Source organism: Dicentrarchus labrax, unplaced genomic scaffold, assembly GCF_905237075.1.
Source record: "Dicentrarchus labrax unplaced genomic scaffold, dlabrax2021, whole genome shotgun sequence".
Lineage (NCBI taxonomy): Eukaryota > Metazoa > Chordata > Actinopteri > Moronidae > Dicentrarchus > Dicentrarchus labrax.
The window spans coordinates 12,443,914-12,565,809 of NW_026136713.1; the positions used below are offsets into that span (position 1 = coordinate 12,443,914).

A 121,896-nucleotide genomic window follows, 5' to 3' on the forward strand; every position below is an offset into this window, starting at 1 on the left:
ATATTACATAACATCATCCATATATGGTGTGGGAGAGACTACACGACCAGGCAGCAGGAGCCCACACATCCAGGTGGGCCGCTATAGATTAGGTCTGTGTGTGGGCTTCACTGCCAGCTGGCATGTATCTACCTATTGATGGGATAAAAACATCAAAACAACTATAAAAGGAGTTTTGCCCTAAAATGAGAAACTTTGTGTTATATAAATGCTGATGATGAACCACTTCTAGACTTATTTGCCTCCCAGATGTCAGGTTTATTGTCAGAATGACTTCAGCTCAGTCAGAGGTGTGGACCGGCCATCGGGAAATTCTGGAATTTTCTATTTTCCCAACCCTGGCATTAGGCCATGTATTCTATAAGCATCATCTTAGCTGCAGCGACACAGCTGGCACAGGTAGCAGCTGAAACTGAAAGTATTATTTTTATTATATTTTTATTTTATTACACATTTTTATGAATGTTGCTTTGTTATTATGCTTCATGTTTAGTTACTTGACTTGTTAAATGTCCAGTATGTAAGATTTAGGAGGCTCTATAGGCAGAAATGCAATTTAATATTCATAATTATGCTTTCATTAGTGTATAAACACCTGAATATATCGTTTTGTTATCTTAGAACAAGCTATTTTTATCTCCAGACACTGTAGGTCGACTTCCCAACACTGGTTCTAGGTAGGGTCATTCACATTGTCACACATTTTACATCCACCATAGTTTCTCCTTCATGCTTGGGGAGGGGACAACAATATGAATCGAAATCATTAAAATAATGATGATTTTGATTAGTTCAAAGTTGTTCCTTGAAGAACCTTTTTGAACTGAAAAGGTTCCTCCACAGTGGTGATAGTGAATGAATGAACCCCAGAAGGTTCCTCCACAGTGGTGATAGTGAATGAATGAACCCCAGAAGGTTCCTCCACAGTGGCGATAGTGAATGAATGAACCCCAGAAGGTTCCTCCACAGTGGCGATAGTGAATGAATGAACCCCAGAAGGTTCCTCCACAGTGGCGATAGTGAATGAATGAACCCCAGAAGGTTCCTCCACAGTGGTGATAGTGAATGAATGAACCCCAGAAGGTTCCTCCACAGTGGCTATAGTGAATGAATGAACCCCAGAAGGTTCCTCCACAGTGGCGATATTGAATGAATGAACCGCAGAAGGTTCCTCCACAGTGGCGATAGTGAATGAATGAACCCCAGAAGGTTCCTCCACAGTGGCGATAGTGAATGAATGAACCCCAGAAGGTTCCTCCACAGTGGCGATAGTGAATGAATCAACCCCAGAAGGTTCCTCCACAGTGGTGATAGTGAATGAATGATCCCCAGAAGGTATCTCCACAGTAGCGATAGTGAATGAATGAACCCCAGAAGGTTCCTCCACAGTGGCTATAGTGAATGAATGAACCCCAGAAGGTTCCTCCACAGTGGCGATATTGAATGAATGAACCGCAGAAGGTTCCTCCACAGTGGCGATAGTGAATGAATGAACCCCAGAAGGTTCCTCCACAGTGGTGATAGTGAATGAATGAACCCCAGAAGGTTCCTCCACAGTAGTGATAATGAATGAATGAACCCTAAAAGGTTCCTCCACAGTGGCGATAGTGAATGAATGAACCCGAGAAGGTTCCTCCACAGTGTTAATAGTGAATGAATAAACCCCAGAAGGTTCCTCCACAGTGGCGATAGTGAATGAATGAACCCCAGAAGGTTCCTCCACAGTAGTGATAATGAATGAATGAACCCCAGAAGGTTCCTCCACAGTGGCGATAGTGAATGAATGAACCCCAGAAGGTTCCTCCACAGTGGCGATAGTGAATGAATGAACCCCAGAAGGTTCCTCCACAGAGGCGATAGTGAATGAATGAACCCCAGAAGGTTCCTCCACAGAGGTGATAGTGAATGAATGAACCCCAGAAGGTTCCTCCACAGAGGTGATAGTGAATGAATGAACCCCAGAAGGTTCCTCCACAGTGGCGATAGTGAATGAATGAACCCCAGAAGGTTCCTCCACAGTGGCGATAGTGAATGAATGAACCCCAGAAGGTTCCTCCACAGTGGCGATAGTGAATGAATGATCCCCAGAAGGTATCTCCACAGTAGCGATAGTGAAGGAATGAACCCCAGAAGGTTCCTCCACAGTGGCTATAGTGAATGAATGAACCCCAGAAGGTTCCTCCACAGTGGCGATATTGAATGAATGAACCGCAGAAGGTTCCTCCACAGTGGCGATAGTGAATGAATGAACCCCAGAAGGTTCCTCCACAGAGGTGATAGTGAATGAATGAACCCCAGAAGGTTCCTCCACTGTGGCGATAGTGAATGAATGAACCCCAGAAGGTTCCTTCACAGTAGTGATAGTGAATGAATGAACCCCAGGAGGTTCCTCCACAGAGGTGATAGTGAATGAATGAACCCCAGAAGGTTCCTCCACAGTAGTGATAATGAATGAATGAATGAACCCCAGAAGGTTCCTCCACAGTGGCGATAGTGAATGAATGAACCCCAGAAGGTTCCTCCACAGTGGCGATAGTGAATGAATGAACCCCAGAAGGTTCCTCCACAGAGGTGATAGTGAATGAATGAACCCCAGAAGGTTCCTCCACAGAGGTGATAGTGAATGAATGAACCTCAGAAGGTTCCTTGAGGATCTTCTTCTTCTAATCCTAAAAGTGTCTGTGCTGCCTTTTGCTGCCAGTCTGCTTCTGCCCAGTCGGATCAAAATCTAATGGAAAGTGATTATATGTTTAGGCTATATGAGTTACATCAACTTCGAACTAAGTTTCTTTGAGTTAATTGTCACAGTGCTGGAAAGTAACCAAGTAGGCCATTTACTCAAGTATTATTTATGCACAGTGTTCAAAGTACTTTACTTCCATTTTAGTATTTCCATTTTATGCTATTTTTCTCTCACTTCACTACATTTCAGAGGGAGATATTGTACTACAAGTTACTATGTAGTAACTGTAAGCTTTCCATTTAACATTAAAATATATGATAAGCTCACAGAATACAATAAATTGTTTCCTTTACATAACAGCAGTTTTCAGCAGTTCTATCTAACGAGATAAAATGATCCAATATTTCACATCAAAGATCTGAGAGAAGTCTAAATCATGAAAACAAATTTGTGTAGCAGAACTTAGTTATTTCATCTTTCCTACTACATTAATTCATTCATTCATGACCCGCCAAATGTAACAGTAAAGTTCTGCTTATATATTTATTAATATTAACAATATAATCAAATCATACATGATAATAATCAGTCACGGGGGCCAGAGTATTTTTACTTTTAAATACATTTAGCTGATAATAATGTACATTTAATAATACAGGACTTTTACTCATTATGTTTTATTTTTAAAATAATGTATTGTTACTTAACTTAAGACCTGAATGCAAAACTGGTTTGTCATTATCTGCTTCACGTCCAATAAGCAGAAAATCTGTCATACTGTCAAGCCACTCCACGCTGCTCCTAAATCAGCCCTGTGTTTTCAGTTTGATGATAAAAGGATCTGTGTCTCTTGTGGAACTGGATAATACTGAACATATGGTGTCAGTGAGCACAGCATTGCCGTGACCAGACTGTTTGGAGGTCAGGCCTTGAACAGAAACACAAGGTCAAAGAAAAGACTCTCACCTTTCACCTCCTAACTCTTCGCAGCAGGAAAAAACATCCAGCCAAGATCACTAAACCCAAACAATTTTAATTCAAAAGATCTGGAAGTTTCCCAGAAATGAATTGCAGTCTTGTTTTTAGCATTATGAGCCACGTCTAACTGGAAATTTCCTCCAGTTGCTTGAGTTTGACAGACAAAGTACAGAGAAATAAATCTCTACATAACAAAACAAACTATTCTAAATGTGGAAATGTCTTTATCTGCAATCTAGAAAAAACATCTTTCATAATCTCATTTGACTAATGATTGAAATAACAACAAATTGCTGCACAAAACTAGGTGCTATGTCTTTAAAAAGAAATCAAATTGCTCCCTGTCTTATGTAATTCGAGATTTATATCGCTTGTCCTGCCAAGAAGAAAAGTTGATCCTCTTAAACTTGAGGCAAATCCTCACCACTGAAGCACACAGAAAGACGGAGGGCGCTCCTGTTGAAGATGAAACTTCTCTCTAACCCAGAGCCCTTGGCAGCATGCTAAGCAACAGAAGCTTTTTATGTTATTCGAGAGCACAGTGTATTCAATCAAGTGTAATGGGCACTTCATCCCAGCACTAAAATCCGGTCTTAGATATGAAATGATATAATTCCAGGTGATTCATCTTTTAGGAAAGATGTTCATAATAACCGAGTGCTGGTGGTGTCTGTTGAAGGATTGAAAGACTGCGTGGGCGTCTAATGTCTAATCCTCTCTGAAGGAATGCTACCACACACTGTAAAGAAAAGAAAATTAGGGATCTCTTTGTCTGCAGCTGGAGGTCTTGTTGAGCTCTAAAGGTGCCTGTATGAATCTTATTTTTGTTGTTATTTCATGTTAGATGTTTTAAATTGACCTTTAAAGATCTTTTGGTGACCAAACAGGTTCCTAAAAGTCATAAAATATTCACACTGAAAGGATCGGACTGCACACAGGCTTTGTTATGTGTGTTATTCTGTTGGGTCTTGCCTGTTATACTGCAGTTACATTATGAGCTGTACATTTGACCTGAACCAAGAAGAACTTCTGGAAGTTAACTCTGAATAATCCTGCTTCATGTGATCAAAATCCAAGCATCTTTTGTCGCCTACATGAACCCAAAGATAAAAAGACATAAAACAAATAGAGACTGACTAACATGAAGAAACTTAAAGCTGCTGTGGGGCAGATTAACTTTATTCCCTTCACAGGATTAGATCAAAACCTGCCATCAGACTGACCAATCAGATGGAAAAACAGTCATCATTCCTACAGGATCCTGACTGGTAATACTAATAAAGAGCAATATTAAAAGATCAGTCGCATCACTTTACTGCTTCAGGCTTAAAACAAAAGGAAGGAATAGTTCATGACACTAAAAGTTTATAGCTGCATTTTAATCGCATTCCTGACAGTGATGATTGCTTTTACACTCTTATTGTATCACTGTAGCTCAGAATAACAAATCCACTTAGTGATGATAATTGGAAATAAAAACTAAGAAAAAAAAATCCACACACTGTTAATTGGCTCCAACATTATGGTCAAATAGACCTTATCAGGCATTAAGAAGAGAACGTTTTTTTCCTCTCTCCTCTCCTCTTTGGCAGCTGAAATAGTCTTACATTACTTTACTATTTATGTGCATCACATAAAAGAAATGGTCACTCTTAACTAAAGACATATATAATCATTCCTGCACTTAAACTGATAACCTTACTTTTAATATTTGTTTGTATAGCTTCTCATTATAATCTATACATTTCACCTAGTTGAATATCACTTTTTGCTGTCGCTTAAACCAAATCTCCCCGTGGGTAAATTTAATTTCTCCTCACATTAAGTATTTAATTTGTTGTTCTGATGACAACTTTTCCATGAACACACTCAAAACTGAATTGGAGAATGCACAGTTAACATATAGGCGGCTTCTGTAGAGTTTTCTTATAAACCAACAAAAGTTATGTTTACATTCAGTGTCACTCAGAAAATCGCATATCTTCTTTTATGCCTATTTTAGCATATCTTGGCCTCTCGCCGTCACCTGTAGTGTGAAACCATGTGCATGCAAGCACATCCAAACAAACAGGGACCCACCCAGAAGAACAGCTCCAGGTGCTACTAGGGGTCAAAAACTCCCCAGTGAACCTTTAAGGGAGGGACATAATTGAGAGGAAGGTGGAGGTGAACACCAAAGAGACATTCATTAATTTATTTTCTTTTTAATTCCATCCCTGTGTTTTATTTATTTATTTTTGAATATAATTTGAGAATAAACCTTTTGAAATGAGCCTAGGAAAATAAATAAATGCTTTTACTTTCTCCTTCACTCTTGGTTTGTGTTTCCTTTGTGTGTCTGTGGAGACGGATGCTGTCCAGTCTTCTGAATGTGCAAAATTACAGTTCAGCTGTTAAAAGTAAAATTTTATGATAATGCAACTTTTATTAGGTACATCAATCATCAGGAACAAGTACATCTCAGAGAACGGCACATTTAGTTTTTACATAATTTTAACAATGTGTTTCTCCAGTTCTTCACACCATCATTTACACATACTGTTATGGAAGCATTAAAAACTTGATGAGCGCAGCAGTGAAGTAAGGAGGTAAATGCTGGAAGTGAATGAAAAAGTAAAGCTAGTTAAGAAACAGAGTAGAGGCCAAGGTTTTGGTTGGATTAAAAACAACACCTTTCACGCTATAAGTGTACCTTTCTAGAGAAGCTTCATATTATTACAGAATGGAGAATGAATATTGAGAATAAACTCACTTAATATGCTGGTTTTAATTAAATCTATTCAAATTCTAATGACATCCCAGACCGTTGAGATAACCTGGTTCAAAAGATAACCTAAACATTTCTAGTAAAAAAGACAATGAAGTCATTGAACCATAAGAATATAAAGACTGTTTTATGTTTCTAATAAATATTAACGAGGAAGAATAAAAAAACATGACACTGAGTGATCGTAAATCTTAAAGTTCCTCCTGGTGGATGAATAAAGAACAGCTTAACAGAGCTTAAAAGATTCTGTATGAGAGGGAACTTGTGTTTTTTTTACATTGAATCATTTTATTTATATTTATTTATATTACAGTTCTTCCACGGGTTATCATAAGAAACATTTGCTGGTATTTTGTCCTCCACCAGTGTTCACGATCATCAGTAGTCAAAAAGCTCTTAACCAGGAGAAACCTCAGTTTTAGGAATGTGCATGTTTCTGAACTCAGTCCATTAAGTCACTCCTCACTAACTGAGCTCATATCCAAAATGAGGTTACTTTGAGGAACTCCTGCATTTGACCAAAATAGGAGATAAACACCTGCTATAGCAGAGGGGATTGTATGTGATTTTGTTATCTACTTTTGAACTTAGTTAATTTGACCTTTAAGGCTTAACCTTTTAAGTGGCGTGCCTGAACATCCTAAATACTTCTGAGGACCACACATAGATGGAGTAGATCTTATTTCATACAGTGGTATATGCTCAAGAATACCTTGAGTTTGAGTTTTCTGTATTATAACTGCTCTTATTTTCTGCTGCCATTAAAGCATGGTGCCATTTTTTATGGGACTCCAAACTACAAGCCGACAAAAAAGTTCAGAAGTCTTTCACTTGTAATTGTCCAGTTAAGCGCCCTCCCACAGTGAGGAAAAACAAATACAAGACACCGAAGAGGCGCTTCTCACAAAACGCACAAATCTCTACTCAATCCCGCATGTTTGGGTAAAATGATGCAAATATATGTGTTGCGCTTTCTGTGGAGTCACGGCTCTTCATGTAACGATGCGTCATGCGCGCTTCATAGGCTCGAGTTTAGGTATGTCTGGTCAGTACATGGCAGAGCTGTGTGTGGTGCAGAGGAGGCAGGAGATGACTGCTGCCCCCCTCACTTCTTCACTGAGCCTCAGGAGAGTGGAGGGAGAAGGACTGTATGGGGACTGTACTGCTGCACAGTGAGCGTTTGTTCTCAGCGCTGATTTGGAAATGAAATTGCAACCACGCAGTTAAACCATGCAGACTTTGGCTATTTAGACGGTTTATTTATGTTTGGTAAAGCTCTTTCGTGAGTTGCAGTTACAAGTGATCTGAAACCTGCTATGGAGGACTTCTTGAGTCAAAATGAGTCTGAGCACTGACAATGTCACAAACTTGTGGAAAAATGGTTCCGCGGAACTCGACGGGACTCCGGGTGCGTCCTCCCCGGTCAACTTTACCAACAGCTCCGGGGGAAACCACACGGAACCCAGCGAGGTGGACCTCACCCGAGCCATCCCGCTCGGTTTGGTGCTTGGGGCTTTTATCGTGTTCGCCATCGCGGGTAACATCCTCGTCATCCTCTCGGTGGTGTGCAACAGGCACCTGCGCACCCCGACAAACTACTTCATCATCAACCTGGCCATCGCCGACCTGCTGCTGAGCACCACGGTGCTGCCGGTGTCCGCCACGCTGGAGATCCTAGACTACTGGGTGTTCGGCAGGATCTTCTGTGACATTTGGGCAGCGGTGGATGTGCTGTGCTGCACCGCGTCCATCATGAGCCTGTGCGTAATATCCATCGACCGCTACATCGGAGTGAGCTACCCGCTGCAGTACCCGGGCATCGTGACGGAGAAGCGGGCTCTGCTGGCCATGCTCGGGGTCTGGGCGCTGTCGGTGGTCATCTCCATTGGACCTCTGTTTGGGTGGAAGCAGCCACCGTCGCCGGACGACACGGTGTGCCCCATCACCGAGGAACCGTTTTACGCGCTCTTCTCCTCCCTCGGCTCCTTCTACATCCCTCTCGTCGTTATTCTGGCCATGTACTGCCGGGTGTACATAGTCGCCAAACGGACCACTAAGAACCTGGAAGCCGGTGTGATGCGTGAGAGGATGAACTCCAGCGAGCTGACCCTCAGGATCCACAAGGGCTCGCAGGTGCAGGAGGACCCCGGCAGCTCAGGCACCGGCAAGGGCCGCGCGCACCAAGCCAGAAGCTCCCTCACGGTGAAACTTCTGAAATTCTCCCGGGAGAAGAAAGCGGCAAAAACTTTGGGAGTTGTGGTCGGCATGTTTACGCTCTGTTGGCTGCCCTTCTTTCTCGCCTTACCCATAGGTAGGTTCAGTGAGTCGTTTATACTGTGGTCTGTCGCACTGCCATCAATGAAACTTATGTTCGGCCATTTACAAAAATACAACCCTCATTCATTTTCCTCAAAGCCCCCCTTCCAATTTAAAAACTTCATTTAGTTAATGAGCTTGCAGAGAAGATATTACAGTCATTTAAATGTCTGTATGAAGTTAGAAAAATAGGCAGTTAAAGGCTGCTGCAGGCCTTGTAAATCATATCAATAGCTGGCACTGGGAAAGCCTCCTGGGTACCATTCACTGCTCTGCACTGTCACCAACACTAGAAGTGGGCTTTGATATGCTGTAGTGGACTTTCTGTACTGCAGGAATAAGAAATAACATCACCCAATTATTAATGCAGCATTCAATTTATGGTACAGTGGGAGTTGATCTATGTTATTTCTCTAACCTCACAGCTTCTGTTTATGCAATCAAGTTAGTTTGCTTCGTATTTTATGATGATACGATTGATGATGATGAAGATGATGATATGATTTTATGACTTTAAATTTGAGCCAACTGTAAAATGTTCCAACTCTGCACCATTCACGCCACAACGCTAAAGCAATATGACATTACAGTCTCTAAATTCAGGGCCCATAGTAAGGGATGAAACATGCTTTTAAGAAGCTTAGAAGGAATTCTTCTGAAGCTTATCCAAACATTATTAGTGTTGTCTTTGCATTATCCCCTGAGTCTCAGTTCATCTCTTGGTGCAACAAATACACTCCTTAAGCGTGCCAAGTGAAGACTAGATGGCTTCCCTCTGCTCTGGTCGGTTGATTCAGAGGCCTGTGGGGCCCGCTGGAGCTCCCTGATGCCACTGAGACTGGCACACATTCAACACCCCACTGTCATGGTTGTTTTGAAAACTGCAGAGGAAATTAAACAATATATTCTGTGGTGAAGTGCTCAGGCCGCTGGCTGTGTTGTGGCAAGGAGGTTAAGAGAACATTAAGTGATGGAGTCTGACCTACAAGCATGGCTGCTGTTCTTTAGATGATAGTTTCCCTGATTCCCTGGCTGCCATTGATCCCTCGTGGTACTGTGAGTTATGTTTGTGCACATATGTGAGTGTGTGTTTGTCTGTCGACATGCATACATGTGGTCATATGGGAATGTGTTTATCCCCCTGGCTTCAAGCAGCAGCTCATCACATCCTCACATGGACACACACATTAGTACCTGGGGCAAGATCACTATGCAGGGTCACATAGTGGGGATTATTTTGCCTCAAAGCATTCTTAGATACCATAAGCCCATACCAAATGTAATTTTCCAAAGTTCTGGTTTTCAGATCTGAGAGGTTTCTGAGAGCAGATACGAGGCGGATTTGAGGTTCAGGAGGGGCCTGTTTATGTAACACTAATCAACAAACTGCCAAGAAACCCCGGAGGGTACGTTTCTCTGTACAGTGTCTGGTGTAGCATACTGATACACTTTGACAAAGCACCATAAAACCTTATTTCATGCTAATTTGTAACTGCCCTCACTGAATGAAAAAGCAGTCTTCTGGTGGGGAATTCTGCATCTAAACAGTATTTCCACTTTGTCAAAGTATACACTTGAAACTGCTTTCTTCCCAACATTAGAGCTTCGTTTGTTTCCAAAAGGAGTTTTATTTAAGTTTGTGCCTTTGCTCTCTCTTGTGTAACTTCCGTCTGAACTTAACTACTAAAAGTCTGACAGGGTAGCGGTGTTCTCCTGGTGTTGCACCCTGAGTATTCATTAGCCTCCACCCACAGAGTGGGATTTCCTGTCTCACACTTGTTATTACCCTGCTCCTTCCTCTGCACACTGTCACTGATATGTAACGTATGTGGGGGTTTCTGGTTGGCGATGTGTGCGCTGGTGGCAGTAGATGGCAAAAGTTTAATTTGTGTCAAAGGATGCTCAAAATATATGTGTGCATGTATGAAATATATATGTTCATGTGTGCTTTGAGTGATTGTGTCAGTATGGCTGCAGCTTCTTTGCTAGATTTAAATGCATGTTGAAACCGAGGCTGGAATTTGCCAGAAAGAGCCGTTGCGACCTCTGACCCTAACCCCCCATGATTCAACCATATGCGGCTTAAAGACATATGTGAACTCTCTCCTTTATAAATGGCTAACTTGACAGATTCAAATTCTGTAAATACCTTGTTTTTGTTTTTGTACATAAATGGCAAACATGCAGCTAGCGGTCCAGTTCGAGTCATTCCTCTTCAGTGTCTCCTTTTACGCATTTAACTGGGAGCAAAGTAAGGTATACAGACTTCAAGATTATAAACATTACATCAAAGTTTTTAAGTTAGTGTTACTCCAGGCAAGTGTCCTTGGACAAAAAGCAGCCCAAAATTTTATACACGCTCTCTGAGTGGTGTCCAACTTAGCTTGTTTGTCAGTAAGGGTGACATATCTAAATTTAAAGTTATTTCATAACACACATTCTTTTATCACATTTTGAAAAAAAATGACACCATAACAGCTTAATTACACTGTAATAATCAGACTAGTGCAGAAAGTGACCAAAAAAGGCTTTTTCAGGGGCCAGGCGGGATTAAAGCAGCCAAAGTTTCACAATATTTATAGATCTTATATTTGATCGGTTTTATCTTTGACAATAATGTAATTTTATTGACACTGTCCCACCAGCAGGTCTTTATTACAACAGTATGTTGAGCAGTTAAACATTGTTCAGGTTTCCAAGCATGAAATGTACTTCATGCTGACTGAGAAGGAAATTATGCACAACACATTTAAATATTTCAATTTGATGTTATAGAGCAGTCATAAAAAACTTAGGTCAGAATACTTTTTAAGACAACATTTTATTGATTTTGACTTTTATAAGGGACAAAAAAACAGAATAAATTGAGTGATAAAAAAAACATAAAGATGTTTATAATACTAACTATTAGCACAATATTGCTTTAAAACATGCCAGAAAAAGGACACAAGCTGTCAGCAACTACACCTTCTCACAAACATGCAGCCGTAGCTGCACCTAACTAATTTTCATTACCGAATTATTCTGCCAGTTGTTTTCTGGATTAATTGATTCATTGTTCAGTGTATAAAAAGTGAGGACATAATGAAAAATGTCCAATGTGCTGCCTTCATACTCGAAAGCTCTATGACGTAAGACAAGGAAAAGCAACAAATCCTCACATTTTAGAAGCAGCTTGATTAATTGAAAGTTCATTGTTAATCAAAATTACTGCCAATTAATTTCCTGTTCATCAACTAATCGATTAATTGCGTAATGAGCAACAAAGCCAAGATAAGGAAACATACAAAGAACTATTACAAGCAATAAAGCATTGTCATAAAGTGTAAAAAGTGTTTTCTATACTTTTAAAACGTGTAAAACATTAAAGATTCAGAGGAGCGACTCGTCTACATTTCAGTATTTCAATGAGCTGTTCTCTCATGTTCTCTGCTCGACACTCAGCTGAAGAGAAATCGTCAGTCCCCAGGGGATACTCATGTTGTTTCATTGCACACATTGTCCTGCGGCTCTTTAACACCCAGCGCAGGCACCAATGTCCTGTGAAGGCCTCACAAATAGCAACTGGTGCGAGCCCATACGTGAGAGGAACCAACACTTTGGGGTGTTAACCAATTGTTACTGTGTTTATGTGTTTTTGGAAGAGATCCTGTGTCTGCGTGCAAATGTGCATCTCACACGTGTGTGCATGTTTTTTTGTTACATGAGCTGGCCGGCCCCCACACTTAGCAGGGGGGTTGGAGGGGGGGAGTGGTTTAATGAAATGGTTTTTGAAGGGGAGAAATAATGAGAGTGCTAAGTGTCAAAGCGATGAAGATGAAAGGAGATGGCAGAGCTGAGCTGGAGGGACCACAGGGCAGTGGGGGTGAAAGTGAGGGTCCCTGGGATGTCAACCCAATTTTCCAGAAATAGCTTCATGATACGATTTCATTGAAAGAAATCTGCGCGGGCAATAACACTTCTGTCCTTTTAGATAAAGACATATTAATCATATTTAAGGGTGTGTATGAAACAGGACGTGTGAGTTTTCGGAGAGCAGATTGTGTGTGTGTGTGTGTGTGTGTGTGTGTGTGTGTGTGTGTGTGTGTGCAGTCTACATGGCACGGAATAGGCATTGCTTCTTGCAATTAGCAAGAATAACAGGATGCCTTGTTTTGTTAAGATGTTCCTGTGTTTCATAGTGAGATGTGTGTACGTGTGCCTGTCCTGAGGAAGGAGGTGCAAACATTTCTCTTAACAGAAGGGGGGAGACCACCAACAACAACCCCTCCCACAGTTATCATATACCATTGTCTTTCAGCCAAGGCCTTGTATCGTCTGCTGTTTATTCTATAGCCTTTCAACATAAACACTCTTCAAGGGACAAAAATGGACCATGTTCACACAGAACTTAAACACACAAACAGGTACCATATCTGGCCACAGGAAGGTCTTTTGTCAACCAGACTTTTTTCTAGTTCCTACACACACCATGCAGGCAGTGACCCACCTTTTGGTCTCTGCTAGGGCCTCTTAGATGTACAGTGGGCCCTTCCTGGCAGCCAGGTGGAGCCACACAGCTGTGTTTGTCCTGGTATGATGCATTGTCATATCCCATCTGTAGGGTTTATAAATGACTCACAGTACATATAGAAAGACTTGGAAAGACAAGAAAGAAGCAATGTATACGTTTGGGCATCGAATAAGATTATATTAAATTAATCTATAAGTAAATTCAGTCTTCAAGTAAAGCCAAAACATTCTTTGGTATCGGCTTCATTAATGTGAGGATTTGCTGCTTTCTTTTGTTTAGATAATTGTAAATTGAATGTATTTTATAGACCTATAAGTAAGAATATATCATTGTCTCTTTGGGGTAAAACTAATTTTTATGGACATTTTTCAAATTTTCTTGCACATTAATTGAAAAAAATAATTGTTAGATAAATGGATAATGGAAAAAAATGCCGGTATCACTCCTAGTACAGAGCATATAAATATTTACTGATGATTTAACTTTTCTGGGACATTTTGAAGCAGCACATAGCCTTCTTTTCAGGATTTCTACAATTTACTAACAGTAATACAGTTATCTGTTTAAAAAAATGTTGATTTATGGTCAGTCAGTTAAAAACAGTAACAGTAAAAATCACAATTTTGCTCAATAAAGTATATAGTATATATAGTAGTATATATAAATGCTTGTTTCTATCTTTCATTGGGTATTCATTATTTGTGTTTTCTTTATTTAAGACAGACAATGGGAGAAGGAAAGAGAGAGACAGGGTGAGAAATGAGAGAATGACCAAGTTATAATTCCACTCCATCGTACTTTGTATCCTAATAACAGACATAACTCACACGGTTATGTAATCACGTTTAAGTGGCTGTCCAGAAGCGAAAATAGCATGTGAAAATACCAGGCACTAAGAAGAGACCCATTCATCTACAGTTTTCATCTCACACACACACACACACACACACACACACACACACACACACACACACACACACACACACACACACACACACACACACACACACACACACACACACACACACACACACACACACAGTTTGTAGTGCTTTCAGGAGTTATATGAAGCTGGAAGTAACATTACCATATATTGTCACATCACTTTCTTATCACTTTCCTCTAGGTTAACAAATTTGGGCATTGTTTGTGTGTGCGCGTTTGTGTTGTCAAATTGTCAAGTTTGCATGGTTGCACATATGCGCAGGTTTTTATGGTATCAAACCAAAACAATTGTTTTCAACTCATTAACTGGACACAACTCCCTTCAGGCTGTTATCATTATTTGCAGCCAATAATACATTTAATCCCTTGGCTATGTACTAAATAATAGACCTTGTATCGCTTGAAATAGTTGGTAATGCTGTTGATCTGATATTCATGAAGAACCACACTAAGGTGTCTTATCTGTCTGCCTGTAATATTTTACCAGAGGTAATTTCACACTTGAAAGCCTGAGATTATAGTGCATCATCAGCCTCTTCAGGACTGAGATATTAATTTTAAAATGTGGGTTGGTGTAGAGAAACACAGTTTTACTCACATCTGCCCACACAAACACACACCAATACACAACTTTCACACCAATTTCACACTTGCTTATAAATTCCCTGTTTTTATCTCCAGGCTTCCCCTCTAACCTCATTAGCTTGTAAGATATTCTTCCTCTATTTAAGCCTGGCCACGGGAGGAGGGAAAGCACCAGAAGGGCAGATTACTGCAGTTTAACACAAGCTGAACTCACTCACTAGCATACACAGAAAACTTGCTTTAGAATCCTTTGTAATCATTAGGATGGGGGGGAGGTCCTTGTTAAATCTACCTTACATCCTATCTTCCCAAAGGCAACGCTCCTTGAAAACATCTGCAGGTGCAAGCAAGGGAAGGTTTGTTGTGGCAGTGTAACCTCTTACACAAAAGGTGCTATTTAACTTCAACTTAAAAAGCTACCCTTTGCTCGAAGCGAAGCATCTCTCCCCTAGTGTGTTTATCTGAAAGGGAATTCAGGATCATCCCACCCTCATCTCTATTCCTCCTAAGTCCTCCAGAGGAACTGTGACAGAGCGGCTGCATCGTGTTTAGAGAAAAGGAAGCACAAAGTCTTTACTTAATGATAAATAGCTCGTGCCCTCTCTGGTCTTTCGCTGTTGGGCTTCACATCCTGTCTGCCCACAGTCTCGCTGTGAAGTCCTGTGTTATTCTTAATGAATGCTGCCACCTGCTGGGTAAAATATAACCTACAGTCAAAGAGAGGATCAACAGAGCTAAAGGAAAAACTAATAACCGTCAAGCTGCACGGATCCAATACTGCGCACATTAAACAGATCAAATATCAGAAATTATGTGAACATCCACAATCCTTGCATTTTCTGCGGCCACTGTAGTTTCTCCTATACACTTGGAAGACAAGTTTAGCTGGTTAACTTCATGACTAAATAAGTAACCATCAAAAGTTGAAGTTAGAAAAAACATCTTTAAGTATTATTTGAGTTTAACACTCAAATACTCAACATGCATCTGCGCTATGTCTGTGTGGTTTGATCAGACTTGTTTGATAGTACCACCAATATAAGCAACAACCCCACAACTGTCATCCCATTTTGATTTAAATGTTGCTTATTTCTGATTGGTGAGCAGAAGTGGGTGAAAATCCTCCTTTTTCAAAACTAGTTTTCACTCAAACTAGTGAAAAGAGAGACAGAGAAAACAGTCGAGACAGAAATATTGAACGTGAAATAACCCTAATTGTATATTATAACTTTATATATTATATATATACTGTATATGTATCATATTAAGTAAACGTTTGAGAAAAAAGGGTTTCAGACCCTTTAAGGTCTTAATTTGAGGCTTCTGTACAAAGCCACTGCCCACTAATGATTGAATTAAATATCTCCTTTTCTCTCTCTCTATTCTATGTTTCCAGGGTCTTTTAATGTGAACTTGCGCCCACCTGATGTCCTCTTCAAAGTGATCTTCTGGCTGGGTTATTTCAACAGCTGCCTGAACCCCATCATCTACCCCTGCTACAACCGCGAGTTCAAGCTGGCCTTCATTCGTATCCTGAGATGCCAGTGTCATCAGCGTAAACGTCCTGGCTGGAGGGCATACAATTACCGTTCCTCCAACTTCAGCTCGTCCGGACACTCACGCAAAGGCTCAGCGGATCACAACTCCAGCTGCTTAAACGGGAGCCAGCGTACCCTGCCCTCTTCAGCCAGTCCAAGCCCTAGCTACCTGAGCAAGGGTCTCCAACCTTGCCCTGAAGGGGAAACATTATACATCTGGAGGGCCACTACCCCGACTCCCTCCACACCCAACCTGCTGCCTGGCAGCCCCGCAGACTGCCAGCAGGGAACTCTGAGAGGGCAGGTAAGAGGAGGGAAACAAGCTGAGGAGACGTCTGGTGGTGTCTTCTCTTTCTCCTTTGGGAAGAATCGAGATAAGGGCAACAAAGACAACATGATGCCTGATGACAAGGTGTGACTGCTGAGTCTTACTGAGACATGACTTGTTAGTTCCTTACAGGGATTAAAGTCACAAACAGAGCGTGGATGTAGGGTTACACAGATTTACTGCAGTCACTGTACATGGTCCCTTGATCATTCGTCAGTCAGTGGATTTTCAATGTCATTAGTGGTCAATGTGAGGTGAAGAGTACTGACTATGCTGCTGTATCAGAAGTATTTTGTCTATGTTACTGTATCTGTGGTTGACATAGACAGGAAGGTTCAAGAGTTCAAGACAAAATAACTATTCGCCGCCCTCTTTGGGACTGGAAGACCAGTGCATGCTTTTTGATTAAACTAAAAATTAATTTAAAAAGGAAAAAGGACACATTTTCACAGCCTTCCCTTCACCCCCTTCAGATCAAAAAAAGACTGAACATGACCAAGAGCCTGACTCGTGTAAAATGTGTGATAAGACAAATGATCACCTTTCTGTTGCAGTCACTTGATATCTTCATGGTATGTTGTGGTAATAAAATATAACCTGGTTTATCTGCTGTGCGCACAATCATCAGATATGATCTTGTTTGTATGTTTGATGTTCAAAAAGTTATGAATATCAATATTAGAAATGTGATCGAAACACAAATAAACTTAGAACGTTGTTCAAATGGTACTTTTGGCAAAACTCTCTCTGTAACTCTACTTACTGGATGTGAAAAGAAATGACCATTATATATTATCTTAGATGTCAGTCTGATGATCAATGGATGTTATATGTTTTAAGTTGGGCTGTGTCCTGAGTGAAGAGAGGGGCTCAGTATTGAGTGTCTGAGGCGAAGAGCAAACACTAGGCTGTTATTTAGAAGAACATTTCCAGTGACAAGAGATCAGTCTGAGGGTTTATTGTTTATGTAGACAGGTAGATAGGGATCTTCAATCCCAGGTCAGCCATGAGACATCTAACTGTATCTGTTCACTTACCTCATGGTCCACTGACTTCTGGTACATCCCAGGGAATTATTTACTCCTGATGGGCTTTGTTTTGTCAGTGGATCAATACTAGACATAGACAGAGTCTGCATGCAGCTCCATATGGTGAAGGAACAGAGGGAGTTTTAGATTAACCAGTGAGACATGATCGGCACTGGAGGGAAAGGGAAGGCATCCACTTGAAGACCTAAATGGATTTATATTGAGTGGCTGATGGTGATTTCGATGCCAGACACCTCAGATAACCACAGCCTGATTAATGACAGCAGCAATTTTGCTTTACTTCAGAGCACCATTGTTAAAGTCTGTGTGCTGTGCCTTCTACACATCCCCAACTTTGCCATGAAAGGAAATCTTTTCATCTCTGTTACAGTGGCACATTTCCAAAGCTTTTGGACATCCACCAATGCTTTAGTGGTTTTCCTGGTAGTGGCGAACTTCCTGTTTACCGTGCTGGTGATGCCTTTCAGTTTGGTACGTTGCATCGGCAGCTGGCTGCTTCTGCCCGAGCACACTTCTTGCTGGACATCACCCTCTGTATGTCCTCCATGTTTAATCTCAGCTGCCTGACACCAATACATTGCAGTGTGTGATCCACTGAGCTACCCTGTTCGAATGTTTTCTAGGCTTGTGGCTCTGCTGGATTCTGCCTTTGGTCATCTCCTCCGTTTGCATCTCCCTCTGCATGTACACTCAGTTGCCTCTTGACGTGGCAAGCAGCAACACTCAGCAGGATACTCAAAACCTGTCTGGCCACGTTTCATCTGGCCTTTGCAACCTCTATCTCCTTCTTCATTCCCATGGGTTTCATGCTGTTTGACTATGGGAAAATCTTAAAGGCAGCCCAGGGACAAGCAAGGTGGATCCATGCAATTGATCACCATAGTGGGCAGCTTCAGATGAACCAGAGCCCCTGAGGACTGACTCCACCAGACGAGTCCAGGCTCATGTGGAAAAACATTCTCTGAAGAAGGAACATAGGGCTGTTAAGACACTGGGTCGGATTATGGGGGTCTTCCTGTTCTGTTTTTTTATGTGTTAATACAGCCCATCCTCTGAAGTCCTACAGTATCAGCCTCCTGGTTCTGGAGTCCTCCATGTGGCTTGGATATGCTAACTCTTCTTTGAACCCTTTCCTCTATGCTTTATTCAACAAGAACTACTGTCATGTATTTGCAGCCATGTTAGACTGTGGGCTTTTGGGAAGGCAGTTAAGAGCAGGATTCCTTACTTTGTGGTAGACAAGCACAAACAGTTGTTATCATCCATTTCACAGTGAGATTAGTCTGAGTTAGTGTGTGTTTCCATCCAAATGTATTGCAAAGTTGAACTGAGTTTTAAGTAAATCAGCAAAAGAAAATGCGAATGAATGCTTGTTTCTACTTCCACCACTGCTGGTATGCAATTATTTGGAGCTGGTTCATCAAAATAAGCAGTAGCAGACAAATCTCCAGGCAGAAAACTAGAAGATAAGTAATTAAAAGACCACAAGTCAAACCTCAAACAGTAAAACCAATGCAGAAAACACAATGGAAAGATGATATTTACTTAGTTTCATGTAGGAATGTGAGAAAGGTTACATCAGATCTTTGTGGAGTGAGTTAAAGGTTGGGTAACAATTAAAGAGAAATCCAAAACCATGAGACCAAGACTGTGATATAGTACAAAGAATGACATGGCAAGTAATGTAACTAACATTAGCTGGGTTGTAGTTTTGTAAACTGTCTCTAAAGTTGCTGCTTTGAAACTAACATGCAGAGAGGATGAGATGAGTTTCCCTTTGCCAGCACACCAGCTCCAGATAGCGATAATTCACAGCTTTCCTGTTACTACGGCTAACTTCACAATAACAGCGTATCTTGGCAAACTACAAAGTAAGCTCAGTGTCCATGGGCAAGTAATTTAATGTTACCTGACACACAAATCCTGGCTAGAATAACAAGTTAGTGTTGTGTGGCTCAGTCCAAGCCATTTGCTTTGGCTTGCTCTTTAAGCACTGCTTCCAACCACTTAGTTTTGCTTGAAGGCAAGGTTCAAACTATATTACCATACATTAAGGATCATCAGCGACAGAGGTTTCCCCAGGCCTGGTACAGATAAAACCTCCTGCCCACATATGGCCAGTTTCTATCTATTTTAAAATCTCTACGGAGTTTCAGGAACTTTCATTTTTTTTAAATTTCAGCAAGTCAACTGAGTTGAGGAGGAACTCCCAATTTTACCCTACTTTCTTTCATTCTTTCTTTGTTTTTATAAATATAAACCACTGATATATGTTGTGTGTCGTAAGAATACGGTAACATACAATTTAAATGTCATGAATATCATAGTGATACCAGAAGAGAAAAAATACCATCAGCCACAACATTTTATAAGAAATATTTTATTAAAATCAAATTACAAAATCAACAAACTGTAATTAGACTTTAAAGGTGGGGTGAGTGATTCTAGGTAATGCAATTTTAATTAAAAATGCTCTCTGGTTCTGTACATGAAAAACATTGGATCGAGCCACACAACAGTAAAAGTTAAATTTCTTGCCCGTACACATTAATCTTACTTTCTAGGTTTCCAAGATATGTTGTTATTGTGATGTTTGCTGTAGTAGCGAGTTGTGAGAGTTGTGAGTGTATCGCTGTCTGGTGCTGGTGTGCTGGCTCTAGGAAACCGCCTCATCCTCTCTGCATGTTAGCAAACCCACATCAGAATTAACATCAGTTACATTACTTGCTGTGCTCTTGTTATTATGGTATCTGTTAGGGTCTGTTAGCTTACCCCACCTTTAAGTCACTGCACTTTATATCCAACAACAAAAACAAATCAGTACATAACTTTCATAAAACTGAACTAATATTTGTAAAAGAATCTTACATTCATCAGATTAATTTTGCAATTTATATAATGTATTTAGTCAACAAGATACAGTTAAAAATATAAAATTGTTTTACAAACATGTTAGAAAACAGTTGCTTATAGACATCCAGCAGATAAGAAGCAGCAATATGATTAATTTGGTCACTACATATTCATTATAAAAACGTGACTCATGTCAGTCACCTGATATGGCTTTCATTGCATAATGATTTAGGAGTGTCTTCATTTTTTCTGTTCCCAATGCAGGATGAGTGTAGACTGCAGGAACACAAAAATACAGAATCACTGTAAAGTTAAATTATACTTCTCTGTGCACTACACTTTGAACCTCTCATGTCAGAAAGCAGAAAGATATGCACAAGCTCAGGACCTTTGCAGGGACTAAAATCATTGTTGATATTATAGAATAATACTACTTTGTCAAACCACTCAAATAAAAAATAAGATAAAGGCCTCCCAAGCTCATCAATGTTGACCAGTTCTGCTGAAACCTTACCTGGCTAAACAGGTAGACCATAGGGCAGCCCCAGCTCAGCGCACAGTGTAGGGTCTCTGCTTTGAAGGTGAGTAAACATCTTCCTGCTGGCTGTGTATCCTTTCATCTTCACCTTGTCAATGAGGCAGCGTGCCCTGTCTGCCCTGTTGTTGTGAAGTATTGAGTCTTTCTCCTCGTCATTTAAGACACCATCTTCTAAAAGGTCATCCAGCAGCTGATTAATAACTTCTCTGGACATTTTAACCACAAGTTTAGACCTCACGCTGGCAAGTTCCTTATCTAAAACAATAAAAGTGAAAAGAGAAAAAAAAGACTCAAATTGTGACCCTTCTAAGGTGGTTTCATGGTGCACGGCCATTAAAATACATTTCCTAACATAGTAATATTAATATGGGTCAAGTAACCAGGAAATGCATTTATTTTTTTATCAATGGGTATTGATTTTTTTCCGTCAGATAAAAGAAATCAATAACATTGGGTTTAAAAACGATCCATTCAAATGTAAATAAACAAATACATTTTGACATTTTCAGTGATTACTGCAGCTTTAAGGTCTTAAATTCATTATCTGGAGCAGATTTGAATGATTAATATTACCGTTTAATAAACAATTTCAGTTCTTCTGTGAAGAATACCATATATGCTATCACGATGTATTAATGTTTGTGGTGTTAAATTTTAATTTATAACAAACCTGTCACACCATACCAAGATTGTGTTTGTCAGCTTTATGTGAAATATCTACAGCAGATCTTATGACACTTAAACTACTGTAGTTCTTCAAAACACTCATCATATACAGCGTCTTACCGTACACCACCTGAATATCACCGTAGTCATCTGAAACAAAATGCAAAAAAATTAATAGGTGTTTATTTATAAGGCATTTGAGATAAATACGGCCAATATATAGGTAGAGTAAATACAGTAGCATAATAATTATTTATAACCACTGACCTTTTCGAATTGCACTGGTCCACACTGGTCCAGATCCATGTCTGAGTGTGAGCTGGAAGTTACTGTCTGGATTTTCAATGAACACTTCAAAGAAGTTTGGGTCACTGCTTTCATATGCAAGCTTTAATTTCTGCATATAATAGGAAAAAAGGAACAGAATTAGACTTTGTGCCAATTTTTAAGGTGTTATTATTTTTAGAAGATTGATACCACACTCAACTCATGAGCTGTATTTAGCTTAGCATAAATACTGGAAGGAGGGGGGAAACAGCTAGCCTGGCTCTGTCCAAGCATTAATCCTTATGTTTAATCCTAACAATAACAGTACTGTAAAAACAGGATGTTGTGATTGAGAAGCGCAGTGATCAAGGTACAACATGTTAATATGCCAGCTTTATGGCCAAGCCACACCACCTGGTGAGCAGCTTTTCATTTGGCGCCCACATTAAGAGGTTGGAGCAGCCACACAGCCCACTTGAGCAGCGTGGTGCAAGCACAGCTGCAGCAGCGTGTCATCTAGAGATTCAACAAGATGCACTGCAACAGCAGTTCAGCAAGGCAGGTAGAAGTAGGCGGTGTGGCCAGATACTTTTGAACAGAGCCAGTGTAGCTAGTTCCCCATTTCTAGTCTTTTCTAGTGTGCTGACATCTAACTTTAAGTAAGACAGTATGTTAACAAATGTCAAACTATTGCTGTTTGTCAAATGAAGGTCCTCATTATTTCAAGATAACAAATGGTATTGATGTCTAATCTTTTATCACAAAGATACCAATTTAGTGTGATAACAAGATAAGACTTTATTTTTAAGTTTGTTTCAATGATGATAAAAATACAGACTATCAATAATCAGCACAAACAACCTCTCTTAGCAACATCATCTCAGTTATATTAGATATTACGTTTCTTTTTCCATTGAACAACATGTTCCTGTGTTCTCATCCTACAGTATTATATATATTTCTATAATTCACTTAGATTTAATAGCTAAGAGACAGTTCAAACCATACTTCAGGGTAAATTTCTGCACTCTCCGTATCAGCTGTGAGAATGAAACGGTCACGCATTTTCAGGGCCTTCACTGGGTATGGCTTTGGGATCATTTTGTGTCCACTGGATAATTCCTTGTTTTTTATCATCTGTGGTGGGGAAAAAAAACACAAAAAGCTTCGTTCCAGCTTAGGTTCCAGTAGCCAACATTGGTGTCTGTGTTTTGAAGTATGAATCAATATGGTGACAGTAGGATATCCAATAACCTGTTGTATAGCAGGATCACAAGGGATCAGATAAACATGTAGTGTGAGGAAGGCTTTGTTGGTCTTGTATATTAACACTTTACAGTTAATTTTCACTGGAAAGCCCGCTTTCATCAGGACTCCTCTTGGAGAGAAAACTGGTTGGTATAACTTAACATGGGATGGTGTGACCTCAGACACTTGTTCCACAACATCTCCATAGGCATCTATGTGCAGAACCGCAAACTTGTCCAATATTGAAGGGATGTCATCTGCATAGAAGAGCATTAAGGTTTTTACAAACATGCAGTTAAACATCATTAAAGTTGTTCTTTTTGTATTATTATATTTTGCTGCTTACCTGTGCAGATCCAGTGCGGCAGATATACTTCATCTAATTTTCCAGCAGTGACTGTGATGTCCAGTAGGGGACCTCCAGCAATGTATTGCATGGTTTCCAGTCTCTCCTTGTGTTCCTCCCAAAAGCCAAACTGGTATTTTAGGCTGATCTTTTCGTTACAAACCCAGCGCAAGCCAGAGACACTGCATTCAAATTTACCTGCTTCAGACTGATGGCTAATTTATGAAAGGGAAAACTTTGGTTCCCTTTGCACTGAAAGACCAACTAATATTGTTCATGTAAAGAGACAACAAAATATGCCTTGTTTTTATTTGTTTTTAGAAAACGTTTTTTACCTGTAAATTGAAGCATCCACATAGTTCACTTCAGGCTCAAGTTTAATCCAGTCATCCTTAGGGGACGTCCGTGTTACTTTTACGATCTTTGTTGAGGTCCAAGATATGAAAGGCTTCTGAAAACAGATAAAGTCTAATTTCACTGTATATCTTTAACTGTGATAGTATGTAGTTTGTAGAGTCTTTAAGGATTTCATTATATCTACAAATTACCTGCTGGGGTATTAAAGCCTAATTTTAAAACTTTAAATTATATTCACTTACATATTGACTCTTGAATGTAATCATCCATCCATAGATATCAAAATTAAAACAGAAAGAGATGAGAGGCATGAACTACTAATTATTGATAAAGTCAAAAAGGATGCTTTAGATAGCTATGGATCTACTCACTGAACCTCTCTTGCTGCTTTCTGGCAGACTCTTTGCAGATTGAAAAACAATTCTGAAATGGTAAAGAACAACTGATTACTTATGGTGCTTGTAGTCAGTTTCTCCAATTTGTTTAGGAAACATTCATTATACTAATTTATTTACTATTTTTTTGTATATGAATTAGCCTCACCGCGAGGGACTGAAGATTTCCTCAATAACATGTGGCTGCAGTTTCTTAATGATGTTGTAGAAGATGTCTTTGCCTCCAACTCCAACAGCTTCCAGAGCTTCAAAGAGATCCCTCATCTTCTCCACCGAAGTCGAGAGAGCCCTGATTTTGTCATAACTTTCATGTTGAATAACCCCCTTTGTAAGGAGCTCATCCAAAATTGGATCAACGCTTTGCACAGTCAAGATCAACTCAACCTTATGTTTATCCACGAAGTGCTCCTCTGAGGGAAGGCAGGGAAAAAATAACATTGATATGTCTCATGTAACAGGTAAATGCATTGTATGTGATTCATTGGATTTGAGGCTTCATTTAATAAATACACCAATCAGTCATAACATTATGACCCCTGACAGGTGAAGTGAATAAAACTGATTATCTCGTTATGATGGCACCTTTCAGTGGGTGGGATATATTAGGCAGCAAGTTAACTGCAGTTAAGTTAACTATTTATTTCTATATTTATAATGCAGCTGATGAGCATTCATCTCATATTACATTAAGATTGTCATATTAGTTGTTAAATCACATGTAAGCACTTTACAATGCATGTGGACCCCAAGAAGACAGGAAGCAGTAGCTGCAGTAGCTAATAAAGATAAAATAAATAACATAAACATAAAGAATTGATTGTGAATTATAAGGGACTAGACGTATAAAGTGTTCATTTTGGATTTATAATTTTAGAACAAAGAAACAGAGCAAATGCTGAACCCTGCATACTGCGCTGCTCAAAACGAAAAATACTGTATAAGCACCACTATAAATAAAAAACAACAGAATTGACCAGAAAGAATAGTTTGATAATCCTATGGTAAAATCCTGAACTATTAGGTCCATGAAAGTTATACATTTAACACATTTCTACATCAAAGACATACGTTTAATGTTAAGTAATTTTCTTCTTCCTAGTTCTTACAGTGTTTCAGACAACAAAATAATTACTCACTGTCACTATCTGACATCAAGGACTGTCCACCTGCCTCCATGACTGCCAAAATAAAAAGACACAGTGTTACACTACAGTTTAAAAATATCTGAGTTAGTACTGATTGACACATTAACTCTCATTCAGAGGATAGTCGAGAGTTTGTTTGGCCATTTTTTTATTTTTTATTTTTTATCTCCGCGCTCCTACCCAAACATTTTTTGAGACATGATACATATTCAGAACGTTAAAGAAGTGAAGACAACAGAGGGTCCAGAGCAAAAAAAACCCAACAAAATCAATAAATAAAAAATAAATACTACATATAAATTTAAAATAGATAAATGAATGAATTCAAAATATATAATTATATTATATATAACTTTAATTAATTGTGAGTGGAACTGAAAACCATGCAATGTTGAGGGTACAACATACATGTGTAAGTTTAACTAAAAAGTTGTTTGCACATATATATTGGGTTTGCTATTATGAATATGAATTTATGGAAAACACAAACAAATTCAGCATATGATCACAATAAAAGCACTATTATCACACCAAACACATGACAATTAATTTTATTTTCCTCCAGTCCAGGTCTGGATAGAGGTTATTCCAGTAGGAAACGACATTTGGAACAGAGACAACTTCTTTTTTAAATGAGGCATGTATATCAGCATTACGACACCAGAAGGAAGCAAAAACTAAAGCGTATTCTTTTGGTGGTATAGGAATGCTCAGAGTATGACAATAACGAGGGTAAATGACCAAACCAGTTTTCCAAGAACAATGATTTGTGTTATATTTGGAATATGTCCCTGTTGTTCCAGATGCCATATCTGTGAGGAGAAACTAACCAAGAAAGGAGCATTTGTTCGTGAAAGTTTGACAAAGAGGAGTTTTTTCCAACATTGTAGCAGCAAAGTAAAAAAAAACGTTTTTTTTTTTTTTTGGCTGGTGACGCCAAGAATGTATAACAAACCAAATTTCATGAAAATCGGTTCAGAAATGAGCGAGTTACTGTCGCATTTAGGATGAAGTCTGCGCCTCTGCGCACTGCTGACCAGCGGATTTTGACCTCTCCGAGCTCAAACGTCAAAACCCACCACAGCAACGGTCATTGTTCGGGTTGCTAAGCATTAAAACCTTTCAGTTTATTAGCTGAATGTCCCTGATACAATATTGTTATTAATCTGCATCAAATGGTGTGAAAACGTTACCGCAGTGTGTCCGTCTGCGTTGTGGCAGCCAACCAGTGTCTCCACAGCCACCGACAGAGCGTCAACCTCGGTGTGGAGTGAAACCAAAAAACATTTAGTGTGTGTGTGTGTGTGTGTGTGTGTGTGTGTGTGTGTGTGTGTGTGTGTGTGTGTGTATCGGACATTGCTTCCGGGTCTGAAAAGTGAAAAGCCAACGCGGAAGTATCTTAAAAACCTAATTCAATGTAAAGGCAATGTAATCTACTTAGAGTCATTTATTTGTGCACATTTTTCCAAAGAATACATTTCAAATTCACCCTGACATGATTGACAGGTACTGTAAGTGTGAAGCTACAACCAACAGCTTAATAAAACACTGGAAATAGAGAGGAACAGTTGGCTCTGTGTCCTTATAAAAACTACAACTTAATGCTTAATTCCTGCTATTCTTTTTATTTAGAGCTGTCTCTGTGTCCAGTTCTCTCCAGAAATGTAACCTGAGCTCCATACTGTATAGAAACACTGCCATCTCTCATGACTGCCACTGATCAAGGGGCTGTTTCCATATATGGAGCTTTATACTGTTAATAATGTGACTGATTTAAATGTTGTAAATAAATATAATCCATCAGGTTAAAGTTTGTTTGTTTTTGTTTGTTTTATGGATCATGACAGAATGCATGTTTTATTTCATTATGTTAATTGTTATACCAGATATAATAATAATAATAATAATAATAATAATAATAGTCTTTATCTTTTCATCTTAGAGCAACGTTCAGTCACACACAGTAGTCTGTAAATCAACAGAACAATGTAACCTGAGAAAACAAAATGGAAACACATGTTTTTAGCATAGAAATGTCTTCAGATCAAAGAAAAACTGATGTAATAAAACTGTAATCCTGCTAATAATCCACATTTTACTAAATATAACTGTAATCCGATTACATATTTTTTCTGTAACTGTAATGGATTGCAATTTTTTTGTATCCTGATTACGTAACTCATCTTTTACTCCCCAAGCCTGGATTTAGTATGAGGAAGTCTTGAACCGTTTTATTAACATCTCCTTACCTATCAATATTTCAAATCATTTATTGTCTTTTTGGAGATGTGGAAAGAGTAATTAGTCAATTAATCAATTAACATAAAAGTAATATGGTTTTGCAGGACAGAGACAAATTACTCAAATGCTAATTGCTCAACCACATTACATAGCCACATAATTGTAACTCGCGGTTATGTGCATTGTATGCAGGGTTATGCTGGAGGAGTGTTATTATTTTTGAGGCAGTTCTTGACAAGAAACATTTAATGTCTTAACTTCAAGAAGGTTATTTTCACATTTACAGTTCATAATCAATGCTGCAGCAAAGAAGGAAACAGATTACATAAAGCTGAAACTACCTCTGTGATCTCTATTTAAAGGATGTTAGTAACATGTACACAGTTATTCTATATTTTATGTTCTTTTTTACGACACCATACATGCTCAGACTTGCAAAGTGCAGGAATAACTTGACTCTGACAGACTGAGGAGCAGAGAAATACCAAGGATTTTTCCCAAGTTACGACACTGTAGCATAAAACAATGCAACAAATTGTCTTGGAAAAATACCGGCTGACATTTTTCACACATGTGCGACTGACACATGGTGAGTTTTATGTGAGAGAAAAGGAAGAGGTGGGTATGATTCAGAAGGAACAGAGAGAGTATCTGCAGCAGGCCACTCCTCCTCCTCCACTTTTTTTATTCCTCTTTTCAACTCCTTCCTCACTTCGTCTCTTTCTTCCACCATCATGGCTTTCACTGGGAAATATGAGCTGGAGACTCAAGACAAGTATGAGGAGTTTCTGGAAGCGATTGGTATACGGATTTTCTTACTGATTACTTAACCAATAAATGGATAAATGTGAGTCGTCATTTAAACTTTGTGTTGAATTTCTGTCACAGGCCTTCTTAATGCCAAGACAGACCACAAAGTGGTAACAGAGGTGGTCCAGGATGGGAACAACTTCACCTGGACGCAAACCATTCCCGGCTGGACCTGGTCCAATCAGTTCAGCGTGGGCCAGGAGTGTGAGCTGAAGACAATGACAGGCTCCAATTTCAAGGTGAGTTATTAACAGACCCCTGAAGAAAATCGTCATTTAACAGCAAATCTGACACGCATTCGTCAACTTGTCATAAAGTTTTCATGCAGTTAAGCTCATTGGACATTTCCCTCTGTGACCTTTTCATCCCTGTGACCTGCAGGCTCCTGTCACTTTTGAAGGCGGCAAGATTTCAGTAGAGTTTCCTCAGTACCACTTCACAGCAGAGATCGTCGAGGATAAGCTTGTGATGGTAAGAGAAGCAACCACTTCACATGTGCTAAAGCGATGAAGCTTACTGAGACAAATTCTCTGAAAAAAAGTTGCTGGTTTTTTTGTATTTTCATTCCAAGTCATCTTAATCTTTTCCATACCATGTCCTCTAGTACTGCATAACTCCAGGAGAGAAGGGCGTGACTTTCAAAAGAATTAGCAAGAGGATCTAACGCTGCGAGACTCAACATGCTTCAAATTAGAAAAACTGCTGTGGGAGGTAAAAACACATCATGACAATGTTTGCTCCAACTACTGAAGCAAGAGGAATAGCGAGGAGCAAGTGGAACATCTCTCGGCTTCACAGGGCTGCATTTTGTTTTACTTTTCAGATCTGAATTGACAGAAGTGGTGAAACTATGTACTGTATTTCTACAAGAATGAAACAATATGTTTGTGCTAGTGTCCATGTTTAACCCAATAAAAATCACCTAAATATAGCCAACGATAATGCGATTCACTTGTTTTACACCACTGATGCTGTGTTAATTGTCTCTGACATTCAAGGTCTAAATATTAAAGTGGGAAAAAATATTTTCTGTGTAATTTGTGCACGTATTCACTGCAAAGACGAGCTACAATTTAACAAGAGGATACAACAGATATATATGTTTGAGGATAGATTTATTATCCTTAGTATTAGGGATATTTAAAGGTCCAGTGTGTAACATTTAGGAGGATCTATTGGCAGAAATTGAATATTACATTCATAGGTCTGTTAAAATCACCTGAAAGTAAGAATCGTTGTTCTGTTAGTCACCTTCCATGGAGTCCATCATGTTGAACTGGCATGTTTCTACAGTATTGTTTCTTTCTTGGGGTGGGAAGGTGAAACGAGTGAGTTGCAATCTACAACTACACCACTAGATGCCACTAAATCCCACACACTGGTCCTTTAAGGCTTATTGTTTGAATCTATGTGTCGGAAACAAACATGACACAAATACACTAATGAATTAATGAGAGGGTCCTGGTGTTATATGTTTCCTCCTCCAGTAATTTTTATCTAATGGTTTCTGGTATTTTAGTAGTTCTTATCACGGTGATGTATGTTCAAGTGCTCATTTTTCTGATAAGTTTGGTTTAAATTAGTTATTCGAAGCTATAAAAATTGGGTTTTCACATTATAATTGGCTCCGAATGGCAAAAGATCGCAGCGGCTGTATCCGGGATAATATGGCTTTATTTTTGTACAGTGGGAGGAAGTGAAGATGCGACATTCATCTTTTCTTTGTTGATGATTCAGGCTTGCTAGTCTGAATAAACAAGGCAATTACATCTGGTCAGTAGGCGATGTAAATGGTGTTCAGTTAGTTATTACTCTTTGTATGTGGGAAGTTATTTGTATGCAGTCAGAAAAGACTTCTATGCCTTTCATGGTTTGTGGCTTATGGTTATAAGTTGTCTGTGGCAACAAGAGCTGTTGTTTCCCCAACAACTGACAGAGTAATTCAACATGCTACATTAAAAACAAGCTGAACTCACAGTGACATTAAAAAGAAAAAAAACAAAAAACAACTTGCTGACTTTCCATGCTATAACTGGAACCTTTTAATTACAATATGTGAGCAAAACTTTAGTTTACTCGCTGTAATCATTTGCAACTGGGCTTAAGGGGAAGTTTGAAGTGAAGTGAAGACATCTTTCAGTATTTATGACACTACCGTTGAAAGAACAAAGATACAAATGTTGAATGCTTGAAATACAATGATTTATTGTTAGATCTTTAATGCAGCCTTTTCGGGTCTCGTTTTGTCTTCTTACTAATCATCACCGATGGTGTTGATCTAAAAAAAAAGTGATCAAGAAAAAAGGTCATTCAAACATCTGCTTTCTCTGTCACACACACATGTTCATTCGTCACAGTCATGTTCACCTCAAACCACCCTCGCAGTGAAAAGGTATTTGAGGAACTTAATCATGAGTTTACCCTCTTTCAAAGTGACAGTGGTCTAAAAAGAAAAAGAAAACAAGTATGATCAACAAAGACAGTCAGTGTTTAAACATCTAAAATAGGAAACATTTTATGAGAAACATATGAACTAACGAATGTCTCACCATCCAAAGTTTCCAGTTTGCTCTCCTTCCCTGTGAGGAACGTGTTGTTCTGTGTCTTCAGTCAACCTGAAGTTGTCTTTCTGATAGATGTCTCTTATAATTTCATCATTGTTGTTCTCTTTGTCGCTTTAAATGCCTACAGAGAAGATGATAAACAGTTAGAATTCACATTTTATCCAATACATAGGTCTCTTAAACAAGAGCCTTCAAGAAATCCTTGTAGTTCTTCCCAACTGTCCAGCACATATTTCCCTGTAAAAGCCACGATGAAGCTCACACTCTGCCGCCTGCTGCTGACAGTTGAACACTTTATATCCTGATGTTTCTGTTCTCTTCCCTTCATGCAACATTTTCATCTGTTTTTCACCGGTTTAACCAAATGAACTGAAATCTTCAAAGAAATGTGTCTCTAATTTTTGGTCACATGCAATAAGGAAATTATTAGCAGGGTGTTTTTCAGAATTGTTTACCCCTTACTAAACCTGAGCACATACATTATTGAACTTGTTCCTATTAAGAGAGTTTCTGTCCCATTATCATTATCATTAATGGTTTCTCTATCGGGTTAAAGGAGCCATTTGGTTCTTAAACCTTGTATGAAGGTTGGAAGCAAATGAAAGAAGTAACTGAGCCATGGCCGTGAAATAATCCAGCTCATAACCCCTGTAAAACCTCAGTTTGCAAACAAGAAAGAACATGTTAATGAGTGAGTTTTAAAGGTGTGATTGTCACGTCTGGACAGAGCCAAGCTCAGATAACTGGCAGTAGGACAAACATGAGGGTGGTATCAATCTTCTCATCTAAAATCTCACTTGCAAGAATACAATTAAAAGTATTTCCAAAAATGTTATGCAACTTTTTTAGCCATCTTTCTAACATCACTGTTTGTGTATATGCAAAATAATGTATATTACACAATTACACAAAGGAGACATTCATTCAATAAGAGATCACCATGATGAGGATCTGCATGCACACTGTGTTTGTAGTATATTTTGTGTACATGATGATCCCTATTTGCAAAGATAGACCAGCTGCAGCCTACAGTGACTCCAGATTATAAACAGGTTTTAGGTTTAAAGTTCAGAGAAACAGAATTATGTTGTTTGATGTGTGTACACGTTTCCTCTCTCTTTTTTCTTTCACCATTAGATCAGCCTTTTTTTATACGGAATAAAAATGCAGTCTTTTGCATGTAACTCTGCAGTGACATAGGTATGTGTGCGCTTGTCGCTTCTATCGAGCTATCCTTCAGATTTTTAATTTAAGGCACTTTTGTTTTGGTGTTTGGTCAGTACAAATGAGTCTACAAGCAAGTGTAATTACATCAGTCTGCCTGTAACTGCATAAGAAGGGCTGTGCCATCTGTGGTGTTTATGTATAAAGTTGAATTTGCTCTTCTATAAAAGCCTGGACACCAGCTGTCGTGACACCAACATTCCTGCATGTGTTCAAGTTATTACTGGAGCCACTCAAACACCAAATGCTGCAGTGTAGAATGGGAAAGCAGAATCTTACAGCTCTGCAATAAACACGACCGACTATCATAGAGACCCCCAGATGATCAGCACCTGCCTCTTCGCTTCCACTGACAAGCAAAGAAGTGTTTGTGGACACGTGTATAGACACAGGGTTTTCTGAGCCTCTCTTCATTACATCTCCTCCTCCTACGGCACTGACCAAATGAGCAGACTTCATGATCCTGATTACACATTGCAGTTCCAAAGCATGCAGCGGACATCCTTTCCCCCACGTACAAGAAATCTATGTCTCATCCCACGATGATCGGAAGGAACACAGATTAAAGTCTGGAATATTTAGTTAACTCCATTATTTCTAACAGTTATGTTTTTCTTGTGTAACACAAATGAGGCCCCTCTTTTAATCTGTTTGGTATCTGGTCTCATCATACTTTTTTTTAATCTTGTTCTGTTCTCTTATTATTATTGCTTATTTGTCCTGCTCCTTAAAATGCAAATAATCTAAATTAAACCAAATATTTGCTGGGTATGTCGGGGTCCTTTGTCAGCATTACTAAGCAAAAAATGAACCGCCGCAGGCACAGCAGCTGAGCAGATCCGGGCCTCGGCTCGGCCCAGGTGGTAGAATATATTTTAATAGATATTTGATTAATGTGAACTGTGCCTTAGGAGGTTCTGGTGTCATTAACACAATATCGTGAACACCTGTTCAAACTAATACAATGCAATAGCTCAAGATGCAACAAAAACTGTTGTTTATTGAGAATGTGTCACATACAGTAGGTGTTCACTCAACTTTAATGAGTATTTATTGAGGTTCTTAGTGTGGTTGCACTGAATTACAAACAATGCAGTGTGTTGTAAGGTGTATTTGAGAGCTATTCATTCCAAGTGTAACATGTACACAGCCTCATTCTAGACCTCTGAACCACCACATCTCCATTTTCTTTAAAACAGTAATGAAGAAATTAAATAATAAGCAAATTGCAAATTTAAATGAACTTCAGTCTTATCAATCGATGTAAATGTGACCTGTGTACAAAGAGGACACTTTTTATTTTATTTTTTAATGATTTGAAATTGGAGATGTTAAATAATATAATTAAGAATTTCATTTACTGCTCCTCTTTCTTTTACAACTGATATTTTAGTTCAGATATTACATACTGTATGTTTAAGTCACCAAAATGCAGAGGTCACTATGGTTTCACTGACATAAACCAAGTCCAGACACACAATTTAAAATCTATAATAAAGGTTTTTGCATCCTCATCTTGGTGTGAGCTATAGAGTTGCCTAAAACTAGATTATTTTATAAGCATGGAAGATTCCAAAAACAGAATTAAGGACTATTTGACCCCTGAATGCACCTGTTACTGAATACTGCTAACTTGATGTAGTTTACTGTTTGTTGTCAGCCTGTTACTTTTTTTATTTATGAGACATTTTTATGCTGTTTTGTTTTAAGTCTTTTTTTTTTATGTCCTTTTATCTGAAAATTATGCTGCTCTCTTGATCAGGACAGCCTTATTGAAGAGATGTTGAATCTCAATGGGAATATTCCTGGTAAAATAAAAGTCATATAAATAAAAAATAAATAAAACATAAATCAATAAAACAGCACTGGTTTCAAATTGTGGACACTTCAGTTTGGTAATAAGAAACAAACTAGTATCAGAAATCACTCTTGTCCTCTGACCTGCTTTAGGGCAGGGACCAACAAGTTTAACCTCCACAAAGAAACCCTCTGATGCCATGAATGAGTAGCTGCGGATATTGAAGACAAGTGTCCCAAACAGCTACATTCACAGATGTTACGAGTCCTCTCTGTTCCTCTACTGAAGAGCTACATGAAACAAGTGCACTTCTCTATTGTCACCACTGAGAGGCGCCCTTATACCTCAATAAAACAACAGAGGGACTTTGCCTGTCAAAGTAACCTTTGATTTATTTCAGTGCATTAAATGAATTGTTTGTTTTGTTAATAATAATCACTTCCTTCCTCTGTCTACCTAAAGTTTGGGATACTAATCCTCATAGTGTTTAACAAACAATTACAATAAAGCATCTATCTGTCTGGAACTTATACTTGTTTAGCAATGTGCTCTTTTAATGAAGGAATGCTGCTACATAGTGGCGAAATAAATTCTCCTTTTATTCATCTGTGTTGTGGTGAAAACAGCAACCCATTGCTCCCTCTGTAACAGTCCTGTTGACATTCAGCCACTCGTCCTGGACCTTTATCATGCTGCATTTCACCATGAAAAAAGAGAAAATTAGAAATTCTTCATCAAAGACGCAGCTGTTGTACTGCAAAAATCCTACTTATGGTATCATATCACAAGATTTCTGTCATGGAGTTGCTTTTTAATGAGTGTGACATACATCACAAGGAATGATGGCAGCTTTTTGGTCATGTGTTCCTTTGAGGAAACAGACGGGACTTTTTCAAAGCTGAAATTCATAGGCCTGCTTTTACTTTTTCACTTTTGAATAACTGAATTCAACTGAGAATAAAAGAAACATCAATTAAACAAAAGCAATACTAACATATGATCCTTCAAATAGTTTGATGATGGCTTTTTTCCTCATGGACTTCAAGAATGTAAATGCAGTTTTTATTATTGACACTAACTGGATTCCATAGTAATTGCTTCTCTCGGAAACTGCTTTTATATCACCACAAACAGGCTGTGTTTTACACGTTCCACCATGTTTCTGGGGGGATAAATAATAATTCTTCACAGCAACACAAATTAGACATTTTTCACACACATTTTTCACATACAAGGAATTTTACTTGATAAATTGGTGCATTACAATAAACATAAGAAAATATTTATATTTCGCAGGAATGTGCAAGTTAGCAGTGTGACTTATAATGATATTGCATTAAAGTGCATTAATGAAACACACAGATTCAGGGTGGGTGGTGGGTTTAAGAGTCAGACAGACAGCATAATGTCGATATAAAAAATGTTAAAGCAAGAAAACTAGATTTTTGCTCCCTCTATTAAAGATCACAAGATCAGGTAATAAATCAGGACCAACCTAAATGCATGTATCGTATTAGTGAATATTGTGTTTTAATTACACACACATCCTTCCCCCAGAAAATCTATTAAATTAGTTCAAACCAGTTAACAATCTAATTCCTACCTTGTGTTACATAGGCTACATGAAAGGGGAGTTGATTTGGCTCAGCAGTCAAATGATTCCTACAGTGCTGCTGATTAAATGTTGTGTTGTAAGTTTAAAGCACTTTAAAGAGGTGGGACTCCCTCCCTCCACCCCCAACCAACCGTTTTCCCAAATTCTTCCTCGTGGGCAAATAAAAGGAAGCCAGCAGCCGGCTTCTTTAGACCCACATACAAAAGCTTACAGGTGGTTGTGAAACTGATCCATTATCAGACTGACGGCTCTGAGCACTCCCCCGTCTCCACCCCCTCCACCTCCTTTAACAGATTGGGTACACAAAAATAACACTTAAGATCTTGAAACATTGTCCTGAATCTCAACATCAATACACACTTTTATTTGAACCAAATCATGTAGGTAATGTGTATGAGAGCACTGCCAGACACTGATTGCTCTTTCATCAAGTGCCAAGTTAATTATGTCTTGAGCAGGCTTATGTGAAGGCTTAATTTTTGTCTTTTCTTATCTAACTTAATTGTAAATAAAGATCTATGAGCTGATATGATTAAGCATTTTCACATGGTTATGTTCTAGATTTCTGACTCAGAAAAAAAATCTAACAAACAACTTTAAGATAAAATAAATATTCAGCTGTGTTTGAGAGAACAGAGCTATGGCTCAAATACTTCCAGTCAACAACATGAGAAGGGTGATCTATTTGCAAGCATTATATAGGAGTATAATGTCTTGTGTGTGAGAGAGAGCCCCGTCACTGAATAGATTTCTATATATCGAAATGCCATAAGACACAGAAAGCTCTGATTGAGCTGCGGAGGTGGCGTTACGAAGAATAGAGCCTGGACTTGTTTCTCAAGTGCTGAATAATAACTTTGTCTGCAGTCAGAAAAGCAGCAGCGCTCATGGATATAGTATTCCTCCCATGGTAACGAGTGTGGGAATGAGAAATTCAAATATTTGCTTTTGATTTGACTCGAAATACAAAGTGTGCTTCAGTCAGCGGTGGAGAAAGTATGGAAGAGTATGAATTATTAGGAAAGCTTAAGAGTGTAAAAAATAAAGAACAGCCCTTGTCAGAGCTTACTTTCTATAATTTGCGAGAAGCAGACATTTCTGTTGCTGCTGTTAAAAGAGGTCATGCTGACTGACTCATAGTGACACACTTCTTGCAGCCATACAGTTATATTACACACAGAAAACACAAGATGGCACCAGTGCTTTGATGGCGTCAGATTTCATCCATCCATATGTTGAATTAATGCAAGAAGGTGATGTCATGAACGTTTGGAAGATTGAATAGAGTTTCTATGGGAATGTATGTATTTTAGTTGTTTGAAAAGAGGGAGTTTGAAGGGTTTTCTCATTGACTTCCATTGTAAATAAGCATGTATAGGGATGGGATTTGAAAAGCTGAATAACACCTGAAATGTGTGGAACACTGGAAAATGTGAATGGAGTGTATAGCTGAAAGTATGAATGACTGCATGAGAGTTGAAAATGAATGAAAAACTGTGAATTTTGAACATTTCTTCAGGGGTTTGTGTTGGGAAAGTATGAAACTTAAATAGAAGCCAGAATGTCTTAATAGAGCCAAATACTTAGATGTTTGAATTAAGTTCCTACGTTATAAAATGTGGAAGGAGTTGAGTGCCAAAAGAACATGGCGGCATAATGAATAATTTAATGTGTGGAAGAACATCAACTGTGAATTCACCCACAAACATCTCATTGTAAGCCCAACTTCCACTAAATTGTATTGAGAGTTCAGTACCTGAGTAAATGTACTTGGTCACAATCCAGCTTTAGTTTGGTTTAGAATACAGTGTTTTAATGAATAATGCGTCGCACTGACAGCATGTGCTCACAGCTGGAGGACTGTGTGAAAACCTGCTGGGCTTATCACTGGAGCTGTTGCATTGTCTTCCCTCTGAACCAACTGCAGCAAAGCAGTGGAAACCATCATTTCCCTAAAAGCTGCAGGCACTTCAGTAAAGAAAACACACCCCTTGGAAACTCGGTTCACTTGTGTGTTTATTGTTCCATGGCACATTATGATAAAAGAATCCCTTCCATCATTCAGTGTCACATAAACCAAGACTACAAATTGGTAAAAAATAATACAAAAATATAAATTGGAAGTTTGCAGTGTCATTTCGTTACTATCACATTAGACAAAGTGTTGTTTGGTGTGGGTGACATCAGCACCTTTCACTGGAGGGAAGAATGCACGGTATCTCTCTAAAAAGCTAAAAGACAAAAGTGTTCAGTAATATCTATATCACTCAAAAGAAGGAGGTGGCTGCAATATGCAACATATTCATTGTGTTCAGAGCCCGCTGCCCTCTAGAGGGGATCGAGCTACAGCAAGTCAAATCACACAATTGTCAAAAATAAGTTACAAAAGATGAACCAGTGGTGTACACAAGACAGTGATGGCTGTGGTCAGTTTAAACAGGAAAAAAAAAATAAACATATTGCACCATGGACACCTCAGTGAGAAGTTGCTCATGAATTATGAGGAAAAGAGCAAGTTGAACTCTAACAGAAAAATCTAGTTCACACCAACAGCTTTCATCAGGAGAATCACAAAAAAAAGCTTAAACTAAAGTACGCTGAAAGGGAATGTAAAAAATATAACAAAACTGTACAGAAAGAAGTTAAAACAAAAAAAGCATAGCATCTTCATATCACTGAGACGCACATCGACGCGTTCTTTTCAGCGGCGGGAAGACAAACAAGGGTTTGGTGATTCGTGATTATAATAGTCCGAGTGTTGCAGTTTCAGAAGGCTTCATGTAGTGTTATCTGAGAAAAAGAACATGGCTGACTATGAATTTAAGGTTCACAGCTCAAGCTGCTGAGGACGAGGCACGACATGGTAAGATGGTCCAAAGTCCACAGCAAAACAGTTTGAAGTCTTCAGTCAGAACTTTCAAATGACGCACGAACAAGAGGTTCGGGTGAGAAATGGCAACCGTCGTATCATTCGGATTTTCCACAACACCGAGCGAGTATTAAGTTTCAGTGGAGTCAACATTATCCCAGAAGTTGGGGTCCACAGAAGAGCTGCAACCATTAGTGGACTAATCGATTAGTAGGGCCGACAGAAAGGTATCATTTTAGTAGTTTTTGATGCAAATATGCCCCAAATTCTCCGTCCAGTTCTCTGTGTCATAAATGACAGTGAACTTAATATCTTTGGGTTTTGGACTATTGGTCACATAAAGTGAGCCATTTGAATATAAAATTGTGAGTAGTGGGAAATTATAACACACATTTTTCATTATTTTCTATCATTTTTTTAAACAAACAGTGCACGTTCACACTGCAGGCACAAGTGGCCAAATCTGATTTGTGACTCAGATAGTTATTTGCTTTTTTCTTCACAGTGTGAACAACACAAATCACATTGAATCTGATCTTTTCAATTCTGATTTGGGCCACTTTCATAATAAGTGATCCCAATCAGATACAGGTCTGATTATTTGCAATGTGACCTCAGATTGAACAGTTGTTTCAGAATGAATGTGCCTTATATGTCACTCTCTTTGTGTTAGTCATATCGATCACTTCAGGACTGTGACCTGTTCACACTTGAATCTTATATTGGCCACTTTTTAAAAATAAAACAAACATAATAAAAACCTGATCTTATCAATAAATCAGAAATGAGCACTAGGGCTTGCAGTGTGAATACAGCCTAATAGATTGATACTTATTAGTTGCGGCGCTAATTCAGTCACAATTTAGTCAGCAACATCCCAATACTTGGGGTTCAAGGTATCGCCATGGCAACCAGTAGGCAACCCTTGTGACCAACACTGGGAATCTGGATGTGTTTATACTTGAACAGGAAGTGGAAGATTGGGCATTGCAGCTTTGGAAATCTGGGAAGCAATTACAGTCGACTGACTACAGATGTTTGTGCGAGAAACCGATGACCACGAGGTTGTTCCACTACGATGCAAACAGACTGTTTCGTGCGTTCAGTTGCTGACTTGTAAGCAGAATACGGTCCAGTGATGAAGGGGAATATTCCAGCCCCTGCAGATGCTGCATTAGCATCCACTTTAAAGCATAATAGCACAGAATAATGGGAAGGCTGCTAGTTTCAGCCTTGAAACCTGAGCCTGAATACAGTTTCTATGAACAAGTACAAAGAACACTATAATTAATCAATGGTGTGTTTCTAAGTTGGTATAAAAAGCTACACTACATCAAACAAAAATGAAATAAAATAAAAATAATCAAGAGCATGAAAACAAATTGATCATAAATAAAAGCTATGGCATGTTTCAATGGCATCATATTCAAGTAATCTTGTTCAAGTCCCTGATACTTAGTGGTTCATGTAAACATTGGAGTCATTAACACAGACACAGAACCAACAGTTCATAAGAAGGCAGCAGCAATTCATATGTACAATACACAACCGACGTCCGCGTCTCCTTCACCACGCTGGTCCAGTCACATCAGTTTGTGATAAATTCTTTGAGTGGTGCCGGAGACACTGAAATTAAAACTTTAGTTCTTCAAAGCCTGCAGATGCCAGAGGGTCACGTTTTCACCCGGGTTTGTGACGGCTCTGCCACAAGGCTCGACTTTGGAGATGGGAGAGAAGAGATGACCAGGACAGAGAGAGGGGGGGGGGAAGAAAAATAAAACCAAACACTGCAGGCGTGTTCGAGCTGCGGACTTCGCCTGCTGTGCTCAAAACAATGAATTCTTCGTCCCCTCTGAGAGCTTATGTGGTGAGGAATTCCCAGAGGGGCCCTTCAGCTTCACCTTCAGAGAGTACAGGAGTTGGATCAATCGTTGACTTTCAGGAGACAACGGAAAATTTCCCTGACCTACAACAGCCTCTTCCTCTTCTACTTCCTGTCAAATCCTCTTTTTCTTCTTCTATCTCTGTCAAATGGTGGCTCAGGAAATAACAACCAGCCAAATTTTCATCTCTAAAATGTTTTCATTTTTTGGGATTAGAAATAAAAAAGAAATATGTCAAGCAGCAAGATATCCTCATCACAGATACTTTGTGTTCTGTGCACTTCTAAAATTGGCTCAGCTATCACACGACTGAGAACAGGCACTGAATGAGGTGGGTGTTAGATCACACTGCTGCTTTCATCTCATTCACAGTGATGACAGTCTCATGATAACACAGCTTTGTAAAACCAGTTCAGAATATGGCAATAACATTTTTGCAATGCCTCAGTTTTTCAGTCTGTGGAGCATTTGTCACGTCAGTGTGATGACTTCCACCGGGTCTGTCTTGCCTTTGGACCGCTGCTTACGTTTGAGTCGTCTCTGTGAGACGGACGAGGGAGCTGGACAAGCTGAAGGTGTTGCGGAGCTGACGGAGAGAGAGAGGAGGTCTGAAAAGGGATATTTCGGGGTAGGGATTTGCGCCTGCATTATAGCAGTGCACTCCCGCAGGGGTTTGTGTTCCCTCTCCGTCTCCTGGCGTCACCTGTCAAAGCAGCCAGCTGTGAAAGTGTGATGAGCCCCCAGGTAGCCTCCGCTATAGGCCATACTCAGACAATGGCGCGGCTCCCCAGCTAGGGCCATCTGCACAGAAATGGGGCCCTGGAGAGGCAGAGCTCGAGCTACCGGCTGGAGACCAGAGGTCAGGCTTGGGTAGGAGGGGAACCCACCCCCAGGAGTCATGGAAGGAGCCCCAGTGAGGAGACCCATCCTGTGGCTCTGAAGGAAGTCCTGAGACATGTTTACCACAGGCCCCATAGCCTGGGAGTCGGCTAACGCTTGCAGCTGGGACAGGGATGGGGAATGCTGGGAAAGATGTGGGAAGCCGTCTGGCTGAAAGAGCAGCTGTGGTGTCGAGGAGGTGGAGGAAGAGGAGGAGGAGGCTGGTCTCTGGATGGCTGACAGCGGAGAGAGGTGAGAGGTCTGGGGCTGAGACTGCAGAGACGAGGGTCGGTGAGGAGGAGTAGATTTGGTCTTGTTGGCCTCCTTAACATCGTTATCATGAGCACTGTGGAAAGGAAAGATAGATTAAAAAAAAAATACACTAATTATGTAAATGACTGTAGACGAGCGGAGAATTAGACCCAAATCCACCCTTGTATTGCAGGAAGAGAACAAACTGTGTGCATACCTGAGTAAAAGATCTATCTAGAAAACATCTTTACCAATTATTTCTAGTCCCACACAGTTAGCTTGAACATGTGCAAACAATTACACTTACACAGATGCAGACAAATAAAACACAGTCACCTGCTGACCAAGAACGGCGCAATTTAATTACAGTTAAATTACACAGCACTGAGGCTATTAACTACAAGTATCAGAAGGACAGGCTTTGCAGGATGACACGTGCAACATTATGAGCCAGCAACAGGCATCTTATAATCCAAAACCATGGCAACCAAATATATATAGAGATAGAGGGATTAATGTCATCTACCTCAAGTAGACCACTACACTTCGAGAGGCTCGTCTGCCAGCCCGGCTTTCTGTTAGACCCTTGTGTGTGTGCATGTGTGTGTGTGTGTGTGTGTGCATGTGTGTGTGTGTGTGTGTGTGTGTCCCTTACAGCAGCATGAGTTCAATGCACTGGGTGAGGTGGTCCCAGGTGTAGCCTGTTAGTAAATGCAGAGCAGTCGTCCAGCTTGGGGAAATCTGAAGGCAAATACGAGATGCAGCCACACACGCAGCAGCAACCTGCGATGGTCGGAAACTCAGGAAGGCGTGGTCTTAAAAAAAAAAAAAAAAACACCCACAGACGTTTTAAACATTTTTAAAATCAAAATTTACACCAGAACCTAATGCATTCAAACAAATCAGAGTCCAGTCCACTATCTTCCTCTCAACCCACCTTGCAATGAGACCTCCAGAAAGTAGTGAGTGTATTTCTCCATGAAAGCCTTGGTCTTAGAGAGGGAGGAGAGCGGCCAGCCGTTGTATAGGTCGCCCTCCTGCACTGAGGCATGGAGGTAGTAGTCAATGAAATGGGCGGGTGTTGGCATGCACAGATTCCAACCAAAGGTCTCCAGCAGCAGAAGCTCCATTTTGATCAGATCCTTCTTGTTGAGAACCAGGTTCAGGCTGCACATGAATCCCAGTGAGTTCAGCTGCTCCAGTTTGGGAACCCGGTCCTCCTTCTCCTCAAATTTACCTGGAAGCAGAGAAAGAGTTACAGTGAGGTTACTGAACAGTGTTTAATTAATACTGCACAGCCGTACTGGACAGTTTGACAAGATGTATCAGTTCATAAAGACAAGCTACCCCAAACACTAAACATTTGTATGTTTCATAGATGGTTGATATAAATGTAAACTGTCATAAGAATTCAACTAAGGCTTTCCCTGTGTGTGATGGGTTTGCAAGATGTTAGCAAGATTAAAAAATTTACAGCATTACAGCAGTTGAACATAAATAGTGATTGGATTGGATTTGGTTACATCATCGGTACAAAACAAGTGTAGGAATGCAGTATTTTTATTCTCTTTTTCACCTATTTTAAGTGTTACATAAACATTATCCCATGAAAACAGTCAGTTAACACATAAGTTGACCAACAGAAAATGTATCTCCTAAAAATGTGATAATAAATTAATTATTTGAGCTGACAAGCAACAATGGCATACACTCCAGCTCCCTTACTGTGATAAGTTGCAACCGTTTTATTTTACATCGTTAAGGAGTGAATTATTTGGGGTTCTAGACAGGTTTTTATTTCAACCTATACAATAAAGTGATTAAAATCTATAGAATGAGCAATAATGAAAATATTAGTTGCAGTTAATTTAATGGTGAAATGCTTCTTTTTTTAAATCATAGCCACAGAGGTCAGAACACGACAATAAGCAAATAAGATATCTTACTGTAGAACCTAAATTCTTTCAGGGTTCAGAGCCAAAGATAAAACATGTTGATATGGGGTGATAATATATCTTTGCAAAAGAATGTTTATTATTTGCGTTCTCTCGATATCACAATGAATATTATCATCTGCAACCACATGGAGTATGTTTATTGTCAGAGTAAAGAGCCTTACTCCAGATTCCACAAAACCTAACAAGTGCCTGCTAAGCATTAGCAATTAAGCCGACTATTACTGAACATCTGGCCATAAAGCTGAGCTATTACACTAACAGGGAAGCCTAGAGATGCACCACTATAGGCTTATAGAGTGTGGGGCATTTGTAGTGGATTATATAATATAACACTTTCTATTAGAGCTTGATCCCAAATATTTCTGTCCCTCTCCCGCCAGATCCTTGCAGAAATTACAGCAGTGCCATTACGGTGAGCCCCCTCCTCAGCTCAAGAAATCCTCCTTTCCATGGCAACAGCCCCGAGGCCTCAGGGGTCCATGTGGCCAATGAAGAGCGGCAATTCTGCCTTTAATCCAAGACTCCAACAGGCCTCCTCTGCTCAAACTTTAAAGAATGAGGGCGAGGAGGTGTCAGGTTACTCTGATACAGGCTTCCCTTCTAAAACATGTGCCGTAGTCACAACTTTAAGTAGGAATATATGGAGACACTATAGTCGCATTTCCACAGCAGAAACTTTCCCCAGGGACTAGGAGCCTTTGGAGGAACTCAGTGTGTTTCCACTGCATGCACCAGGGTCTAAATTAAGTTCCAGGAACATTATTTTAGCACCCAAAAAGTTAATGTTCCATACTGCTTAATTGGTCGCATTCTTGCAGCATTGTACTTATTTTCCTTTTTACTATTTTTAAAAATCAGCAGCCACAAAGTTTGTTCTTTGTGCTTCAACACATGGAGTTACAGAAGAAAGCACATGACAGATGGACCGATGACAAAGTCTAGGGCAGGTTGTCGCAAGTAATGACGTGTAAAAACAGCTGTCACTCTTTCATACGTCAGTAGACTAACCGTGCCTATGCTTTGTCTTTGCAAATCAAGGCTGAATGAACCTTTTAGTTCCTGGACAAAAAGTTCTGGTTTTAAATGGTTAAAGTGTGTAGTTGTGAGCTGATATCTTAAATATAAATTTAGTTTTCCTTTTTATTTCTTATTTTAAAGAGCTTGTTCTATTTTACTATTAATATTCTATTCTAATTTAAATACTTTAATGTGTATACATTTTCTGTGTGTGTAGCTTGAAAGGGACTATGACTGCATTTTATTGTGTAATCCTGTATTGTATGATGACAAATTAAAAACCTTATTAATACCTTGAACCTTATTGATGTATTTGTCAACAAGTATAACTCCTCCGGTGGGCACTAGTAAGTGGAGGCTGGTGTATAAACAGATAATAAATGACAAAGTAAAACATAGTTGTAATAATATAAAATGTCAAAACACGTTAAAATGTCCTTATATCTTACAACTACATTATAGTGTGCTACAAACTATACCATAAACTAAATGTTCATATACTGTTTATAAATGCTAAATGGGGGACTTAAGTGTTCCCTTTAAATAAAGATTCCTTATTGTACTGATGTATACTGAGTGTGACATTTAACCGTTTAAAAACAACTTCACAATTCATATAAACACACCAACACACTGCTCACAAAGTGCTATTCAGTCGCTGTTGCAGAATTACAGTATTGTATCAACAGGCTAGGATTATCAAGTTATGTATTGGCTTTGTCAAAATATGCATCCAGCTGGAAATGACAACAACCCTTCTGTTGGGGTAAATCTTGGCCTCTAATCTAAAACCATGGCAACCAAACATTAAAAACAGGGGCTTTATTGACTTTTCCAAGCTGCAGTTAGAGGTGGAACACAATTGCCTGTATTGCCACAGCTATTATGGCCGTCTTTCATGGATCTCATTTACCTCTTTATGCCCACGTCTCGGGGAGTGGGACGTCTTCCTACGAGTGCGAGTTTTACCACTGATGTTGCGACCGACCATTAAGCAGGGCAGGAGAGAGGAAGAGAGAGCGAATGGCTGAGAGAGCATGAAGGGGAGGGGGATCTGCAGCCCAACAGGCCACAGGGGTAATTAGCAGAGAGGCAATAATGGCATCTCTCCACCAGAACAGGAAGCACTAAGAAAGAGGGCTGTTTACACCCACCAGGGCTCGTTCCACAGCCCAGTCCACACTTGCCCCATTCTCTCACCCTCATATCCTCTGGATAAGGGCTCTGTCTGCTGCGAGACTGCTATGTCCACACAGACGCTGCCATAAAAAGCCATCAATGCCCCCAATCTCCACACAACCCAAGCCTCTTTGATCTTAAGAGAGACACACAGTGCAAGTCAATCTCCTCATTGTGCTCTGTGATTATTCTTCTGGTTTACTACTGTTGGTGACTGGGCACATGAGAGAGATGGGATGCCCTGAAAAGCTTTGAAAAAAGGGAAAACAAAGCAACTTCAGAGGTACAGTATGAGCCACAAACCGGTTTCATTTACTGTAAAAAGAACTAGCTCCTCTGTGTATTACAGACTGTATGACAAAACAGTGGTTTCATTCATTTCAATGAGTTGGCACAGCAGGGGTGCAGCCAAAGTGGCCCCAGCTAAAAATACAGGGTTGGAGAGCAAAAAAAAAAAAAAAAACAGGTTCTTCTTCTTTATCTGCAGCACAATCCAACATCAGCAAACAACAAGGCCTCTATAAGTATCCTCTGAAGTGCTAATTAGGGCTGTAGCTAATTATTATTTACATTATGCAACGATCTGTCAGTTCTTATTTGACTGATTCATTGGTCTCAATTGTCAGAAAATTGTGAAACATACACATTTTCCTATAGCCCAAGGTGACGTCTTCTAATTGCTTGGCATTTAATTTACCGTCACAGAGGAACCAGCACATATTTACATTTTTGCTTAAATAAACTTACCGACACTTAAATGGTAAACCAATAATTACATTACACTAATTCTTCGGCTAAAGTGCTGCTATGAGTTTTGGTACCAATAGCGAGATAATACTATTAAATACTTTAGTTAGAGGAACACATTTTTCTACTAGACACTTTTTAAAATGTTCCACTTTCATCAAGTAATTAGTGTTTAATGCCGCATTACAAACAGTCATACAAGATCTTTGCCTAAATGCACACTAATATTAGCCTAGTCATTATTTAGATCAGGAAATGCAGCATCTGATCAACACATAAACAAGAATCTGAATGTCAACTTTTGTTCTTTATGCTTCATGTTACAGACACATTTTGGTCGGTTTTCAAAAAGTATCAACCAGAAACATTAAAGAGCAGATAAATAGAATCTGTGCTATTTCACAGTTTTATTTCCTCCTCACACGTTGCACAATCCCATTAAAAAACAAATATAAACCCCCATTCAGTGTATCTTTGATTAGCCATAAAACTGGACTTTTGTATGTCCTCCTCTCACTGATAACATGCTGACACTAATGCAGCCCTGTGTACTGTTTCACTGTGTGAATGTGGCCTGAAAGACACAGTACATTCCACTACTCTGAGTTCAGCATACCTGGAATGCAGGCAGCTAAATGATCCTATCTTCAGCCAGCGATCTGAGAAGAAACACTGATTCCTTTTTATCTCCACTAACTACCTTTCCATACACTACAGGACACCTTTCCTCACAGCACCCACGGGTGATGGTGATGATGAGAAAAAGGGTTTAGTAAGCAGGGAGAAGCTAAAGGTCAGGGGTTAGGGAGAGGTAAGGCCAGGATGCAGGGCCTCCCCCCCTCCCAGGTGTGCCATTGGGGGGGGAAGAGGTGGATATGGGGGTGGGTAGAGGTTTTGAGTGATAGGGACTGTTAGGAAACTTGAGAGCTGTATTCTCACACAAAGAGAAAGGCCTTTGTTTCTGTTGCTCTTTATTTTTTAGACATCCTCTAATTCTAGTTAATTTTGAGCAGGCCTTTAAAATAATTAAGTTCCTATAAATGAAATGTAAGGCGACCACAACCAATTGCTCAATCAAATGTACGCTTTCACAGTTTGTCCAATAAAAAAAAACTCAATCTACCCACAAATAAAGTCCCATGGCCACTTTTAATCAGATATGTCAGGGAGAGTGAGTTTGATGTAGATCACTCACATATATTTGGAAATACCAAAAAATAACTGGTGTACGTAAAGTGCTACAGGAAGAAAAATGGGACAATTTGACCTAATACAGCTCAACATGGGGACATTGTAGTGGAGCAACAAATGAATCCATCAACAGGATGTATAAAAGGAAAATATGTGGATGTATTTTTGTTTTTTGTTATCTACTATTATAATTTAATCTCAAAAATCTCTTGCCAATAAAGATTCATGTGAGATTTAAGGCCTTCTTCATTTTCTTCCTTTCTCTACTTCTTTTTCTCTTTGACTTGACAGCCATGGAGGAATTTCCTCTGCTTTTTAAACTCCTTTTATTTGCCGGTTCATCTTTCATTGGGAGTGTGAAATTGGTCACAGCTCCATCACAGAATCTCTGTGTTGCCACCCCTGGCCCCGGCAGCTCTCACAATGTAGGCCCGGGCTGACCCTTGACCCCTGATGCTAATGCCTGGTTGACCAAGGAGAATCCTAGAAATCCAGCCCTATATATGTGTGTGTGCGAGTGTGTGTGTGGCGTGTTTTTGGGGGATTCATCGACTGAGTGTGTAAAACCCCAAGCCGTACCGGTGATGAGGGCTGACACTGTGGCCAAACAGAGCCTCAGGCATCAAACAACAAAACACAAAATATAATTAAATTCTAACATTTACACCATAGTTTATGGATTACAGATACACAGGAGCTCTGAAGGTGAACTGGTGCTTTGGAAGCATCTGATAATAATGAATAATATTAACTTTTACAAACCCATCTGTACATCTTTACATAATTTCTTTAATTATGAGAGCCCCACGTGATGGCAGCTCCATCAGAATTATTGTCAAACCTCCGAGAGGGGGATCGAGGAGGAAGTGGGCTCCCTATTAATCTAAATTTCAGGGCACCCTGCTGGGTGGTTCAGTTCTAACATGTCCCATTTTGCAGGCCACCACCTCTACCTCCCTTTCTACCCTGTTTAACATCAGTAGCCGACCTGCCTTTGAAGTACCACTCCACTCGTTTCCCAACCCCCCGGGGACGTGGGGCTGCTTTTACTGGCCGCCCTGTCCCAGGACTAGCTCACTATGCCTGACCCTGACAAGGTGAGAGAATGAAGAGGAAACAGAGCCAGCAGCAAAAGGTAAAAGGACACCGCCAGAGCACAGTCGGTTAAATGGTTATGTGGAAGTAAAGAAGTGCCCTTTAAATAGGAAATTCTCTAATGGATTAGACTTCAATGTGAATCTTAATTAGATGATCACATGAAAAAAAGGCCATAGGTTTAGCCAAAGGTTGCCACAGCAACCATCTCCTCATTTAGCAAAAACCATACACACACACAAACACTCGCCAGCACACACAACAACCTCCAACCCTCAGTCTCAGCTCCCCTCCCCCTCTCTGGGAAGGGTCTGGCTGCCTGGCTGGCTGTCCTGCTTGCATTTGACGGGCTTTTGTTTGAGGTCTGACTCGGAGAGCATATGGCAGGTGCCCCTCAGCACACAGTTCCTCCCCACCCCCGGGCTCTGAGGCCTATGTAAGTGCACTGTGTAGTCAACATGACTGCGTTTCACAGGATGCTCTTTTTTTGGTTTTGTTTAGAGGGCTAAACCAGGTCCACTGAATAACATAGATAAAATCCAGCTTTAACAATAACCACCACAAAATACATCCAAATATTTTCCAGTGATTATAATCAAAAACAAAATGCATGGAGAATAAAACACTGCAACAACAAAACAAAATCTATAACATTCTTGTTCTTGCTGGCAGTAGAGGCACATCCATGATGTCATTTACCATAACAAATAGCTGCAGTATGCAGAGCTGTGACTTCAGGGACCAGGATCTGCCAGGAAGACTGATGTGATCACTGCAGGACTTCATGGAATGTAATACAATAGAAACTGAAGTTTGGGGATGAGGACTGGTTTTTATAATGGACATATTCAGCCATGTGGTAATAGCATAATATTCAGCATACAATTCACATTGAATTAGCCAGGATTTTGGTTTCCTTGAGTAATTGGATTTTCTGGAATGAGGAGAGGTCTCTAAATAAGTGCCCAACAGTCAATAACTCTAAAACACTTTGGGTTTAAAAAAAACTGATCACAATCTTTCTCCTGCAAATGAAGAAGAGCTCATCCATGAACAAACACAAACACAAACACACACACAAACACACACACACACACACACACACACACTAGAGTAACAGGATTAAGCAGTGACTGCTGAGAGGCACAAAAGAGGTAGCGATTAATTAACCGAGTGTGGAAGCCAGAAAAAATGTAAAGACAATGTATGTCCCTGTCAAAGGCAGGCAGTGGGACCTGGGGAGGCTGTTCAATAACTAGGCCAGATTCCAAAGCACCTCAGGACAGATAAAAAAAAGCCAAGACAACTTTGAATCAAACGCCCTTTCAAGCCTTCATCAATCATGGCAGAGACTCTGTAGAGTCCTGGAGGAGTCAGAGGCAGGGGAGCGGAGCAGAGGGAGTCTGACTAACTGAAAGCCACAATCAAAAGATTCAATAAAAAACCTGATTATTCTATTAGAGAATATAAAAAGAACCTCTGTCCAGGTTGGCTTGATAATATTTATATCACTCCATGAGAAAACTCTCAAAGCTATTCTTGGATTCTCATGAGGTTGCTTTTAAATAAAACCTCTTTCAAGTCTCATATTCAAATGTATCCCACCACAGAAACTACTCTGATTGCAAAGATGGCTTGTGTGTGACTACACATTGACAGACATTGACACACACACACACACACACACACACACACACACACACACACACACACACACACACACACACACACACACACACACACACACACACACACACACACACACACACACACACACACACAGGCCTCCCAAGTGAGCGGGCCCTGTTCCAGACTCCCACTTTGACGGCATCATTAGTCTAATTACCCATGATTCCAAGGGCTGCATTAATGTACAGAAAACCTCACAGTCTGTTAATCACCCGACAGACACAGAGACACTAATAAGTACCACACATCCTGCACCATGCATCAGCAGGGGAAGAATGATTAACACACCTGCCTTACACAAAACACACACAAAGACACAATTTCACATTTCACAGCAGAGAGGCATATTACTAGTTACTAGTTATCAGACTGAAACATCACTTCACTCACTTCAGCTTGAGAAAGGAAGCAACTACAAGCAAAGAATAACATCAACCCGTCATCAGTCAAGGGAAGAACAGATATTTAGGAACTGAAATCCAAAGCTTTGACTTGGTTGTTTTTTATCTGCACAATGCAATCACCAAGTATGTCTTCAGGCAAACAGCAATTTAAAGGATAAGGCTTGTTATTCTATATATTATGTTAACAAATCCCATGAAAAGACCTTCCAACTTTCCTATCCTGCCTGTGGCTCTTCCCTACCAACCTTACTCAAACTGGAGGGAACTGTGCATTTGTTGGGGACTACTTTCAGCCATGGATTACCACACATTTGGTGCTGAAATAAAATAAGAAAGTATGTGTAATTGACTCAAAATGAACTACTGAGGCCATGTTCATGGTAGTGAAGAAACATGTCACCAAAGAAAATGGTGTCGTCTGTGGCACAGAGGAATAAGCTACACCGGGCTTTTACAACAATACGGTGCGTATTGTTGTATATTGTATATACTGTACCTACATTTAACTGCAATTTGTGTTGCACTGTCACATTTAGTTACTTGTTTTCTTCTTTTCTACTTATGTTACCTGTAAGTGCTTGCATTTTGTTGCATTTAGTTAATTGTTTGATTTATTTTATGTTAGCCTTTATTTTATTTTTATTTTATTTTATTTTATGTTTATTTTATGTTAGCTTATTTTACTCTAACCCTGTAGTACTTTACTTTATCACCTGTGTATTGAAACTGTTGCACAGTAATTTCCCTAGGGATAAATAAAGCTTCTTGAATCTTGAATCTTTGGCTACAAAGACAATATTTGTTAGTAGGATCAATGTATGTTAGTTTTGGTCCTTTTTAATGTGATATTTGACAATAAGATGATAATAATAATAATAATAATAATAATAATGATTTAGGTATGAAAACATAGGTTGAGAATAAACCTAGAGAATAAACCTCAGGCCAAAATGGATCTGTATGGGGATTGTGGGTAGGTTGTCCTCTGCAATGAATCACATGCTTTCAATGACAGAGTAAAGAAAAAATTAAAAAATCACACCTTTGATTAGAGGACATTCTGACCTTAGCAGGTGTGATACTAGTTCATCTCAAACTGACTGAATGGGACTAAAGTAACAACAGCAGACTCACACATGTTAGTACAGCCAGGATCAAAGACATACAAAATGTTCTGCACGAGCACAATCCCCAACAGTTTATCTGAAAACAATGGTACAGTCATCCCACCACAATGGCAACTTGTTGGGTTTTTTTTTTTAAACTAACGCTGCAGCTACAGTAAACTGTCATTACAGGCTATCAGATCTGTCTGAAAACTAGAAGAACAAAATACCATCATGGTCTCTCGAGCGTAACTCAAATTAGCCTTGTTGCAGGAAGTGTTTCACCGTGCCATCTGTGCATAAACCACAGTCACAGCATCTCTTTTAGCACAGAAGATTAAGAGTGTAGCTCTTCTGCATTTATAGATCAAGTCAAAATACAATGCTATTCAAGATGAAACCAAAATCTAATCTTAGTTAGTAAAGTTAGCTCTTTACAAGATTTAAGAGTTTTAAGGGGTAAAAAGAGGGGTTGTCTTTCAATAAATGTTCTGTCAAGCGAAGAACTGCGAAAAAACATAAAACAAACATGTGGGAAGATGTAGAGAAGGAGGTGAAAGGCTGACTTACTTGCTAGGAGCAGACAGGAGAGGGCGATGACATAGAGCTGCTTAACAGCTACATCATAGTGGTCCATGAACAAGTCCAGCAGGTAGACGGCGAGGTGGCGCGCTGTAGGACATAGCTGGTAGCGATTACTCAGGATGGCCAACAAGTCTGCAAAGTACCGGCGCATACCAATCTGTGGAGAGTGGGCCCGGTAAACCGGTAGCTTCAGCTCCTGGAGAGGAAACAGAGAAGAGGGGTGAGGAGGGGGTATTAAATGATGAAAAGGGGGGGGTAGGAAACAGCAAAGGAGCAGGGTGGGCAGGAAGAAGCAGTGGAGAAACACGGGGGTTGTAAAGAATATGCATAATAATAGTGAGCCATGCATGTCTCCTGCTGACTGTGTTTAACTGCTGACAGAGCTGCTGTGGCTCTAAAATACTCACACAAAGAATAAAACTTAATTTACCATCAGAAATTCTTGATTATGCTTCAGCCTCATTTCAATTTCATTTAATTCACCGTCGCTGCAGAGACAGGAGCTAATATGGGTCACTGCAGGGGTGTCTGAGAAATGGGGTGAGTGTGTGCGTGTGTGTGTGTGTGTGTAGTTGGGGGGGGGCATGGTTCCTCCAGAGGAGGTCGAGTAGTAGATAGGATTAGGTTTCACCCCTAGCACATCTCCTATTCATGTTCAATTAGCTGCATGTGTTTCAAAGTGGAAGGAAGATACCCAGGGGCATTAGCATTGAATCAGCCTCGGGTATCTTTCCAATCAGCAACAGAAAACTGGAGAGCAAAAGGCTCCAGTTTCAAAATCTGCCTCAGAGAAACATAAAGAAACATTTAGTACTGGATGTACAAACTCACAGAAAGTACCGTCTCTGTATTTAAGCTGCTTATATCAAAAAATGTTTTTGTTTGTTGTTTTTGGTGCTCTGTGAATCTGAGTAAAAACAAGGGCTTTTGATTTGGATTTAAAAGATTGAGGATTGGTAGATTAATCTCCTTAAGTTCGAGGGGTTCTTACATCTGAGGAGAAATATAGAAAATATACACATTGACTGTTGTTTAGGAACACTCCTGACCGTAGGCTAGTTTAAACTCTCCTATTGTGGTTTGAAAACTCAGTATTTCTAAAGAAATTCACATAAATATATGCTAACGTCAATATTTTGTTAAACACAATGTGCTGTGAGGGCAAAATGTACCAACACTGTCAGGCTTTACGCAAAATGTCAACTATTTATTTATAGCTGAACTAAAACAACAATGATGCTCAGACTGACACTTCAATTGAATCCAAAAATAAACAGTAACCCCCCCCTCCCTCCCTCCCTCCCAAATCCACATACAGCCTCCTCTCCACTCCACCCCCGGTGCCACAACCAACCATACCACCCCAATCCTCCCCAAACTCTCCTCTCCTCCCACTGCTTCAGCCTCTGCCTCTGGTCCATCTGTCTGTCTGGGGGTACAAGGGCAGCAGGAGAATGGGGGTGGATGTGAAGGGGGGAGGCTAGCAGAGTCTGGAGGGGCTCTGGGGGGGTCTGTGTGGGGTGGAGAGGTGCCTTTGTGGGGGACCCGCACCATAATTAAGGATTCCACAGCTGCCTCTGCCTGATTTGCATGTCTGATAATTTGCCACATGCTACACACCACAGCTATCTCCCACATCAGGGCATTACCACTGCAGCAAACGTCATTAAGGCTGGATGAGACTGTGGGGGAGCAGGCGCCATGCAGGAAATCTGAAAACTATGTGAGGGCCTTTTTACACACAGCTCTGATACTCATTTCACGATCCCCCCCCATTATAAATGTAACTGTGTGTAGTAAGACAGTTTACTCATGTCTGGAAACATACACACACATCCAGTCATCAAAGGGTTTTTAACACTTTAAAGAATTTTGAGCAGTCTGCTCAATTTTGATATCTTAAAGTAGAAAATATTAAGGCTGCAACTGATATTTTTATTTTAAATTAATCTCTTAATAAGACCATAAAATATCAAATAAAATGCCACTAATACAATTTCCCATAGTCAAAGGTGACTGCACAATTAGCTGATTCTCTAAACTTAACTGGAAACTATTTTGATAATCAATTGTTCATTTAAGTAATTATTCAAGCAAAAACCCTAAAAATGTAATTACTATGTTTTAAAATGTAAAAAAGAAACTGCTTTTCTTTAATTATAATACATATCAGAATGCAATGTTTTATTAAACAAACAAAAAATCTATTTATCCAGAAAGAATCTGAAGATGAATCAGATTTTCGTTAGTTGGCCCTTTTTTTTTATCCAATCAATAAAACAAACAGATTACATTTACAATCACATAGACAAAAGCTTCACGTTTGAGAAGCTTGTTGGTAAATTTTTTACTTTATAAGTCAATTAAATGATTATTTGATTATCGATATTGATGGTTGTCAACTGACCGTGAAATCAAATGTATTGTATTTCAGCACTAGAAATAATGGAGGCCTGATAGGACATGAGAGCTTTCCAATTTCTAGGTCCTTAAGCGGTCACCCTGAGGAGGAAATGTAAGGTCATAGCAGAGGAAAATCCACCCTTTGTTTCTCTGAGGAATGAAACGATCGTCCGAAACAATTAATCAAGTAACCGACTACTATACTTTATTATATTATACTATTAGGATTGACAATTTTAAAACTAATCGATTAATAGCCTATGGGAAATGTGGGAAATTACACTACTGTGGGGAATTAACGGGTATTTTGCATTATTTAGTGACATTTTATAGACAAAACCATTCATCAATTAATTGACAGCAGATTCATCAATAATGAAAACAATCCTAATTGTGAGATTCACGATCAAAAGACATCTAGAAACTGGAAGATAAGCTGTTCTTTAAGGTTTCGACGGGCCTACTGCGAGTTAAAACAGAGACCAATATACAGTAATCCTCATATAGGTGCCTAAATAAAGAAATCAACTCTAATCTGTTTCTATTAAAATGAAAAAACAAACATTTCACCATATGAACCAGATGTTTCTATTCTGTAACTTTGCAGCATTTACAGTAAAAGAGCGTCACATTACACAGTATATACTGCGGCGAGCCTGTTGCTGGGGATTTCACCAAAAATGCTGATATAGGACAATCAAACCTAACATTAAACTGACCATCTCTCTCTCTCTCTCTCTCTCTCTCATATTATAGTATATGAGAAAAAGAGTGGGTGTGTTGTTTAGTTTCCAGCTCAGCGTACAGATTCTCAGTCTAATTGACAGCTCACTCTGAGTCAGACACTGTCCAGCATGAGCAAACCTGTGTGTAAATGAATGACTCACTATAAAAAAAAAAAAAAAAAGGGGGGGCTCACAAACTTATGATTCACAATCTGATACACAGCAGTCCTCACTCTTACACACACATAATCTACGGTACGTTCATATCTTTAAAAAAAAAAACCACAATCTGTATTCAGCTCCCCCAGTGTAAAGCTGGCAGCAGAGTCCCAGCCCCGAAGATGCCAGTCAAGTGACAGATGTCTCCATTAAAGTGACACATGGGAAGAAATATGATCACGCTTCGAGGTTAATTAAGACATTCTCAATTAATGAGCCTTAACTCCTCCATGTAATCTAATTTAGATCATGTTTAAATAGACAACAGGGCCACGTAATTATATTTTCCTCTCAACTTTCAATATATGGTGCGGTATATAATACGCCTTGATGCTGCTGTGGAATATCAACACAGGCCTGCAGGACTTTAGGATTATTCATTATTGATGTATTGGCTAGTTATTTGTCTTGATTAATCATTAAATCAATAAAATGTACTTGTATATAGGCTCTTATTATCTTATTATATCTCTTAGGCTCTCATTAGATATCCATTTTTATTACTATTTTATACTATTCTCTATATTGTGTTAGATATTGTAATATAAGTATTATTTCTATTCTTTAACATGAGTAGAACAACTGTATCAATCAAGTGAATAAAGTATTTCTGATTTCTGATCACAATTTCTTTAAATTCTCCATTAAAAATTCAATTAATTGGCTGCAACTCACAATAATTTCCAATCTACAGATTATATTCTTCTTTTTCATCTTTAAAATGTCCATTATGACCTTTTTCCAACAGTTAAAAGCTATTTTCAGGTCTCAGACTTTACTATTTTAATGGGTTTTTTCAGGCTTTTTTAAGACACAATCAACCCAGTTTTAGCTCATACAACAACAATTAGTTTCCAATCCTATTAAAGCAGCTCTCACACATATCAGACTCACCTTGATGCGGAGGGATTGATGGATATCTGCAGCCAGCTGTCCTTTCCACCATTGCAACTCCCTTTCCATCTTTCCCATCCAGAGGAGACTTCAAGAATCAAGTTTTACCTGCTGAGAAAGATGTGTCCAAAAGTTAAAAACACCTCCAGAAGTAGCAGACATTGATGACTAGAATAAAATATATATAATAACATATATATAGTTTATATTATAGCAGGATATTCACTGAGAAAACCCATCTGATACAGGAGAGGGTGGATTAAAGTTATTGTACAAATGTAACCATTAAAATGGATTTAATCAACTACAGGTTTGTGTTTATACCGGTAAGTAAATGTTTAAATAAAGAAAAAGACAAATACAGACGTTTAAATAAAAGTTTTTAAACACTAAACCCACAACTAGAGGTCTGCCTTCCCCCTGCATAGGCCATTTTCTCTGCTCGGGAATTTAAATGGCTCAGTTAAATGCCCGCTCGACCACGCTGTAGGTCAAACGGATCCGAGAAGCCCCCCTTTTTATCCAGTAATGTCACTTCTCACACGATTATCCGGCTGCGATCAGCTACAGTATCGCTAATAAACAATCACACTTTGGTTATCAATGATCATTCAAAACGCGTCTGCACCACGAGACCAAAGGAAACACACAGTGGAGGCTGCACAAGTTAAAACTGCCCAGTGAGCTCCGAGAGAGAAAACACTCGTTTATACAAATAAAAACACAACACACACACGACCCTCGTATTTCTCCAGAGTGGCAGCAACCGGGTGAACTTTTTTTTTAAATCTCGGGGGTTTGAGGGTTTTTATTACATGTGCCACTCACCGCTCCGACGGGAATGCCCCCCAGACCCCTTTGTCTCAGTCCGACATCCTGAACGACAGAACTCCTCTTCGGCTCAACTTTGAAGAACAAAATACCTCCTTTTTTTTTCTCCCCGGCGAAAACACACCGTTCAAATCCGGTGACAAGTTCACAAAACGGCCGCCACCTCAGAAACCTTGGCAACGCGCTGCTGGTCGCGACGTTTTTTCCCCCGAAACTGTTCACACTTTTTTCCGAGAGAGAGAGATTTCGCCTCGGCCGTTTCCTCTCCGGTGGCTCCGCTGTAACAAAGTAACCTCCTCGGCTGCACCAGCTGCTGCTGTTGCTGTGCGAGGCTCGTGCGCCCGACGTTAAGGTCCTTCCTCCAGCCTGGGAGTTGTAGTCCTTTAGAGGTCAGCGTCAGAACTACAAACACATAGCACACGCAGACCTTTTTCACAAAACTTTTTATTTTTAATACTACTTATATTTTGTTTCTCTATTTCATTATTTTAATTATTTATTTATTTTAATTTATTTTATCACTTATAAGCCTACTTATGACTTACTTATTTCACTAGAGCCAGTAGAAAACCTTGTATTGATTGGTTGTTGGTTAATGCTACTGTTTCCATGGACAAAGTAGAACTGAAACCCGTAGTTAAATATACCCTATTCTCATATTAAGACATGCACAGGGTTGGGAGGGTTACCTTCAACATGTAATCCGATAAAATTACTAAGTACCGGGTAAAAAATGTCATCGGTAACCTAATCCAAGTATCACAATATAAAAGTAACGTCACATGATTACCTCACGTTACTTTTGGATTACCTCAACGACAAATATGTAAATAAAAGAAAAGAAAGAACAATAAGAAGTATTGATGCAAGTGTTTTCTATAAGACAACAGAACAATGTGACCCGAGAAAAGAAAGAAAGAACATTTCTAACATCAAAAATTTGTATTTTTAAAGAAAAACGGATATATTTTAAAATTGTAATCATGCTAAATAATCCCCATTTTTACTAAATGTAACTGTAATCCAGTTACATATGTTTTGGATCAAAGTTACCCTTTTATTGAATCCTGATTACATGTGGCCACCCCAGCTGGCACCCCAGTTTGGTGTCAAATACCGCCAAATTTAACACATTCATTTAAAAATAACGTGTTATGGTTATGGCCACATTTTAGACTCAGGCTTAAGTGAAGGCTGAATGAAAAAACATATTTCTATTTAATGCTTTACTAACGTGCCACATTTTTAAGTTCAAATATCTTAATTTGGGGGCTTTTCCAAGTAGATAATGATATATGTGACTGTTTACAAGTAAATAAGCACATATTCCCTTAAGGACTCCATGCCACCCTCTGGCCACCTCATGAATATTTATCTAGATCTGCCTCTGAGGCTGTGAGGTAATGTTAAACAAAGACATGCTGTCAGAATTACAGATGAGGACGTAACAATGAGGAGAATGAAAAGTTCTAACTTGAAAATTTAAAATGATGATCTAATGATACAAATATTAAAAGAAAAACATTATTCAATTGCTTCTTTAAATTTTAAATCAGGGTTAAATGAACAGGACGACAATAGTTATGTCTCCTTATTCTGTTACTTATTAGAGACCATTTGAAAAGATGTTGTCAGAATTATAGCACCATGAAGGATACTGCAGCCCACACACAGACTAGTCCCCCAACTGCGATTGACTTTTTTCTCTCTTTGTGCGCCCCCTGGTGTCAGAACATGATAAACAACATACCGAGGCCAACCATTGTGGAGCTTCAAATATCTGCTATCATAATACTTTGATATGAAATTAAGCCAATTATTAAAAAAACAAAACAAATATATTTCAGAGTATTAACTGTCATCCTGAGCATTAGCTTTTCTATCAGCCTCATTGAGAAAGTCCTGGTCAGCGTAGATAAGAAAGCCAGTAAAGGTGCTGTCTGTCCAGAAAGGGTCAAAGAAGAGTCCGTTCTGCTCAGAGTAGAAGATCTGCAGCCAGACCTGGTCTGACTGCTGCAGGTGGAGAACAGTAGAACCAGATGCCACGTCATGGTTTCCTGTATTTGCATCAAATGTCTTGATCTTGTACTGTCCATTGTGGACTAGCCCGATGGCCAGGTGCTTATTTGCCAGAGTGATATCATAGGTGAAATAATAGACACCGGGGATGACGCAGACAAACTTCCCACTGCTGGCGTTATAGTGATTCCCCTCGTTCAGCAGGATCCTGCTGAAGCGGATGGGCAGTCGTTCTTTAGGGTAACTCTTTGTCACCGCCACAGAGAAGGCTGACCGGGCTGTACTGCCACAGTTGCAGCCTCCAGGAGCTCCTTGCTGGCCCATGTCACCCAGTTCACCTTTTTGTCCTCGTTTCCCAGCTACCCCTGGTGTTCCTCGTGGCCCCTTAAGTCCTCGAGGTCCAGCCTTGCCGATGACTCCTTCCCGCCCTTTCACACCTGGCTTGCCTTGGTTCCCAGGCCTCCCTGGATTACCTAACCACAGATTCAAAATTATAAGAGAATGAAAAAACTCAGAAGGACCTATCGTAGCTCCCCAATCCGTCTTTAAACCTTACAGTTAATCATTTGCCCTGAAGGAAAGAGACCGACTGATATGGGATCATTGTGAACAATACTGATAACGATTTTAGAGGGGAAACATACACAGATTACTGATGTTGCGTCCAACATAGGGAATTTTAGAGCTGGAATGAAAATAGACCCTCAGAAGGCTGCTTTCTTAAGCAAATAACTTTATTAAAAAATATTAAAGTTAAACATTTTTTAATATGTTGTGTAATTTGTCAACCAGTGTCTAGTTGACGTTGCTGAGAGCCGCTTCTTCTCTCTTACTCTGTGCTGTTTGCCACAGTATTGTAAACCACAGCACATCTGCTGGATAAACTTTGCTGTGACACCAATATATTACCACAGGCATTTTGTTCAGTTTTCTTGCCCTTTGTTTTGCAAACATATGCTGTACTTCCTTATTTTGGGGGTCCCAAAGACTCCACTTCTGTATATGTAAAAAATAATAATAACATTTGAAGCAAAATATCTAATATAAGCCCAGAATATTAAATCACCATAAAGTACTGTTAGTATTAATACTAGTTTTATTTGTTATATGGGCTATGCTTTAAAGAATATTCTTTTTGTTTACCAAAAACTCAATTGCAGACAAAGAAATGTACAGTATGTGTGGATGTAATATAACCTATATTGTGCTGTTACTTATATTTGGGGTCAGTCAGACACTAGAGAGGTAAATTCCCTGTTAGACATCCTTAAAACTGCAATAAAAGAAATCCAAATAGACTTGACAGATATATAAATCATAGATATAGAGCATACCTTCATCTCCCTTTTCACCCTTCTCTCCATCCTTCCCGTCCGGGCCGTCCGTCCCCGGAGGCCCCATGGGGCCCATGGTTCCAGGTGATCCAGGGGCTCCTGGGTTCCCCGGAGGCCCCGCCGGGCCTGGCAGACTGCAGACCACCTGGGAGGAGTGGATGGTGATGTTGTGACCTCTTCGTGGTGAGGTATAAGTTGACTGCGAGAAGACAACTGGCACCAAACAGAACATCACACATAACTGGAGCATGATGGTCACTGTGGAGTCATAAGAACAGAGGGAAAAATGATTGTTGACTAAACATTTGTATTAGTTTTGTGAGTAAGACACAACCAAGTGATTCAAATGTCTTCAAACAAAACACATAAAACCTAAAGTTAAATGAATCTGAAAGGGAGCGTGAAGCATGTGCATACTATCTGCAGCTAGAATCAGATGAAAAACATGGAAACAGTTATTAAATAAATGGAGTGGTTGGTTTCATGCTATGACTCAATGATTAACAAGAAATATGACACATCAATTATGCGCAAGTCGAAGCACAGAATGCCGCTTACAGCATGTTCTGCAAAGGGAGTGTATCAGACATCTCAAAGAACACAGAGAGAGGACTCACCAGTTGAGGAATTATGACCCATCTGCATTTTTCAGCTCTATCCAAGTCTTCTGCACAAGAGTGTGCAAACGTTCCTACATGATTTTCTAATAATCGGGTGAGATATCATTCTTCAAGTGAAGCGCTGCAAAGCAATGTGCAGCCCAGTGAATCATAGTCCATAACATCCGCCCTGTTTACACTGCCAAAAAATACTTTCACCATGATGTCACTGAATTCAAGTCAGTGCAACAGTATTGCACAGCTGAAATGGTGACGCATGCTCACACACTCATACTGTGGGAAAACAGGATATTATACAACAGACGTGACAAGACATATATAACAAAGACATGTTTTATAACTCGTGATAAAGTAACAACTTTATGCAAAATCAAACAGCACAACGAGGTGGTTTGCAGAAGTGTATAAAATGCACTATGAATAGTACCAGATGTGTTCGTGTTTATCGTTGTGATGCACAGCCAGTAGCCGAGAGACCAATAAAAATGCTACAGCTGCTGGGTGAGGCAGTGCCTTGTGTTCAGAAATCTAATGTATTCACCTTTAACTGGAACCATGTGAACAGAAAATACATAATCGGTTGTTGTGTTACACTTTTCTATGATAATTTATTAGGAAAACAAATATGTGATGCCAAAACAAACTCTGACCTGCACATACTGTACTGTAGATTGTCAAATATGAAAATAAGTTGGAATATTTAATAAGTTTCGGTTACAAAAATGATAAAAATAAAACACAGCATGAGTTACCAGCTAAATTTGCATCCAATCCCACCATTTATGAAGCAATTTAGGAAGCACAGCATGTTCATTGATCCACTGCAGCAGAGATCTAGTCTAATAAGTTATGATAGCCATAATGAAGTAATTACAGCAAGAGAGAACTTGTTACAACCTGTGAGAAAAATGTTATTCAATCTGTAACTTTTGATACATTCAATTCATACAACTCTATCTATTTCATACCTGCTAATTTAACACGAGTTGAAATAGTTGATTTTAAGCCTTTTGGCACAAACACACAAATTTAAAGTGATATTAATCTCCCTGTAAAAATATATTTAAATAAAAACCAACACAACACAAAGTATTCAAACAAATATATATTTTATTATAAAAACAAAAGCATTAATCCCACTAACAGTCGTTATGTTCCTCAAATTACTGTTAAGACTGAGGATGGCTTCCAAATCTAAGAATACTGTAATTTTTAAATTTTTTAATCCTTTAATCCCGTGGAATTTGACTAAGTACAAACAAAAGCACTCATCATTATTGTCCTACAGTCTATCAACATGTGGCATCAAAAACAAAAAGCTTTCAAAATGAAATGAACAAAAACACTGTACACATTTTCTGTTACGTTCGTAACACAACAGAAAGCTCCTGCTGCTAGTTAACGAGATAAAAGTTGAGTTTTATGAGTCTGAGACGTTGTTTCCACCGAGCAGCAGCTCTGGCAGTGTCTACAGTCCTTGGGGAGAGTTTAGGGGAGCCGGCAGGGATGGAGAAGAAGAGGTTACTTTCCCAGGAAGGAAGCCATTGGATCATCTGCCCGGCAGCGTTTCATGCGGAAGGCCTCCATCTCCTCCTCAGTTGGCGCCTTTACTTCGTGCAAGCTGCTGTACGGCCTCTTCCTCTCATCCAGCTGCATTATTGCATCTATGTGTTTCACCCTCTTGTCCTCTGCCTCTAGTGCCTGGGAGGAGGAAACAGGTCAGAGGTCAGTCACAGAAAATAATTTGCCAAACACAGACAGATGAAAACAAAAATAACTTTACCTTCTTCAGCTTCTCCTTCTTCTTCTCTTCATCTTCTGAATCACTATCATCAGAGCTGTGCTTCTTGTTCTTTTTGTTCTTCTTTTTCTTCTTCTTCTCTTTCATCTTATCTCGGTGCATCTGGGGATTACGAAGATTGACATAATGAACATTAGATCTACATAAAAACATCATAAGATACAGGAACTGTTAGTTAATATTTTCCTCAGCGTCACTTACTTCCAGCAGAGTCTTTGGCATCTCTTCCTCCTGTGGCTCAGTCAGTCCTTCTTCAAATGGGACACATTCTGAGTTGCTCTTTAGATTACAAAGAGAACAAAAAGTTCAAGTTACAAAAACTGACCTACTGTGTGCATCAACCCGAGCCTTTGAACCCTGTCAGTGCATATACTCACTATTCCAACTCCAATTTCTCCTGTGCAGTAACTCTGTTTGACCATGGAGTGACAGCACTTGTACCCCCAGAAGCCATCTTTCCAGAAGGAGCCCCAAATACACTAAAGACAGGAGATTTGTGTTTAGAATACAAACAAACCCATACATGACAAATTTTGTGAAATCTTGGACATTGTTCTGCAATGGGGAGTGTTCTGCTTGTCCTTACAGTGTGGTTGTTGATGAGCACATCCTCCTCATACTTGGAGCGAGCCACAGCCTTCTCAAGCCCCTTCAGTACTGCCCCGTGGCGAGAGTACTCCACGTAGTCCTCCGTCTGGGCCAACAGCAGCTCCCGTGGCGGTGCATCCAAGTGCTCTTCACCTCCATACTGATTGTCGCACACAAAAGCACAGAAATCATCACTCAAGTCTTCAGCCAATATGAACACTTAAACAGCTACACAGCATGCAATGTTGGGCTGAGAGAAATATATTGAATTCTTGATGACATTCTCTGCTTGCATCAAAGCTGATATTATACAGTCTGACACAGATTGTGGCCTAGATTTTATAAGACCCATTTTGCACAGTGTGACATGCAATTAACAGCCTGCTGCAAAAAAAAAGAAGAAAAAAAAAAAAGATGCCAGCTGTGTACCTTCTCTAGGATGCTATCCCGCTGTTTCTCTTTAAAGTCCTCCTTCTTGACCTTGAAGGACTTGTGGAGCAGCTCCAGCTTGGTGGGGTCAGCCTGCAGATGCACTTCAGAGCCTCTCTCATAGGCTTCCCATGCAAACACTGTCACAAGATGAAGCAGTGACTTTTAGTAACGAGCTGCAGTTCAAATACATGTTGGAGAGTGAATGCCTCATCTCATATACCAACCACGTTATACAGAACAGTAAACATGCTTTGGTTGGGAAAATAATTCCCATAATTTTCACAGTCTTGATTTTTGATAACAGATAATGATTGTTGATCTGTTAGCTAAGGCAAGGTGACTTCAGGAAGCTATTGATAAAGTAATTACAGGATATAACTGACAATGCAAAAGAAGTAACTACTCATTTGAGCATGCTTTACCATCTGTGCCATAGTGCTGGGTGATATTCGGTTTTCATTTCCCATATGAAATGAGGTTTTTATAAACTGCTGTAACTCTACAATAGGCAGCCATATTGTTTTTGTCACAAAGAGAGCTACAGTCGGGGCAATCGGTACAGTGTGTATTGATAGGGGAGCCCCATTAACTGCGTACCCATCTTACTAACTTACTTACTTTATAACACTACAATTAATAAACCAAAACAGGGAAAAAAAACATGGCACACAATTTGTTTACTATTTGTTTCATACTTGGCAAAGTCCATCACAAACAATCAATTTGGGGTTCAGTATCTTGATCAAAGACACTTCGACATGCAGCGGGAGGAGCAGGGGATCCAACCGCCAACCTTCTGATTAGTGGCCGCAGAATACTGAAATACTTTTTTTTTTAAGTCAGTTTATAGTATGTATATGACTCTTTTAAAATATTTTGTTTTCAAAAGGAAGCATTGTTTAAGTTGTTGGTATATCTTTATTAGTTCTGGTTTTGTTTTTTTAATGATTTGTTTAGGGGTTTTTTTATGCCTTCATTTGATAGGACAGGTGAACATAAACAGAGAAGAGAAGAGACATGGGTTTGTTGCTACTCACAGTACTTTTAAGTTGATGATCAACTAATACCTCCAGTAGAAACTATACCCTCTTATCACTGCAGTAGTAAAAATGTACAAAAAGCATTTTTATAGAAATAAAAACAAATAATCCTATAAAGAGAACTGGAAAATATCTCATTGACTTACGCTGTGTTGTGGCCATGGTGATTGTGTCCCCAGAATAGCGAGCAAAGTTGTCTCCAGCATAGCCCACTCTGTCAAACAACAGTTATTATTATTATTATTCTGTGTAAGCCAGAGACCATGTTTGAGCAATCAGTATATACACACACAATAACTTACTCGTCAGGATTCATGCCAGTGTTGGAGTACGGGTTCTCTCTCATAGCTCGAGTCTTTGGATCGTAGTATGCTGAATTTGGATCCAAATTCCTCAAGTACTGCGAGTAACAATCATGAGAAATTCAGATTATTGGGTTCCTCTGTGTTAGCAACAGTACCTCCACTGTCACTTAAATCAACAGCTTTAACTTTGTGTCTCTTACTTTAGCTGTGTCTTCTCTGATACGCAGATTCCTGACAGTGATTCGTCTCTTGGAGTCAAAGTTCTGACCAGGCATGTCGATGTCATCTGCATATTTATCTTCATCCTCATCCTCACTGTCGTGTTCCCGCTCCTGCAGAGAATGGATTTAAAGAATTAAATGGTGTCCATCTTGGCAAGAGACCGCTTTTTATCTCTTAAATTAGATGACAATACAATATATTATTAAAATCTTCACACATTACTGGACACTTACAGTTGGGTCCAGTTTTCCAGAGGCCAACTCATCCTGAAGCTTCTGTGCCTTCAGGGTCCTTTTGGCCTGAGAAGCAGAAACAAATACAAAGTCAGATTCACAAATATAATTATCTTCTAAAAAAAACAAGGTGCAAAAATATAATAAAAGCATCAATTCTGACCTTTTTTTTTTTTTTTTTGGTGCAATTTGAACTAAATGACTTAAACCAAGCCTAATTTATCACTTACCAGATCTACTTTGGCGTACTCTTCCACGATGCGCTGGTGCTCCTCTGGATCATAGCCGTTCCAGCGATCCCGCTTCCCATCATAGTCCAAGTCAAGCTGTACCTGATCGTGTTCATCTGGAGCTATGCCTGTGCCTGTGAACTTTGCCCCAACTTTTCTGGGTCGCTGATGAAACAAAAGTGAAGGTCAGAGCTTAACATTATTTACCTTGAATCTGCCCTATTCATAATTTCAGCAGACCAGACTTTGTTGAACACTATTTATTACCCCCCACATCAAACACTCAGGAAAGCTCTCATCTCTCGGGGCAGAGAAAGCCTTCGACAGAGTTTAGAGGGGCTACTTTTTCCTACTCTCTTGGGAAATTTGGCTGAGATAAAAATTTCATTTCATGGATTAAATTACTTTAATTATCTCCCCAGGCCTCAGTCAGGACTAACGGAGCAGTCTGACTATTTTCCCCCGTTTCATTTACAAGACAACTGATACTGCTCAACTGGAGGGCCAAAAATCCTCCATCCCACGTTCGTTGGATTACAGATGTTCTTCACTTGAATGTATTTGTATTTTTTTAAAGAATAATTATTATCATGTTGTTACAGCTACTGTTGTTAATTTATTTTACATTTTTATTATTCTGTTCTTCTATTGGTTCATGAGCGCACATTAATTGTAACAGCTATCTTGTTGCTGTAAATATTCTTTGTAAAACAGAATAAATGTGGGAAATAAACATTATTTATCACAGATATTATTTTAAGCCATTCAGACACAACATATATGTGTGTATATTGTACAGTAATATTGTCTCTACTGGAAGATGAAAGATTGGTTTATCCACTTTACCTCCAAGCAGTCCTTCTTCTTGTGTGTCATTGCACCGCAGTTTTCACAAGCTCCTTTACGAAATTTAGTGGTGACAGAATTCTGTTCAGAGAAACAACAAAAAGAGCAATTAACTATAAAGTTAATTTGTAACGTCTACATGAAACTAACTTACTGATACACCCTCACCTCTTGCACTCCTCTCTTGTACCACTCTCCAATGGACGAGTATTGTTCCTCAAATTCACTCTGCGGCCTCTGATGCTTTAGCGTTGGTCTTTTGGATGGGTCGATGTACCATGGCACTGATGAAATATACTGTGGTATGTGAGGGTTGATGTCCCTGGAAAAGAAAGGAAGTGGTTCACATTAATGTTACAACAGTAGCTTCACTGTAAATATAAAATATCTAGTTACAACCCGGCAGAGTTAAATTTTAAAGACATTTTGCCTCATTGACATCATATGGAAAGGACGACAGAGATGAGAAACAACTGTGTGATGCCAGAGTAGGTTTAATCCCCCTCAGTACTAGACTCTGGACGTCCATGTTTATCATGTATTCCCGTGTATTTTGGAGCTTTGAGTTTATTAGTCAGAATAATCATCTGAATATTGATGTAAATGCTATTTACAAGTCAGAAACTGTCATTATGACATGAATGAACCCTAAACAGCTGAAGTATACTTCAGAGAAATGGCATTACAGCACTGGCCTCTGCTTGTTGAGACTTTTTAAAACATCCAGATGTGAACTAAGCGCTAAGCTCATTTCTTCAGATGCTCCAAGGTCTCTGTGCAGACATACAACTTACTTCCCCTCCTCGTCCACCTCAGCTGGAGCGTTTCCCAGCTTCCTCTGCTCCTCTAGCTCCTTCTTCTTCCTCCAGTCCTCCCTGGTCATCTTCTTGGGCTCGTCCAGGCCCACGATCCCCTCCGAGCTGGTGGCGACGTTAGTCTGCTCGGCCATGACTGCACCTGCTGCGAGGAACACACCTTATAAACACTTCAACACAGCCAGGTGTTGACCCGTATCTGCCCTCAATATGCTCTTCCTTCCACTGTCTCAGCCAGCAGGGAGATTATTTAATCCACTGGTATGAAAGTTGAAGCTAACGTTAGCTCACATAAGTTAGCTGTTTACCAGTTAATGAACCTTATGTGTTGATTTATTGAATTACTTTCTTACCGTCCATCCTACAGCGGTTGTTACTTCCTTCGTATGAACTGTAAACTCTCTCGGTATCTGAATCTGTGTCTGAACTCCTCCGTTGTGTTTTGACTAACACACGACGGTAGCCATTTTACATCGCACACATCTGCGTCACTTCCTTTCTTCTTCTTCTTCTTCTTCTGGAGGTTAAAGGTGCACACCGCCACCTACTGTGTCGGAGTGCGCTGGGTGTTAGAGATACAGGTGAACTTGCAAACAGTGGTTTTTAAGGGGGGGCATACACAAAAGCAACAAATTAAAGTTATTTTAGGTAATTATTTTATGAATTTTGTCGTATACTACTCAGTAAAAAAACAACAACATATAGGTCTGGACCCTCTGTGACCTCAGAGGTGGCTGTACCCAATAAGAAGTAAGGGTACTCATGTGGACAAGAATCAGAAGTGATGGTAACCAGTAGTGGTGACTATCAGCCCATTTCAGGCACAGTCAGAGTATGTAGACATACACACAACCACATACAACCCAGTTTGATCTCCAGTGTGCCAGTAAAACCGCTGCATTATAACCACTGAATAACCTCCAAATTATTTCCTTTGTTCTTTTAGAGTAAAGAAGTACAAGTACACTCTAAAAACATGATGAACAACCTGAAGTATCTTAAGTATCTTATCAATATGTCTGTTTCAGTCAGTCTACTGTCAATACATCTGCAGTACAATTTGCAGATCGGTTGATCTACAAAGACTGAACCTGTGGTCCGTATGTTTGACACCTCTGGTCTATAGAAAAACACATACATAAAACAATTAAAAACAAAATCACACCCTATTCTATTTACTAATCCTGCCTGTATCACTATCATTATTAGTACCAACCCTAAGACCCCTAGGGTTTATGGGTAGATATATGACCTTTTTAGTGCTTTAATGTGTGTTGCAAATGTCTAAATTTAACATTTTAATCAAATTCTCTGCAGTCTGCAGCCAGGTAGTATTCTAGCATACAAAATGGGGTCATGCACCCCACTCCCCCCCCAGACTTGGTAAATCACTCTTTTAATTGTGTTTGATTATTGTGAATCAGCAGAAAGTAGATTGTAGTTTGACACCTGACTTCAAGTCAGTTATTAGCCATCCACACTTCATGGGAAAAACAGGACACAATGTGTAGTAGACAGATAACCAGAAAGGTTACAGGTAACTTGAGCACCAAAAAAAAACTACTGCCTGCTTATTTATCAAGTGCAGACTCACAAAATATACCAGGATGAAGCAGCTAACTTTGATACAGCACTTTGACTGTTTTAGATTTCTTATGCCACACGTGACTGAAGGGGAACGAAATACCGGATACCAAGTGAATAAGTACTTAGATTTTATTTTCTAACATAGTGAATGGGACAGCAGTGATGGATGTAAAAACAAACGTTATTTATATCTGTGATGCATTTAGAGATTGTAGAATGTCATGACATTTTTTTTTCTCTGTGCCACCGATCCTGAGCTCTGACCTGACCTGTTTGAGGAAAAAATAGGATGAATTAACGGAGAGAAAAGGCTGTTTTTGTAGTGAGAAGAATCATCTAAAGCCTCGATGACTCCAGCGGGTTTATTTTTTGCAATCCTCAGACTCACCAAGCAGGTATTGTTGTGCTTAACTGTAACATGAGAACACTATTCTGCTCACTCTTGTAATCAAAAAAGACAAGGTTAAAGACAGTAACAACAACATAAGATGCCGTTATGATGACAGTTTGGTCTGGTGTAACTTCTCACCTTTTTCTTGTATTCCAAACATTTAAAAAAAAAAAAAAAAAAGGCCCAAAAACAATGTAAACAATGTTGAGAGAACAAACAGAAGAGCATAACAGCACCAGACACAAATAAACATATTGACAGAAGTATAAAGAGAAGGACTGAATCGGTCCTCGAGCCTTAGCACCAGTACAGATCCCCACTGTCAGTCCAGCAGTCTGGGGTTGAGAAGGCAACGCGGTACCAAAGTGAAGGCAGTGTCGCGTTCAAGTAGGTACCAAAATATCAAACTCTCTCAGTCTTTTACTAACTTGTCATTTGAATGTCTATTGAGAGTTTTTGCTGAGTAGTTATGAAGGAATGGATGGACTGAGTCACTTGTCATCGTCCTCCACTCTCCCCCACTCCTCCAAGTCCTCCCCCTCCACCTCTCCGTCATCAGCATCTTCGTCCACATAATCCCCCACGTAAGTGTCATACACGTCCCCTCCTTCGTCGTCCTCTTCGTCGTCCTGATCACCTCCGTACAGCGGCTCGTCCTCCTCATCTTCCACTATCTCCATCTCCTCCATTTCATCGTCTTCCTCCTCTGCTTCTTCGTCGTCGTCTTCGTCTTCGTCGTCATCTTCCACGTCATCTTCCACGTCTTCCACATCTTCCACCTCCAACCCACACACCTCCCCGTCCTCCACCTCCCCGTCCTCTCTCTCGTCCTTGGAGGAGGTGGGAGTGGAACACGCTTTCCCTTCGGTCCTGTCTGGGAGGTAAGACCTGTTGGAGGGGATGAAGCTCGAGGTAGCAGTCTTTGTGTTGATGTACAGACGAGGAGGAGGCCCCGGTCCGGCTGTCTCTGCCTGGTCAGAAAGGGAGGAGATGGGAGCAGAACCGGCTCTTCTGGAGTCTGGGACCAGCGAGAGAGGCACAGCCATGGACCCGGGCCTCAATGAGGTCGCGTTGGGCACGTATTCACGGATCTCACCCGGCTCCAGCGGGTCGGGCCCGCAGGGGTCGTGTTCACTGCAAGACAGTTTGCCATCCAGCTTGGAGATGAAGAGCATGCCTTCACGATGCTCCTTACAGTAGGAGCTGGGGCACATCTCACAGAACGAAGCTGCCTCTTTACCACAGATGTCACACTGGTGCCATGGACACTCCCATCGCCCTGGAAACAAGATCACCGTCATTACTAACCTGAATATATGTTTGTAAGATTTTTGACATCTTATAAAGCTCAGAGAGGCCTGGTTTCCCAAACCATGGTTGCTAAAAATGTTGCTGTTTAATCCACTTTCATCCAAATTCAGCCCAATAATGACAAATTTAAATTTGTCCATATTACGATTACTGAAATCTGACAATTTTATAGAGCTTCAAAAGTTATTAATTTAGTATCAATTCCCTAAATTATTCCTTTATTATATGTGTTTATAACTAAAAGATCATTTAAAATGTTTTAGATTCCACTAACACTACACTTATATCAGTACTTTAATATTGGTTGCTGGTAACGTTTTCTGTTAAATAAATTTCAGAACCATTATCACCCTTTGCTTCTCCCAGTGTAATGTGTTCGTAATTGTATTTTATTTTTTTGAAAAATGACAACTGCCCAGTGTTCCCTGTTTTCTTCTTATGACCATGTGCTTTATGATATTAAAGAACATAAAAAGTCTGGCTACTCAATAATTGAGATTACACAGTGCCTCGTTTAGTAGCATAATATGGGCACAAACTCATCCAGTAACAGCCCTTCTGTAACCGGTACTTGCCTGCAGGCCTCTTGGCCAGGTTGAGACAGTCAGCGTGATAGACCTTCGGGCAGCCTGGCTTCTTACAGGACACTATCTGGCCTCCGTCACCACAACTGAAGCACTCGTCTTCCCTCTCCTTGGTGACTTCTTGCTTGGTCTTCTTCTTCATGGGGACCTTTCGCTTCCCCTCCTTCAGTTTCAGTTTCTCAGCTGACGGCTGGTTCTGAACACGGAAATGAAGAAGTTACAAGGCCGCTCGTCTTCGAAGGTGTAAATTTAGGCAAAGACGGTCGGAGGATTATTTGCAAGGCAAAAGTGTGCTCGCACAGCACTAAAACTGTTCAAATGTAGGCTTTTACCTTTGGCCGGACACCCAGGAAGCCACTGCAGTTGGGTGCTCCACATTTACAGGCAGTTTTTCCATTGCCAAGACACTCCAGGTTGTAGTTGAACTTCAGCTCCTCATCTGAAACACAAGTTGTATTAGATATATGCTATGCTTGGATGTGCAGATAGCATAATAATCTGAATTCTTAATCCTACACAGTATACACCACCAAAATAAAAAAAAGTAGGTTGTCACTCAAACCTTTTGGGATGTCTTGTAGAGCAAACAGCCCCACCCTGGTGTCCCCATTCACAGTCCACTTCTGGGTCTCACAGTTTGGCTGGCAGCTGTGATTCATGAAGCGAGCCTGGTTCCCTTTGGGCCCAGCATCAATGATCCGGTCCTGAAAGAACAAAATAAAAAACTGGCTGATGACCTACATTATGAGTCAAGTGTGTCGCTCAGCTGTATCGCGTACAGAGGATGGTGTTTGTGGTCATCAGGCTCAGAATCACCTTGTCCAGTGTAAGCATGTAGAAGTTACAGATGTCGTTCTCCTGGGCGTGTCTAATCCTGGCTCGACATTCTTCTTCATCTATCACCTCTCCCACATATTCACTCACAAACGCTCCCTGAGAAGCAACAAGAGAGATCATTAATAACAGAGACGGAATAATGTGGGTATTATAGTCACACACTGATCAGATTTCTTCTGAAATACCTTCTTGATGTCCGACACAGCACGTAAACCCCAGCCGCAGTTTAGTGTCCTGTAAATCTCCACATGTGTGTACTGGCGCTTTGTGAAGGCCTGGTTCTGACATCGCTCCCCCGCCGCACACACCTGAGGGTGGCACTCGTACATCAGCATGCGATTAATGCACTCCGAGTCAATGCCGCACGGGTTCTCGTCAGACGCCTTACAGTTACAACGTGGGATTTCGGACAGGTCAGCAGTAATGATCTGCACCTTCCCAACTGGCCGGTTTACCTGAGAGACAGAGGCAGGGGTGTGATTTATTTTCTTTTAACTTCTCTTCAAGTCAGGCTAGAAAAACAACTATGCGGTGGCACACTGTACCCTAATGTGCCTGTATGGAGGAGGTTTCTTGTCGTTCTTTCTGTCCTCCTGAAGCTGCTTCATCTCCTTTTCTGCCTGGAGCTCTTTGAAACGCTCTGCTGCTTCCATCAGGGCTATAAAGACAAAACATTACTCAATAACTCAAAATGAAGACTTTATTTCTAAACATCAAAAGCAGGAACATATGATCAAATACAAACTAATACAATTAATAGAGTTCCTACCCTTTTTGTACACTGCATCTGCACCCTTTCCCATTTTCTCTATGTTTTGAGTGTCCCCCTCCATGTAGGGGAAGACTCTGGCCTGGTACGTCCACACAAAATCTCTGGAGCCAAAGAATTGCACTGGGAACTCTCCCACCTCATGTTTCATCCTCAAGATGTTATTTGGGACATCTTTGGTCAGACAGACTTCTGCAGGCCACCACCTAAAGAGTTAGATCAGGTTTCAGAGATGCAAATAAAGGAACATTAGCTGTTGCTTAGAGATGCTTTGTGTACAGTGGACGAAATGTTACGCCCTTACCTGTAACGTCCCCATTTGACCCACAGTATGTCCTTAATACGAGGCCTCTTTCCCGCTTTGCAGTCATTACAGAACCAGCTGCCCTGAGGCATCTCCATATTCAAACATTCCCGATGGAAAGCAGCAGGACAGGCTTCACAGCACAGCAGACTGCCCCCTACAAGATCACAGCCAAACACACGACACACCGATTAGCTTATTTCATTACTGGCTAGTTAATTATTTATTATTTTTTGGGGATTGGTCCATAAATTGTTCAAAATTAGTAAAAAGGTGGCGATGACATGTTACCAAAGCCCAAAGTCAGGTCTTAATATTACTTATTTTGTCTAATAAACACTCTAAAAAGTATTTCGATTTACAACAATATGAAACAACAATCCAGCAATCACTGACATTTGTGACCAGTAAATAAATACCAAACGATTAATCAGAATTGTCATCAATTGTCAGCTGATTGACTTCAATACTACAACTCACACGGAGCAGTGACAACGCAGAAAATGAAGACAACACAGAGGAATTTAAGGAAATGCATTGAAGTTATCTCAACTGTGACTATGCTGAGTTTCTTTAACTGCGTTAGTAACGATGAATAATAAAACTCAAAAAGGTGGTAATGCAGCTTTTTGACATATTCCTTTAGGACTGCCTGGCCTTTTGAGATCCTGGGTTTCAGAGATTGATTTGTGTGTAGAGACAGCGTATAAATGGAAAGAAAAGCAATTTTACAGATAAATTTGCCAAAGGGGAGCATTTAATTGGAAAATAGGATGCCGCATAAAAATTAATTTACAACACATTATGCTCTCCCAGAGAGTAAAGCACAGTACATTTCCCCAAAGCAGCCACGTTTATTTGATTAACATTTGAAACATGGGGACATTATGGTTTGAAGCGTATTCAGATCCGAGTTATTGAACAGTTTCACACATTTTTGCAGGATCGCAGTGGTAAAAGTGTGTTGATGAAAGGTTAAAATGACTGTGAAACAAGCCCAGACTTACCCTCAGAGCAGACAAAGCACCAGCTAACGTTGATGTGTTCGTGGTTCTTGCAGCCCTTGCGGGGAGTGAAGTGGTTTGGACAGAGAAAACTGTTGTTTGCTAGCACCAAGCTGCCTGCTGCCATGCAGTTGTCATTGGCATGATAGGCCACAGGGCAGCGTAAGCATCGAGCCAACCGACCTGAGATAAAAATACAGAGGAGCAAAGACAGCTTAATCCATGCACATATGGACATTTAATTGAAGATTTATAACAATAACCAGACAACACACTGTTCTCAGTCCACTGACTGCCTTGTGGAGGCGATTATCAAAATAAATGGTTCCACAGAGCACAAGAAAGCAATCATCAAAATGTGCCAAGTGTAACAAATGCCTAGTCAACTGAGCCAAAATCCTGTGCAGCAAGTGTTTCATGGGGTCAGGTCAAATTGCAACAATCATAGACAACACACACGGTTTCAAAGATGTTGTGCAAAGAAGAAAGAATCTCAGGCTAGCTCTGTTTCTAATGACTCGTGAGCAACCATGCCAAAGAGTTATTACTTACATCCTTTGTAATAGTTATAACACTCCAATTATTCAACTGGCCCAATGGTCCTGATAGTTACTCACTCTAAAGTTGAGTAACCAAAGTAAATCCTGATATCTCTGGACATAAAACTGGAAGTCTATTAATATGTTATCCAAACTAACAAAGGTGGAAATAGCTGAAGATGATGTGCAGATAACAGAAAACTCAGAACATTTCAAGCAACAAAAGACCTTGACGGGCTCCAGGAATGTCAGATTAGAACAAAGTTGAAGCTAACGGTAAAAACCACATGGATCCTTAAACATACAGATTGTTGCTAAGCAGATAATAAACGAAGTCGGGCTACAGTATAACATATAATTGAGTTGGTTCAGGAGCATAAAGCATCAATGTTACAAGAAATATGACTTTACTCCTTTGGTCCTCAGATCTTAGGTTGTGAAATCTGTGAAATCAGCATTTATTATTATTATTATTATTATTATTATCATTATTAACATATTATGTGGTTTAAACCACAGGCAAAACTTAAGTGTACCTTTAGAGCTGCAGATGTTGAGAGGGTTGGTGATATGGCAGGAGAGACAGACATGCAGAGGGCAGCGGAAGCCTTTGTTATGAGGCTGGGTGGCTGAGTAGGCCAGTATACAGTCGGTGTGGTAGAACTTCCCACACAGTGGTATCATGCAGCGCTTTACCCCGTTACCAGACTTTTTGCACACAAAGCATGTGTGGACACCTGAAAGTGACAAAAAAATAAATAATTTGTGAATCATTTCACGTACGTAAGGACACAACATTTACGATCAGCGACAGATTGCTTTCAGCCCCGTGTCAGACACAAGGCGTACCCACCAGTGTTGCATTCACGACAGAGGAATTTTCCCTTGGGAGCCGCTGACAGGCCAATACACTGCGGGTGAAAGGCTCCATAACAGTGGCCGTCACACACCAGCAGGTCTCCTGTCCTCTCACACACCTGCACAAACATACACATGAATGCAGAATGAGAAACACACTCTACCTGTTACACATAAAGGATGTGTCGACCCTTTTTTTGGTAGATTATCTCACCTGACAGACGTTCTCCTTTAAGGATGTAGCTCCTATTTTCCCTTTTACATCCACTTGGGAGGAGAGGCTGTCATTCAAACCAACGGACAGCACCTACAGAGATGAAGAAATCAAGCGTACCTTTACACTCATGGATCCAAAGCTACAGATTCTTTTGACCAATCACTTACTAGCTGAACTATACCACATGCGCACCTCAGGTTTGGGAGTTAGTGTTCCAGTGTGTACATGTTGTTGCTCCTCAGGGCTGCAGGCCTCCATCTCTGCTTCCTGCTTGGGGGTCTTAGATCCTCGAGGGCTGGGAGGTCTGTTTGGAGTGAGGCCCCCGAGGAGATCTTTGCTTTCTGCGTGCTGGGAGGCAGCATCAGGGGCAGAGGATGTGCTGGGTACAGGCTTCTCCTTCTTCACAGATCCAACCTATCCAATGTGAGATTTCATTGTGTTTAAAATATGTTTTTAGTATTGCACTGTTTGGTGGGATATGAGGATGGGGATTGTTTTTGAGATTGTGCTTTTGAAGTACCTGAGCTTTCTTGACTAACACTTTCACCGCTGAAGTAACTCCACTGTGTCGCTTTAGCTCCTAGAAAACAAACAGATTGTGGAATACATTTGAAGTTTCTATACTATTTCAAAACACTAACTGGACTGTTTTTGTCCCCCCCCCTCACAGGAGATATCTGTCTACTACACTCCCCCACTGCCATACCAATGCCAGACATACCTTCTTTTTGGTAGCAGCAGCAGACACTTCTTCTATGGTACATTCCATCACCTTGTGCGACAGCTTTCTTGGCCTCTTTCTTTCTTGGATTAACCCTGTGTCTAAAATAAACATAACACAACAATGCATCATCTATTCAAATGCACCGGTCTATTTTACTATCATACTGCAAGATAGTTGATACTGGATGAAACACAATATCCGGTAACAACTTATTTACCAGATTCAAGAGGTAGATCTGTTTTTTCTGCTGTCTCTGTGTCAGGGGAGGGTTGTGTTGTGGCTGGAGATACTGAGGGTGCTACAGGAGAGAGCTCATCCTGAGATGGACTCTGTTCCAGCTCTGACGGGGCCTCGGCGGGCTCTACAGAAGACGAGGATGAGGTCGAGGCTGAGGTAATTATTCCTGGTGTGGTGCTGAGATCGTGGAGTGCTGTCATCCCTGATGTCTGCTGCGTACACACATGCGATGGAGCACCATTGGAGTACATCAAATAGGTAGTTTTAAATTGAATATACAGGGTATCTTTACCTACAGAGTATCGTGTTCATGTTGCACAGATAACTTTATAACCTAACCTAGAAGGCCATAACGATACATCTATTTTTACCGATATAATCAGAATGATGTGATTGTTATGGTGTGTAATTACACCAATTATTACCTAAAAATCTGTATTTCTGAGCAATTTACTTAACACATTACTTATTTTATTTAGTCTGTAGGAGAATAGTTTTATGTTTACGGTTGAATCTGACACATATAAAGTATGTCTGTCCTTTCGAAATGGATTGTAAAATATGTCTAAATGTACAGCAATATGATGGACTACTCATAATCAATGCAGGGAAACTAAAAGAAAGAGGAACATCATACCATTTTGGAAGATTCTGAAGTGTGTTTCTTTGATTTCTTTTTTGGGACAAATATTTGTTCATACTCCTCGGTTGACTCCAGGAGCCTTTTAGTCGGTTTCCGGAGACGTTTGTTCTCTGAATGCCCTGTGTAAACGCACATAACATACATTTTCACATTTATTCTTTCGGTGGACAAATTTGTGTGTCCCTGAACACAACAAATATACAGGTAAAACACTTTCTTACTCATTTTACTATCTCAGTGAACTAACAAAACAACAGCCGTCTGTGTCTTACCGGTTGTGCTGCTCGTCTCTGAGAAGTACGAGTCATTCTCTGCCTGCTTGTCAACTCCCAGATCCAGGTCTGGTGACTCTCTCGTGGTGTAAAACCCATTCATCTCAGTAGACACCTCATTCTTAACTTCACCCTTATTCCCAGCACCCTCCTCAACCAGCTGCCAGCGCTTCTTTGGAGCCACTGCGGATCCTAGTTTCATATCGAGGTAGCTGGCCGAGGGATCAGCAGCGACGTGGGGGCGAGACCTGGGATCGGCTAAGTCAGCGTGGCCACTGACAAACTCCCTGCCATAAGCCAAGTCAGCCAGGTCCGAAGAGAGACCAGGTATGCTGAGTTTCAGTTTTGCAGGTAGAGTTTGTTTTCTACGCTGCTTGTCTGAGCTTCTGATCTGAGGGTGATTAGGAAAGTCTTTGCAATGGTAGGTGTCAGCTGTCATGATAGCTTTAGTCCTGTTCTTGGTTTTCACTGCTCTGTTTTGGGATGCTGTGGATTTCTGCCCTTTCTCTGTTTTGATCCTTGGAGTGAAACCATCACAAGAACCCCGGTCTCCTCTTGTGGAAGTAGGGATGACCAGGGGTTCCTCCTTGATCACAACCGGTGATGGCGGGAGAGTCAGGGGTTTACCTTCTTTTTCTCTCGTGTCGTGCATGTCTTTCAGGAGCATCAGGAAGGTACTGAATTTATAATTGGAATCAGGCCGAAATGCCGTCAACTCAGAGTCGCTGCTGTCCTCCTTCACAAGAGATTTAAACATTAGTTCCTTGGGATCCTGGAAAGCATCCATTGGAGACAGAGAGGAGGATGGGGAAGAAGATGATGGCCGATCTGGGACAGTGTTTTCTGTCTTGATCTCAACAGGCTGCACAGTGGGTACGCTTGACCCTACACACTTGGACATTATCAGCGAGCCGTTACGAATTTGTTTCTTATCGGGTTTCCTTGCGCGCCTTTTTGGAGAGCTGTGATTTGTAGAGGATGGTGCATTGCTGGGGGATTCCCAGTTAGGAGACATTTCACTTTTGATGGGCGCATTAGCAGGTGTATTATCAGAAGAGTCATCAGCGTGGACTACTGTTGAGATTTGGCTTGCGGCCAGTGCATCTGTGTCTTCCTCCGCTTTCAGAGCCCTCGTCATCAAACGACTGCTGGCAGGAAGGTTCATCGAGTGCTTTTCAGTTGAACTGTGCGACAATTCATTACAGCTGCCCAAACTCTGTTCAGAGTTTGTATCTTTAGATGTCAATTTTTTTGTTAAAATGCTAGATGAATCACAGGAATCTGTAATATGGTTCACTTTTTCAGCTAACCTTGTTTTAGCTTTAGTTGAATCCTGTTCTTTTCTGACCAATCGGTCCACGTCCTCTATTGGAGACACTGCTGTGCGTTTAGGGCGATGCAGCATTGGAACTGAATCCAGGTCCGCATAAGGTGAGTCCTCTGGCTCTTCTTTCAGTGCACGACTTGTAGTATGAAACTGATCCGCCACACTTGTTATGGTGGATGACTCCTTTGATTCACCAACTATATGGCCAAATATATCAGACAAACATTTCTTTTTCTTCTTACAAGCTTTGCTCTTATTGGACTGAACTGCAGCAGAGTTTTTGATTAAATGGGTCTCATTTCCGTTGGGGGCCATATTGGGTGACGGGGGTCGACCAGGTTCCACAGAGACAGAGGGGGCCTCCTGTGGCTTTTCAGTAGGGCCTGGGCTGGGCACACGCTCCTCTCCATTGACAGATATTGAAAGCACGCTTTCAGTATTCCTTTGTCGATGTGGGAGCATATCCTCAGCTTCTGTCACACTGACTTTCCACGCAGTCAGTAAACTTTTGGGTATCTGCTAGGAGCAGAAATAACATTCAAAATAATGATCACAATAAGATTATGTGATATTTTTCAGGTTGTTTCATTAATTTACCGTATATTTGTAGTCTTTCTCCTTCTGCTTCCCTCTCCGTCTAAGCACAGGTAGGTCATCAAACTGATGACCTCCTTCGAAAGGAAGAATGACATTGCCAGGGACCCAGGCACTTTCTATAATCTCCCCAATCGTCTCCAGGAAATACATCCGACAGGGACGGGGACTGGGAACTGAAATTAAAATAATGGTCAGCTTATTAATAATTTTTCACACAGAGTAATTCTTTTCCTTAACCTTTCAGTAAAGGTCAAGTTTTGGAAAACAATCCGATTATAAAATCCATACTAAAATCAAACCCTCTCATGAATGAAACCTCACCTTTCATCTTAGTGTGGCTCCCCTGGTCTGCGTCACAGGTTACATGGCAGGGCCACCAGGGCCGTCTGTTGAATTTAGCCCACACCAAGTCCCCTTTCACGTATTTCACAGTAGGAAGAGCTTTTTTCTTTGGGCTGTTGGACTAAACAGGACAATGGAAATACTTAAATATACAATGCAGAAAACAGTGGTGCTGTTATCATATAGCTGGTTATCAAATCCAAATTTCTGTCATGTCTAAACTGACATTATGTGTAATAACAGATACACGATTTGCAATAGTTACTTTAGCTTCCCAATCCCAATGTTTTGTGTTCATATTTTAAAGTTATTGCTCCCTAAATACAGTGCATTAATTTAAAGATCAATAAAATTATACTTAAGATGGCATTGTCAGAAGGTGGGTGGGTCCAGGTTCAATACAAGTATACTCAAGTATTCCTTCAAAGTATGCAGACCACACGACTAAAAGATACACTTTTTGTAGCAACATCGTGCAGCCATAGTTGTTTCGAGGTTATAAAAAAAGTATCCCAGATGTTTCACACTCACATTAGAGTTGGTGCCCGCTGGTGAAATAAGTCCAGGGTCAACAGGAGAGGCAAGTTCACCATCACTGTCTGATTCCTCACCAAAGCTCCACCCATCTCTCTTAGTGATATCTGGCAGTGCGCTGGGGCTTAGTGTGGGGTTGAGTTCGGATATAGTTTTGGACATTAGATTAAAGACAGTAGGTTTGTATGTTCTTTTATCCGCCCCTGAGCTGCACGTGCTCTTACTGTCAGTAACAGTTCGGTCCCCACTCAACTTTGGGGAGTGGTGAAAGGGCGCCAGGTCCTCACTACTGCTGAGCTCCCCGTCCTCGTCCTCCTCCTTAATGTCAGTGCTGTCAAACAGCGTGGACTCAAAATGCAGGCAGCCATTGGGGATGGGGGAACAGGGCTCCAAACTATCCGAACTGTGAGGGGAGAAACCATTTCTGCTCACGTCCTGCAGAGTCTCCAAAGGTTCAATGTCATCATTGCCCAAAGAAGGGGGTAGCTGGGCGAAGGGGCCCTCAAACCCCTCGTCGACGTCGTCACTGATTGGACTTGCACAGTGCAAGTGGTTCCTAGGATGGAGGTCCCTCTCCAGGTCAGGCCGGTTGACCACAGTGTTCAGGTCTGGCAGCCTCTTCAGCGGGCTGTAGCAGTGAGATCGGTCTGGCTGGTTGTACCCCAGTGCAGCAGGCTGTTTGAGGCTGGAGGATGGAGGCTGCACGGATGACGGTTGGTCTGATCCACGCCTCACAATGCCACATTGGTTTCCATAGGAAGTGCTCACAAGACCATTGCGGGGCCTCCGCTCTGGCTGGCCTGAGCCAAACACTGAGTCCACCCTAACAGCCGGTCTGTATGACTGATTCATGTTGTCACGGCTATATCCTGTCAAAAAGGAAAAAAAAAGAAAGAGAGACAATAAATAAGGGAAATGTGGCATTCAAGTTTCTCACTGTGTGTTGGGATTATTGAGGCTTGTATGACGTACAATACAATAAATCATGCCGACAGACACATAAAAACATTGCGGAAATAGAGCGACAATCATACCGAGTCCGACATAAACCTATAAAGGAGCATACACACAAACACACACTCTTTCTCTCTCTCTCACACACACACATACACACACACACACACTCTCTCTCACATAAGCCGACACTGCATGGCCTCCATACTAGAGGGCCGGTCGGACGGCACAAGACAAAACACAGAGAATACGCTCGCTCCTTTACCTGATAGTTTCATTCACAAACTATCAGAAAATAGTGCCGCTTTGTCTGATGGCTGTGGGTCATGACGATCGTTGACTAGTACAGTCAATGGAGGAGCGCTGAGGCTGTAGTAGAGGTGGTGACACTGAGCCATCACAGACAGAAACACAGTCAGTGGCTCACACAAACAAGCTACAGCCACACACAGACATAGGAAGCTACTATTAACTCACCCAAAAAAAAAAAAAAAGAGAAAGAGCTTATCTGCACTAAGTTCACAACACTGTCAACACGTGGAAAAACGCGAAAAACTCACCATTTGGAGGTCGGTCACCGTGAAACCAACAGCGGATGTTTGATAATGTGGCACAGAGCGACTATTTTTCTCGGTTTGTGAAAGCGAATCTGCACAATCCCAGCTGCAGCAGCACTAGTAGGCCAAGGCACAGCTCTCATTCTCTGCACTTCATCGCCTCATCAGCGGCGGCCCCCTAAAAAAACTGTCACCTCAAACACAAAATAACAAGTAAATATCCATTGCGCTGCAACGCCATTCAGCGGCAAAATTCAGGGTGCCACAGCCGGTTCCCAGCAGCTTATTTACTACATGATTTTTGCCTGCTGTCGAAGTGCCCCACGGTTATGTTAAAACAAGCCCTGACTGCAACCAGCAACCAATCGGCACTGCTACCCAACCCCCCCGTTTGCAGAGGGCCGTGTCACTAACCCTCGCTTACATTCACTGGCACGGACACAAACGCACGTGCACGCGCACGCACATCCAGGTGGAAGTTTCTTATAAATATGCCACTTGTGTAAAATAACTGCTACGTGATATAATGCTGTCAAAAACGGATGAATGGCCCCTATTTTTTATTTTTATTTTTTTAGGCTATTTGCGCCCATTTTTGCGCGTCTGATCCATTGTTTGTTATTTGTCTCTGCTGGCTGGTGCAGGCCCTGGGTGTTTGTGTGCAGCGGCTTTGGAGATCGAGAGAACAAAATGAGTGCAGTACGCCAACACCCACACGGCCTCTCTGGTCAAAGCAGACTCCGCCATGTTGCCTCTCCACAGAGTCCTCTGACATGAGGAAACAGGCCGCTAGGCGCTCAGGAAAAGAAGATAAAGAAGGAGTCGGTGTGGCTGTAAGCGTGCGTAAAAATCAGGTTTTTACTCCGATTTAAAAAACAAAAAAACACCCCAGTGGTCGTCGCTTCCAGCTTGCCCCTCACATAAGCCCAATAAGGGTTTTGGTGCGCGTATTGCAAATGAAATGGATACACCCGCAAACTTAGAGAGAGCACAATAGGCTCGCTGCAGCGGGCCAGTCCTTGAAGATCAAACAAAGACCAACGCAGTTACACGCCGACTTGACAGCAGAGGAACTTACCTCTGTGCTGATTTATACAAAAATATACGCTACCGGGGTTGTGGGCTCTAGGTTGGTTCGTCTCCCTAACCTTTTATTGGTGAATGATCCAGTAGAAACACCAGATAGATACAAGAAGGAACTTATTCACCCACCATAGCTGTCTGGCGTTTACATTAACACTCGGCCCTTCATTGGGGTTATTTTAACAGTCTGCTGTCACACTGCGAGACCACGTCCAGAAAAGCATGATCATAAACGTCAGTACGCCGAAATTTCATGTAACATTAGGTAAATAAAGGTATTATTATAAGGTGATCACTCTTGTATGGGAACACGGGCCCCCTTGTGTCCGCATGGAGAATGACATGCTTTTAATTTGACAGGAAATAGTTATATGGAAAAGACTTTCTTTATTTTATTTTGGCTTCACATACAACACATTAGCATTTATTACATATTCCACAAAGTTTTTTTTTCTGTTTTATAAAGTGTTTTTTTACTTCTTCTAATGAACAGCATAACAACATACATGTAAATCTGTTAAGTGCTTATCAAGTGAGTTTGAAGACAAAAACAAGCTGTTACAATACAAAATCAAAAACTATATTCACAAAGTGCAGAAATAACAAATACTGTGTTCAAAACGATATTATGCATTGAGTTTTACCGGTTAATTAAAAATGTATCGCAGTGTTCCCATTTTTAGGCATGATGCTAGGATAATATCACAAAATAAAACACATATTGAACTGGACGACACGGAGAGGACAACTACACATCCACATATTTATGCTCAGGAGAAAAAAAAAGCAGATTTGATTGGCTGGTTATTACTAAAATTCAATTATTATAAATGTAGAAAATGTCACAAGAACCCGGCCATAGAAATATTAAAGCAGAGTAAGAGAACGTGTACCAATTCAGAGGAACAAAATGCTGATGCGGGGGGGGGATTCACTCTCTAGTGAGGTTTGAACCACAAACTGATAAATACATTTTTGCTTATACTGATTGGTGTGATTAAATTCATATGCATGCATCTCTGCCCAACGGGAATAACGTACTTCTAAGTCAGTCATTTTATTATGAGAGGAATGAAGACAATGTTAAACAATGTACAATGAAAACTCAGTCAGAGCCACTTCTAAATGACAAAAAGTTCTTTCCTCCAACATCTGAGAGGAATGTTTTTTCTAAGCATCCTCTTGCTCATGCACTCATATTTTTATTTTTTTTCCTCCAAGCACTGGAGAGAAAAGCTGCAGAACTATTCGCTGGTTTCATCCACTTTTCCACTGGGCTCACAGAGGGGTCTTTTCTCCATCATGGCATATGGAAAAGATGGAACATCACAGCTAGTGAAGTCCAGTTTCTTGGGAACACCGCAGTTGCTAAAGTCAAGCTTCTTGAGCCGAGCTAGACTCTTGATGCTGCCGGGGGGCCTGCCGGGGCTGACCTTGTATCCGGCTGCTTTGGTGGTACCGAGGGGCCTCCCCGGGCTGGTTTTGAACCCAGCTGCCCTAGTTGTTCCAAGTGGACGTCCAGTACTTGTTCGGTAACCAGCTGACTTTGTGGTCCCCGATGGCCTCCCTCTCCGCCCCGACTTCACCATGCCCTTCTTCTTCTTAGAGCCATCGGGCCCTGCAGCCTCACCGCCCCTGATTCTCACTGTCTGAGCCTGGAAGTCGTTCTGGGCGTCTTGCACCTGACATGCCATGGCTTTGTGCATGCCCGGTGGCAAGGGGGCAAGGCCCGCAAGGGACAGTTGCAAACCAGGGGTTGTCGGAGAGGGGTAGAATTTATTGGATTGTGTGCTACATAGATCAAAGTGGCTGGCTGGATGACAGTCCTCTGCCAGTGCACTCATACAATAGTCACTGTTGCTGCTGGTCACTTGATGCATCATTTTCTGTTGGAGTGCAAAAGAAATATAAATATCAGATCGGACAGCCACACATGCACGTGTGTAACCCCCCCCCAGGCAAACACAAGCCCCCAAAGAAGCGTTTTTTTAGTAGCTTACTTTTGGTGGAGCGAACAGGCCTCCTTTTTTTTTTTTTGCGTTGCAACACAAAACATAAAGGATGTCAAGACAAAGCGAGGTAAACTACAATTGTAGTTGGCATAAAAATACACACATATAGCATGAACAAAACTACAGCCTACAGCTTTCCCCCCGAAAATGTTAAACTATTTTACAGCCACACAATGAATAGTTCGTACCTTATTTGTTGGTGCTGGAAAGGGTTAATGTCGAATCGTATACATTTTCCTTCTCTGGCAGCCACAACATGTTTGTGAGGACGCCGCACAAACTACGCCCCGGCGTCCATCGGTGCTGTCTTGAAGCGGGTCTGCGATTTCTGGGGTTTATTTCATGCTCTTTTAATCCTTTGAGCAGAGGTTTAGATGAGAGAGGCAGCCATTTTCGCCTGGAAAAAAATTTAATAAAACAGGATGCGCGGACCACGCATGCGCACACGGGCTTCCAGGAAACGCAGTAGCAGACGAGTGTCAGCCAATGTGGTTCTGCTAAATTAAAACCAACAAAGACGTATCTTAATGGCAGTGCTTGTGGTTACAATATAACCATGATTATAAATTGACACTCTACTCTCTGTAATTTACAATTTCTCTGCTGGTGAAAATGATAAATTACCTTGCACTAACTAAACCATGTTTAGATGATTGTCACTGTGAGGAAATGTGTGCTTAAATAAACAACAACAATCAATGACAACAAAGAACAGTCTCCATTTTTATACTTTTTATTAACATCCATATGAAGTTAAGCACAGACACTGTTTTTATGGAGCCACTGCAGTGCTAGAACAGGTAGCAATATACATTTAGTCCATAGGACTTAAGCTTCCTTGATGAGCTTGGTCAGCTTCTGAATCTTTGTTTTGGTGGACATGTCGACATACTTGTCTCCGATACTGACTATCATGCCACCCAGGATTGAAGGATCTGACTGTGAAGAGGAGACAACAGTTGCAGTGAAAGATGACACAAAATGACTGCTTACATTTAAATTTAAGTCCAATGGTGACTTGTATGTTTCCAGGATCATGTGCTGATACTGTACCTTAGTTTCCAGCTTGATAGTTTCCCCCTTCTGAAGAAAGCCGTTGAGAGCTACTTTGAGGTCAGCAAGATTAGCTGCATCCAAAGGCTGAAATTAATAATATAATTACAGTTAAAATAATGCAACTCATTCATTTTAAGTGACTGATAACGTAATAAAAACAGTTTATTAGAGATTCAACAAGAATACATGTTATTTTTTATTCTTTTCATACCTCAGCAGTAATGACAGAGCAGACGACCTCTCCACGGTGTGCACTCATCATCTTGCTAAAAGCAGTGATAACCTCACCAGTTACAGTCAGACGACCATTGTCAGCCAGAACATCTGCAAAACAAAAAGTAGGATACATCTGAGCGAGATTCACTTATAATTTGTATTCCTCTTTGTTATGTTACATTTATAACTTCAGGTAAGAAACCTTTATATGGTGAGAAAACATGATAGAGTACAGTATTCATACTGTATTACATCTGTTTAAAATAAATATTGTTTGTGATTTCATACAACTGGTCCTGTTATACATTTCTTCACATGCCCTCCAAAGTACACCTTGATCAGTATCAATGTAGCATCCCTACTGAGCAGTAATGCTGCTGTGGGAAATTAATTGTGGAGCTTACCAACTGGCCAACTGAAAAGCCATTTTATCTACATATTGTGTATTTTATGTTTTTATACGATTATAATTCTCCCACTTAAACCTTGCACGTGTTTCATTTGCACTTTCACACAAATTATAAGACTAAAATACAAACCAGTTGCAGTCACAAGGTCAGACAATGCGTAGGTCCCTGTGACCTCCAGATGTCCTCCAGAGGTCACAGGGACCCAAGATAGACATTAAGAGCTGCCATTGATTTTAGCCTGTGAGTGTGCCTATAAACTAAACTATCTACACAGACAAGATAAAAAAAGTAAAGTAAAAATATTTTTCTGAAGTAAACTGCACAAAATGGGTTTTCTATGCAGCTTCTAGCTTCAGAAAACAAGACGGCAACAGAAAAGGGTTTGCATATACAATTCTACCCACGTCTGTATTTTGGACCAACCATGAGAAATAATTTAAGAACTTAATAAATTTAAAAGAAATTTAAAAACATTGCAAGTTTAAGTGAACTAATTCTACTGCACATCACTTCTGAGAATAAATACAACTGTAAAATGTGAATTATTTGAGTATTGGTTCCTCTTACAAAACCAAAGAAAGTAAGTAACAACATAAAAGTATAGAAAACAGGTTTTTTTGTTTTTTACATGTTCGTATCCTATCTTACATCTGCTGGTCGACTATCATCATTTTATTATTGTTTATTAGCATTAGTGAAAAATTGGTGATTTACAATGATATGTTTGACCACACTTCGCTCACAGAGCCCATTTTGGTCTACTTAGCTACGATTAGTGTTATATAATCCCAATGCAGAGGTAAAACTCAAGCAGTAACAGGGCCACTTAGCCACGGTCAGTGCTCACTCACTGATGAGGTTGATGGTGATGGGTGAAACCTTAGCCTTTACAAGAGCAGCATTGAAGGTCTTCTGCTTGAGGCTGCGCTTAATGTGAGGATTCATTACAATCCCAGAAAGCTTGGGGTCCTTGATGAGGGACTGAAAAACAAAATGGCACACAGCAAAAACTGAACTGATGTATCAGAGAAAAGTAGATTGCACTGAAACAGCATTCCTCTGATGAACAGCACATTTATTGACACATTTTAAATTAATTTACAACAATATCCACATCACCTTGAGATAATATGTTGAAGGAAAACACTACTTTCATCGTCCACTGACATCAACATCTTTAAAATGCAACTTGTGCGTCGTCTTATTATTATTATTATTATTATTATTATTATTAGTGTCTTATTTTCTGACTTACAGAAACTTTCCCCAGCTCCTGCTCCACTTGGTCCAGTTTGTTCTGCTTACTGGCAGCTGAGAACAGAGCAGTGGCATAGCGGCCCTCCACTCCATAAATCTGGATGGGAGGCTAGAAGGACAAAAACACACACACACATATATATATATATAAATATAAATATTAACCATTTCTGTTACAGTATGTGACAACAGATTAACCATCATGTTCCTGCAGTCTGATGTTATTTTACCTTGATCAGTTTTGCTGCAGGTCTGACCACAGACGTGCTGAACTGGCGGACCTACATATATATAAAAAAAGAATAAAGATGCATTATAAACACAGAAAACCCAGAACTAGAGCGGATGAACTTCTAGCACGCTTTGTACCGTTTACGTTAAAGACAACTAGCTGGTAGGCTAACCCGTTAGCAGTCATTCAAGTGCAATGCTACGTGAGGATTTATCGGGACATTCAGCGTTACCTCGCGGTCCCCAGAGTGAATACAGGCCTTAATACACTTTATAACGTTTACAATTTTCGATGAGAACGATTATAAAATGATTCAAAAACACAAAAATCATTGAACGTCTTACCTGCTGCCCTAGCATGAGTGCTGCCATTTTCTCCTACAGCTGTCCAGAGTAGAACATCCGACTGCGCATGTGCATTTGAGAGAGGCGTGTAGTTGTGGGTAATGTAGTCTTTTCAGTGAGAAGGTCTAAAAATGCTTTATTTCACTATACTCATTCTGTCCAGTGAATAACGCTATTCATTTATAAAAAACAATGTTTTATGTTCAGGTGCATTCAGACCTAAGGTAAGCACATTTATATAACTTGTAGTTCATTAGGTAGATCAATCTTCTACTGATGGAATTAATTACATTTCTCAAAAGATAATTCATGTTACTGGTGGACTTTTAGTTGACTCTGATTTCATATTTTCATACTTTACAGAATGAGTCCCCTTACTGAAAAATATAAATCTTCAAGCACATTTCGTAACTATGTTTGTCAAATACACAAATATAAATTTTTAACTGAATGCATGTTCCCTTAGTAGGAAGAAATCCTACTTGTATTATATTTTATTAAATATTTATTTATTGCCATTTAGCAATATTAGCAATTTAGCAATATTGATAAATTTGAGCCATGTCTGACGACCAGTCAAATGAAGCATTAAATATCCACTCCCCTTTAGCTGTTTCAAGCCAGTTACTGTTTGCTATTTGGTGCAGGCCAGGTGTACAGTCAGTTGATCACTGCTTTTGTTTGCAGAAAACATTTGCCCACAGGAAATATTGAATGAGAGAGTTGAAACTGAACCATGCATTAAATTTGTAGTCGGTAAAAACCAAAACAATTACCCAAAAGAGGCAGAGCTGCTGAGTAGGGTGATAATTCTCTGTGGGTTTGTCAAAATAGCTAATAATAATAGCAATAATAAAAAATATCTAATGTCATGTTATTGAAGCTGGTCCTCATATCTTCATTTCTAAGCTACGTATATTAAAAGGACCGGTGTGTAGGAGAGAGAGAGAGAGAGAGAGAGAGAGAGAGAGAGAGAGATAGAGATAGAGATAGATAGATAGATAGATAGATAGATAGATAGATAGATAGATAGATAGATAGATAGATAGATAGACTTTATTGATCCCAAGCTGGGAAACTGCAGTGAAGCAGCAAAAAAGCAATATAAAAATGTATATATAAGCAGTATAAGTATCATTCTAAGGTAACGTAAAGACAACTATTTTCAGGTGAATGAAAATGAAGTATATTCCATTTCTGCCAACACATCCTCCCCAATGTTACTGGTCCTTTAATTAACTAAATTAGCATTACTAATTAAAGCTCTGATTTGACAGCAAAGCTAACTAATTAAGCTGGCTTTAAAACAGCCATCATATGTTCAACAATTACACTTAGCTATAACTACCAAAACTGCCCCCGACCCCATGCCACAGTGGTGAATAGGCTATAACAAAAGTCTAACAAAGGTTCAAGGTTACTTTTCTGGTACCTGTAGTTAAATTTGATTTAAAATAAAAGATAAAAATATAAAAACAACAAACAACTCAAACAATTAGACATAAACAATGTTGAGCAGTAACTCATTACTAGTAATTCAATTACAGTAATAATACTCCTCCAGTATCTAGTAGTGTAACTAATTACTAAAACATTTCAGTAATAATATTAGTTAGTTACTCTTCCAAAAAAATAATTAGTTACAAAATTACTTTTGTTGTCATCCTCTAATGATTTGAAATCAACAACAAACAATCCAATCACATCATTGGATTCACTTGTGTAATTGTGGAGGAAACTAGTTTGAAATATGGAAATGCTGGAAATATTCCCATTACTTAGATTTTACAAACAAAACTGGATTTTAATTGTTGTTAAGTCTGAAAAGATACAATTACCAATTTTGTAGCAGAAAAGTAATATAACTAGAAGTGTAACTAGTTACTGTTGGCAGGGAGTAATAAGTAATCAAATTACTTATTAAATGATATATATATATATATATATATATATATATATATATACACACACACACACACACATACATACATACACACACACACGATAAAGAATAAAGATGAAAGAGCTCTAAAGATCAGGACTCACACAGACAGATCAATAAAATAACCACTGGAATAAATAAGATAGAAAATTCCTCTGTGCCATATTATAACCAATGGTTACAACCTGATAATCTGAATGAATAAACCTCTGTCCAGATTGGAAGAAGTTGTCATTTAAAAGCTTACACCTCTGTGATAATATATGAGCTATTAACAGCTGAGATCGATCGATCTAAAAATACTGAAAAACTTTCTCAATATTTCCACTTAGTATCGCATTATTTTGACACACAGTATCTCGCATAAGTGAGTACAGCCCTCACATTTCTGCAGATATTTCATTATATCTTTTGAACTGAAGAAATTACACTTTGATACAATGTAAAGTAGTCAGTGTACAGCTTATATAACAGTGTAAATTTACCCTCCCCTCAAAATAACTCAACACACAGCCATTAATGTCTAAACCGCTGGCAACAAAAGGGAGTACACCCCTAAGTGAAAGTGTCCAAATTGGGCCCCAAGTGTCAATATTTTGTGTTGCCACCATTATTTTCCAGCACTGCCTTAACCCTCTGGGGCATGGAGTTCACCAGAGCTTCACAGGTTCCCACTGGAATCCTCTTCCACTCCTCCATGACGACATCATGGAGCTGGTGGATATTAGAGACCTTGTACTCCTCCACCTTCCGTTTGACGATGCCCCACAGATGCTCAATAGGGTTTAGGTCTGGAGACATGCTTGGCCAGTCCATCACCTTTACCCTCAGCTTCTTTAGCAAGGCAGTGGTCGTCTTGGAGATGTGTTTGGGGTCATTATCATGTTGGAATACTGCCCTGTGGCCCAGTTTCCGAAGGGAGGGGATCATGCTCTGCTTCAGTATGTCACAGTACATGTTGGCATTCATGGTTCCCTCAATGAACTGTAGGTCCCCAGTGCCGGCAGCACTCATGCAGCCCCAGACCATCACACTCCCATCACACTCCCATCACCATGCTTGACTGTAGGCAAGACACACTTGTCTTTGTACTCCTCACCTGGTTGCCGCCACACACGCTTGACACCATCTGAACCCAATAAGTTTATCTTGGTCTCATCAGACTAAGGACATGGTTCCAGTAATCCATGTCCTTAGTCTGCTTGTCTTCAGCAAACTGTTTGCGGGCTTTCTTGTGCATCATCTTTAGAAGAGGCTTCCTTCTGGGACGACAGCCGTGCACTGACAGGCTGACCCCCCCCACCCCCACCCCCAACCCTTCAACCTCTGCAGCAATGCTGGCAGCACTCATACATCTTTTTTCCAAAGCCAACCTCTGGATATGACGCTGAGCACGCGCACTCAACTTCTTTGGTGGACCATGGCGAGGGATGTTCTGAGTGGAACCTGTCCTGTTAAACCGCTGTATGGTCTTGGCCACCGTGCTGCAGCTCAGTTTCAGGGTGTTGGCAATCTTTTTATAGCCTAGGCCATGTTTATGTAGAGCAACAATTCTTTTTTTTTCACATCCTCAGAGAGTTCTTTGCCATGTTGAACCAAATTTAACACACCTGCTCCCCACTCACACCTGAGACCTTGTAACACTAACGAGTCACATGACACAGGGAGGGAAAATGGCTAATTGGGCCCAATTGGGACATTTTCACTTTTGTTGCCAGTAGTTTAGACATTAATGGCTGTGTGTTGAGTTATTTTGATGGGACAGTAAATTTACACTGTTATACAAGCTGTACACTGACTACTTTACATTGTATCAAAGTGTCATTTCTTCAGTGTAAAAGATATAATGAAATATTTGCAGAAATGTGAGGGCTGTACTCACTTTTGTGAGATACTGTAGTTTCTCAATATTTTGACATAGTATCTCAATATCTTGACTTAGTATCATTAATTTGACTTAGTATCTCAAAATAATGAGACACTTTCTCAAATTAATGACTTATATCTCAATGTTTTGACTTAGCATCTGAAAATAACGAGTCTAAGTCAAAATATTGAGATAGTAAGTCATTATAATGACTGATATAATCTTTTTTCCCCATCACATTAACAGAAATGGGCTTTCATAGATATATAAATGTATATAAGTTATACTACTCACCATTTATCTAATCAATAACCAGTGAAAGTTGTTTTTCGATGAACTCTTCAACTGTTAGTCCGGACTCTTTCGGGTTCGTCCAGCAGGGGGCAGAACAACCGGTAACACCAGCACTTAAAAAGAACCGACACGCTTGAAAACACAACAATAACAAGCTAAAGGAAGATTTTTAAAATATATATATATATATAATGGACAAGTAAACGACATTTAAATATATATATAACGTTATATTTTAAATATCTCTCTTAAAGGGCCCGCCAGGGATGCCATGACGTAGTAATGATTTGTTGCTCAGCCTCGCTTTGGATCGGAGTTGGCAGCAGGGTTGGGTCTGTAATTTATCTCCGCTGTAGTTTTATTAGTCTCTCTGCGACACTGACGGCGAGCTGTGTGTGGCCTGGTTCGTTCAGCAAGGAGAACTACATCGATTTTTTTTTTTGGTTTGTTTTTTTGTTTTGTATCATGTGAACTATTAAAGAAAAAAAAAAAAAAAAAAAAAAAAGCCCCACCACAAACTGCAGGGACGCAGCCAGGGCAGTTGACGCATTTTCGCGGAGCACACACACACACACACACACACACACACACACACACACACAGTGACCAGAAGAGACGTAGCTTGGGCCATCAAGAGGGAGTAACAACATTAAAAAAAAAAAAAAAAGCTGGTCGGCTCGTTAGCTGACGGCAAACCAGGCATGGACGACAAGTCATTCACCAAGGAGCTGGACGGATGGATCGAACAACTGAACGAGTGCAAACAGCTGTCAGAGAATCAGGTCAAAGTCCTGTGTGAGAAGGTAAGGTTTGCGCATGAAGGCCATCTGTTAGCATTAGCTGTTACATCGGTTAGTATTGAACTGGACTTCACCGTCAGCCAGATTGCATGTGGCCCCCTTGCTTTTGGGGAAGCACACCATTTGACTGGTGCTGGTGCATGCATGCAGTACATTGCTATGGGAGACCACAGCCAAGAAGATGGAGGGGCATGTCTGCAAATGTTTTCCCTAGCTACGCCCACTCTTGGTGCCTCTTCACCACTGGAGTGAACTGGCACTACCATAACAAGCTGTTTAATAATCTGATGTATCCTTCTGAATCTGGAAATAATAAACAAAAAGGTGCATATTCTGTTGTTTAATATAAAAAAGAAAAAATAACCCCAATGCTCTGCTGCACTACACCGTCCTGTGTTACCTGTTTATCATCCTGTGTTTTCTTGGTCCTCCATTTCAAGGCGAAGGAGATCCTGACAAAGGAGTCCAATGTGCAGGAGGTGAGATGTCCGGTGACAGTCTGCGGAGATGTCCATGGTCAGTTTCATGACCTAATGGAGCTGTTTAAAATCGGGGGGAAGTCTCCAGACACTAACTACCTCTTCATGGGAGACTATGTTGACAGAGGATACTATTCTGTGGAGACAGTTTCTCTCCTGGTCTCTCTGAAGGTAAAAGAAATGTGCCACAAAGATTCACGGCAGATTATTCTTGCATTTTGTTTTAAAATACGTTTTTCTTCGTAGGTGAGGTTTCGTGAACGAATCACAATTCTCAGAGGGAACCACGAGAGCAGACAGATCACACAAGTGTACGGCTTCTACGACGAGTGCTTAAGGAAATATGGAAATGCCAATGTTTGGAAGTACTTCACAGACCTGTTCGACTACCTGCCCCTCACTGCGCTGGTAGACAACCAGGTAAGGTGGTGTGTTCAGATGTGGCGTGTGACATTAAAGCACAGATACAGTCGTTTATTTTCTCTTTCTTCTGTAAGATCTTCTGCCTCCATGGAGGATTGTCCCCGTCAATAGACACACTGGAACACATCAGAGCGCTGGATCGCTTGCAGGAGGTTCCTCATGAGGTAAGTTTGGTCCAAGTAAATTGTACAGATTTGACATTACAGGAACTTCTCTTAAAGGCGAGATGGTTTATTATTCTGTGAATTACTGCCATAACATATGAGGAGGTGTTGGTTGTTATATGCTTCCCCCTGCTGTGCTCCAACAATTTTACAATTACATTACATCATTATCTGCTACACATTCATTATGAAAGTTTATGTGTTTTGTTTTCTGGTCTTCATGATACTGAGCAGTTGAATATATGGAAATTGTGGTGGACATTTTTTTTTTAATTTTCTGATAACCCATGGCTCAAACAATAAATCAAGAAAATGAATCAGCAGATTGATCAGTAATAAAAAATAATCTTTTGTTGAAGTCATAGAAAATTTTGCCGTTTTACTGTATTTTCTCCAAACAAAGTACAACAGATTAAACATCAGAGCTGTTTCCTCCATGTTTCAGGGTCCAATGTGTGACCTGTTATGGTCGGACCCAGATGATCGCGGTGGCTGGGGTATCTCACCCCGTGGCGCCGGCTACACCTTTGGGCAGGACATTTCCGAGACTTTCAACCACGCGAACGGCCTAACTTTGGTCTCGAGAGCCCACCAGCTGGTGATGGAGGTACTTTACGTTTTGGTTTATCCGCTGATACACTGATTCTGTTTCTCATCGGAGACACTCCGGATGCAGCTTTTGACATTATAGGTAACATGCAAGTGATGTCTTGATCTAGGGTTATAATTGGTGCCACGACCGCAACGTAGTGACGATCTTCAGTGCACCAAACTATTGTTATCGTTGTGGAAACCAGGCGGCAATCATGGAACTTGATGACACATTGAAATACTCCTTGTAAGTAAAGTTTATTTTTTCATATAAATACATTTAATTTGGGCTTTTTTTCTACTTTATTATCGACATAAAATCTCAAAATGTGAGTTGATGGAAGTGTCCTGCCCTTTGTCTGCCTCAGCCTACAGTTTGACCCTGCACCACGCAGAGGAGAACCCCATGTGACGCGGCGAACGCCAGACTATTTCCTGTAAAAAAAAAAAATTAAAAATCACTGGTGAGGATGACTACACAGACGCTTGAGAAAAGAAGTATTCATAACTACATGGACCAAAAAAACCCCCCTCCAAAAAATGTGTGCCATAATCACAACAACAAAATGGAAACTATCACATCTATCTAATGACCACCATCCTTTCCACCAACGTTTTCCTCTCTGTGCATGATGTTTTTATTGCTAGAAATGATTGCTACTACGAACAAATACCGTCACGATACCTGCTGGTTTGTCAGGACAGATGAATAAACTAACGCTGAGAATAACAACTAAATGTAAAGTAATCTTTATGTTAGGGTATTAATGACGACCATGAGTGTGTTGCCATATACAGTATGTAAGCTGCATCTTTCACTTGGCATGGCCTCAAATCAAAAGGTTTCAGTAAATATATGATGTGAACTCTTTCTTTTTTTTTTGTAACTGAAGCGCAACAGTTTATTTTGTGAAGTGAGATGATAGGGTTAGATGTCGGAAGTCGGTCTGTTCTCTTTGCACTTTTGTATTTGATTTATATCACATGGCACAGACAAACTATGTTCTTTTTTATACCCTGTTAAAGTGTAAGTAGCTATCTTTCTGCTCTGCCGTCTCTCACAGGACTTAATGTAATTCATTTAAGTAGGTACAAATGACATCAGTTGTAAAAAATAATAATAATAACTCAATGTTTTGCAGCCACAGCTATACAAAATAAACACTGAAGTTGCTTCGTCATTTATTTCCTCTAGGTACTGTTTGTGGTAATGTTTCCTCTCATCAGTCACCACTAGATGGACACAGACACCCAAAATCAGCGCTGATGATTAACTCTTAAGATAATCAGCCTTTCTGTGACGGAAATGTTCATTTATTGGTGTATTTATCTTTATTACAGGCAAAGATTTGGTGTACATATAATGATTAAACATGAAAGAGATAGGAGTGATTGTTTGTAGCCCAGCCATGGGGGGGGTCGTTTGATTTTTGATTTTATTTTATGTATTCTTCTTATGTATTATTGCTTGTTATAAACACTTACACTTATCCACAAGACATTACTCTCACCTATTAATGTCAGACTAGTGAATTTATGTGTGTGTAAATCCAAAGTTTCACCAGTTATTAATGATTTACTGCCTGTGAGTCAATTTTGCGAAAATGTCAGAGGGTTGACGGATGTAGTGCGCAGCTCGCTGCTCAAAATAAAAGCCTCCTTTCAAGGACGAAGTCAAATGGAACTTAAATCACCACCTCAGATGTTTCCCTAAAGATTTTTTTTATTTTTTACTGTTTTACTGAAAACTAGAAGCATGCATTTCCAGGTATTTCTCATTGTCCACCTATAGTTATAACTCCAGTCTTTCCCAGTGTGCACTGCTTGCTTTGAGGCAGGACTTTTATTTTGTCAGCGGGGCTCCTGACACTGGGGGGATGTGGCTCTTTGTGCTCTGTCGCTGTGCTGACGCTGCTGCATGTAAAATTAGCTGTCTGCAGCCTTTCAGGGACACCTCTTGCGGACCGCCGGAGCCCACAGTGCAGTAAGTAACCTGTCCGTATCAGTGGTTTTATTGTAAAGGATCAATCGAGACGTCGACATGGAGACAAGCAGCTTGCACTTTGTGTGTCTGAGTGAAAGAGAAACTGTCATTAGACGCGTTTGGGCTCCTTGAGACATCCTGGTGGATGTGTGGCTGTGTGGATGTGGCAGGCTGATACTAGTTGAATCTGGGGCGCACAGCTGGATCATTATCAGGGGGGGTTGGACAGATGTCGTGCCCAATTAGTCGTGTTAAAATGCTAATACTTGGATTTCTATTGTTTGTGAGAAGGTTTTTTTTTTTTAATCGCTCTGCTCCGGAGGATGCACCTCCAGTTACAGTCCAGATTTGACTGGTCTACGTCGGGTTGAGACAATTAACCGTATCCAGTCACAGAGCGTGTTTACCCCCGCGACCACTCACCAGCTTTACACAGTGTAAAAGATGTCAGGCACACAGGAAAATGAAGGTTAAAACATCTGCAATGAGATGCTGCCTGCAGCGTTAGTGTGTGTGATACATTGGATTGTGAAGAGATGCTGGTTAATGTGTAGACACGCAGGCCCCCCTTTGATTGGTTGAGAGAGAGGGCAGAAGCGGTTGAGGGTGTATGGATCAAAGGTCAGTCCAAAGTTCAGACCTCCGATATCACCCTCATTAAGGATTGTATCAGTGCTATTAACAGCAAGAAGTGCCCTGCAACCTCTGCTCAAACCAGCTCATGCAGCCATTTAGTGGTTTATTGGATAAGTTCAGAGAAAGGGGGGGTGTTTTGTTGTCATCTCGTGAGAGCCCCGTGGAGTTTAATTCAATTTAAAGAGACAGCACGTCTCATGCGTGCCACAGTCGCCTGAAAACGAGATTTGGCTGTTTTCTTGCCAATCCCAGCAGCCATCTTTGGTGCAATTTCAGGTGGAGTTTCATCATGCTGCTGCAGATCCTTGCATATACTTGCTGCACCTTGGTGCCATACAATATAGTCCGTCTTGAACCATGAAATGGTTAAAAAAAACCAGATCAGACTGGGTTGCATGGACCCACACACAGTGAGCATGCTGCATGCACATCCACAGTGCTGATGTTTTTGAGTGCAGTGTCTGCTCAGTGGCCAGTCTTATCCGGTTTAGGACTGAGAAATCATAAATGCAGAAAAGTTTGAATGAAATACTCACCAGTGGTAGTGATAATAAAACCCCAAATATTGCATAACCTACTCGGCTTTGCTCATTTCCCCCTGATACAATTTGTAGTTGCTTGATTACAAATAATAAAGACTTTGTTTCACTGTTCACACATGCAGAAGGGCTTTGTCGCTCTCAGAGAACTGCTTTCTCTGGGGGGGTGTTGGTTGGTGCGTGCCCAATGGGCCTTTGCAATTTAGTGCCTCACACCCTTGTGTCAGGTCAGCCATCGCCATAGCAACAATATGCTGAATAAGCAGAATGGACGTACAGAAAAAAGGGGGCTTTATTTTTACGAGTCCTCCTTCTCTGACTTGTGTCTGCAAAAGAAAACAAGAAGTAAAAGGCTGTTACTCCCGGGTAAGTTAGGCTCAGGGCCCAGAAATCTCTGGAATCCAGCAATCTCAGCTCTATACAACGCAGTCAATAAACACATTTATTCTAGATTACTACTACTCAGACCTTAATGTTACAGCACCGCATGTTTGTCTCTGATTCTCATTCCTGCTTCCATTCATTTACTCTAGAAGACGACGATTGAACGTCCTTAAAGCATTACTCCTACATGCTGACTGTTTTCTGATATGATTTATTGTATTTATACTTTGTTTTCTACAGATAAATATGGCAGCAGAACTATCCACTTCCATAAACATCAAGGAGCCCCGGTGGGACCAGAGCACATTTGTAGGTCGGGCTAAACATTTCTTCACCGTCACAGACCCCAGGAACATCCTCCTCACCAACGAACAACTAGCTCATGCACACAAAATCATCACTGAGTACAGGTAAAGCAGTTCACCAGTATCAGGAAGTATTCAGAGCTTTAAAGGGGACATATCACACTTTCTCGTATCTTCTGTCTTATTTATGTTTTAATGTTTACATTAATATTAATTATGTAATGTTTATATAATGTTTATAAAACTCTCAGGCTTTGTAAAGACTGCTGTAAATAGGCGCTATTTTTTGAGAGCTCGGGAGCATCGGCGCTCCCAGCGGTCCAAAGTTTGTGTACTAGAGGTATAAGCCCCAACACTCCCCAGTCCGGGGAGATGAGAGGTGGCGCTCACATGGACAGAGCTTCCAGGTCTGTCTTAAACCTGTATTCTGTGTAATGGCCAGCAGGGGGAAGCTCCATTGGCTGCAGTAAAACACAGATACAATGGAGTCTTATGGAGAAATGAGCCGACTTCTCACTGGATTTATTAGCTCAGTAAACAGTTTCTTAATGATTTTATGGTCACAGTTGCTAGTGTCAAGTCTTCTTCCATGCAACAGAATGTTATTTTAGGAAATTATGGTCCATTTAGAGTAAAATAGACTGTATAGCAGGGTATGCTTTGGGCATTGCTACCTTTATGATTGATAAGTCATTCAAAGGACAGAACTCAGATTAAACTGTCAAACTAAGCAGTGCTGATCAAATACAAATCAAGATTATTTTACTGCGAGGCCTATTTCTCGCCTATGTTTCAGAAACATATTTTAGTGTAATGTTTAGCTATAATACAAGAACTTGGGCGATCAGGCGAGCTGCCATTGTTTTCATCTACGGACGAGTCGAAGCTGCGCAGCCAGTGAGCGCAGCTTAACTCGCAGTACCTCACCTTCACTCTCTCTGACAAACTGTCATGGCGACAACCATAATGCCAAACTCGAGGCTTCAAAACGGTACTCCACAAACCGATGGGTGACGTCAGGAGAGGTTCACACTTGGTTGCTCTCCCTCAGTCAGCTTCCAGAGGTTGGCCAATCAGGCAAAAGTGGGCTCATAGGGAGGGGGGCCTTAAAGAGACAGGAGCTAAAACGGCTTGTTTCAGACAGAGGATGAACTGTGGGGGCTCCATTAAAGACCAGTGTAAGATAACTGTGAATCATGCAAAGCTACTCTAGTAGAGTCCCAGAATAAAAATAAAGAGCTGGAAATAAGCATAATAGTGGCCCTTTAAATGTAACCTTTTACTGTCTTTTAGGCAAGGTATAGTCTCCCCAGGACTCACAGAAGATGAACTGTGGAAAGCCAAATATATTTTCGACTCCGCTTTCCATCCTGACACTGGGGAGAAGATGATCCTGATTGGTCGCATGTCAGCGCAGGTTCCAATGAACATGACGATCACTGGATGCATGATGACCTTTTACAAGTAAGAACTTGTAGAATTTAATTATCACTTTGATACACTCACAAACAAGCTTATACATTTAACTCTTTGTACAGTTACGCTGATAAAACACAACCTTTTCTTTTGTGTCCTGGTTAATGTTTGTGATCTTGTAGAACAACTCCAGCCGTGTTGCTCTGGCAGTGGATCAATCAGTCTTTCAACGCAATAGTCAACTATACCAACAGGAGTGGCGACGCCCCAATCACAGTCAGGTAAGGGATTGAGAGATTTTGGCACCGACACTGGCTCATATTAACCCTTTAATTCAATCGTTTTTGTGTGGACAGTTGTTTTTTTGCGTGATGTGACCGGTGACTCTTTTGTTTGCAGTCAGCTTGGCACAGCTTATGTGTCTGCCACCACAGGGGCAGTTGCCACCGCTCTAGGACTAAATGCACTAACAAAGGTATCAGTTCATCTAACCCCATTCTACATCCTCATTTTAATGTATCAACCTCAGCCGCATGGGTGTGCTGACAAGTTAGCTACGCACAAATAGTCTCTTTGTCATAGTGGAGCCGTATTATTTACAGGGTCATGCCCTGGTATCAGCATGTTTTCCTGCAAGCTTTTATAGTGACTTTGTGCTACTACATGTCCTGATGGTAGAAAAGCCTTCATGCATAGCATCTGAAATATAACCTGCAGTAACGTCAGACTTCCACTAGTCTGAAAGGTTACATCGGTTGTGGTATCAGGTTACATAATTTCTTCCCTCCTGTTTTTTGTGCCTCCTCTATCCTGCTGTAGCACATCTCACCCCTGATTGGACGATTTGTCCCTTTTGCTGCTGTAGCTGCTGCTAACTGTATCAACATCCCCCTGATGAGACAAAGGTAAGGAGGACATGCAGCAATAAGCAAAGGGCCTCATCGTTTTTAAGCGATACACAATGGCTTTGACCTTGAGAAGACAATACTAATGGTGAAAAATGGCCCTGATAACAAAGATTAAAAGGTAGACGTAATAAAATGTCAACTGGATAACACTGTTTTTGCCTCCGTGTCTTTAGAGAACTTCAACACGGCATTCCCATAACAGATGAGAACGATAACAGGTTAGGAGAGTCGACAAAAGCTGCACAGCAGGCTATCTCTCAGGTTGTGGTCTCCAGAATCCTCATGGCTTCTCCAGGAATGGGTATGAATATCATATCAGTATTTGTGTCATCACTCCCATTAGACACCTGATGAAAACAAAATACAAGTTTAAAACCACCAACTTTGTTATGTGTTCTACAATCTTAGTTGAAAATGCATTATGCGGTGATATTTTATGTCTTTTCAGCTATCCCCCCGTTTTTAATGAATCATTTGGAGAAGAAGGCCTTCCTGAGGGTAGGAGTTTTTTTTTTGTGCATATTTTTTGCATTTTATTACATGTGCTGCAGGAACATACTCAACACCAACTTGCAACAGCATGGAGGTTTAAGTTAAATGGTGGGAACCTCATGTCTCAAGCTGCGTCTGCCACTCGGTTTTCTTTTAGCAATCACACATCAGAGGCATGAAAAGCGCTGAGGACATGAGGCCACTCTAGTATGGGAATTCACCATTGCTTTTGTGCCCCTCATTCGTTTTTTTCTGCCTGGTCTTTTCAGAAGTTCCCATGGATGAGTGCACCTATTCAAGTCAGCTTGGTGGGATTCTGGTGAGTTGTCAGAGATGGCCCACCTGATAAGCGCCCATGTGGAATTCCTTTGAAATTTCAACCTAATTTCTTACAACAAGCATACGAAATGTCATTAATGCCAGGATTTATGTGACTCTAAATGTCGCTGTTCAAGCTGTTGTGAAATCCCTCAAGAAGGAATGTGCTCATTAGATTGGTTAGTTCCCCAGATAGCATCACACTGCTCTCTCAACTCATCTCACTGCAATATTGTGCCAGAGTTCAAGGGCTCCACACTTTTTACTATTAACAGTAAAGTGTGCCAGTTCTCAAACATGCCACAGATTCTGTCCTGTCTTCCTCTAAAGGACTGTCCACATATCCTCCCATGGGTTTTTTTGCTGATGTTCTTCTATCTCCACTTAGTTTCCTTTGACTTCAGAATGACCCATTACAATCATTCCTTTAGTCCAGCAGTGATTTGAGCTGCACATCCTGCCAACTAGTACACACACACAAGAGCAGACCTGTTGTAGAGGTGGTCGATATGTCATGAGACAGTATACATTGGTCCCCTCAGGATTATAATAACTTTGGTGACCCCTTAATGTCCCATCTAACGCTATCATCAGGTCAAAGTTAAAATTAATAAATACTTTGGTTTATGGCCAAATATTTTCCCATCAGCCTCAGCTATCCTTGTGTTGAGCTAATTATCAAATGTTAGTATGCTAACACACTTAACTAAGATTGTGAACATGGTAAACATTACAACTGCTAAACATCAGGAGTACAACCTCAGACATACTATAAGGCTGTAGACTCTCAGTCTTATTTAAAGGGTCAGTACGGGGTGCCTGGTTAGCTCAGTTGGTAGTGCTGGCAACCCATATACGGAGTTGCTGCAGCGGCCCGGGTTTGAATCCGACCTCCGGCCCTTTGCTGCGTGTCATCCCCTCTCTCTCTCCCCACCTTTCCTGTCTCTCTACAGCTGTCTATCAATAAAGCCAACAAAAGGCCAAAAAATAACTTAAAAAAAAAAAAAGGGGGGGAGTATGTAAGATTCAGGGGTCTCTATTTGCAGAATATGGCAGGTAATAATCATAGGTATGTTTTTATTAGTGTATAACCGCATGAAAATAACAATAATTGTTTTTTGGTTGCCTTAGAATGAGCCACACACAGCTGTTGGAACTGGAAGGTGTTTGTTTCATAGATCTGTGTTTCTTTTCAGCCTGGTGTTTGCCACTCCGCTGTGCTGTGCATTGTTCCCTCAGAAGAGGTGAGTAAAACATTCAAAGTTGACACTGAGGTAGTAGTAACCAGTCTGTCATAGCCACAGAGCCCCACCTTGTCCCTAGCAGAAAATGTGCAGAGTTTGCATGATTCTTGTCCGCCTGATAAGTTGCGTAATACGCATACAGTATATGCATTTGACCCATTAACCACTGCATGTCTCCCATCCCTCCCCCTGACCCAGCTCTATGTCAGTCAGCCGCTTGGAGCCGGAGCTGCAGGAGAAAATCCGGGCCAACCACCCAGGAGTGGAGAGGGTCTACTTCAACAAAGGGCTATGAGCGTGCAGCCCCCTCATCCAAACACTGCCATAACCCAGCTGCAGGCTCAGTCCTCGCCTTTCTGCCAGCCCTCCTCATTCAGTGTGCCAAAGTTAAGTTTGTGTCTCCTCATTTCCACCAATCGAGATGGATATCCGAGGACTCCCTCTCTCAGTCAGTCTCTTTGTGACGAGATGTTTGCTTATGTCAATGTGATTGTTGATTTTAATGTAACTGCTAGAGAAGATTTTCTCTGACTGGGCCGGATGAAAAAGTTAGTCATGACAGATACTGTACAGTGGCCCGTGTAAGGTTGTTTTAAGTGGACATTTTCTTTCTGTGCAGTATTTTTATTATTTTTTTTACGTTGGTGACTTGTCGATCGTATGTCGCCACCAAAATCCATTTTCATTCTCTCCTACCTACGAGGTTGGTACTCTGCTTATTTCTCACCATTATAATTCACCAGTCAAAGACCTCTGCAGTTCATGAATTTGCCAAATCTGTCCTCACATCTTTTTAGACCTCATCAACGATTGCGACCTCCTACTCTTGACAATGTTATTTCAAAGAATGGCATTCACTTTAATTCAGTTTTTGCCAAATGAGTGACATTCAGTGAGGCCTGTTGACATCTAATCATAGATCTGAAAACAATTCTCCAGGGATCCACCCTATAAAATGTGATGCTATGATGGTGGCAACTATTGATGGGCCGACACGGTGCTATTTGATGTCTTAATCAGTGTTTATCATACTATTTATTCTGCTTGCCAAACATGCATGAACAAACCACTCCTCATATGGGCATCATGGGATTTAACCCATAATGTACAGAAAATAAACGTTTCTGTATATTTAGTTGCACCGAGGCTACACTCAGGAGAGCTGAGCGGTGGTGACAAAGTGTTATTAATGATCATTTCACACTGGTTCTCTTACCTAATCCCTAATCTCTAATAGTTAATCCAGGATATTCATGATCACAGTATTTGATACCACCAAAATTCAACAACTCATTCATGCCTTACACAGACCTTTACGGTATCCATCTTCTGTACCTTAATGCAGCACCCTAAGAGGTTCGAGTATTAGCGCACAAAACAGACATTTTAGATTTATGTGGCAGTTTTATCATATTGTCTTTGAGGTATTAGAGTACATTAATATATACATTTGGAGTCTATGTTAGATAGATGTTCGTATTGGGGGGGAAAAAATGCCAAAAACATTCTCAAGATAGTATTTTTTTAAGGCATGGAAATATAGAGATGGATCCATCTGATCAATATGTGTTTTAAATAAGACTTTTGCCGTTATGAACCTACTCTGTGGACTCATTAACAAACAACTACACATTTCAATTCAGTGTCGCATACGGGATTACTTTGACCTGCAACCTGGTCAGTTTGAGGAAAGTTCCCAGTTAAAATATGGGATCATAAACAACCTCTGGCTCAGTATTTCTTTATATTTTGTCCTTGAAGTCGGGAATATGTATGTAGTTGTCACATACAGTTACATTAGCACACACTGTCACATAACTGTGATAAAGCAGGTGCAGGTGTCGTAACTTTTGTTCTGTTCCTGTCCCGCAGTAGTCAGTATTCAGATGATAATAACCTGTCTGGTATGTGTGAACACAGTCAGTGTAAATTGTGTTGTGTGGGTCCGACACCAGGTGGCGTTGATCCAGAAGGCAGCCATGTTGTTCTGCTGGTGTAGAGAGTTGATGGCGTTTGAGTGCCACATTTACAGCGACTGTATTTCACTGTGTGGAGTTGAATTCCAGGCCAATATTACACCACAGAGACTGTACAGCGAGGTGCCAGATTTATCACTGGACATTTTGAAAATCAGGGACGAGAGTGGAAAAAAAAGATGGACTTGAAGCCACAAAACAAAAGAAGCAAATCTTCAACCAACTTAAACTTAAAAAACTAATTTAAGATCCAGTTTCTTTAAATCATTTGGCCCAATAAATGTTTTCATGTCAAATTTAAATACACGATAAACACTTGTGAACACTGATTTGATTTAATTGCATTTTTTGCTCATTATGGTGTGTAATTTCTGTAGTGTTTAATGTTTAATATAATGTAAATCTACTTACATATATTGTTGTACAAGTAACTTTACTTTAGATCGTCAGTGTTTCCGAAGAGATTTGTTGGAGTTGGAGCTGTTCCCTAGCTGGTTTGAAGTGAAGTTTGTTATTCTAGTGTTCAAGGTAACTGAATGTAGCATTTTCCAAGTACAGCTGTTTGCGGTGTGTTAGTCCAGGAAAGCACAAACCTTGTAACATATTTCAAATGCTGCACATTTTTAGAATTTGTTAAACCTGTTCAGTTTCCTGACCACAATGATTTTCAGTGCATCCTTGATCAGTGAGGGAGTAAGAATAGATGAGAAGTACGAACCTTGCCCTGTTGTAGGCATTATTTCTGATTTCCATTAACCTCTGACTGTATCTAATGAAAACTAACACAAATAATAAATTAACTCCCTAAAAATAATGTTCACAAGCTTCCATCTACCAAATCCAATGAAATGTCATTACAGCCAAAGCGATACAAATCGACTCAAGAGGAATAAGTCATTTACAGTTTGCATTAATTACAATGAATATTTTTAAAAAAGAATATTATGACAAAAATGGTATTTGATTGTTTTGCAGCACACTGGAGTGATGTTTCAACTAACTGGATGAAATAAAGTTGATGAAATCTTGTGTCTGGGTCTTTAAACCATGTTTTGGTGCAGCCGACAGCTCCGCAGCGCCATCTTCTGGACTAAACCAAACACAGTCGAATGACATTACAAAAGCGTTTTATTCCAAGGCACATAATGTTCATAGCAACTATGAAAGACTGCAAACATGGACTTGCTTCATTTGACTACACAGATGTGAAGCTCTATGGCATCTTTACAGAACAGATTGGCATAAATGCACTCCGCACAGCTTTGACAGCTACAGAAGATAATGCATCATGGGAAAATGGCAGGACAAAGTGATGGCTCCTTCCACCATCATTAAAGAGCTTTAGACACAAAGGTTTACGGAATCGCTGGAGTGTAGTGATTATCTCCTCATTTCACACAGCAAAACAATCTTTGTAATAATTTTACAGGAGAAAAAGTTCAACAGTCTACGATTGCAAGATGTAATTACTGTGATCTAAATGTTTCAAGTTACCTAATGTGATCTTCATGAAACTACTGAATACATCAACATTTGGGTCGGAGAAACTTGTTTGGTGGAACTGCTGGGACACAGCTGTGTTCAGCCCTGCTGAGTTTCCTGCTCCCCTGGGTTTAAAGATGTTTCTTTGATCATGTTGAAGTGCAACAGTGTGAATCATATGAACAAAAAAAAAAAAAAAAAAAAAGGTTTGCATCACTGAAAGAAATTCTTACAAACAGTAACATCTTTCGTAGCACAATGACAGAACACAAATGCCTTTTACAATTTGGCCTTTTCTTAAATTGCATCACAGTGCAACACCTTCACAAGATGACAAACAATGTCATCCATGTAACAACTTCTGTTTACATTTAACAGCGAATAACTTTCACATTCATTCACGGACATCTTGTATCATTAACCAAAGACGCAGAGGGTCGACACAACTACAGTAATATATGACCAAGAGTCTTCTGTAGTTGCCGTCAACATTCACAGTCGACCTTCTCCAGGTCTCTGTTTTGAGTCGATGACCTTCTCTCTGTTCACACTTTGTGCACATGAAGTCCAAGGTAACCTGTACAGTGCTATCTTTGGAATGTGTTGGACTTTGCCAAGGTGGCACTTCGATTGGCACTTGTGTAAAATTGACATTTACAACTCACTCCATTAGCGTTCTGTACAAAAAAACCTATTTGCAGCAAAAGACTTCTTTGATTGACTGAGTGTTTATGCCTTACCTTACTCAGTTTTTACAGATTTATAGGATATAAATGAATATAGGCATTTGGATTCAACAACTTCATTTTCACATAAGATATAATGGAAAAAAAAAAGATAAATAAGGGTAATATAAATACTCTGGAATATAATTATACATCAGTGTTATTTGAATTTTCCATGTAAGGAAAATTAGTGGAAATATAACTGTGGTGTCCACTCTTAAGCAACACTGTTAAATGTCTTTGGATAGATGTTAAAGAGTGTACTGGCAAATGCCCACAGTGGCAGAGCTGACCATCACTCTGCTTCCTGGATGTGGGCACCTGCTTCAAGGCTCTGAAGATGCTTCATGTCCCCTGCACACACACACACACACCCAGCACGTCGGAGGATCAAAGGGTTGGTTCAAAGTGTGTGCTGGAGGGCAGTGACCTCAACAAAAGATAGTCTGGAACTGAAAGAGAGGAAATCACGCACGCATCTTTTTGAGTGCATGTGATTAGAGCTAAAAGAAAACAAGGGGCATGTCAGCTTTCTTCAACAGTCAACAGTGCTGCCCTGAGGCACCTACAGCAGACGGATGGGCCATTATTCAATGTAACCCTTTCAGCTTAGCATGGCCTAGCCTTCAATAAATGCAGTTGCTGTCTACTTCAGTATACAAAAGTTGTTGCTGGCCTATGTGAGCCTTACGTATTCAGCAAAACTCCTCCTCACAGTGCGCCTCCCCCACCAGCAGTGAGTGTTTGTCGGGCTCACTGAGCACCAAGCTGTTGAGTGAGTGCTTGTCGGAGCGCAGGGAGTTGATGGAGGCGCGGCTGTAGTTGGCAATGCGGTCCAGTAGGCTGAGTTTGGGCGAGGGGCGACGCATCTCGCCCATGCCGATGTGGACGCTGACATTGGACAGGCTGCCCTGCCGCCAGTTGTTGCCCATTCTGGCCTCCAACTTCTCAGCACTGGGCTTAGTGTAACTAAACAAAAGATACAGGGAGAAAGAGAGAGGAATATACAAAAGGTTTAGATGAATGTACTCCAGAGAGAGAAAAACAAAGCACACAGATGAAAAGGTTTCAATAAAAGGCTTAAATATTTCATTACCATTTGAGTAGAAGGGAGGACAAAACTACAGAGACAGACGACAGCGCCATCGCAGCAGAGCCCATCCATGGCTGTAACACCACACCAATGGGAAGGAATACACCTGTAGACAGACAGACAGGCTAATATTACAGCTGTGTGTGTTCACTGTCAATGTGACGACATCATTTGAATACATATTTTGCAGTCACCCACCAGCAGCAATAGGAATGCCAACCAGGTTGTAGATGAGAGCAAATACAAAGTTGATCCTGATCCTCCTGACAGTCTTTTTAGAGAGGTCGATGCTGGCCACCACATCCAGGAGGTCATTCTGCAGGCAGGAGAAAGAAAGACAATTTATATAAAAATGTCCTCTAATCATATACTGAAATCCTGCATCCTCCAGGACCATATGTTTGAGTTTTGGTATCATGGCTAATATATCATGACACTGTGTTGTATACGATGTTGGGCCTCATTCTGTGTTTCACACTGTATCTATAATGTTACAAAAATAGCCAATCTATAGAGCAGAGACTTCAATTCATGGCAGAAATAAAAAAATAAAAAATACCTCCAAGTTAAAATTCTCACCCTAATCAACACCACATCTGCTGCCTCTATGGCCACATCTGTCCCGGTTCCTATGGCGATGCCCACGTCAGCCATGGCAAGAGCAGGTGAGTCGTTGACACCATCACCCACCATGGCCACTATCTTTCCTGCCTGCTGTAGCTGTTCCACCTTGGCCAACTTGTGGGAGGGCAGGACCTCAGCAAACACCTTCCTGATACCCACCTGTGGGAGAGACACACAAACCACAATACACAAAATGTTACACCTCTGCAATATGGCTAAAAACTGTATTTTTAAGTATGGTTACGGTAACATTTTGGTAATATCTTGGTGTGTGTTGTCCTACAAATGCAACATTGTAGTTTTAGAACGGTACTAACGCTCTTCTGTATGTTTATTATATATTGACAATATCCAGCAACTGAGTCAAAGATATTACACCAACAATTAATCTTTTTTTTTATCATCTACATGGACAGTCTGTCCTTACCTGAGCAGCAATGGCTCGCGCTGTCTTGCTGTTGTCTCCGGTCATCAGCACAACTTCCAGACCCATGTTGGTCAGAGTGTGGACTGCCAGCTCAGCCTCTGGTTTCACTGTGTCTGCGATGGCTATCATTGCACACAGCAGATCTATGCAGAAATTGAAGTGCATAACAATAAGATAACAAGTATTTCCTGTACATAAGTTTTAGACAAGAACATAACTCTCAGCAGTCCATCAGGAAATTATGGTAAATGGATAAAAAAAAAAAAAGAGAACAGTACTACTTACTGTCTACAGCTACCAGGACAGCAGTGCGTCCTCTGCGCTCATGCTCTATCATGGCCTCATCTATATCTGGTCTGATCTGCAGGCAGTTCCTCTTCATCCATTCTCTATTGCCAATCAGGACAACGTAGGTAGCTGTCTGGACGAGGCCTAGCCATAGACACATGTTGGGTTAGACAACAGCAAGGAAACATTAAGACATTTACTGTGACTGTATCACTATCTAAAATTCATAATTAAAAAAGGACTAAATAAAAACTTTCCAGTATTTCTGTTGAATATAGTTTGGACTACATTTCCCAACATACTTAGTGGCTGTGGGTCCATGATGAGTGGATGGGAGCTGGTGGACATCCGGGTGTCACTGATCTGGACAAGGACACTGTTGCGTTGGTTGTTATCCTCGCTGTCGCTGTCCGCCTGTCTCAGCAGGGTCTCTGTGTTGCTGACCTGACATCGGATGCCGCAGCCAGGCACTGCCTGAAAGTCAGTGCACGCACCAAGAGACTCGGTGCCAAGCTCCTGCACACAGATAGTAATTGATTTTTAATATAATATTCTACAAATCTCAATCCAATCGTGGACTAGTGATCCGAGACAAGGACCAGCTGCAGACCACGTGGGGGTTCAATTTAAAGGTAGCGACCAACCTGTTTGCAGTATTTGGTGATAGCTGCTCCCAGAGGGTGCTCACTGTTGTTCTCAGCTGTACCCACAATGGCCAGCAGTCGGGAACGAGGCATCTTGTTCCCCTCCACAACTATCTTGACTTGGACAACTTTTGGAGCGCCGTATGTGATGGTCCCAGTCTTATCAAACACCACCGACTGGACCTGCCCATTAAAAGGAGACATGATATGAATTAATAAATACAAAACAGGCTGAATTTGAATCATAGTATCTAGATTAATGTGGTTGTGTAACTAGAACCATTTCATAATGTGTTTAAATTGACAGTTGGTCTGTTACATAATTGGCTGACTACACAGGGGTGTCAGAATTTAATCATTAACACACCTTATGCGCCATCTCGAGTGGCTCTCCTCCCTTTATGAGGATGCCATTTTGGGCTCCAACCCCTGTGCCCACCATGACAGCTGTCGGGGTTGCCAAGCCAAGGGAACAGGGACAGGCAATGCATAATACTGTTATGGAGGCCTGGAAGGCGAAGCGAATCACTGCCTCTGCCCTGGAAATGCTCTTGTCGTAACCCTGCAGGGAGAAAATGTACCTTCTTTCACATTCATTCATGTTTGCCTTCATTGAGGAAAAGAAAGTTACATAATAATAAAGAAACAAAATCAGATGCAGTAACATTTAGTCATGTCAAACTTTTTAAAAATCAGTTAAAAAAGGAATATATGTAATTCCCTAATGTTATACATAGGAGCTTTGTACAGTCAGATATGAAGATACAAAAGAAGACTCACAGGAAAGTACTTCTCCACAAGAGAGAAGTCTAAAAACCCAATGAAGATCCAGGCAATCAGCGTAAGGACGGATATGCCAACAATGAAGGGTACAAAGTAGCCACTGATCTTATCGGCATACTGCTGGATGGGAGCCTAAAAAAATTCAATGTCAGAAGTTAAACACCTGAGCAGATACCATCAAACCGGGTAAACACTATGCAGATCTCAAACTACATAATCTACCTTTGAAGTCTGAGCCTCCTCCACTAGTTTGACAATCTGAGACAGCGTGGTGTCCATGCCAACATGTGTAGCACTGACGAGCAGAGAGCCATTCTGGTTAATGGAGCCTGCAATCACAGAGCTCCCGGGCTTCTTGGTCACTGGCATGGCCTCACCTGCAGTCACAAAGCAACAGCTGGTCAGCAGCAAAAAAACAGGAGCCATCTGTAGCAAATACTGGTGTTTTGGCAGAAATCACAACTCAAATGATAATTTGTTTGTCAATAATGTTTGCAAGGCCTGGTAATCTGATCTTTTCAATTCTAAAATTATTTTCTGATAAAAACTGATAAACATTGCAACAGTAGATAACACAGAACACATGAAACTGAAGATTTCAACTATTTACTATGAAGAATCTCATGTAGAATGCAATAATAAAAAGCAAAAGTCAAACAAATTGTTCTTGTGCTTTAAAAAGAGGTGAGAGGTAAAAGTATGCGCAAAAATCAGATCTTCAACTGCAGTTGTTACTGCTACTGCTTACACATTAGTGATAAGGAGCCATTAATCAATACTAATTGATATTTGGTCCTTCACTCACTGTGACCAACCTGTGATGAGAGACTCGTCAGCCATGGAGTGTCCCTCAATAACTCTCCCATCTACCGGAAACTTCCCTCCAGGAACGACTTTCACCACATCGCCCCTCTGCACCAACTCAACATCCACCTGCTCTTCACTGGAACACACATGGATGTCCAACAATGTAAATGTTGTTGTTAATACAGTGCCCATTCAATACTAGACTTCTCAACAGGACTTCTGAAATCTGAGTGCCAGATCAAGATAATATTTCCATTTTTATTTTACGATGTTTTTAAAGTAAAAATCTATCTGACGAACATAAAAACAGACAACTACTATCTTTTTTTAAAATCACATATTAGACACTGGACAGTGCTGCATAATCAAACTATGACATTATATTTTATGGTTGGCTGGTGGGGTTTTAAAAAAGGGGAGATTAAATCTCAACCCCAGTTGAAATTGACAAAATATTGTGCTATTCCTACGGTGGGAAATCACTTGCAGCTTGTTTTTGCAGTGTTTGTTACACCAGGTTAGACCTTTCTACTGCAAACATTGAGATACATTATAATCTTATCTAAAACTTACTAAAGATATGAAAGGTTTTTGTAAACGAAATGAGCAAAGAGAACGACGACTACCTTAGAATAGACTTATCACTGCTGAGAGTGACCACTGTGGCCTCAGTTGCTTGTAGAGACATCAGCTTGGACAAAGCCTCAGATGTCTTGCTCTGGATGGAAGAAAGCAGAGCAGAAAACAATTTTCAAGTGACTAATAAATTCAGTTCAGGTCAGATTGAGCATTAAAACATTTAAAAAAAGAACATTAAATGTGAAAATGATAATGAGACAAACCTTGGCTATCTGTTCCAGCCAGCGTCCCAAGGAGATGAAGACAAAGAGCATTGGCGGCGTGTCGAAGAAGGTGATTGGGTTGATTGGTGCCTTCTCCACCATTGCCACTACTAGGACAATCAGTGAGTAGGTGAAGGCTATGGTGGTAGCCAGAACTATTAGCACATCCATGTTGGCAGATCGGTGTTTGAATGCTTTGTAGGCTTGAATGTAGAAGTAGCGACCACCAATAAACTAAAGAAAGGAAAAACAGAAAAGTGTGCATTCACTAAACCGTAAAGATTTCATTCAGACTCCTTAAATCCTCCAGATTTCTGATTTACCTGTACAGGGACACAAAAGATGAAGGAGAGGAGGTTCATGATGGAGAGGCCTGGTAGCAGCTGTCTCTCTAAAAACATGGCAGAGTGGTAGAGGTTGCGGTCCTCTGCTGTGGTGTTGTGCTGATGTGAAACATTCATCTGATGGTCCATGATAATCATATAGGTCATCATGCCCATCACGGGCACACAGAAAATCAGGCTCACCAGGAAAGATTTCCTCCACCTTAGAGAGCAGTGACATTTGTGTTAGAAACTGATTCATTATGTGATCTTTGTATTAAGTCTCCTTTCAGAGGGCAAAGTAAATGTACATAGGGATTCTTCATCACTACATCAACCCACAAATACTGTATATACAGTGTATGTAACGCTGAACAAACCCACATTCATATGTATACATATCTGTGCCAGTATGCTTCTATATAAAGTATTAAAAAGAAGATACAAAATAAATCATAACCTTCATTTCCATCCTATTCCCACATATATTTACTGTGTTTCAAAACATTATTTCCCTACTGGAGTTCTTTAAGTCTACATGAGACTCTCTGTATCCTTAAACATGTCTTCTTACAACAACACTTAATGTCCTCTGACACTAAAGGTCCCGCCAACGCTCAATTTCTTGTGACGTCCATTAAGAGAAACCGAGTGTTGTAATAACAGAATCCATTGAGTAATGTTAAGTGTGGGAGTATTCACCTCTGTACAAACATTTTTAGCAGCTGACTTAAAAACAGAAGTTTTTTTTTTTTTTGTTTTTTTAAAAAAGGAAAAACTGTTGAGTCATAATTACAATTTTTTTATTTAAAAAAAAAATCATAGGGCTTCAAGTTAAATCCAATAACACACTTTCCACATAGACACATGAATTGGAGAGACGGATTAAAACTGATCGACAACAATAAATAGGGGCTCCTGCGTGTTCTTGGTGCACGAGAACAAAATGCTACTTACTGTCGTATCTCTTTGCTGTGGTCCAGGTGACTGGCAGTGCGGTCTCTCTTTACCAATGATGCTTCAAACCCCAGACTCTACAAACAACAAACAATTGATCACATTTCATACCATCATGTTAAAGAAGGTCATGTAGCAAAGATTTAAATTCCACGAATCCTGCAAACAAAACACGCAAATACAAACATTGCTAAAAAAAATAACTGAACAAATGAATAAATTACAGACAGGGACAGGAATAATACCTCGATCAGCTTGATGATGTCTCGCGGCCCGATAATTTCAGAGTCATACTTAACGTGTGCTTTGTTGGTTGCCAAGGCAACAGAGGCATATATAATTCCCTTTTCTCTCATGAGGCTGGATTCGATTTTGTGAACACAAGAGGCACACGTCATTCCCCTGACCTGAAAGAAGGTGAAGAGGAGCAGTCAAGTAGAGAGAGGGACAAAAATATATTAAAGAGGGTTTTGAAGTGAGGAACAGACATGATTCATTTCATCTACTGAAAAAGGAGGCTGCGAGCATTAGACATTATTCTCAACTAGTGCTGGTAATGTTCACTTACGGATTTCATATTGTAGAAATAAACAACTGTGTGTCTCGTCTTCTTGATACAACAAACATAATGTCAATACAACCTTTAAGGTCGACTCACCACTAATTCTAGGTTTCCATCTGAGCCTTCATAGTTCTCCATAACAGAGGCGCTGAAGCCAAGCTCTTTCACACACTCTGCTATCTTCACAGGGTCGATGAGTTCAGAGTTATAAGACACCTCTGCTTTGCTGGCCATTAGTGCTACCAAAACGGAGTAGATACCTACAACAACATTTAAGATTTTGTCAAAGAAAGGACAGTTGTCTAATTCACATTTGAACGAAAACTTAAATATTTTACAGACCAGTTTCATTCTTGAGATTTCGCTCAATGTTTGCCACACAGGAAGCACATGTCATCCCTCCAATCTGGATGTAGCATTTAGAGCGCGTCTCTCCATTGTGTCCTTTTAGGGTTTCTTTGTGTATATAACTTTCCAGCTCTGTATCTTTCACAGGTGCTACACACAAAGACTTTGAGAGACTGCGATTTGGTTCAGGCAGCAGAGAATTGGTCTCTGTGGACAAGAAATTATAGTTTTTAAAAAAGGAAATCAAAACGTTGCAGTGATGTCTCAACCTCACAGTTTAAGTACCGCCACTGGCTGAGGAGCATCCAGAGGCAACACAGTTAAGCTTCAGACTACAAGCAGTTAATATTAAATTATCTGACGTTATCTATCCTCTCACCAGGTAGGAAGGCATCAAAGCCCATGTCCTCTACGGCCTCCCTCAGCTCCTCTGGCATGGTCAGGAGGGGATCATACTCAAAGATCCCCCGGTGATCAGCCAGAGAGACCTGGGCTGAAATCACTCCCTTCCTTTGGGAGATCATGCCTTCGATGGACTCAACACAAGAATTGCATGTCATGCCCTCGATGTGAATGTTGGCTACAGATGCCAGAGGCTGGGTGAAACAAGGCTGTGAGGCTGCAGGTTTGGCCTGGGTTGCTCCTGCAAGCCGAGGCGACGATAAGGCAGGCGTGGGCGATGTGGATACAATACTGAGAGGGCCAGAGGAGTCCCAGGGTTGAGTCTTGAAGTTTCCTGGAGGCAGCGCCTCAATTGCCTGCTGCAACTGAGTCACTGTGACCTTTAGAGGATCGTGGCAGATGGAGGCCTTCTCCTTCTCCAGAGAGACCTCAACAGAGGAGACACCAGGCAGCATAGAGATATTGTCTTGGATATTGACTACACACGAACGGCAGTGCATGCCCTTTACCCTGAGCATGGTAAGTGTTGTGTCTATGAAGATTTCTGTCTCCTCTGATGTAGAAGGCGAAGAAATGGTTGGTGAAGTTGGTCTTTGAGAATCAACAAAACGTTCAATTTCGTCAGGGGACAGCTGCAGGGGGCGAGGCTTGGACTTGACAAACACCTTGAAGCCAGCCGCAGCAATCTGGTCGATGATGGTTTGGACAGTGATGAGGTAAGGCAGGTATACGATTGTTGCTTTCTGCGTCTCCAAAACAACTGTAGAGTATAAAGACACGACAAAGTTAAAAATAAAAACACAAAGCATAAAAGGACTTTATAAAAAAAAAAAAAGCAAATATTTTACTAGAAAAGGAAGTGATCAATCAACTAAGCATTAAATATTAACTTAAAATCCATTAAAATAAGTTCAAGATTTATGTCCAGATTTGCATACATTAAATTTATGCACATAGTTTTATAATGTACTGATTCTAATTTGCTGCCTTGTAACTTGGGTTTTGAAAAGTACTCTACAAATAAAGATTATTATCATTGTCAATATTATTAAAACTGTGTCATGAGGATACAATATTTGAGCTTTGGAAATGCTAAATTCGTTTTGGAACAATGTAGTTATACACAGCGTGCAGCTGACATTCCTGTACTCAGCAAACATAATCCTATCTGACTACGGGTTACAACAATACCCGTGAAAGGATTTCATGAGTCACAGTCAGATCCCACTGAGCAATCTGTCTGTGGCGAACATACGGAGACATAGACAATGACAGGACACCTGTTATCTGTAGGATGTGCAGCAACTGTGTTACAACATCACTTCTTGCTCAGACAGTGAGGTAATACGTGACTACCACAAGCTTGTGAACAAGTCAACTACATCACCTTTGATCTTTTCAATCCCTTTCAGTTTTCCAATCTTCCCTTCAATAGTGGTGGTGCAGGAGTGACAGGTCATTCCTTTAACGTGCAACTTTAGGAGTGCCGCCCCGCCTCCCATGGTGTGAGATGGGGACACGGTTGGGTCATTTTGCTCTGGACTGCTGGGTGTGGAGACCTCCAAAGGAGTTATGCTGGCCACCACCTCAGTCAGGTGCTGCAAAGAAGTTAGGGATGGAACAAATGTGATAGTGAGACCCATCTGGGCCGGGCTTTCTCTGACATCCAGCACTCCTTGAATCTGGGATAACTTCTCCAAAGCCTCTTGTTGGGCTGCAGGAGTCAGGTCTGAGGTGGGGATCAGCTGGATATCTGTAGAAACAGGTATGGCTGTGCTGGACTCTGACAGACTTGATTCAAAGCCCATATCCTCAATGGCCTCTGACAGAGACTCTGGGGTCTGTTGGTTGTGGTCAAATATGACAGTGGCATTCTTCTGCTCCAAAGACACCTACAAAATAAAAGTCAAGCTACGGGTTAAAGAAGGAAATATAACATAATAAAATATATAATATAAATTCAGCTAAACTAGCCTTTTCTTCTACAAATAATCTGGCTACTAACTATCAAAATAAAAAAGGTGTCGCAGGTGGCTTTCCTTCTTATGTAGAATTTTCTGATAAAACTGTAGAAAGCACTTTGATAAGCCAATAAGACTGTTAAGAACTTTTGTTTGGCCAAGTGCTGGATTCAATATGTTATTTGTATCAGAATGCTAATTTCCATAACTTATTGTGGAGTCGTGAATTTTAACAATTTAATTTAGAAACTGTACAAAGAAAATTCATTAATGTCACTTTTACAGCCACATTGCGAATCTGTCTTGTCTTAACAATGCAACTTTAAAAAAAAGCTCACAGCATGTTCTGTCAGCATGATGACCCATAGCGCTTCCTCTTCAACAAGAGGGAAACATGTGACACACTGAAGGGATCACTTGACTGAGCCATAAGTTACAAAGCACAGTGGGGGTTTAGTAGTAAATGAGTGTGCCTTGGATTAACCCTTTACCCTGGGAATGAGAGACTGGGTCAGGAATGAAACGATGTTGTACCAAGAAAAATCTATTCACTCCTCTTAGATCATGTCTATATGAATTAACTTAAAATTGCCCAGAAACTGAATTCTCCTAAGACACAAATGCCATTTCCTGTGGGTACAGGCTGCATATCGACCAGCTGTCACAGTTCTGCAAAGGGCAGAGCTCAATCTGTAACACACTATTACGTTATCTTCTCATTTAACCTCAGCCTGAGGGGTAAACACACAATAAATACCAAACAGCAGACCACAACTACTGCCATTTAGCTATCTCTCATGGCTACATTAATGTTACTTGGTTGTAAATTGGGCCAGCTAGTCCTGAGGGAGTAAGACTGTGGAATTAATCAAATCGCAGTTCCCCTAAATGGGCAGGATCATTTGGTTAATATCATAATGTAAAAATGCTGAATTGCTAAAGCATCAATGTTATTCATTATTTCAGATCCTGTATTCAACTGGTGCTTTCAGAAACTTTAAGTGAGCAAATTTTAAAAAACTCTATTTCAACATGAAAAAATAAAGTGTTCTTGTGTCTTTGTAAAGACTGCATTAACCTTTATATGCATCACTCCAGGGAGAGACCCGATGCGCTGCTCTATGGACTGGACGCAGGAGCCACAAGTCATACCCTCCACTCCGAGGGAAACTGAACACAGATTGCCTTTCTGTGTCATGATTGCTTCGTCTGAAAGGACACAAAAACAACAACATTTATTGCTTAACATATAGAAATCTTAATTAGTATCATTGGTAACAATAACAGTAATTGAATTTAAGTAATTAAATTATCTTTCACATTTTAGTTAACAAATGAAACAAGTCATACCCCACACATAAAGCAGGGCTCCTCTGGCGAGTTAACAGGATGCTTTTTATTACAAATTGGACAAGCAGCCACAATGAGAAGATAAATTGCAATTTAATTATAATGGAACATTTTCATGTCACACTGACATCAAACTTTGCCCTGATGATAAAACTTTAAAAAATAAGGTTGTTCCATTTAGTCTTTCAGCCAAACTACACAATAGCAGCACTCTGACTCTGTTTGCCCCGAAAGGAACATAACCTTAATTAGTATAATTGGTAACACCTTTGATTACCTTACTGTTTCATGACTGGGGAAAAAGGTGTATAGTACTTAAAGAAAGCAGGTCACAAAACAAACAAAAGGACAAATCCTATAACCTGTAACCATAATTTCCACTACTGGCACCTTCACACAACAGAACAATGTTTCTTTGTACAAGATGTACAGGAATGTAGAAAATGTAAAACCACAAAGGAAGGTTATCGTGTTTCCATGCTTGGATTAAGTAATTTGGTTAACAACCTATTGTTGTCAAGAAACAACAGACTAAATCTTGAATCTTAATGTCACATTCCTTAAAAAATACATTAATCTGCATTTCAGGGATACACTAACATAAAACAGACAATTACAGGAGAACAGGCAGGTAGTGCTGCTGCTCTGTAACGATTGTGGTCAGGTGCCAACTCAGCTGTCACTTAACTATCAAATCAATGTTTGTCTGAAATATGACACTTGTTAGCTCTTCTTGAGTTTTGAAAGACATTTGCGACACCAAAGTCATCTAAGCTCTCAATCTCGGTCATATGGGACTATAAAAACACAAGTTTTTCTGAAAATTAAATCAAATATCAGTCAAATGTCAGTCACTCACTATTAAACCTCCAAAAGTAAGTCAATAAAAATGTTTTGATGCTCGTTCAGAGTAAGGCAGTTACCCATCAAATACAATTAGCTAAATTACACAAACAGACGTAGTGGTATCTACAAACAATCTGGTTGTTTGACTTTTAATAACTGAGTAGGTGGATTTCATTTAGCTGGGGTTAAGGCAGCTAACAGTGAGCTAGCTCGCTGAAGCTAAATAATGAGTCAGTTAAAGTTAACAACCAAAACGTTGGCCGCCGACTGCTTGTTGCTAAACAGCTGATGAGTTCACAAGAAAACTAATCTCTCCTTTAACGTTACCTACTAGAAAAGAATATGTGCCGTGTGTGAAAACACAGCTAGAGTTAAGTCTTACCTCACTCAAAGGGAAGTAAACTAGTTAGCTACAGGCTACTGGCGTTGGCTATCAGGCTATAATTGAGCTAGCAGGCTAACTGGCTAGCTTCTTCTCTTCACCCTACGTTACACGCAGCGAACCGGACACGTCGGGGCATCGTCCTGACTGCGAGGGGAGCGCTGAAGTGATAGTTTTGTTCCCCGGTTTGGCAGAAAACTCAACTCTGTGAGGCTGTTTATGTTTCTCCTTCTCATCCCGACGTGACTGACGTGAGGGTTCCACACGGCCGCGTCAGCGCCAAGGGGCGGAGCCTGCGCAATGGATGTATCCATAGCAACGGTATTAGGTAAAGTTGGCCTTAATTTAACCTCTCAGGCTGTGTTTACTCCCGTGTAGTCTTCAGTTGTTATTACTGCAACAGCAAATCACAATTATGTTTACAGTGTCAAGAGTTTATTAATTAGGCGTTATACGTTATTAGTCATGATTTTTGGTAGGTTTACTACAATGGGTTTTCTAAGGACTGGTCCTGAGGTGAATGGTGAACCTGAGTGGGATGTGTTTCCTCCCTTTGTCCCTTGTTGACTCCATTGGCAGAATATAGGTTTATTCCCCCTCTTTTTTGCAACTGACTAGTTATTGTCCGCCTGTCATCATCCTGTATGCTCCACAATGTGTCAGAGAAACATGATCAGTAGTCTGCAGGCTGACATAACCAGAGGCACATCAGGACTGAAAGATTACACTAATTGTCCTTATGGGGGCGCTTTACACAGAGTGCAGGTCTTCCCACCCTCCAATTTTATTACCAGGGCAAAGTTTATGTCACATTTAGGGTCAGTGTGACATGAACATTTGACATTATAATAGGATAATAAACTTGGCTTGGACGGATGAAGCCCCTTGTTGACTTGCCAGAGGAGCACTG

The 121,896-nt window shown here is 40.5% G+C and overlaps 12 protein-coding genes and 1 pseudogene across 20 annotated transcripts; 5 read left to right on the forward strand and 8 right to left on the reverse strand.

Moving 5' to 3' along the window:
* The first annotated feature begins 7,313 nt into the window (after positions 1-7,313).
* Positions 7,314-17,382, forward strand: LOC127374882 (alpha-1A adrenergic receptor-like). Its single transcript, XM_051420554.1, has 2 exons — positions 7,314-8,739; positions 16,184-17,382. Exons 1-2 carry the CDS (start codon positions 7,767-7,769, stop codon positions 16,741-16,743), a joined length of 1,533 nt encoding a protein of 510 aa, XP_051276514.1. The 5' UTR covers positions 7,314-7,766; the 3' UTR covers positions 16,744-17,382.
* Positions 17,383-17,514: 132 nt separating this feature from the next.
* Positions 17,515-19,065, forward strand: LOC127374884 (octopamine receptor beta-2R-like; annotated as a pseudogene).
* A 1,001-nt stretch (positions 19,066-20,066) lies between these two features.
* On the reverse strand, positions 20,067-26,808 carry LOC127374883 (NACHT, LRR and PYD domains-containing protein 1b allele 5). 4 transcript variants are annotated; one of them, XM_051420556.1, is made up of 12 exons: positions 26,711-26,808; positions 25,509-25,550; positions 24,521-24,782; positions 24,349-24,400; positions 23,956-24,068; positions 23,621-23,835; positions 23,281-23,531; positions 23,035-23,163; positions 22,027-22,156; positions 21,880-21,909; positions 21,070-21,348; positions 20,067-20,831 (listed from the first exon to the last, which is right to left on the reverse strand). In XM_051420556.1, exons 2-11 carry the CDS (start codon positions 25,546-25,548, stop codon positions 21,074-21,076), a joined length of 1,497 nt encoding a protein of 498 aa, XP_051276516.1. In that variant the 5' UTR covers positions 25,549-25,550; positions 26,711-26,808; the 3' UTR covers positions 20,067-20,831; positions 21,070-21,073. The 4 variants fall into 4 exon arrangements, with proteins under 4 accessions (XP_051276516.1, XP_051276517.1, XP_051276515.1 ...); XM_051420557.1 differs by having other exon boundaries at positions 23,621-23,802; positions 23,956-24,071; XM_051420555.1 differs by having other exon boundaries at positions 23,956-24,071.
* A 1,582-nt stretch (positions 26,809-28,390) lies between these two features.
* LOC127375023 (gastrotropin) lies at positions 28,391-29,499 on the forward strand. Its single transcript, XM_051420807.1, has 4 exons — positions 28,391-28,559; positions 28,647-28,807; positions 28,950-29,039; positions 29,173-29,499. The coding sequence occupies exons 1-4, from the start codon at positions 28,493-28,495 to the stop codon at positions 29,230-29,232; spliced, it is 378 nt and encodes a 125-aa protein (XP_051276767.1). The 5' UTR covers positions 28,391-28,492; the 3' UTR covers positions 29,233-29,499.
* An 8,269-nt stretch (positions 29,500-37,768) lies between these two features.
* ccnjl (cyclin J-like) lies at positions 37,769-58,028 on the reverse strand. Of its 2 annotated transcripts, none has more exons than XM_051419270.1 (6): positions 57,693-58,028; positions 56,865-56,972; positions 52,609-52,819; positions 42,590-42,889; positions 42,308-42,467; positions 37,769-41,746 (listed from the first exon to the last, which is right to left on the reverse strand). In XM_051419270.1, exons 2-6 carry the CDS (start codon positions 56,940-56,942, stop codon positions 41,221-41,223), a joined length of 1,275 nt encoding a protein of 424 aa, XP_051275230.1. In that variant the 5' UTR covers positions 56,943-56,972; positions 57,693-58,028; the 3' UTR covers positions 37,769-41,220. The 2 variants fall into 2 exon arrangements, with proteins under 2 accessions (XP_051275230.1, XP_051275228.1); XM_051419268.1 differs by having other exon boundaries at positions 56,865-56,975.
* Positions 58,029-59,227: 1,199 nt separating this feature from the next.
* c1qtnf2 (C1q and TNF related 2) lies at positions 59,228-62,611 on the reverse strand. Its single transcript, XM_051419273.1, has 4 exons — positions 62,421-62,611; positions 61,666-61,789; positions 61,049-61,306; positions 59,228-60,187 (listed from the first exon to the last, which is right to left on the reverse strand). Exons 2-4 carry the CDS (start codon positions 61,691-61,693, stop codon positions 59,547-59,549), a joined length of 927 nt encoding a protein of 308 aa, XP_051275233.1. The 5' UTR covers positions 61,694-61,789; positions 62,421-62,611; the 3' UTR covers positions 59,228-59,546.
* Positions 62,612-62,760: 149 nt separating this feature from the next.
* slu7 (SLU7 homolog, splicing factor) lies at positions 62,761-68,696 on the reverse strand. Of its 2 annotated transcripts, none has more exons than XM_051419253.1 (15): positions 68,534-68,696; positions 68,160-68,325; positions 67,534-67,687; positions 67,366-67,446; positions 66,520-66,684; positions 66,290-66,355; positions 66,035-66,166; positions 65,832-65,929; positions 65,676-65,743; positions 64,487-64,626; positions 64,056-64,217; positions 63,847-63,948; positions 63,671-63,748; positions 63,452-63,571; positions 62,761-63,369 (listed from the first exon to the last, which is right to left on the reverse strand). In XM_051419253.1, exons 1-15 carry the CDS (start codon positions 68,538-68,540, stop codon positions 63,190-63,192), a joined length of 1,719 nt encoding a protein of 572 aa, XP_051275213.1. In that variant the 5' UTR covers positions 68,541-68,696; the 3' UTR covers positions 62,761-63,189. The 2 variants fall into 2 exon arrangements, with proteins under 2 accessions (XP_051275213.1, XP_051275214.1); XM_051419254.1 differs by having other exon boundaries at positions 68,160-68,322; positions 68,534-68,685.
* A 1,182-nt stretch (positions 68,697-69,878) lies between these two features.
* nsd1a (nuclear receptor binding SET domain protein 1a) lies at positions 69,879-83,775 on the reverse strand. 3 transcript variants are annotated; one of them, XM_051419246.1, is made up of 23 exons: positions 82,772-83,775; positions 81,255-82,126; positions 80,703-80,844; positions 80,382-80,554; positions 78,458-80,303; positions 78,180-78,304; positions 77,523-77,751; positions 77,303-77,403; positions 77,102-77,161; positions 76,774-76,995; positions 76,579-76,671; positions 76,360-76,483; positions 76,043-76,243; positions 74,971-75,150; positions 73,964-74,120; positions 73,660-73,865; positions 73,436-73,548; positions 73,076-73,345; positions 72,870-72,986; positions 72,616-72,757; positions 72,386-72,492; positions 72,045-72,249; positions 69,879-71,437 (listed from the first exon to the last, which is right to left on the reverse strand). In XM_051419246.1, exons 2-23 carry the CDS (start codon positions 82,107-82,109, stop codon positions 70,650-70,652), a joined length of 6,456 nt encoding a protein of 2,151 aa, XP_051275206.1. In that variant the 5' UTR covers positions 82,110-82,126; positions 82,772-83,775; the 3' UTR covers positions 69,879-70,649. The 3 variants fall into 3 exon arrangements, with proteins under 3 accessions (XP_051275206.1, XP_051275204.1, XP_051275205.1); XM_051419244.1 differs by having other exon boundaries at positions 77,523-77,754; XM_051419245.1 differs by having other exon boundaries at positions 77,523-77,754; positions 78,458-80,300; positions 82,772-83,774.
* Positions 83,776-84,218: 443 nt separating this feature from the next.
* Positions 84,219-86,287, reverse strand: si:ch1073-44g3.1 (uncharacterized protein LOC797133 homolog). Its single transcript, XM_051419275.1, has 2 exons — positions 86,052-86,287; positions 84,219-85,737 (listed from the first exon to the last, which is right to left on the reverse strand). Exon 2 carries the CDS (start codon positions 85,732-85,734, stop codon positions 85,096-85,098), a length of 639 nt encoding a protein of 212 aa, XP_051275235.1. The 5' UTR covers positions 85,735-85,737; positions 86,052-86,287; the 3' UTR covers positions 84,219-85,095.
* Positions 86,288-86,580: 293 nt separating this feature from the next.
* Positions 86,581-89,456, reverse strand: atp5po (ATP synthase peripheral stalk subunit OSCP). The gene is made up of 7 exons (XM_051419276.1): positions 89,379-89,456; positions 89,033-89,083; positions 88,801-88,911; positions 88,397-88,526; positions 87,131-87,243; positions 86,917-87,003; positions 86,581-86,802 (listed from the first exon to the last, which is right to left on the reverse strand). Exons 1-7 carry the CDS (start codon positions 89,403-89,405, stop codon positions 86,692-86,694), a joined length of 630 nt encoding a protein of 209 aa, XP_051275236.1. The 5' UTR covers positions 89,406-89,456; the 3' UTR covers positions 86,581-86,691.
* Positions 89,457-93,790: 4,334 nt separating this feature from the next.
* LOC127374201 (serine/threonine-protein phosphatase 2A catalytic subunit alpha isoform) lies at positions 93,791-97,119 on the forward strand. Its single transcript, XM_051419272.1, has 7 exons — positions 93,791-94,284; positions 94,722-94,931; positions 95,007-95,180; positions 95,258-95,347; positions 95,793-95,954; positions 96,067-96,185; positions 96,307-97,119. Exons 1-7 carry the CDS (start codon positions 94,183-94,185, stop codon positions 96,377-96,379), a joined length of 930 nt encoding a protein of 309 aa, XP_051275232.1. The 5' UTR covers positions 93,791-94,182; the 3' UTR covers positions 96,380-97,119.
* Positions 97,120-97,813: 694 nt separating this feature from the next.
* Positions 97,814-107,169, forward strand: sfxn1 (sideroflexin 1). The gene is made up of 11 exons (XM_051419271.1): positions 97,814-97,922; positions 99,722-99,891; positions 101,080-101,250; positions 101,385-101,483; positions 101,602-101,677; positions 102,022-102,107; positions 102,284-102,411; positions 102,559-102,608; positions 102,872-102,921; positions 104,117-104,164; positions 104,363-107,169. Exons 2-11 carry the CDS (start codon positions 99,728-99,730, stop codon positions 104,457-104,459), a joined length of 969 nt encoding a protein of 322 aa, XP_051275231.1. The 5' UTR covers positions 97,814-97,922; positions 99,722-99,727; the 3' UTR covers positions 104,460-107,169.
* An 81-nt stretch (positions 107,170-107,250) lies between these two features.
* Positions 107,251-121,264, reverse strand: atp7a (ATPase copper transporting alpha). Of its 2 annotated transcripts, XM_051419249.1 has the most exons (24): positions 120,987-121,264; positions 119,487-119,617; positions 117,835-118,339; positions 116,425-117,207; positions 116,040-116,252; positions 115,794-115,957; positions 115,381-115,542; positions 115,136-115,212; positions 114,179-114,401; positions 113,856-114,089; positions 113,640-113,731; positions 113,022-113,149; positions 112,429-112,583; positions 112,204-112,338; positions 111,791-111,985; positions 111,424-111,606; positions 111,082-111,295; positions 110,777-110,923; positions 110,492-110,634; positions 110,020-110,223; positions 109,639-109,756; positions 109,444-109,546; positions 109,039-109,316; positions 107,251-108,799 (listed from the first exon to the last, which is right to left on the reverse strand). In XM_051419249.1, exons 2-23 carry the CDS (start codon positions 119,604-119,606, stop codon positions 109,043-109,045), a joined length of 4,572 nt encoding a protein of 1,523 aa, XP_051275209.1. In that variant the 5' UTR covers positions 119,607-119,617; positions 120,987-121,264; the 3' UTR covers positions 107,251-108,799; positions 109,039-109,042. The 2 variants fall into 2 exon arrangements, with proteins under 2 accessions (XP_051275209.1, XP_051275208.1); XM_051419248.1 differs by having other exon boundaries at positions 107,251-109,316.
* Between the last annotated feature and the right edge of the window lie 632 nt (positions 121,265-121,896).

Bases quoted from the DNA above. Each gene is read 5' to 3' on its own strand.
- sfxn1 (XM_051419271.1), top strand. From the start codon at position 99,728: ATGGCAGCAGAACTATCCACTTCCATAAACATCAAGGAGCCCCGGTGG. The intron at 101,678-102,021 runs GTATCAGTTCAT...ATCCTGCTGTAG, and splicing joins GACTAAATGCACTAACAAAG to CACATCTCACCCCTGATTGG. The intron at 102,108-102,283 runs GTAAGGAGGACA...CCGTGTCTTTAG, and splicing joins ATCCCCCTGATGAGACAAAG to AGAACTTCAACACGGCATTC.
- LOC127374201 (XM_051419272.1), top strand. From the start codon at position 94,183: ATGGACGACAAGTCATTCACCAAGGAGCTGGACGGATGGATCGAACAA. The intron at 94,285-94,721 runs GTAAGGTTTGCG...CTCCATTTCAAG, and splicing joins TCAAAGTCCTGTGTGAGAAG to GCGAAGGAGATCCTGACAAA. The intron at 94,932-95,006 runs GTAAAAGAAATG...TTTTCTTCGTAG, and splicing joins CTCTCCTGGTCTCTCTGAAG to GTGAGGTTTCGTGAACGAAT.
- si:ch1073-44g3.1 (XM_051419275.1), bottom strand. From the start codon at position 85,734: ATGATGCATCAAGTGACCAGCAGCAACAGTGACTATTGTATGAGTGCA.
- LOC127374883 (XM_051420555.1), bottom strand. From the start codon at position 25,548: ATGGAGGCAGGTGGACAGTCCTTGATGTCAGATAGTGACA. The intron at 24,783-25,508 runs GTGAGTAATTAT...GCCTTCCCTCAG, and splicing joins CTTGATGTCAGATAGTGACA to AGGAGCACTTCGTGGATAAA. The intron at 22,157-23,034 runs GTATGGTTTGAA...TATTATATGCAG, and splicing joins GTGCAGAAATTTACCCTGAA to AAATTAAAGCTTGCATATGA.
- atp5po (XM_051419276.1), bottom strand. From the start codon at position 89,405: ATGGCAGCACTCATGCTAGGGCAGCAG. The intron at 88,912-89,032 runs GTAAAATAACAT...TTGTCCTTCTAG, and splicing joins CTGCAGCAAAACTGATCAAG to CCTCCCATCCAGATTTATGG. The intron at 87,004-87,130 runs GTATGAAAAGAA...TATTAATTTCAG, and splicing joins GCTCTGTCATTACTGCTGAG to CCTTTGGATGCAGCTAATCT.
- nsd1a (XM_051419244.1), bottom strand. From the start codon at position 82,109: ATGAATCAGTCATACAGACCGGCTGTTAGGGTGGACTCAGTGTTTGGC. The intron at 72,758-72,869 runs GTGATTCTGAGC...TTGTTCTTTCAG, and splicing joins ACATGCTTACACTGGACAAG to GACCGGATCATTGATGCTGG. The intron at 72,250-72,385 runs GTAAAAGCCTAC...TTCCGTGTTCAG, and splicing joins TCCTGGGTGTCCGGCCAAAG to AACCAGCCGTCAGCTGAGAA.
- LOC127374882 (XM_051420554.1), top strand. From the start codon at position 7,767: ATGAGTCTGAGCACTGACAATGTCACAAACTTGTGGAAAAATGGTTCC. The intron at 8,740-16,183 runs GTAGGTTCAGTG...CTATGTTTCCAG, and splicing joins CTTTCTCGCCTTACCCATAG to GGTCTTTTAATGTGAACTTG.
- ccnjl (XM_051419270.1), bottom strand. From the start codon at position 56,942: ATGGGAAAGATGGAAAGGGAGTTGCAATGGTGGAAAGGACAGCTGGCT. The intron at 52,820-56,864 runs GTGAGTCTGATA...TTTCCTCTCCAG, and splicing joins ATCAATCCCTCCGCATCAAG to GAGCTGAAGCTACCGGTTTA. The intron at 42,468-42,589 runs GTGGGTTGAGAG...TTTTTTTTTAAG, and splicing joins TCTGGAGGTCTCATTGCAAG to ACCACGCCTTCCTGAGTTTC.
- c1qtnf2 (XM_051419273.1), bottom strand. From the start codon at position 61,693: ATGCAGATGGGTCATAATTCCTCAACTG. The intron at 61,307-61,665 runs GTGAGTCCTCTC...ATGACTCCACAG, and splicing joins GGGTCATAATTCCTCAACTG to TGACCATCATGCTCCAGTTA. The intron at 60,188-61,048 runs GTATGCTCTATA...ATCTGTGGTTAG, and splicing joins GGGTGAAAAGGGAGATGAAG to GTAATCCAGGGAGGCCTGGG.
- LOC127375023 (XM_051420807.1), top strand. From the start codon at position 28,493: ATGGCTTTCACTGGGAAATATGAGCTGGAGACTCAAGACAAGTATGAG. The intron at 28,808-28,949 runs GTGAGTTATTAA...TGTGACCTGCAG, and splicing joins TGACAGGCTCCAATTTCAAG to GCTCCTGTCACTTTTGAAGG. The intron at 29,040-29,172 runs GTAAGAGAAGCA...CATGTCCTCTAG, and splicing joins TCGAGGATAAGCTTGTGATG to TACTGCATAACTCCAGGAGA.
- slu7 (XM_051419253.1), bottom strand. The intron at 66,685-67,365 runs GTAAAGTGGATA...TTGTTTCATCAG, and splicing joins AGAAGAAGGACTGCTTGGAG to CGACCCAGAAAAGTTGGGGC. The intron at 66,356-66,519 runs GTAAGTGATAAA...TCTGCTTCTCAG, and splicing joins AGTACGCCAAAGTAGATCTG to GCCAAAAGGACCCTGAAGGC.
- atp7a (XM_051419249.1), bottom strand. From the start codon at position 119,606: ATGACACAGAAAGGCAATCTGTGTTCAGTTTCCCTCGGAGTGGAGGGT. The intron at 118,340-119,486 runs GTTAATGCAGTC...TTTATTTTGTAG, and splicing joins CTGGAGTGATGCATATAAAG to GTGTCTTTGGAGCAGAAGAA. The intron at 110,224-110,491 runs GTAAGGACAGAC...TCTCTCCCACAG, and splicing joins CGCGAGCCATTGCTGCTCAG to GTGGGTATCAGGAAGGTGTT.